Source organism: Salvelinus fontinalis, chromosome 23 (assembly GCF_029448725.1).
Source record: "Salvelinus fontinalis isolate EN_2023a chromosome 23, ASM2944872v1, whole genome shotgun sequence".
Lineage (NCBI taxonomy): Eukaryota > Metazoa > Chordata > Actinopteri > Salmoniformes > Salmonidae > Salvelinus > Salvelinus fontinalis.
In genome coordinates, this window is record NC_074687.1 from 15,214,386 (window position 1) to 15,343,753 (window position 129,368).

Consider the following 129,368-nt stretch of genomic DNA (forward strand, 5'->3'; position numbering starts at 1 on the left):
TGTTGAGGACAGAGGGCGCTGTTTTCACTTTGGGGGAAAATTGTGCCCAATTTAAACGGCCTCGTACTCAATTCTTGCTCGTACAATATGCATATTATTATTACTATTGGATAGAAAACACTCTCTAGTTTCTAAAACCGTTTGAATTATATCTGTGAGTAAAACAGAACTCCTTTTGCAGCAAACTTCCTGACAGGAAGTGGGAAAATCTGAAATCGATGCACTGTTCTAGGGCCTGCCTATTAATGTCCTTGATATTTATTAGTATATATGCACTTCATACGTCTTCCACTAGATGTCGACAGGCAGTGAGAGAAGAAATGGAGTGTGTAACTTGATCGGGGTCGAATAATAGCTCTCGGCATGACGTGTCACCAGTTTCCTGTTTTCTGGAGAGCGCGTGAAGGGACCTGGATTTGTCTTCTGATAAGCTGTCGTTATGGACTAATATCTCCGGCTTTGATTTTATTTGATACATGTGACAATATCATCGTAAAGTATGTTTTTTCAATATAGTTTTATTAGATTATTGAAATTTTGCGTGTTGCGTTGTGTGCCTTTGTTCAGGAAGGAGAGCTTAGCGCCACTTTGCTAGCTTTCCGTGCTAATTGACTGGAGAAGAGGACATTCTAAATCCAAACAACGATTGTTCCCGACAAAGGACCCCTTGTACAACATTCTGATGAAAGATCATCAAAAGTAGGACCCATTTTATGATGCTATTTCATATATCTGTCGAACATGTTGTACTAGTCGCTTGCGCCCAGATTTAGGGTACTCTCGCTATACCTAAGCTGGATGTCGTAATGAAGTTATTTTTAGAATTCTAACACGGCGATTGCATTAAGAACTAGTGTATCTATCATTTCCTATACAACATGTATTTTCTAGTAACGTTTATGAATAGTTATTTGGTCAGAATAGTTGGAGTGTCATAAAAATATCCGCACATTCTGGGAAAAAGATGCTACGTTAGCACAATGTATAACCACTGATTTCAGCTCTAAATATGCACATTTTCGAACAAAACATAAGTGTATGTATAACCTGATGTTATAGGACTGTCATCTGATGAAGGTTTATGAAGGTTAGTGAAAATTAATATCTTTTGTTGGTTTATTCCCTATCGCTAACGTGCCTATTGCTATCGCTAACGTGCCTTGATGAATGAATGCGGTAGTGTGGTAGGCTATTGTAGTAAGCTAATATAATGCTATATTGTGTTTTCGCTGTAAAACACTTAAAAAATCGGAAATATTGGCTGGATTCACAAGATGTTTGTCTTTAATTTGCTGTACACCTTCGATTTTTCAGAAATGTTTTATGATGAGTATTTAGGTATTTGACGTTGGTGTCTGTAATTACTCTGGCTGCTTCGGTTCTATTTCTGACGGTAGCTGTGATGGTAGCTGCAATGTAAAACTGATTTATACCTCAAATATGCACATTTTTCGAACAAAACATAGATTTATTGTATAACATGTTATAAGACTGTCATCTGATGAAGTTGTTTCTTGGTTAGTTTGGTTGGTTCTTGGTTAGTTAGGTTGGCTTTGTGCATGCTACCTGTGCTGTGAAAAATGTCTGTCCTTTTTTGTATTTGGTGGTGAGCTAACATAAATATATGTGGTGTTTTCGCTGTAAAACATTTTAAAAATCGGACATGTTGACTGGATTCACAAGATGTGTATCTTTCATTTGCTGTATTGGACTTGTTAATGTGTGAAAGTTAAATATTTCTAAAAAATATCTTTTGAATTTCGCGCTCTGCCTTTTCAGTGGAACGTGGGAGGAGTTCCGCTAGCGGAACGCCAGAGCCAGACAGGTTAACAGGTTGCCATGGAGACAGTCAGTCGTAGCCCCTTCAAAGTTACAGTAGCAGCGCACTAATGGAAAGGCAAAGCTTCTCATCCATGATGTAACAATAATATAGTCTTAGAGCAAATACATGTTCTCTCTCTCTAGTGAGTAGGAACATTGGGAAATTCTTGAGTCCTGAGAGTACAATAGTGGAGGGAGTGGAGGCATTCTATTTCTATGAGTGGAGGATCCAGTGGAGAATGTTCAAACGATTCTATCGAAAACCTGTTACAAACTATGGAGATTCAGTTAGGCTGTTGTCTTGAAATACTGCTTCCCCAGTGAAATAAACCTCTAAAGATATCAGGACAACTTTTGTAAACTTTTAAAGATTAGACTATGCTTGACGTGCAGCTGTAATGTCTTACACATGTAGGATCTTAATTTCAGCCAGTTTGCTACAGCAGGAAAATAATCCTGGAGCAACAAGACATTTTTATTATTAAGTGGGTTATAATTAATGGACATTGTTGTTGGGGTTGATACATTTTTCGTATGGTAAAATCAAGTCTGAAATGTTTAAATGGAAATTACAAACTTCAGAAGACTTTTGAACCTCAAATACACTACAAGTTTTATATTTCCTGAATTACAGGAAAGTTATCCTGCAACCGGATGATCAAATCTGTATGAAGAGAATAGCAGATCATAAAAGGTTGATGCTGACAATGGGGTGTCGATGGAGTGTCTAATGTCTTTGAACTGATCAGACTTGCATAGCTTAGATAAAACAGACTGACTGAGGACACAACACACACGTGCACACACACACACGTGCACAAGCATACACACACATACTGTAGTCAGCCACTTTAATGGAGAACAAGGATTTGTTCCAATCTTTGAGTTATTGAGGAAGAGCAATGACTTAATTTGCGTTCACACTGAAAGAGTGAGCCACCAACAATGTACTAAATGTAAACATGCAAATAGTATTCCTAATCAAATCATCCCCATGCTGTGTGTGTGTGTGAGTGTCCTGCAGCTGCCATTTCAGCCCATTAGCAGGTGATCTAATTCTGATTTGATCATACCTCGTTCAGTCTTGTGAGAACAGAACACGCTAACTGCTGTATTCTCTGGTTGCCATGGTAAAAGATAAGAACCAGATACACATGTCCAATGACATCCCACCAGGAAACATAATGAATTCAGGAAATACATAATGAGTTCTGAAACAAAAACCACAGCCAGGGGTTATATTGAGGTTAACCATTTCTGCGGAGGGGGTCATCGGCTGTCACCTGCCCTCCATCGAGGAAATGCACGTGTACAACTCCAGGACAAGGAAGCGTGCAGGAAAGATCATTGTCGACCCCACACACCCCAAACACCCCATCTTTCAAAGACCCCCCTCTGGCAAATAGTTCTGGTCAATCTTGACCAAAACCACCTGAACAGTTACTTCCCCGGTGCTGTGGCCCTCACCAACCGGCCATAGGGATTAATAGACTTTGTATTGAGCCGACCACTGCACCTTGCCATCAGTGACCTGTAATACGAATAACTGCATTTGCCCTATGTACACACTATGTACTCCTTTGCATAACACTTTATATGCACTATACACCGTATATTCATCACTACAGTATCCCTCCTTCTGCATACTGTACATATATAACCCCTCTGTAAATTGTATATCCTCACTGTAAATCAGTTTATATTCCAGAGTTTTATGTTTACTGTATTTATAGTGTATATTCTGTAAGTTGACTATGTTGACTTGGTGTCTGTGTTCTGTTCGTACATTGTCTATTGCTGGCAGCAATCAAATTATGGGTTTGCGTAAATGTAGTTGGCAAATAAAGTGATTCTGATTCACATCAGGGTAACAGTTATAGGCCTAGATGGTAATATGCAGGTATGTGGCTAACATGCCCCCCTGATCTCTATCTTTCTGTGCAGACAGTTTGACTAGTAGTCAATGACAAGACATATATGTGCACTGCCACAGAATGCCAAATTACGTGATTTCCACATCGTTGTTATAGTAACAATGCAAAATCCTACATCCACTTCAGAAGACTGGTAAATTACACTTGATGAGAGTCCAACAAAATGTCACTGATAACCAGACTGTGCTCTTCGCTGACACAACATCTTTGTAATTTTAACAGTGTATTCAGAAATTCAGACTCCTTCCATTTTTCCACATTTTGTTACATTACAGCCTTGTTCTAAAATGGATTAAATATAACAAAAAATCTCATTAATATACATACACACACAATACCTCATGATGACAACCATTTTTCTTTTTAAATGTGACCTGTTGCCACAAGAACCTGTTGCCCAAAAAAACAGAAATACCTTATTTACATAAGTATTCAGACCCTTTGCTATGAGACTTGAAATTGAGCTCCGGTGCATCCTGTTGATCATTCTTGAGATGTTTCTACAACTTGATTGGAGTGCACCTGTGGTAAATTCAATTGATTGGACATGATTTGGAAAGGCACACATCTCTCTATATAATGTCCCTGTAACGGGCGTCTAGTTCTTCCTCCTCCGACGAGGAGAGGAGAGAAGGATCGGAGGACCAAAATGCAGCGGGTTGTGAATACATAATGAATTTATTGAAAGACGAAGACGAACACGAAAAACACTTGGAAAATTACAAAACAACGTAGACCTAAAACATGAGAACTTACGTATAACATGAAGAACGCACGAACAGGTACAGACTACAACTAACGAACGAACAAACCGAAACAGTCCCGTGTGGTGCACAGACACAGACACGGAAGACAATCACCCACAAACAAACATTGTGAACAGCCAACCTTTATATGGTTCTCAATCAGAGGAAAACGTCAAACACCTGTCCCTGATTGAGAACCATATAAGGCTAATTACAAGTGACCTAAACATAGAAACACAAAACATAGAATGCCCACCCCAACTCACGCCCTGACCAACTAAACACATACAAAAATAACATAAAACAGGTCAGGAACGTGACAGTCCCACTGTTGACAGTTTATGTCAGAGCAAAAACCAAGCCATGAGGTCAAAGGAATTGTCCATAGAGCTCCGAGACAGGATTGTGTCGAGACACAGATCTGGGGAAGGGTACCAAAACATTTCTGCAGCATTGAAGGTCCCAAGAACACAGTAGCCTCCATTATTCTTAAATTGAAGAAGTTTGAGCTGGTCCTAGAGCTTCCTAGAGCTGGTCGCCCGGCCAAACTGAGCAATTGGGGGAGAAGGGCCTTGGTCAGGAAGGTGATCTCTGCAGCATTCCACCAATCAGGCCTTTAAGGTAGAGTGGCCAGACAGAAGCCACTCCTCAGTAAAAGGCACATGACAGCCCGCTTGGAGTTTGCCAAAAGGCACCTAAATGACTCTAAGACCATGAGAAACAAGATTATATGGTCTGATGAAACCAAGACTGAACTCTTTGCCACGTGTCACATCTGGAGGAAACCCAGATTTTAGCAGAGATGCAGAGAAGCATATTAAGTTTATTTAAAAAAGAACTACCCATCAGGAGGATACAGACAGTTCGAGAGGTATGGTTAGACAGAGAAAAAATATACTTTTTTTTACATAGAATTAAGCATAATGGTTATGGCTCTAGATTGCATGAAAAAAGCTTTCAGGTGTTTGAAAAATGCTAAATTCTCCAACCACCCTCATTGTGCCCCCTCTGATGTTTGGGGTGCATGACACCCCTGCAAGCCATTATTATGAGCCCATCCTCCACAATGAAGGTGCCACTAGCCACCTGTGGTCATCACAGCACCCAAGTCTGTACTGTACACCTGAGAAAGAAGAGAGGTATGAGTCTCTCTGTATGACCTTTCTACTATAACTATTTTAATGGCTCAAACAAGCACATCTTATACAGGAAGCGCTTCTCCTTGTCCACAAAGGGCTCAGCAAAGAAACTGCTTGTTTTGCCTTTTCACAGTGTGTGGACATCCACTGTCCTTTCATATTTTATTCTGGATAGCATCAGAGAGGAATGAGATGGAGAGACAGAGGAAAGTGTCAGGGTAAATGTCAAACCAATACCCATGTCTGGACTCTGCAGTACCACTAAACCAGATTGGCAAAAAGGATCGGCTTGCTTCTATTGCACATTTTTCCTCTGATGATTCATTTCTAAGAGCCTCAAACTGTTTCTGGATCAGAATTTCATTCTATTCTACATCATTTTCAAATGGTAAAATTCACATCAAACATTTGTCTAATTTATTGGTTCTGTTACAGGCTTTGGTTTTTCCGTTTATGTTTTGAGGTTGGACTTTAGCACATATAGCTCATTAACATGTAGGGCACACCGATTGGTGTCACCTCGTTAGTATGTGTTACACCTCTGCTGGTTGCCGTTTCATTAGTGGAAAGGTGTTTCACCTGTGTTGGCCCAGGTACTATTTAAGAGTGGCTGCCCCAGTTTTCTTGATAGATGCAGAGGGGTAATGCCTTTTAGTTGGTGCTCCCTATTTAGATTTCTAGACAAACAGTCCTTTGTGATTTTGTTTTGGTCCACCTTTTTGTTTTGCTTCCCGTTTTTAAGTTTAGTGCGGGTTTTCCTTTTGTTTGCCTCTTAGTGGGCAAATTTAGTAGGTACTCATGGTGGGTGTCTTTTAGGTTCCAGTCGTTGTTGCTAGAGTGTCTTTCAGAACTCCTCCTAAAACCACCTGTTTTGGTTGTCAGTGACTCTGTGTTAGTTCCCCTTCTGTTTTGAGTGACATTATTTGGTTTTCTTGCTGGGGAATGTAAAATTTCTCATTATGACAGCAAAATGCTACATGTCCAATGAAAATGTCTGGTATCCAGTGAAATAGATAGGATGTAACAATTGAGACATTACTCTGTCTGCTACTTCATAAGTCTGCATCCCAAATGATAACCTTTTCCCTATATAGTGCACTACAAAGGGGACAGTAATGCACTATATAGGGTATAGGATGACATTTGTAATGCACATTATGGCTTTCTGTTGAGCTGCCAGCAGTACTATTTACTCAACCTGTTACTGGCCAATGAAGTAAAATTGCTCCTGTTCTGTTTTCTTTATTACAGTTTGAGTTTAAAATTCGGCAGGGTTCCACATCAGTGAGTTTGATGAGACAATTCTCCCTCTGTGTGTGCGTTAGTGCCTGAAATACTGAACAATTGCCTTGAAGCAATGTACACACACATGACATTGGTTGTTGATAGCTCTTCAAGGCTTCTAACAGATGAGGTTAATAAAACCAATCAGTCAATGTCTGGGTTCAGATGGACCTACAAACAGTACTGTTACAATGGTACAAATAGAGAGATTCAAGACCCTCGTAAGACATCACAGTAAAATAGGATGTATTGTAAAATGGTGGTGTACTGGGAAAGATTGGTTAGTGTGTGGAAAGTGTTAGAATTAAGATTGGTTGATTGGCCGATAAACTTGGAATCCAGTATTAGGAAAGAACTCCCCAGAGAAGCAGAGCAGAAAAGGTAGCTAGCTAGTTTGCTTTTTTGCTGCTAGCTAGCTGAAGAAAAATGTCTGGTTCCCTGTTTGGCCAGAGGCTAGCTAGCTAACGAACCCCAAAGATAAAAATCAACACTCCACCAGCAATGATACCAGCCACAAGTGGTCAGATTGACTCCTCGGTATAGGTGGTATTAACTGAAAGCTAACGTTGGCATTAATCACTAACTTACTAACTGGTAAACTTACTTAGGTTAGAAAACGAATAGGTAGTTCGTTTTAGGTAGTTACACACAACAAAACTGCTTAAATCATTCCGAAAACATGTATTTTTTTGTAGATTTTTTTTTTTTGTGATTTTCAAATGGGGTTTTTCGTCACTTTAACAGCTGCCATCTTGCATTTTTTTGATTGCTCCCACCTCCTTTGAAGATTCCGCCATTTTGATTGGACCCCAAGATGGGTGGCTCTGCTCAGGGCAAAAAGGTAACTGTATAGCAAAAACGTAGCTAGAGGTAAGTACTTTTTTTTTGTACTAAAAGGCTGGGAAGGATAAAACCACAGATGAAAGGGGGAAAGTATTTTAATAAAATGATATGAAATGTATTCGCTGCAGTATTATTGAATTATCGATATTAGTGCCCACCACTATTTATCACTGTCTACTTGCATAGACATCAATACTGAATTGTTGGACAACATGGAAAATTCATATTATGTTTATTAAATTAAGCCAAAAATGTCCCAGGTTAATGTATTAGACATTCTACATTTGTTGCTAAGATAATTATCTGACAAAGATTAATTAATGATGTGCGCACTTATAATGAAGCCAAGCATGTCAAAAAAGGACGTCTTATGCACTCGTTATCAATGTTGATATATGCCATACATTAAACAGTATTACATACATCAGAAGGTAATACCTCACATCTGCCATGGATAAAAAGATAGCTTGGTAATATAATTGAATAGACCCATATATTCTCTATGTAATCAAGAAACCGATTGTCTCCCTGACATCTCCTTCCTTTCCATTGAGTTAATGTCAGCCCATAAACACCCCACAGCCCTGGAATTAGAACTATTTTTGTGGAAGCCAGGCACTGAAATAGGCCTAAATGATGTAAATGTTCTCTGTGTCTACAGAAGGGTCTACAACACAACACGAATAGGCTCATAGGAATCCTAAAGAATAATGATTGCTAATTATGTTTACTCATGGTACTGTTATTAAAGGTATCACCCACTTGGCACAGATGTCAATTCAACATGTATTCAACCAGTGTGTGCCCAGTGGGCATGTGCAATATTCATGAATAAAATGCTGCATCATTATGCCTGGTAATAGACTATTTGTGGTTTCCTTTTCTATATCAAAATACCTATAGCTATTCACCAATATATATGAAAGCTTGTATGGCAGAAATACTTAAATAATTGATCAATCGGACAACAAAAATGTTTTGGGCTGCAGTCTCAATGGGAACAACTATCAACTGCTTCTCTTATTCACAGTTAGAGAGAAGATCAAACAGGATCAAACATTAGACTTAATCCTGACTCCTGGCCCGCATGAACATTGTTCAAAGGTCTCTGTAATCCCCAGGCACGTGGCCCCTTTGAATCCATTCATAAAAAGTGGAAATGGAAAAGCAATAAGGTAAGTTAATGAATGTTTTATCAAGGATCAGCTCTCTGGGTGTGACAAGATAATCCTTTCAGATTAAACAAGCCAAAATGTCAAATACTGCTTTTGGTTAAATCCAGTCAGAGCACATTGATTCCCAGAGGTCCCACTCCCTCAAGAGATAGATGGCATGCTATGTTGCACTCCATACACCTGCTCAACACACACAGAGACACACACACACCACACGTACACACAGAGACTCCCTCAGAGAGATGGCATACTATGTTGCACTCCACACACCTGCTCACCCCCTATGTTTCTTCATCCTTTGAGCATCCAGAGAAGTGGGTGTTATTTTGTTGGAGGTTTATTGTTAAATGAAGCCATCTAGTGGCTACGTTTGATAAATGTTCTGTATGATAACCTTACCAGTGCAGTAGAATTTCCCCAAACATTTTTAGCAGTTCGACTGATCTTCTGCTAGATGGCAACAGAAAGAATACTTTTTTTTTGAGGACTGATTACATCACATTTTTTGTAATAAGTGTCTTTCTCTTAAATTCCAATCGATGTATATAGGTCTTTGCAAATACAAAAGGTGACTTGATAGTTGTAAATCAAACATTTTGTATGTGTTTGTTTTGTTTCAGCTGTAATTGTGTGTGTAATTTGTTGGTACAGCCAGAGGAAAAGGAAAACTAAGAAGTGTGCCTTTAACCCTAAAAGGTAAATGAATGTCATGTTTTCGCAAGCCTTTTTTTTTATCCTTATGAACAATTTTTGAATTTTTCAAGCATCTAGTTACCAACAAAAATCATTGATTTCTGTGTTAAAATGGAGGAATTAAAAATGATCTCTTTTGTAAACTAGTGCAGTGTATATGAACTTAATATGGTTTACAACTTACTATTGAAATTTGTAGTAGTAGAATGCACAAGGTGAAATTTCAAAATTGGGTAGTGCATCACCAGTTTTCCTATTGTCATGTTAGTCATTGCATGCCATAGAGTTATTTATAACTTGTCAGAAATTTCCAGATCAACTAGCCCATGTCAGCAAACGTTTTTTAGCTAGGTTTTTAGCCCATAGATTTTGTAGTAATGTTTGAGTCTCAAATGTCACATGCATACACGTTAAACATGACAACATGTATAGAATTGCAAGAAAATTTGGTTTAAAATTGCTGCATTTTCTCTGCACCCCCCTACAGGGAGGAGGTGAGGGTCCTCGGAGTGTGGTGTAAGGAAAATAACCTCACACTCAATGTCAACAAAACTTTAAGAACACGTTCCTAATATTGAGTTGCACCCCCTCAAAACAGACTCAATTCGTCTGGGCATGGACTCTACAAGGTGTCGAAAGTGTTCCACAGTGATGCTGGCCCACGTTGACGCCAATGCTTCCCACAGTTGTGTCAAGTTGGCTGGATGTCCTTTGGGTGGTGGACCAATCTTGATACACAGGAAAATGTTGAGCGTGAAAAACCCAGCAGCGTTTTAGCTCTTGGCATACCTACTACCATATCATGTTCAAAGGTACTTCAATATTTTGTCTTGCCCATTCACATGCTGAATGGCACACACACAATCCATGTCTCAGTTGTCTCAAGGCTTAAAAATCATTATTTAACCTGTCTCCCCTTCATCTACACTGATTGAAGTGGATTTAACAAGTAACATCAATAAGGGATCTTAAATATCACCTGGATTCACCTAGTCAGTCTATGTCATGAAAAGACCAGGTGTTCCTTATGTTTGATACACTGTGTAGCTTAGTAGTCTATTACCTAAATCCCTATAGCAACTCAAGTGCATTCAGAAAGTATTCAGACCCCTTGACTTTTTCCACATTGTGTTATGTTACAGCCTTATAATAAAACGTATTAAATTAAATCATCATTAATCTACACACAATACCCCATAATGACAAAGTGAACTGGTAAACAACATTTTTGCAAATTGATACCTTATTTACATAAGTATTCAGACCCTTTGCTATGAGACTCAAAATTAAGCTCAAGTGCATCCTGTTTCCATTCATCATCCTTGAAATGTTTCTACAACTTGATTGAAGCCAAACCTGTGGTAAATTCAATTGAATGGACATGATTTGGAAAGGCACACACCTGTCTATATAAGGTCCCTCAGTTGACAGTGCATGTCAGAGCAAAAACCAAGCCATGAAGGTCAAAGGAATTGTCCGCAGATCTCCGAGACAGAATAGTGTTGAGGCACAGATCTGGGGAAGGGTAACAAAAAAAGTATACAGCATTGAAGGTCCCCAAGAACACAGTGGCCTCCATCATTCTTAAATGGAAGAAGTTTGGAACCACCAAGACTCTCTTAAAGCTGGCTGCCCGGCCAAACTGGGCAATCAGCGGAGAAGTGCCTTGGTCAGGGAGGTGACCAAGAACCCGATGGTCACTCACAGAGCTCCAGAGTTCCTCTGTGGAGATGGGAGAATATTCCAAAAGGACAACCATCTCTGCAGCACTCCAGCAATCAGGACTTTATGGTAGGGTGGCCAGACGGAAGCCACTCCTCAGTAAAAGGCACAACAGCCCACTTGGAGTTTGCCAAAAGGCACCTAAAGGACTCAGACCATGAGAAACAAGATTCTCTGGTCTGATGAAACCAAGATTGAACTCTTTGGCCTGAATGCCAAGCATCACGTTTGGAGGAAACCTGGCACCATCCCTACGGTAAAGCATGGTGGTGGCAGCATGAAAGATGAACAGCGAAATGTACAGAGCGATCCTTGATGAAAACCTGCAACAGAGCTCTCAGGACCTCAGACTGAGGCAAATGTTGACCTTCCAACAGGACAACAACCCTAAGCACACAGCCAAGACAACACAGGAGTGGCTTAGGGATAAGTCTCTGAATGTCCTTGAGTGGCCCAGCCAGAGTCCGGACTTGAACCCGATCGAACATCTCTGGAGAGACCTGAAAATAGCTGTGCAGCGATGCTCCCCATCCAACCTGACAGAGCTTGAGAGCATCTGCAGAGAAGAATGGGAGGTAGAAACTCCCCAAATACAGTTGTGCCCGCTCTTGTAGCGTCATACTCAAAAAGACTTGAGGCTGTAATCGTTGCCAAAGGTGCTTCAACAACCTACTGACTAAAAGGTCTGAAAACTTATGTAAATGTGATATTTCATTTTTTTTATATACATTTGCAAACATTCCTAAAAACCTGCTTTTGCTTTGTTATTATGGGGTATTGTGTGTAGATTGATGAGGAAAAAAACAATCAAATACATTTTTGAATTAGGCTGTAACAACAAAATGTAGAGAAAGTCAAGGGGTCTGATTACTTTTCGAATGCACTTTATTTCTTCATATTCACTGAAGGAAACATATGCCTCTCAATATGCAAAAAGCTGTATCACTCATTTTTAACATATCTCTTCTCATATCTCTCTTGTCTCAGCTCCATTCACACAGAGCAAGCAAATGAACAGTTCACTGGCACAACAAAGGTGTTATAAAAAGCATAATAATAGAGACAAAGATTTTATTTAGAGCAAATTTAAAAATAACAGTTTTGTGGATTGTAGAGATGATGGGAGGTGTCCATCTATTGAGGAGCTACCCCTGGAAAAACACAGTGCAGATTGACCCTGGTTTGTACTCATGTTAATCTAACAGCTCTTCACTGTGATTGGGCTGAATTCATTCCTCTTAATTACGCATCATTTGGCTATCTTTAATTGCTTTCCTAGCAGCTGTCCAATAAGCTTTGGCAGCAGACAACATAGTGGAGAGCAGCAGACCTGGGTTCAAATAGTATTTTACATTTTTCATATACTTTGAGCGTTTGCTCTAGCCTGCCTTGAGTGCCAGGTAAGCAGGGGGTTACAGTTTTGGGACTGTTCTATTGATCCAGGCAAGCTCAATCGAGCACTGATAAAGTATTTTAAATGATTTCAAATAGTATTTGAACCCAGGTCTGGAGAGCAAATTAGAGCTTGAGCCTGCAGTGCATTCAATCCACTGCCCAAAGAGGAGAGATGTGTATGTGTGCTCAATCTGCTGCCCAGAGAGTAGAGAAGAGGACACATAATCAATTCCACTGTCTTTGTTCTGCCTACTCAACCCCGTGAGTCCAGTGGGCTTGAAATAAAACAGTAAGATTCAGTCATTATGATGGATTTCTAAAGGGTAATGAAGACGAAAACAACAACAATATGCTATTAATGTGTTACAGAGTTACCATGACAGAGAAATTGTCTGAATTCTGACCCTGTAACACCATAGGTTACTCTAAACTAACCCATACTGTATATAACATATGTACAGGTAACTGCCAAAATAATGGAAACACTACAGTAAATGAGGGTTCTGGTGGCTGTTTTCTTGGCATGGTTTAGGTCCACTCAACCCCTTAGAGGGTAAACGCCAGTAAATACTCAGCCATTATTTCTATCCTGAAGGGAGTGGATGACAATGCTCCCATCCACAGGGCACGAGTGGTTGATGAGCTTAAAAACAATATAAGCCATATGCCATGGCTGTCTCAGTCACCAGATCTCAACCCAATTGGACACTTATGGGAGATTCTGGAGGGTTTTCCATCACCTTCAACAAAACAGCAAATTATGGAATTTCACATGGAAGAATGGCGTCGCAAACCTCCAATAGATTTCCAGACACTTGTAGAATATATGGCAATATATGGCAAGGTGCATTGAATTTGTTCTGGTGGCTCATGGTTGCCCTATTAAAAAAATTATGTTAGTGTTTACATTATTTTGGCACTTAACTGTATATTATAGGATATTCCTGATTTACAATATCTTCCTCAAGTGTGTTTTGATTGTTTTCTGTAGGTGATGTAAATGAGTCCTGTCATATGTCCAACCCCAGCTCTTATCTGACCAACTTGCTTTGAATAAGGAAGATTTGTAACTTCAATTCCTGATGATATAATATATTATCTCGAAAGAAAAAAAGTATTTTAGTGACCTCAGCTGTGTGGGCTATGAAATTGTGCAATAATGGGATTAAATTTGACTGGTGTTTTTGAACAGGTGAGGCCAGGGCCGTGAATAGACATTTGAGAGGGCAAGTGCTAAAAATGAAAAAAGGGCACCCACCGGCGGAGAAGTGAGGTACAGGTGGGTGGCTAACTTGACAATGTCATAACGACTAGCGGGCAGTGGGATCAGAACAAAACGACAAACACTGTATCCAAAAAATATAATTATACCACCATCCAAAAGGGCACTTTGTGAGTGGGAGGGCAAAGGGGCAGGTGCTCGGGCACAGGTAGACCCTTATCTGTGCACGTGCCTGGGTGAGGCCATACAAATTTAAAAAATTACTTCAATAAGATGTTGTGCAAGCTGCATGATGTTGTCAAAGTCTCAGAGGCCACTATGCAGCTTGCCAACTCCACTTTGGGTGTGTGGCAGGGTGCAACAAGGTCCTGTGGGTCTGGGTCCCCATGGAAGGACTGTGTTTATGTGCTGCACTCACCATGGGCATTGTTTAGTAGGCCTAAATGTTGAGATAACAGAAAATTGACATGAAGTGGTCAACATGTTAGCCTAAACCTTTGGAAATACAGTCTGGGTTGACTGGAAGTCACTGGGCTTTTTAGCATACAGTTTTGAAGATTGTCCATGCTGTTTCAAACACTGGTAATGACACACTCAAAGTTCCTAAATGGTTCTTTGTAAGGTAAAGGGTTATACCTAGAACCTTTAACATCCTAAGAACAGTTTTTGGAAGAAAGGGTTATTTGATTATTCTTTGGAAGGCAATCATTATTATTTTTAAGGCAAGAAGGGTTATTTGGAAGGCAAGAAAGGTTCTACATAGAACCATACATCATATATCCAAACATGCTATGTTGTAGGGTGATTTTCTACATCACTTTGCAAGCCAGCATAATGTGACTTGCGGGCCTGATGTGATGATGTAAACCAGGAGTTTCCTAACACCACTGTGTTAGGGTATAACTAGGCCCACAAAGAAAGGCCTTGCGATATATGTAATGTATTGTCATAAAGAATGTAATTTTAATAAGGCTGGCGGAACTGGTCATAGAGGGTTCTAGGAAGAACCCACCAAAGAAAAAACGGTCATATAGGGTTCTAGGTAGAACCATATTCAGGGGGTTCTATGAAGAACCCACTATAGAGGATTCTAGGTTCTCCCTTGCACCAAAAAGGGTTCCCCTATGGAACAAAGAACCATATATGGTTCTACTTAGCACCTTGTTTCTAAGAGTGTAGGCTATATCTATAGGGAGATAATGAGGTCTACGTGAAATCGTGTTTAGGCTACTACAAACCCTCTGTTACTCATCTTGCTTTTATTAAAAATAAAGGTGATACCCTACACTGTAAAACGTTACTGCCTAACTCATTAAAGAAATTGAGTAGTGGCTACTCAAACATCTCTAATGGTCAGTAGAACTCAAATCATAAAAGTGGTACTAACTCATTTGTCAATATGATTTTTTTCACTTAATGTTTTTCCGTAATGTTAACAAATGTTAAGTTATTCAGTAAATGTAACTTTATTGATTTGTGTTCTGCTAATGTCAAGTTATTGCGTTTTTATAAGTTATGATTATTTAATATTTAAAAAATCAATCTAACATTTATTAAATAAGTTGTTCTAACTTGATTCTATTATGTTTTACGTTTTTACTTAAAATAATAAAGTAGTAGTCAGTCACATTGATAGCTGAGTAACAATTACTTGATGTATCTGTGTTGTGCTGATTATAGAATTAAACTTTTTTTTGAAAGTGATGAATACTTAATAGTGCTACATGGCTCTGTTTTTAGAGGATTGAGGGTAATTCTTATTTTTTTTACTTTATGATACTTTCATACAACGTTGTATGCATGTTTGAAGAAAGATAAGTATATTTCTGAAATAGTATTAAGCAGTTTGTTGTGCTATGAGGTGTAATTGCACATGTTGAACAGATATCAAAACCGCCAGGCAAATTGATGTTCAATAATGAGACAAGCCATTCTCACCATCAACAAGGTCATGTGCATGCCTCTAATGGCAGAGGATAATGCAGCATCCTGTAACATACTGTAGCCGTGGGAAGTAAGGTTGCTTTTTTTCACAAAAGTAATAGTCCTGTATTAGCGTATATATCTTATATCCGTCTGCTACGCCAGCGTGTGCAAAAGTATGTAATTCTCAGCACCCACAAAACAGTTCAATATTTACAACTTAAAAATATAATCATATGGGTCACTTTATGACACAGATGAAAAATATAAACGCAACATGTAAAGGGTTGGTCCCATGTTTCATGAGCTGGAATAAAATATTGCAGAAATGTTTCATATGCACCAAAAACGTATTTCTCTCAAATTTTGTGCACAAATTTGTTTACATCCCTGTTAGTGAGCATTTCTCATTTGCCAAGATAATCCATCCACCTGATAGGTGTGGCATATCAAGAAGCTGATTAAACAGCATGATCATTACACAAGTGCACCTTGTGCTGGGGACAATAAAATGCCACTCTAAAATGTGCAGTTTTGTCACACAACACAATGCCACAGATATCTCAAGTTTTGAGGGAATGTGCAATTTGCATGCTGACTGCAGGAATGTCCACCAGAGCTGTTGCCAGATAATTTAATGTTAATTTCTCTACCATAAGCCGCCACCAATGTCGTTTTAGAGAATTTGGCAGTACGTCCAACCGGCCTCACAACCGCAGACTACATGTAACCACGCCAGCCCAGGACCTCCACATCCGACTTCTTCACCTGCAGGATAGTCTGAGACCAGCAACCCGGACAGCTGATGAAACTAGGTTTGCACAACCGAAGAATTTCTGCACAAACTGTCAGAAACCGTCTCAGGGAAGCTCATCTGCGTGCTCGTCGTCCTCACCAGGTTCTTGACCTGACTGCAGTTCGGCATCAGAAACGACTTCAGTGGGCAAATGCTCACCTTCAATGGCCACTGGCATGCTGGAGAAGAGTGCTCTTCGTGGATGAATCCCAGTTTCAACAGTACGGGATAGCGTGTATGGCGTCGTGTGGGCGAGCGGTTTGCTGATGTCAATGCTGTGAACAGAGTGCCCCATGGTGGTGGTGGGCTTATGGTATAGGCAGACATAAGCTATGGACAATGAACACAATTGTGCTTAATCAATGGCAATATGAATGCTCAGAGATATCGTGATGAGATCTTGAGGCCCATTGTCGTGCCATTCATCCGCCACCTCATGTTTTAGCATGATAATGCGCGGCCCCATGATGCAAGGATCTGTACACAATTCCTAGAAGCTGAAAACGTCCCAGTTCTTCCATGGCCTGCATACTCACCAGACATGTCACCCATTGAGCATGTCTGGGATGCTCTACATTGACGTGTATGATAGAGTGTTCCAGTTCCCTCCAATATCCAGTAACTTCACTTTTTTAAGGTATCTCTGATCAACAGAAGCATATCTGTATTCCCAGTCATGTGGAATCTATAAAATAGGGCCTAATTTATTTATTTCAATTGATGGATTTTCTTAAATGAACTGTAACTCAGTAAAATCCTTGAAATTATTGCATGTTGCATTTATATTCTTGTTCAGTGTACTTTAACTATTGAACACTGGAATACTTTGAGTTGGGTTACTCCAATTGTTCTAGGAAACGGGTTCCCCCCCAAAAAATGTTAGCAGAACTGATTACTTTCTACAGTTTATAAAAAAACTATTAAAAGTTGTAGTCTGTCAGAGACAATGTGAGTGTACAAAACATTATGAACACCTGCTCTTTCCATGACATAGACTGACCAGGTGAATCCAGGTGAAAGCTATGATCCCTTATTGATATCCCTTATTGATCACTTGTTAAATCCACTTTAATTAATGTAGATGAAGGGGAGGAGGCAGGTTAAATAAGTCGTTTTAAGCCTTGAGACAATTAAGACATGGATTGTGCATGTGTGCCATTCAGAGGGTGAATGGGCAAGACAATAGATTTAAGTGCCTTTGAACAGGGTATGGTAGTAGGTGCTAGGCGCACCGGTTTGTGTCAAGTACTGCAACGCTGATGGTTTTTCACACTCAACAGTTTCCCCTGTGTATCAAGAATGGTCCACCACCCAAAGGACATCCAACCATTGGAGTCAACATGGGCCAGCCAGCATCCCCGTGGAACGCTTTCCGACTCAATATTAGGAAAGTTTTCTTAATGTTTTGTATTGGTTAAAAGTTGAAATATTGAATGAACTGAATTACATTATAAATACCTGCATAAATAATTACATCCTTTAAATCTTAAGCCCTTTATTGAAGTGCACACTATATGTAGTATTTAGCCTACACTATATAGAAACTTGACTCTTTTTTATTCTCTATTCAGCGCATTGACATTCACTCTGACTACAGCGTACAGTTAATGATGCGTTGATAAGGGCAACGAAAGTTTCAGCACTTGCCTTCTTCGCTGATGACAGACACCTTCTGCATCTCTCGAGCGACCTTTTGAACCGCATTTTTAATGACTGCGCTCGGTCCAGCTTCGGTCAGGTGTTCCTCGTTCTCTGCTGTCCAAACCGGTTCTTCTCGCTCGGTGACTATGACCGAGACAACTGCCGTTTTCCGTCGCGTGAGGGTCGAAGAGAGAGTGCCCATGTAGAATACGGAATTCCCCGCCGAAACTTGTCAACATGTGAGAGGTACAGCCTTCCCGCGAGCGAAACCTCACAGCGATAGAAAGCCCATGGCCACACCTGTTGGATGCGATATTCGCCTGTGGATTTTTTTCTCACAAAATATGAAGCATGCCATACAGCCTAGTTGTAGCCTTGTAGTAGTTTCGTAGTGTCACTTCTATTGATGTTCAGTAGTCTAAACACAGTTGTCTTTTCTACCACAGCATCCTCTCGATAAGGCTGCAATATTAGAACCGCTCTGTTGTGATTGAACGTGACTAGCATACGCGCAAACGGCATTTGGCATTATTGTGCCCTATTCAAACATGTGAGTGGATAGTCAGATTAATATAATAGTTAGTTGAAAACGTTTACATGCTTTGCGAGAAGAACGACTCCCTAATGATGCTGTTTACATGGACACATCTGACATCATTACCTGATGGGACTTTTGCTAAATGCAGAAAATCGCCAATCAAAATAAACGTTCTAACACAGTGACCATGTTATTTTTGCGAAGCATATTTGATTCTGAATTCGGACATATAAAGTCTGGACATGAAAACTATTTCTAAAATGCATACTTTTATTTTTTTGTGAACACACTTCACTCGCGCATAAGAGGGACGTTTGCGTTGCTGGTCCTGGCACATGCGCAGATCAAATACACCGCTTGAACTCCGATTACTCTGTATAGATGTCCTAACAATTCGAAATATTGTTCAGAAAACCAGGTGTTTTAATCGGCGTATGTTTACTTCGATTTTGACCTTATGCTGAATAGATAAGCAGAGTAAGGTGTTTACGTGACTATTTACATACTCTGCTTACTGCCAGTATCAGGTTCATATCGAATTATTCGTGTGCATGTTAACATACTTAATGTGTAGGCTAATAATAATGTTCTAATCATCAAATTACACTGCTTTGACGATGTGTGATATTAAGCCCATTAATCGAGTGCATCTGTCCAAAGAGTTTAGTCCTGTCTAAGTAGCCTATAGCCTACTAAATGTTATATTACATGATTATAACTTGTTTATAAGTGGTTATTATGCATAAGGACATAATACTGCCATTGTAATCAGATGTAATTAATGTCACGATAATCAGCCAACAAGGATAGAATAGGATAGAATAACTTTATAAACTCAATTGAATGGAGATAAACTCTTCAGTAGCAATATTTTATTTAAACATATTCTGAATGTACACACACACACATTGATCCAAAGGGTGCATTTATGCATTAATCAACATAGGTTCTTAACAACACAATTCACACTAGTTCCCGAAACATATATTATTTTTGTAAATGTTAGCAGTAGCCTAGCCTACATTGAGTATGGAAGAATAATTAACTTCAATAATTATATGTTTACATTCTAGAACAAGAGTTCATAACATTTTATCAAACATGTTCATATAAAAGAATTTAACATTAATAAACATCATATTTCAAACACCCACAATCATAGTAATTTTTTTTGCAATAAAAAAAAACCCATTTTAAACTTATAATAATAACATCAAAAATAATGCCATGTCTGTTACAAAATCATGGAAGTACATTATAACATTTAAAATCTAGCCTCCAGTATATTATTATCTTAGCTTATTCAACGTCGCATAGATCAGGGGTTTTCAAACTTGGGGGAAATATTTTTGGGGATTTTATGTGAAAACATTTTTTTTCATGAATATCGCTGCTACAACAGAATACCATCGTGGATACTATTGTTAAGTCTCTGCGTCCAGTATGGAGGACGTAAGAGGTAATTTCACGAGCCAATGCTAACTACCGTTAGCACAATAGCTGGAAGTCTACAGGAACCGTTAGCATGCTAGCTAGTATGCTACCATCTGACTCTACCATCTGACTCTAGGGAAGTAGATAAATGGCTTCTTTGCCAAAATCTCGAACTATCCCTTTAATATGATGCTAATTACCAGGTTATTTTCTGTATAGAAAATTCTTAGGCCGCCGTTTTGGGATGGAAAAACAGTTTCAGTGTCAACTTAAACTACCAAAACCAGATAGAAAGCATGCAGAAAAGATATTGAACTATGTATAGTTTTAAGTAGTAGCATCTTTTAGAACTAACAATCAAATAAAAGCTAGACAGTCAGGGAGAATCGAAAATTCCAGGGCACATGCACATTGGTTTAATAATGTTTGAGCAGAAGCACACAGCGGTAGCCACGGCAAAATGCATAGAATTGCTGGAAATTAGCTTAAAATCTGCTAAATGTTCTCTCAACTCAATGGAAAAATATGTAGAATTGCAGAAAATTTGCTTCACAACAGCAAGTTGAGTCGAGTTTACACTTCCAATGAACTGTAGGGAGGTCAAAATAATTAAACAGTCTACCAAATCTATTCATTTAAAATTGATTACTTATACTTTCAATTATCATTCACCTGATGATAAGATAAGACAATACATTATTTTACTTTTGCTAACAAATGATGGGGGTCCCGTTGTCGGTTTGCATGGGTGGGGGACCCTGGGCAAGGAAAGTTTCTGAAATCCCTTGCCATAGATAACATCCCAACATACAATAAATAATATGTTAAGACAAAGTAAGAAGATGTCCATAATATTTCTTAAACCAAGATTTAAGTTAATAAAATTAAAACTCTATTAAATAATACAGTTTTCTCGAACTTTCACCTCACACGTTTTGGTACAAAAAAGGAAAGACTCAAAATGAACTTAAGAATTGTTGCACAGACATGGTTCATAAAGTTGAGAATTGTATATTTATACCTTTATTAAATTCCATTGTGGCCTCATACCACCCTCAGTGGTTTATAGAAATTGATAACAGAGATGTTTAACTATTGAATAACACTGGACCCACAGTGTATATTGATAGGGCATTGTAAGGCTTTTGAAAAAATTGAGTCTAATGAACACCTCAACATGATGTTGGGGTACCTTGGGTATTAGGGGTCTTAGTAAGATCCAAAATGACACCTTATTCCCTATATGTTGCACTACTTTTGACCAGGGCCCCAGCGCATTATACCGTGTAGGAAAATAGGGCACAATTTTGGACACATCAGAATGGCCTCCTTGTGAGAAACAGTGGCTGATGATGAAATGCATTACTCTGGCTCTGGAGGTGTTGCTGTTGTTGCTCATGCATAGCCCACACCATTGGCTTCTATGCCCCCTTTCAGTTTGAAACCTTTCAACTGTTCAAGAAACCCTGGGTTTGGACACGTGGCTGGCCGAGCCGATTTCACCAAGGTAAACGCATCATTGAAAGGCTTTCCTTCCGTGGACATCAGGTATCCAATGACGACCGAGGCTGACCTCGAGACTCCAGAATTGCAGTGAACCAACACAACTCCTTTCTGAGGGGGAAGACGAGAGAAACAAGCCTTATGTTAGTAGAATGTGCACAAACAGACTTCAGCCCAGCTTGAACAAAAAAGTAATCAGGTGGTCAACTGAGGGACTTAATTAAAAAAAATATGTTCCTTACCCCAGGAAACCTGTTGAAGTGTCCTGGGGTAAGGAATGTTTTGGGGGTATGATGCATTATGTCAGTTTAGTGCTATCCAGTCCAAAAGAATGAGACTTGATGTGCTCGGCTGCTTTAAATTTGAATCCCATGTCTTCAATTCACACAGGTCAATCTAATAAAATACTTTTATGCTAATCACACATAATGGGAAAATGTAAAGCTATAAGGTGATAGAGTTATTCTCCCACTTAGCTAAAAGCAACATGGATGCTTTGATTAGGCAGTTGGAGTTACCCCTGTATGGTATCCCAGATTACATAGGGAAGTAAAAAGAGCCACTGACCACCATTCAACAGAGAGTGGAAACTTATTTCCAAAAGGCCCAGTCATTGTAATCATAAACCTTTGGTGAATTTGCAACATGTGACAGTGTCAGGTTGTTGCGTGATAGGCACAGCGATTTGGTAAAAGGTTGTATAGCAAACAAAGGGCCACTAGTGATAAGATCTTTCTACAACAGGCTAAATTATGCATGGTGAAAACTCAGCCATGTATTATTTATTACAGAGTTGATACAGAGGTAGGGAGGATACCTAGATACCTACTGGTAGGGAGGGAGGCCTTACATTGGCTCACTGCTGTCCAGTATCAGATATATGCCAGGTCATCAACTTGAACACTCAAAGAAATTACTATTAAAGTAAAGTAAGTGTACCTACAGTATGTACTGTATACAGCAAAGTGATTATCAAATAAAATTGTATTTATCACATGCGCCGAATACAACCGGTGTAGACCTTACCGTGAAATGCTTACTTACAAGCCCTTAACCAACAATGCAGTTCGATAAATGGAGTTAAGAAAATATTTACCAAATAAACTAAAGTGAAAAATAACAATAACGAGGCTATATACAGGGGGTGCCGGCACCGAGTCAATGTGCGGGGGTACGGGTTAGTCGAGGTAATTTGTACATATAGGTAGGGGTAAAGTGACTATGCATAGTTTCTCCTTGATATAAAACATCTGATTATTAACTTATGCCGCTTTCTTTACAACCACCACATCATGGAGACCGGTATCAATCATAAAAGTTAGCAAGTGTAAATAACTTTCATGATGAGTAGGAATGTTGAAACTGTCAGGTAAGATGAATGCAGTGAAAGATACGGTATTAAAGCATAAAAGTAAAGAAAACAGCGAAAAGGAAACTGGATATTGCAGCCCCCAATTAGACTATATTAGCCTGCAATGTTGTGAAAACACATACAACTTACCTCTGCATTTGCTTGGTCTATGAATTTTGAGCACTCTTGGAAATAGGATGTTATGTCAGTATCAGGAACATCCAGAATGCTCAGTGTTTTATAAATGAACAGGTCTGGAAATGCGTTTTCAACACCATAGGCTACATTCAAAATGTGGGACACCTGAAATGGAAGAAGAACATTTATGAAACACCAAAACAAGACAGAAAATTGTATTAAATATAAAGCTTATCTCTATGACATAAAACAATACCTTATATTTTCTCAAAGTGCCAAAGTCATGTGCAGCATCTTGTGAGCCTACAACAAGAAAAAACAACCATCAAATTGTGAGCCTGTAAGAAATTGTTTTAAATTGAAATATTTTTCACTGAGCATAGATATTTTTATGATATTTACTTCAGTAATGATAAAGATGTTTTTTTTTCAAAAACATGAGTTTAAACAGTATATTGAGGAAAGATTAAATGTGTTTACATGCAATAATATAGTAGACTCTGTCTCAGAGACAAGAAACTGAAAACGTAAGGCCTCATATCATACTGACAGCTACAGTATGTGTGTCTGTGTAGGCACCTGTCAATTATCCCCTGTCAATAACACACATCTCATCGACATCCACTCACCTAATAGTAAATAAGGTTTAATAACTCCAACTTGTACGTCCCAGCTGTTGTCCTGTACATAGCCGCATGCTGTCTGAGGCTGAGTTTTATCCTCTACAACATGTATAGTCGACCCTTTCCATGTCTCAATAATCCTCCTGCCGCTCAACGTCGTCACGCGGGTGCATTGCTTTCTCAAATTGGTCTTGGAAAATGTCTTGATTTCCTGGGCAAGAGACTGCATCGCCTTTGTTTTCTCAAAACAAAGCAAATGAGAAAAAAAGAATCCAGTGTTAGATTGGTCTGCCACTCAGTCTAGGCTACTCCATTGAATGTAATGTTCACAGTGCCTAGCTCCTGGTTCAAATGGACTCCTGCGTGTTGATGGGCAGGTTTTGTCAACCCCAACTTGAAAATTGAGAACTCAGATTAGTCACTCAGCCTTTATGGGGGACCAGAGTATTTTTCTAGGCGTCACAGATGTCACTATCACATGATGCCATCATTGTGTGTGTGTGTGTGTGTGTGTGTGTGTGTGTGTGTGTGTGTGTGTGTGTGTGTGTGTGTGTGTGTGTGTGTGTGTGTGTGTGTGTGTGTGTGTGTGTCCCATAGGCTATTCAGTTTGGTGCAGTGGTATAGTATTTCAAAGTCTATTTTACATGCTGTCATCATAATGTTCAAACATAACTGAGGATTTTGGACATTAATATAAAATATTCACATTGAGACATCCAGCCACACTTTATTGTTGCCTTTTTAATGTAGGCCTTCAATGTAGGATCAAATACTTGAGAACTATTTTGTCGTGGGTGTAGCCGCCTACATATAGGCCCATATTCCTTCCCTAGAATAAAATGCTGGTCACGTGACGTGCATTTGGATTGCAGGAAACAGCCTGTCAGCCTCGTTTTCGTAAAATAGGACAACACCTAGTAAAAACCGCGACGAGAGAGAGGAGTGGGGATTGGCGAAACCGCTCCACCCACAGAATGGGCGAATTGTAACATTGTAGCACTGGAGTGTCACCATTTTCACAACAAACAAAACGCGGCAGCAATTCTACAACAAATATTTTACAAGAATCAGTAGCTATGTCGGCAACACTGTCGCGCGGCTCGCTCCAACCTGGCCAGCAAAAACTGGCCGAGAAATTTACCATTTTGAACGACAGGGGCATCGGAATGCTCACTCGCATCTATAATATCAAGAAGGTAAGATACCAGTGTAATTCTTCGGTTCATAATAAATTGTACTGCATTCAAGAGATTGAAAGATCAAACACCCCAAAATCATATGTGGTGTATGGCAGAAACCTTTGTTTTGAAACCCAAAGCATGACAGCTACGGCTGCAGAATGCCAGTCAAGGCCCTCTTGAAAATGTGTTGCAGATAAGCTAACGTTATTTGGCTAGCCAAGCCCACTCATCAATAGGACAAATAAATCACTGTTTTCTGAGATTGGTCTATTTCAATCTTCGTGTAAAAAAAATAATAACTCAAAGGCTACTTACTGAAAGCTATGGTTCACTGGCTTGAAATAAAATAGTATCTCACTGAAATAGCCTATAATGTAACAACATGCCTAGCTTTGCAGTAAATGTTGTGCTTGATGGCTAGCTAGCTACATAGTTTCTCCTGCATACTTGCATAAAGCACCACAATATTAGTCAAATAAATTGACAAAGGAATGCTTTTCTAGGTTCTTTAGCCAATGCTAAGACTGAAGTCGGAGATCTATATAATGGGAACACATTTATAATCAGTCAGATTAGCAGTTACCATCTGACAGACACATATTGGCACATAATGACTGAAGCATACTACTTACTAACCAATGGCACGGCAGTATCTACAGTTGGTATACATGTATGTTATATGGTTGTTATGCAGTTGTTATAAATGCCTGATGCACCGGAGCACATACTGTATAGGTCCTGGTTTGAAAAACATTCAGTAAACACACATTTTCCTGGGATAGAAGGGAGAAGTATTTTAAAGAAGCCACAGTTTTAGAGGTACTTATGATTTGTTTGTTACACTTACTCATAGTGATAGTGGGGATGTTGTGATAAACTGATTCCATACTAGGGCCACTTTCCTGGACACAAATTAAGTCTAGTGCTTTTTAGTCCAAGACTCTTAATCTGTGTCTGGGAAATTGGCCCATGGTGTTTAATATACTAATTGTAAAACCCTACAGAGAAAACCACTCTTAGTAGCATTATTACTAGTGTATTAGTATTCACTATTAATTTATTATAAAAAAAGTCATCAATGTTTATTGGTTGCATACACAGTTTAGCAGATGTTATAGTGGGAGCAGCAAAATGCTTGTGTTACTAGCTCCAAATGATGCAGTATAATGTCAAACAAGTACACAAATAATCAAAGACTAAACAAGTTACAATAAGCAATCACGAATGTCAGGATGAATCCAATTTAACAACTCAAATAGCACTGTAACAGTAATAAAAATGCAATCTATATGTATGTACACCGGAATACTTTTCACAGGATATACTAAGAATGATATGTACATCAGTAGATATATTAGAGTGAGCAATGTCAAGAATCCAGTATATAAATAAATGTGCAGTGTGTATAAACAGTGTAACTAAATACAAAGTACAGTTGTATAAATATTAGAATGCATTATGTTGGGAATACAGTATTTAAATACTCAGTGTGAAACAGGAAGTGTCCAGTGGTTCAATGTCTCTGACATGGGACAGCAGCGTTTTGTGTGTGTGTGTGTGTGTGTGTGTGTGTGTGTGTGTGTGTGTGTGTGTGTGTGTGTGTGTGTGTGTGTGTGTGTGTGTGTGTGTGTGTGTGTGTGTGTGTGTGTGACCTGATAGACGGCTAATAATGTCTGATAGCCTGGTAATAGAAGCTGCTTCTTAGTCTCTCTGTCTTGGCTCTGATGCACCTGTACTGATTCCATCTGCTAGACGGTAGCCAGGTAAACAGTCCGTGGCTTGGGTGACTGATATATTACTTATTCATAGTGGGGACTGGCGAGGTGTGTCATGAATGGCAGATTCCATACTAGACGTTATGTTTGGGCGATATACCATTTATAACGTATACCGAGGTATTTCGAAATACCAAAGGTATGATTTTCAATAGCATTAAAACAGCAGCAGCTCTGAGGGGTGCGTGCTACGCCACTGTTTATAAATATAAGTATAACTATATGAAATTTATATCTAGCTCAGGGCTCCGGCTATGTATTTGGTTTGCTAACTTGCTAGCTAATTGCCTAGATGTAATGATCAAGCTTCTTGGTTACAGCAGAAACATTCAATCCCATCCTGGATCAAGATCCCTGCTAAAATTGTTTTGTGTGTCCCTTGTGTGCACTTCCAGTAATACCGTATACCTCAGTATGGTACAGAGACAGTATGACAATCTGTGTACCAACCAACCCTACTAGATGTTTCAGTCAGTGTAACAGAGAAGAGCATTCTTAGAGTGTAGCAGTCCATTTTAATGACTTTGATACAGTGACAGTCAGTCCTTTAATGATGAGAGAGTACTGTGTCGCTGTCCCAAATGGCACCCTATTCCTTATATAGTACACTACTTTTGACCAGGGTAGTGTACTATATAGGGAATAGGGTGCCATTTGGGACAATACCTGGATATCAGAGATTCTTTGCCGACTTGGCAGCAGATAGAAGGCTGTCCAGTGTGTAGCTGAATGGAGGCTAGTGGAGAATCATGCCTCTCTGCCTTGACTGTCTGTCTGCTAGTACCCTCCAGCCAACCAACCCTTGTGCTGAGGGTCTACCTGGCCTAGTAGGCCTATCCCTTTATAGGCACCACACAATCATCTTCTGTGTCTCACTCCCTCACTCCCAACTCTCAATTCAAGTTAGATGTGATAGAAACATTAGCATAAAAACACTATGCAGATACAGAATTCAGACGGAAAAAACGTACCCCAGGACACAAGATGACTATCATGATGACCACAAGATACAGGATTGTCACTACACGCAAGAGCTTAGTTGTGTGACAATTTGTCACTCTGTTGCAGTCAATTTGTGTGTAATATTCAGCCTATTACTCATATATTTCCATTTATATACCTCAGTTTTTATGTTCAGCATGACACAATAGGCTACATGCCAAAGGTTTTATACCCATTGTACATTTCTTGTTTTATCAAAAAACATACTGTACTTATTGAAACTGTGGCGGCAGGTTGATGCTTGTGCATTGAACTAACAGATCTGTTGCTTGGCAACTGGTAGGCATTGATACTAGCTGACAGAAGCATTTAGGAAGAATCTCAGATGTCTTTTTCTGTTTCATCTGTGATTGTAGGCCACTGTGATTGTAGGCTGGTGCAAAGGCCTACCTCAGTAAATCAAACAATTGTACACTTCTGCAGTAGTCCTACGGCACACGTTTACTGCCCATTCCTACCGCACAAGCCTTCTAAGCATTTCACTGTTAGTCCACACCTGCTGTTTACGAGGCATGTGGCAAATACAATTTAATTTGATGTAATACTACTACCACAGGTGTATCCCATTACTGTAGTCTACTGCACAAGTCTACTAGGCCTACCTCATTAAATCAACCTGCTTAGACAAGCTGCTTTATCGAACAGAATTAAACAGACAATTCATCCAAAATAGAGATCTATTGTATTTTGTTCATATCCACTCGGCAAGTAACGTGAATCTGAAGATTCAGTGGCCAACAATAAGGGATTATGTACCAAGAAGAGCCTATAGTTTAGCATTAACATTGTTGACAGCAAAACAATGAGACCCCTGCTATGACAGCTGGCTGCAAGTTGGACACTACTGTCTGGGCCAGCAGTATTGCTTTTTATATTGATGTAACTTACACAACCACCTGATTCCCATGATAATATTTCTGTCACGATAATGTTTATGTAGTGTATCAGTGTCACAGAGTGCAATATTTGGTTTTAAAGTGAGTAACCGGTATAATGCTTTACGGTGTAGATATAGTACATTGTAAGACTTGTCATAAACATGTATGACCCCCTTATAATGCAATGTAGCATTTCAAAAAATAATTTGTTGGTTTCCAGAATTATCAAAAATAACCTTGTTTGTGGAGAGGGGAGCTTCTTATGACGTCATATAATTGAAGGGGAAATCTAAACCGGAAGCAGCCCAGGGCCCCTCCTCAGAACCCTCCTAGTCTTTACAGAGACAACAGGAAGCTCACTCTTATCTAGGATGTTCTTATGCAGGACTTGTCAGTAGAGAGGAGATATATATCAGGGAAGATGGTACTGTACTGAAGGCCTACTGTATCTAGCATCTTTAGAACTCAGCCTGAGAAGAATTACATTAAACTATGCACCCAACAGCAATACAGTGGAAGTTTAACTGGCACTATGGACCCCACTGTATGGTAGGTACATTTATTAGAAAAGAATAGCAATACACAGTTTAATCCCGACGGGAAATACTGTACTTACAGAGACACAGTCACAAAAACAGCAATCAATGTAGTAAAAACAGATAGCAGTACAGCAGAAAAAACATAAATCATCCATCCATATGTCAGAAATCAGTTCAACAGTTCATTAGTACACTGATGTAGTGGGTGATAAAGGAATTCAGTTAGCTCCTTTGTATTGTGTGTTTCAGTCTGAGTCCTAATAGACAAGAGTCCTAATAGACAAGAGTTCTAATAGACAAGAGTCCTAATAGACAAGAGTCCTAATAGACAAGAGTCCTAATAGACAAGAGTCCTAATAGACAAGAGTCCTAATAGACAAGAGTCCTGTCATAGACAAGAGACTGACTGAGAGTGCAGGGAGGGAGGGACTCTACTATGCGGTCAGAGGGAGGGTCTCTTATGAGGAAACAGCCTTGACCTCAGTCTGTTACTCACTCTCCAATGACCCTGTTAGCATTGGGAAAGCACTGGTGAAGCACTGTTACAACTGGAGAAGCACAGTTAGCACTGGGAAAGAAATGTTCGCCCTGGGGACGTCAGTACACTGTCAGTCCTGGAAGAATCACCTGGTACCGACAACCTGGATGATGAATTGCTTAATTTGGTAACGGAATACATTGTGACTCCTGTTTGCCACATGTTCAATTTAAGCCTAAAAGACGGTGTGTCAGGGAGGTAAAGGTAATTCCTCTACCCAAGAATAGCATAGCACCCTTTAATGGTTCAAACAGCCGACCAATCAGCCTGTTTCAAGTGCTTAGCAAACTTTTTGAAAAAATTGTGTTTGATCAAATGCAACGTTATTTTACAGAAAATTAACAACAGACTTTCAGCATGCTTATAGGGAAGGGCACTCAACATGCTCGGCATTGACACAAATGACTGATGCTTGGCTGAATGAAATTGGTAGTAAGAAGATTGTGAGAGCTGTTCTGATAGACTTCAGTGCAGCTTTAGATGTCATTGATCATAAACAATTGCTGAAAAAAACGTAGATTTGCATCCTCTGCCTTATTATGGATTGAGAGTTATCTATCTAATAGAACACAGAGGGTTTTGGTTAATGGAAACTTCTCATGCACATTCAGTTGAGTGTGGTGTACCACTGGGCAGCCGGGTAGGGCCATTTTTGGTTTCTGTTTTTACAATTGTTTTAATTTTTTACCTTTTTTTAGCTAGGCAAGTCAGTTAACCTCTAACGAGCCTCTACCCCGGATCCGGGAGCACCCCCCACCCCCCCACACTGATTAGCATCGCTAGCATAGCGTCACAATTAAATAGTAGCATCTAAATATCATTAAATCACAAGTCCAAGACACCTAATGAAAGATACAGATCTTGTGAATAAAGCCACCATTTCAGATTTTTAAAATGTTTTACAGGGAAGACACAATATGTAAATCTATTAGCTAAACACGTTAGCAAAAATCACCATTTTTCTTTGTCCACCATTTTCTCTCAACACCAGTAGCTATCACCAATTCGGCTAAACTAAGATATTGATAGCCACTAACCAAGAAAAAACCTCATCAGATGACAGTCTGATAACATATTTATGGTATAGGATAGGTTTTGTTAGAAAAATGTGCATATTTCAGGTAGATATCATAGTTTACAATTGCACCCACCGTCACAAATGGACTAGAATAAATACATAGAGCAACGTGTATTACCTAATTACTAATCATCAAACATTCGTAAAAATACACAGCATACACTAATCGAAAGACACAGATCCTGTGAATACAGACAATATTTCAGATTTTCTAAGTGTCTTACAGCGAAAACACAATAAATCGTTATATTAGCATACCACATACGCAAACGTTACCCGAGCACTGATTCTAGCCAAAGAGGGCGATATCGTATCATCGCCAAAATATATAAATTTTTTCACTAACCTTCTCAGAATTCTTCAGATGACACTCCTGTAACATCATATTACAACATACATATACAGTTTGTTCGAAAATGTGCATATGTAGCCACCAAAATCATGGTTAGACAATGACAAAAGTAGCACAGCTGGTCAGAAAATGTCGTGCACCATATTAGACAGTGATCTAGTCTTATACATAAATACTCATAAACTTGACTAAAAAATATAGGGTGGACAGCGATTGATAGACAATTTAATTCTTAATACAATCGCGGAATTACATTTTTTAAATTATCCTTACTTTTCAATACAGGTTGCGCCAAGCAAAGCTACATCTAACAAAATGGCAGAACGTGCGTTTGACATTTTTCTACAGAATAACGATTTATCATCTTAAATATTTCTTACTATGAGGCGATCTTCCATCAGATTCTTGGGCAATGAATCCTTTCTTGGGTCTAATCTTCTTTTGGTCGAAAGATGTCCACTTGTCCGTCGAAATGCTCACTAACGTACGACCGGGACCCCGAAACGTGCCCGGAGCTTCAAAGTCTATTACAAAGCAATGCCTCAAAATCGCACTAAACGGATATAAATTGCTATAAAACGGTTTAAATTAACTACATTATGATGTTTCTAACACCTATAACGAGTAAAAACATGACCGACGCTATATTACTGGCTAAACCAAGACTTGGAAAAAGGCCAGTCAGATATCCTTCTTGCGTTGAGCGCAGACTCCAAAGGAATCCTACTTCCGGTCTTTGGTCATTTATAGAGCCTGTGATTGCGCAATAGACTCCATTCAAATTGTCATCACTTACTGACATCTAGTGGAAGGCGTGGGCAGTGTGTGTATCTCATAGGATTAACCTGTCTAGGACTAGGGTGCCGCTAGCGGCACACCCCCCCCCCACCCCCACTGAAAAGGCAGAGCCGCGAAATTCAAAAAAAAAATATTTTTTAAATATTTAACTTTCACACATTAAAGTCCAATACAGCTAATGAAAGACACAGATCTTGTGAATCCAGCCAACATGTCCGATTTTTAAAATGTTTTACAGGGAAGACACAATATGTAAAGATGTAAATCTATTAGCTAAAAACACATTAGCATAATCCACCATCTTTTATTTGTCCACCAACACCAGTAGCTATCACCAATTCGGCTAAACTAAGATATTTATAGCCCCTAACCAAGAAAAAAACTCATCAGATGACAGTCTGATAACATATTTATGGTATGGGATAGGTTTTGTTAGAAAAATGTGCATATTTCAGGTAGATGGCATAGTTTACAATTGCACCCACCGTCACAAATGGACTAGAATAATTACAATGAGCAACGTGTTTACCTAACTACTAATCATCAAACATTTCGTAAAAATACACAGCATACACTAATCGAAAGACACAGATCCTGTGAATACAGACAATATTTCAGATTTTCTAAGTGTCTTACAGCGAAAACACAATAAATCGTTATATTAGCATAGCACATGTGCAAACATTACCCCAGCATTGATTCTAGCCAAAGAGAGCGATAACGTAAACATCGCCAAAATATATTATTTTTTTCACTAACCTTCTCAGAATTCTTCAGATGACACCCCTGTAACATCACATTACAACATACATATACAGTTTGTTCGAAAATGTGCATATTTAGCCACCAAAATCATGGTTAGACAATGGGAAAAGTAGCCCAGCTGGTGAGAAAATGTCCGTGCGCCATATTAGACAGTGATCTACTCGTATACATAAATACTCATAAACGTGACTAAAAAATATAGGGTGGACAGCGATTGATAGACAATTTAATTCTTAATACAATCGCGGAATTACATTTTTTAAATTATCCTTACTTTTCAATACAGTTTGCGCCAAGCAAAGCTACGTCAAAAAAGATGGCGTCCTAAGCCACTAACATTTTTCGACAGAAACACGATTTATCATAATAAAAATTTCCTACTTTGAGCTGTTCTTCCATCAGTATCTTGGGCAAAGGATCCTTTCTTGGGTCTAATCGTCTTTTGGTGGAAAGCTGTCCTCTTGCCATGTGGAAATGCCAACTGCGTTCGGGATGAACTGGAAGCGTGCCCAGAGATTCACAGCGTCTCAGAAATAAATGTCCCAAAATCGCACTAAACGGATATAAATTGCTATAAAACGCTTTAAATTAACTACCTTATGATGTTTTTAACTCCTATAACGAGTAGAAACATGACCTGAGAAAGATTACTCCCTACACTAATGCTTGGAACAAGTGCGGGTCGGTGGCCGCCGCGCGCAAGACGCAGCTGCAAAAGAGTTACTAGCTACAAGGTTTTTTAATTTATAGTGCCTGTGATTGCGCAATCGACCCCATTCAAATCGTCATCACGTAAAGGCATCCAGGGGAAGACGTAAGCAGTGTCCGTATACTCATAGGAATAACAATGGCCTTAAAACTGACTCCAGAACAGTGGCCAAAATTTCTGAAATCTGACTCCATGTCAGGGAAATTGCTGTAGAATGGGTTCTGTTCCACTTAGAGACAAAATTTCAACTCCTATAGAAACTATAGACTGTTTTCTATCCAATAATAATAATAATATGCATATTGTACGATCAAGAATTTTGTAGGAAGCCGTTTCAAAAATTACACAATTACCATAAATAGTGACAACAGCGCCCCCAGCTTTAACAGGTTAACAGAGACTTTAAAAACTGATCTGGAACTAGAGGCCAAGATGTCTAAATCTCACACACTGGGAGGAAAAGTGCTGTAGAATGAGTTCTGTTTCACTCAGAGACATAATTCAAACGACTATAGAAACTAGAGAGTGTTTTCTATCCAATACTAACAATAATATGCATATTGTACGAGCAATAATTGAGTACTAGGCAGTTTAATCTGTAGAGTTAATTATGCTAATGCGAAATAGCACCCCCTATAGTTGCAAGAAGTTAAGAACAAATTCTTATTTTCAATGACGGCCTAGGAACAGTGGGTTAACTGCCTTGTTCAGGGGCAGAACGACAGATTTTCACCTTGTCAGCTTGGTGATTCGATCTTACAACCTTACGGTTAATTGTCCAACGCTCTAACCACTAGACCTTGAATAACATCTGTGTGTCTACATATGCTGACAGCTCAACAGTATACACGTCGGCTGCAGCAGTAAAATAAATAACTGTCACCCTTAGCGTAGATCTCCAGTCAGTTTTAGAGTGGGTAACTAGCAATAGGCTGGTGCTAAATATCAAAAAATATCATAGTGTGTTGATTAAGCAAGTTGAGGAGACTAAACTGCTGGGTGTAACACAAGATAGCAAGCTATCATGGTCAAAACATATAGACTCAATGGTTGCTAAAATGGGAAGAGGTTTGTCGATTGTTGTGACTTGACTTAAACATTAATCTGAAGACTTATTTATCTAACTGTGTTTAATTGTTTAATTGTTACCCGATTTTCAATTAATCATGTAACAATTAACTCATTAGGATCTGGGGCACCACGAGAGCAGTTCTTTAACTTTGGGCTGCAAGCCCGAAGCCGGGCACAATATGACAACAGCCACTTCAAGTGCAGGGCGCGAAATTCAAAATATATTTTTTTGAAATATTTAACTTTCACACATTAAGAAGTCCAATACAGCATATGAAAGATAAACATCTTGTGAATCCAGCCAACATGTCCGATTTTTAAAAATGTTTTACAGCGAAAACACCACATATATTTATGTTAGCTCACCACCAAATACAAAAAAGGACAGACATTTTTCACAGCACAGGTAGCATGCACAAAGCCAACCTAACTAACCAAGAACCAACCAAACTAACCAAGAAACAACTTCATCAGATGACAGTCTTATAACATGTTATACAATAAATCTATGTTTTGTTCGAAAAATTTACATATTTGAGGTAAAATCAGTTTTACATTGCAGCTACCATCACAGCTACCGTCACAAATAGGACCGAAGCAGCCAGAGTAATTACAGACACCAACGTCAAATACCTAAATACTCATCATAAAACATTTCTGAAAAATCGATGGTGTATAGCAAATTAAAGACAAACATCTTGTGAATCCAGACAATATTTCAGTTTTTTTAAGTGTTTTACAGCAAAAACACAATATAGCATTATATTAGCTTACTACAATAGCCTACCACACTACCGCATTCATTCATCAAGGCACGTTAGCGATAGCAATAGGCACGTTAGCGATAGCGAATAAACCAGCAAAATATATATAAATTTTGACTAACCTTGATAAGCTTTATCAGATGACAGTCCTATAACATCAGGTTATACATACCCTTATGTTTTGTTCGAAAATGTGCATATTTAGAGCTGAAATCAGTGGTTATACATTGTGCTAACGTAGCATATTTTTCCCAAAATGTGCGAATATTTTTATGGCACTCAACTATTCTGACCAAATAACTATACATAAACGTTACTAAAAATTACATGTTGTATAGGAAATGATAGATACACTAGTTCTTAATGCAATCGCCGTGTTATAATTCTAAAAATAACTTCATTACGACATCCAGCTTAGGTTTAGCGAGAGAATACCCAAAATCTGGGCGCAAACGACTAGTACAACATGTTCGACAGATATATGAAATAGCATCATAAAATGGGTCCTACTTTTGACGATCTTTCATCAGAATGTTGTACAAGGGGTCCTTTGTCGGGAACAATCTTTGTTTGGATTTAGAATGTCCTCTTCTCCAGTCAATTAGCACGGAAAGCTAGCAAAGTGGCGCGAAGCTCTCCTTCCTGAACAAAGGCACACAACGCAACATGCCTAACATCCCGAATAAATTTCAATAATCGAATAAAACTATATTGAAAAAACATACTTTACAATGATATTGTCACATGTATCAAATAAAATCAAAGCCGGAGATATTAGTCGTCTATAACGACAGCTGTACAGAAGGCAAAACCAGGTCCCTTCACGCGCTCTCCAGAAAACAGGAAACTGGTGACACGTCATACAAAGAGCTTTTGTTCGACCCCAGATCAAGTTACACACTCCAGTTCTTCTCTCACTGCCTGTCGACATCTAGTGGAAGACGTATGAAGTGCATGTATACTGATATATATCAAGGACATTTATAGGCAGGCCCTAGAACAGAGCATCGATTTCAGATTTTCCACTTCCTGTCAGGAAGTTTGCTGCAAAATCAGTTCTGTTTTACTCACAGATATAATTCAAACGGTTTTAGAAACTAGAGAGTGTTTTCTATCCAATAGTAATAATAATATGCATATTGTACGATCTAGAATAGAGTACGAGGCCGTTTAAATTGGGCACGATTTTTTCCAAAGTGGAAATAGCGCCCCCCTATTGACAAGAAGTTTTGATCATAACTCAGTATTCAATGACTGGAGTCTTAACACGCTAAAAACAGGTCCCTAACAGAATGACAACAACATGGATGCTTATTAAAGGAGAGATGGAGAGGGGGTCTGATTGAAGTTATTCATTGCAAACCTGACCTGACCTTATTGGATTCTTGTGGACAGTCATGACACCATGATAGGGCATTTCTCTGCCGTCTTGACATCTCAGTTGACCAGACCGGTCTTACAGGCCCTACTTTTGTCACACCTGGACTACTGCCCAGCAGTGTGGTTATGTGTGGCAAAGAGAGACATGGGTCAATTGTAGTTGGTTCAGAACAAAGCAGGACGTATCACACTTAGACGTACACGGAGGACAAGTGTCAGTAACATCCATGTCAGTCTCTACTGGCTCAAAGTTGAGGAGATATTGACTGCATCACTTTTGGTCTTTGTGCAATGTATTGATATGTTGAATGTACCAAATTGTCTGTTCAAGCAGTTGGCACACAGTTTGGACACTCATCAGTGCAACACAATACATGCAACCAGAGGTCTCTTCACAGGTCACTTCACAGTCAAGGTCCCAAGGTCCAGAACCAGAGGCTGGGAACCATATATTTCTGTGTCAAATCACCAATTGGCAACCCATCCCTATGGGATTAATTGACACATGAACAAACATTACAATAATTCACTATGGTAATTCAATTATAATTCTTCCGGCGTTCTCTGCATTGTGCATCACATAAAGAGTGAAAAAATAACAATCATTGGATTGTAGTATTAAATATCGCCATGACTACATAGAACTCTGCCACCCCAGGTAACTCAAGCTAGCAATAAAACCAGATTTAAAAACCAGATAAAAGAACACCTTACTGCACAAAAGGGACTGTGAAGAGACACAGCCATTTTATATATATTGTAATGTGCACTGTATTATGTATTAGACCTAGATATTGTGTGCATGTACTGATATGTAGGCTATGTGCAATGTTTTAAATTGATGTATTTACGTCCTTTTCTGTACTATGTATTATATCATGTTTTATGTGGACCCCAGGAAGAGTAACTGCTCCTTTTGCAGCAACTAATGTGGATCCTAATAAATACCAAATACCAAAGTGCTGCTCATTAAATAAAATTAGACCAACTTACCTTAACTAGGGTCTCAGACCATGGTTGTGTAGAGAAATATATTTTCTGTTTACTCCTTTTGATTTTGCACATTTTTAAGGGAAATACAATATGTACAACAAAGTGAATTTTGTCATTTTACTGTTAGACATTTTTTATATATTTTTGTATATTGCAATGTATCTGGGAAATTAACAGTACAGTGAATCAAATGATCAAATCTGTTGCCTTCTACTTTACGGGTTGTGCGCATTAAATGTATTAGTCCATATTCTTTTTAAGTTCATTGGTAGATGGTTCATTTGATTGTAGGTTCCTTGGGTTTACTTGCATGTTTCTGTTCCTACTTGTACTAATCAAAGACTACCTTACAGTGAGCTCCAAAAGTATTGCGACAATTACAACATTTTTGTTGTTTTTGTGTGTCTGTAACTTTCTCACTAATCATTATTCACGATTCATTCAGGACTATCCGTAATCATGGTAGCATCCACATTAATGTAGAAGTGTTTAGAAACATATTCTGTTCTTATTTACAATAAAAGTGACTCCAAACTGACACAATACATTATTTACCATTAATTTCTATTGGGCATAAAATAATCTGAAACATAACCAAAACAAGCAGCAAATACATCCAACAAGGTTGTAGCGTCATAAGCTTGATGTAATCATTGCGTGCTAGGATTATGGGACTAAATACTAAACTTTTGACTACTTTAATACACATACAGTGCATTCGGAAAGGATTCAGACCCCTTCCCCTTTTCCACATTTTGTTACGTTACAGCCTTATTCTGAAATTAATTACATTAAATAAATCTCATCAATCTACACACAATACTCCATAATGACAGTGAAAACAGGTTTTTATAAATGTTAGCACATATTTATAAAAAATAACAAACAGAAATACCTTATTTACATAAGTATTCACACCTTTGCAATGAGACTCGAAATTGAGCTCAAGTGCATCCTGTTTCCATTGATCATACTGTTTCTACAACTTGAATGGACATGATTTGGAAAGGCACACACCTGTCTATATAATGTCCCACAGTTGACAGTGCATGTCAGAGCAAAAACCAAGCCATGAGGTCAAAGGAATTGTCCGCAGATCTCCGAGACAGGATTGTGTCGAGGCACAGATCTGGGAAAGGGTAACAAAAGAAGTATGCAGCATTAAAGGTCCCCAAGAACACAGTGGCCTCCATCATTCTTAAATTGAATAATTTTGGAATCACCAAGATTCTCCTAGAGCTGGCTGCCCGGCCAAACTGGGCAATCGGCGGAGAAGTACCTTGGTCAGGGAGGTGACCAAGAACCCGATGGTCACTCTGACAGAGCTCCAGAGTTCCTCTGTGATGGGAGAATATTCCAGGAGGACAACCATCTCTGCAGCACTCCACCAATCAGGACGTCATTGTAGGGTGGCCAGACAAAAGCCACTCCTCAGTAAAAGGCACGACAGCCCACTTGGAGTTTGCCAAGAGGCACCTAAAGGACTCTTTCTCTGATATCGCTGCCAAAGGTGCTTCAACAAAGTACTGAGTAAAGGGTCTGGATACTTATGTGTCCAGACATTTTTGCTTTGTCATTATGGGGTATTGTGTGTAGATTGATGGGGGGGGGGGGGGGATTATTTAATTATTTTTAGAATAAGGCTGTAACATAATAAAATGTGGAAAATGTCAAGGGGTCTGAATACTTTCCGAATCCACTGTATAAGTGAATTTGTCCCAATACATTTGGTCCCCTAAAATGTGGGGCCTATATAGACAAAGTGCTGTAATTTCTAAGCGCTTCACCCGATATGGATTTATACTGAACCAAAATATAAATGCAACATGCTACATTTTCAACAACTTGACTGAGTTATAGTTCATATAATGAAATCAGTCAATTGAAATAAATTCATTAGGCCCTAATTTACAGATTTCACATGACTTGGCAGGGGCGCAGCCATGGGTGGGCCAGGGAGGGCATAAGCACACCCACTTGGGAGCCAGGCCCACCCACTGGGGAGCCAGACCCAGCCAATTAGAATGGGTTTTCCCCACAAAAGGGCTTTATTACAGACAGAAATGCTCTTCAGTTTCATCAGCTGTCTTGGTGGCTTGTCTCAGACAATCCCTCAGGTGAAGAAGCTAGATTTTTAGGTTCTGGGCTGGTGTGATTACATGTGGTCTGCGGTTATGAGGTCGGTTGGACTCACTGCCAAATTCTCTAAAACGACGTTGGAGGCGGCTTATAGTAGAGAGATTAACATTATATTATCTGGCAACAGCTCTGGTGGACATTACTGCAGTCAGCATGCCAATTGCACGCTCCCTCAAAACATGAGACATCTGTGGCATTATAGAGTTGCATTTTATTGTCCCCAGTACAAGGTGTACCTGTGTAATGATCATGCTGTTTAATCAGCTTCTTGATATGCCACACCTGTCAGGTGGATGGATTATATTGGAAAAGGATAAATGCTCACTAACAGGGACGTTAACAAATTTGTGCACTACGTTTGAGAGAAATAAGCTTTCTGTGCATATGGAACATTTCTGGGATTTTTTTATTCCAGCTCATGAAACATGGGACCAACACTTTACATGTTGCATTTGTATTTTTGTTCAATATAAATACCCTCAAATTAAAGCTGACTGTCTGCCGAATCAAAATTAAATTGTCACTGTCGCAATATTATTGGAGGTTACTGTATATCCTTTCTTAAACTTAAAGCCTTGATACTCTACAGTCTACTGTGTTACTACTCTAGGAGGTGTGTCTCCACCATAGGCTGAGCTAGTTGTTGAACAATGCTTTTACAAGCAGCACATTAATTATTGTGCACAGTGTATAAAGCCAAACTATTCCTCAACAAACTATCCTGGAAGTAAAACCTAAAGCCTTTTTCATGTAGATGCATGGTTCTATGTTTTAAACATGACTCTACCTGTATTTACCTGACTTTACCTGTGTTTACCTGACTTTACCTGTGTTTACCTGACTTTACCCGTGTTTACCTGTGTGGTTTTCTCTCTTTCTATCACAATGCTTCCCTCAGCAAGGACAAGTTTGGAAGGTTTGCTCAGCTCTTCCCTAAATCTCTCCCTCTCCCTCTACCCTTCCTTTCTTTCCTACCAGTATCATGTCCCAGAATTACTTGTATGCTTTTCAGTACTAACAACCTTCACAATTCAACAAACAGGCCCATCCCAAGTTGCAATTGAATCTCTCTGATTATTTCACTAGGTCAAAATAGATATCATAATTGCTACTGTGAATTTTTTCCAGTTTATTTCTTACACGATATCTAACAGTTGCAGACTACCTAGCTTGTTATGAAAAGCGGTGAGCAGCTATAGCCTAACAATTAGATCAGAATACATTATTTTGGTTTGTGAGCATCAAATTTAACAGTTTCACAGTTCCAGGACATTTGCACCACAAAAACAAAAATAATGTATCTTTAGGGATTGAAGATCAGGCAATGGGAAGACATAGGGCCTAGTTGAATTCAGACACTTCATTTTGCAATTCAACACAGCTCTGCTCTCCTCTGCAAAATGAAAATGTTCCCTGCATGGATCCATGGCATCATATCACTAATCTTAAATCCAGTCTTGATCATATGGGGATTTGAACATTTATAACTGTTCTCATACTTCTATCAAGCTCATATTGTTTCTTTACATGTCTGTCGGCTGTACTGTGTTCATTTGAGTGTATTGCGAACCTCAACTCTTACGTGTTATAGACTGAATACTAAAACATTGCTATTCCTGTTTTGTCAGGCTGACGTGCATGCCCAGTGTCATATACCATACACCACCCTACCTCAAACATACATCTGCAAACTTTTTGTTGCTTCTAACATCTAAAATGTAACTCACAGTTCAACTATCTTCTCTCCCAGTAGGAGTATGCCTATGCACTGCTTTCTCACTAACTGCTCTCCAACCTCCCATACACCACTCTGTCAGTAGAAATGTATTCTCTCTCTCTCTCTCTCTCTCTCGCTCTCTCGCTCTCTCGCTCTCTCGCTCTCTCGCTCTCTCGCTCTCTCGCTCTCTCGCTCTCGCTCTCGCTCTCGCTCTCGCTCTCTCTCTCGCTCTCTCACACAGTCTCTCTCAATGTATTTTCAAGTCGTGACCGAAATACCACTTTCTTAATTTGACTTATCATCCTATCACTTCTTATCTGCCAATGTTTTGTTGTTGATATGTTGTTAGTATTATTTTTGATGCATCTTTAGCATTTGTCTGTGTTTTTGGCCCTCTTCATTATAGGCTTGTGGTGACCCCAAAGCCAAACCATCCTATCTAATAGACAAGAACCTGGAGTCCGCTGTCAAGTTCATTGTCAGAAAATTCCCAGCAGTTGAAACACGCAACAACAATGTAAGTCTGTCTTTTGCATGTATATTACATATATATTACTTTCTATTTAAGCTCATTTTAAGCCTTGGTATCTATACTATATGCAGTCCTTTCGCTATTGAACTACTAGGTCTGTGCAATACATTTTGTGTTTTGTCATACTTTAATTAAAGCATTTTTTTTATCAAATAGGAATTGTAAATTAAATTCTATCTGAGATTCATCATCCTATCTTTTCAATATTGGTGTACCACCCACATGTACATTTCCATAAATGTTATGTTATGTATGCTAATTCTATCTTTATAGCTAAACTTTTTCAATACAACTAATATATTCTCACCATGTTTGTCTTTTCAAGTATTTTTTCTCCCCAATGCTCAGCTATCACCGTTGGCTGGCTTTGTATTTTGTTAGAAATGTTAAATTGCTTCTTTGGTGTAGCTGTGATGTGTTTTTCTATGTTGTTGTACTTTTTGCTGCAGTGTTTTATGTTTTACTGTCTGTGTTTTTCTTTTGCATGCTAAACTTCTTGGCTTTTTTCTGGAATATTCTTTTGGTAAGTTGAAGCTCCTCATAGTTCCTTTTTTTTCTACGGAGTGGCTGCAGATCCGGCTTTTCTGGACTTTATTTCTCAACAGCTAAATGTCCCGAAGCTTCTGAGCATGTGCAGGATCCTCTCCTTTGCTCCTAGAGAACAGGCTAGTCTGGCGAAGGTGCTCTTTTAATAAAGTTAGATCAAAGTTTAATCAATGTCTGCAAAAACACAATGATAGTATTCTACATAACAAAACCGACTATAATAGTATAACATTACTGTAAGACAAAAACACCATGGTAATTTCTTATGAGATTTTAGGATGATTGAGCAAATGGTTGCATTTTTCTCTCATGTGGCCAAAACTCAACAGGGCGCGCCACTAAGCAAAATATGTGTTTTGATTGAAACTAAACACAGGTAGGCTATGCTACAGTGTGTTAACACCATCTGCTATAAAATTTGCTCACTGCATTCGGAAAGTATTCAAACCCTTTAACTTTTTCAACATTTTGTTAAGTTACAGCCTTATTCTAAAATTGATTAAATACTTTTTTCCCTCAATCTACACATGGGGATGGGGAATGTTGCTACACAGCTATTTTCAGGTCTCTCCAGAGATGTTCAAGTCTGGGCTCTGGCTGGGCCACTCAAGGACATTCAGAGACTTGTCCCGAAGTCACTCCTGCATTGCCTTGGCTGTGTGCTTAGGGTCATTGTCCTGTTGGAAGGTGAACGTTCACCCCAGTCTGAGGTCCTGAGCGCTCTGGTGCAGGTTTTCATCAAGGATCTCTCTGGTCTTTGCTCCATTTATCTTTCCCTGGATCCTGACTAGTCTCCCAGTCCCTGCCGCTGAAAAACACCCCCACAGCATGATGCTGCCACCACCATGCTTCACCATAGGGATTGTGCCTGGTTTCCTCCAGACTTGACAGTTGACATTCAGGCCAAAAAAATCAATATTGGTTTCATCAGAACATAGAATCTTATTTCTCATGGTCTGAGAGTCCTTTAGGTGCCTTTTGGCAAACTCCAAGGCTACATTCCAAACACATAAAAGACACACCCAATCCCCTCATTCCTCAAATTAAGTGGACACTTCTGATGACGTATCATGACGTCTGACAAGTATACACTTGCAGGGCGAGGGAGGAATGAATGATTTTTAAATGGACCGCCCTTGCCTGGAAATTCGTCGCTCGTTCATCCAGCGATGATTGTGTTTTCAGACACCGGTAGCTTGTGGGTGCTTTATATGCGCTACAGTCAATTATGATTGCATGTCTACTTATATTAACTATATAATTATTAATATAGGCGTACTGTATGATAGCTAGCAAATTAATTAGCTAACTGACGTTAGCCTGCCTAGCTGGAACATCTGAAGAAGGAAAATGTTTTATTTCTACAATTTCCAAAACCAAATAAAAACATCATTATGTTTACGAGAAGTGTTTGTGCCATCATGTGCATTAGTAGCACAATTTCTAACCTTTTTACATTCGTTTTTACTTACACTTGTATGTTGACTTATCCATATTGACGTTGAAGTTTAAAGTTTCGGCTGACTTTTCTTACCGAATGTACAATCATCGCAAATTGAATTATGGGGCATTTCAGGCCCTGAAGTGAACATAATTGTACATTCGCAAACTAGTTCAAAAACGAGGGCAGAGGGGCTTACGTTGCAAACTTCCCTTGTTTGGCTAATTGTTTGGACCGACGTCCAAGATGGTGACGGGGAGTCCCCCAAGGGCATAAGGCGATGCTAAGTGGACGAGGGTGTGTCTTTTTATGAGTTTGAAATGCTGCCAAAGTGGGCTGTCATGTGCCTTTTACTGAGGAGTGGCTTCCGTCTACAGAGATGGTCAGAGTGACCATCGGGTTCTTGGTCACCTCCCTGACCCCGATTGCTCAGTTTGGCCGGGCGGCCAGCTCTAGGAGAGTCTTGGTGGTTCCAAACTTCTTCCATTTAAGAATGATGGAGGCCACTGTGTGGAAATGTTTTGGTACCCTCCCCCAGATCTGTGCCTCGACACAATCCTGTCTCGGTGCTCTACGGACAATTCCTTCGACCTTATGGCTTGGTTTTTGCACTGACATTCGCTGTCAACTGTGGGACCTTACAGTCGTGGCCAAAAGTTTTGAGAATGACACAAATATTAATTTCCACGAAGTTTGCTGCTTCAGTGTCTTTAGATATTTTTGTCAGATGTTACTATGGAATAGTGAAGTATAATTACAAGCATTTCATAAGTGTCAAAGGCTTTTATTGACAATTACATGAAGTTGATGCAAAGAGTCAATATTTGCAGTTTTGACCCTTCTTTTTCAAGACCTCTGCAATCCGCCCTGGCATGCTGTCAATTAACTTCTGGGCCACATCCTGTCTGATGGCAGCCCATTCTTGCATAATCAATGCTTGGAGTTTGTCAGAATTTGTGGGGTTTTCAATTGTGGAGTTCTCAATGGGATTAAGGTCTGGGGAGTTTCCTGACCATGGACACAAAATATCGATGTTTTGTTCCCAGAGCCAATTAGTTATCACTTTTGCCTTATGGCAAGGTGCTCCATCTTGCTGAAAAAGGCATTGTTCATCATCGAACTGTTCCTGGATGGTTGGGAGAAGTTGCTCTCGGAGGATGTGTTGGTACCATTCTTTATTCATGGCTGTGTTCTTAGGCAATATTGTGAGTGAGCCCACTCCCTTAGCTGAGAAGCAACCCCACACATGAATGGTCTCAGGATGCTTTACTGTTGGAATGACACAGGACTGATGGTAGCGCTCACCTTGTCTTCTCCGGACAAGCTTTTTTCCGGATGCCCCAAACAATCGGATAGGGGATTCATCAGAGAAAATGACTTTACCCCAGTCCTCAGCAGTCCAATCCCTGTACCTTTTGCAGAATATCAGTCTGTCCCTGATGTTTCTCCTGGAGAGAAGGGGCTTCTTTGCTGCCCTTCTTGACACCCGGCCATCCTCCAAAAGTCTTTGCCTCACTGTGCGTGTAGATGCACTCACACCTGCCTGCTGCCATTCCTGAGCAAGCTCTGTACGGATGGTGTAGGGGACGGTCCTGGCGCTTGCTGGACTTTCTTGGGCGCCCTGAAGCATTCTTCACAACAATTGAACCGCTCTCCTTGAAGTTCTTGATGATCTGATAAATGGTTGATTTAGGTGCAATCTTACTGGCAGCAATATCCTTGCCTGTGAAGCCCTTTTTGTGCAAATCAATGATGACGGCACATGTTTCCTTGCAGGTAACCGTGGTTGACAGAGGAAGAACAATGATTCCAAGCACCACCCTCATTTTGAAGCTTCCTAGTCTGTTATTCGAACTCAATCAGCATGACAGAGTGATCTCCAGCCTTGTCCTCGTCAACACTCACACCTGTGTTAACGAGAGATTCACTGACATGATGTCAGCTGTTCCTTTTGTGGCATGGCTGAAATGCGGTGGACGTTTTTTGGGGATTCAGTTAATTTGCATGGCAAAGAGGGACTTTGCAATTAATTGCAATTCCTCTGATCACTCTTCATAACATTTTGGAGTATATGCAAATTGCCATCATACAAACTGAGGCAGCAGACTTTGTGAAAATTAATATTTGTGTCATTCTCATAACTTTTGGCCAGGACTGTATATAGTCAGGTGTGTGCCTTTCCAAATCATATCCAATCAATTGAATTTACCACAGGTGGACTCCAATCAAGTTGTAGAAACATCTCAAGGATGGGAACAGGATACACCTGAGCTCAATTTCGAGTCGCATAGCAAAGGGTCTGAATACTTATGTAAATAAGGTATTTCTGTTTTTTATTTGTAATAAATTTGCAAACATTTCTTAACCTGTTTTCGCTTTGTCATTATGGGGTATTGTGTGTAGGTTGATGAGGGGAGAAAAGTAATTTAATCAATTTTCGAATGAAGCTGTAACTTAACAAATTGTGAAAAAAAGTCAAGGTGTAGGAATACTTTCCGAATGCACTGTAATTCAAAACAACACAACACTGTTCTGCTTCTAAACAACACTATACCTCAAGAAGATCTAAATGCATAACTCCATGAAACTGAGATCCAATGATTGGTATTCAGATGCTGCGTGGATGTTTCACTGGTAAAACTTGAATGAATTATCATTCATAATTGACAGTAGAAATGTGAAAGGAGGTTGTCTACGAGTAGAACAGAGACTGGGTGTAAAGTAGAGAATCCCGCACATGCACAGAAGCTTAGGACCTTTAGCTGTCAGGGAGCAGGGTCCAGTAAAGTCAGATCCGCAGCCTCTGTTTTTTTTTCTATGTTTAGCATGTTCTCTTATTTTCTATGTAGTAGATTCTTGTTTAAGTAATATTGCTAATGATTCATGTTTTATCATCTTTCACACCTCAAGATCATTCAAGTTTTTCTATACTGCTAGGTAACAGTTAACTGTTAGGTAACATTTTGTTAGGTTTTTGTTTGAAAAATAGAATACGTAACATTTATGTTGTAGGGAAAGAGACCAGGGCTGTCTAACAAATGGCACCCAAATTCTCAATATAGTGCAGTACTTTTAACCAGAGCCCTATTGGTCCTGGTCAAAAGAAGCGCTCTACATAAGGAATAGGGAATAGGAATAGGGTGCCAATTGGGATGCACACCAAAGATAACAATCCAGCCAACATGACTACACATTTGGTTTGTGAGAGGCTATCATTGGCTAAATAAAGGCCCCATTGTGACAGTGCTAAAATGCAGAGATGTTATCGAAATCAACATGAGTATTTTGTAATAATAAAGTTGTTTTTGCGTAGAGCTCTACCTTTTTGAGTTGTCAAAATGTCACCCTGACCCGTTGTGTGATATCCTTGGTAGTATTTCTCAGGATATCAAGGGATGTTAACATATTGAGACCACTTACACTATCCAGAGAAAACATGCACTACCAAGCACAGATGGTAATGGGAACAAATTCATGATGAAGTATAACATGTTACCACCCTACGACCAGATTCCATCAGCCTATTTTATTGTGCTCATCATTCATTATCCATACCATGAAGCTTTGTGTATCCTGTAAAGTTTAACTTGAATATAAAACAAAATGTTTCAGTTTACAACCATGTTTTTCTTTACTTCTACAGCAACAGCTTGCACAACTACAAAAAGAGAAGTCTGAAATCCTTAAGAATTTAGCGTTGTATTACTTCACATTCGTAGATGTGATGGAATTTAAGGTATGTGCAACTAAGCATCATTCAATGTAGTGAAAAAAGAGAATATCTTATATCTTCACATTAAAAACCAAAGTCTATCAGAATTCCAGTCATTCCAATAAATATTATACCCCTTGATCTTCAAGAATAGGACCTGGAAATATGGAAGTATAGATTAGCCAAATTGTTTTACCTGAGCATAACCCCAAAACTAAGGACTTATTAGCCAGCCCTACTCTGTTGTTTATGATTTTTGTTGTAATGGAGGACTGATTGGGCTCATTGATTCGAGTTGAAAAATAAATGCTGCGCTCATGGAATGGCATGCTTTGAGCACTACTGAAAAGTGCTATTTACATGTGAAAAATATAGATCTGCCATATGCTGCATTTGCTGAAGGCCTATTGTTGACCTTTTTGTTGGTGACACTTTGATATCTTGATAATATCCAGCTGTTTAAAGGGCAAATCCACAGAGGAAACTATAACAAAACGGTCGCCCTGCCCCGTTTTGGTGAAAAGCTGAGGGATGGGCCTGGAGAAATAAACCACTCTCAGATTAATAAACATAGCTATGGATGCAAGGACTGACCATCCATGATATCAACATTGTTTTAACCATGTTATGAGACTATACAGTGTTTGTTTATATTTTGGGTTCTCATGTAGTGTGACAGTTGAACTAAGCTCATGAGGCATTTATAAGTTATATTCTTCAAGAATCAATGGATGTAGCAACTACAGATTGCCCCTTTTTAAGTCTATCAAAAGTGTGTGAGTTTGAGCATGTGTCCATTAGACATATGGATTTTTTTTGTTTCTTAGCATGAATTAGATTGAGCAATAAAAGCCCCACTTTTATTCCATAGGCTGGAATCCGCACTATGCAGCTGTTGCAGGGATGCATATTTCACTGGCTGTCCACTGGTTTCAAAAACAATGATTGATAGGCAGCTTGAACTTGGTGAATTCAAACATTATTATTAAAATTAGATATGTGAACAGCCATCCACATCAACCACAATTCCTAAGGCGCAAATTGCTAAATGAGAGAGCAGCAGTGTGATTCACATCAATGCGCTAAGTAGATATCAATAACAAGTGAAATCCGTATTGCCATAGACTACACCACTGCTGTCATCCTTACCTCTAAGCGTTTATTCAAGTTGGATAATCTTTGGATGCCGACAGCAGTCGCACCATTGGAAGACGTGTTGGACTGTAGCCTACAAAAGCCCATTCCTGCTCTTTTCCCGCGATCCAACTACACATTTGGGGTGTCATCATAGTGGTCTCTGATTTATGGTCAGACTCACTAAGGTGCAACAAATGTGCGTATTTTCAATGCTGATTTGAATGTCATTGAGCAAACATCCTTTCTGAATTTAAAAGTAATCCTCGGAAGTAATCATCTAGTTTTTCAAAAGTATCTGTAATCTGATTACAATATTTTAACTGGTAACGTTACAGATTACAGTTACGTTACTCCTCAAACCTGACTGTACATGTATAATGATAATCCATCACAAATAATAGTTACTTATCATCAAGTTACTATACTGTGAAATGTACATCCGTCTAATATCTTTCTCTCCTTCCAGGACCATGTCTGTGAGCTATTGAACACTATCGATGCTTGCCAAGTCTTCTTTGATATTGTAAGTTATAAGGCACATTGATCTGTACATAGCATGTAATTACAGGATGCTTTCTCAAATGTTTTCTCAAAGATTAGATTTCACACACTGCCTTCAGAAAGTAGAATTAGTCCTTTTGGAAGTATTTCTTGGTAAGCCATTCTCATGATTTTTGTCGTTGTTTAGCACCCCTCCTTTCCTTTGTTTGCTGAAGCCCACCTGAACTCTTGCCTTCAGAAAGTATTCATACCCCTTGACCTATTCCACATTTTGTTGTGTACAGCCTGGATTCAAAATTGAGTATAATTCTCACCAATCTACACACAATACCCCATAATGACAAAGGGAAAACGTGTTTTTAGAAAATTTTAGAAAATGTATTGAAAATAAAATACAGAAATTTAAGTATTCACACCCCTAAGTCAAAACTTTGCAGAAGCACCTTTGGCCGTGATTACATCTGTGTAAGTCTCTAAGAGCTTTCCACACTTGGATTGTGCAACATTTGCCCATTATTCTTTTCAAAATTCTTCAAGCTCTGTCAAATTGATTGCTGATCATTGCTAGACAACTATTTTCAGGTCTTGATATAGATTTTCAAGTAGATTTAAGTCAAAACTGTAACTCGTCCACTCAGGAACATTCACTGTTTTCTTGGTAAGCAACTCCAGTGTAGATTTGGCCTTGTGTTTTAGGTTATTGTTTTGCTGAAAGGTGAATTAATCTCCCAGTGTCTGATGGAAAGCAGACTGAACCAGGTTTTTCTCTAGGATTTTGCCTGTGCTTAGCTCCATTCCGTTTCTTTTTTATCCCGAAAAACTCCCCAGTCCTTAACGATTACAGCCATACCCATAACATCATGCAGCCACCACAATGCTTGAAAATATGTAGAGTGGAACTCCGTAATCTGTTATTTTGGATTTGCCCCAAACATAACAGTTTGTGTTCTGGACAAAAAGTTAATTGTTTTGCCAAATTCTTTCAGTAATACTTTAGTGCCTTGTTGCAAACAGGATGCATGTTTTGAAATATTTGCATTCTGTACAGGAATCTTTCTTTTCACTCTGTCAATTAGCTAGTATTGTGGAGTAACTATAATGTTATTGATCCATTGTCAGTTTTTTTCCTATCACAGCCATTAAACTCTAACTGTTTTAAAGCCACCATTGGCCTCGTGGTGAAATCCCTGAGCGGTTTCCTCCCTCTCTGGCAACTGAGTTAGGAAGGATGCCTGTATCTTTGTAGTGACTGGGTGTATTGATACACAATCCAAAGTGTAATTAATAACTTCACCATGCTCTAAAGGATATTCAATGTCTTCAATGTTTTTTTATTTTTACCCATCAACCAATAGGTGCCCTTCTTTGCGAGGCATTGGAAAACCTACCTGGTCTTTCTGGTTGAATCTGTGTTTGAAATTCACTGCTCGACTGAGGGACTTTACAGATAATTGAATGTGTAGGGCACAGAGATGAGGTAGTCATGTTAAACACTATAATTGCACACAGAATCCATGCAACTTATTATGTGACTTTTTTAAAGCACATTTTTACTCCTGAACTTTAAGCTTGCCATAACAAAGAGGTTGAATACTTAGTGACTCAAATATTTCTAAAAACTTCATTCTCCTTTGACATTATGGGCTATTGTGTGTAGGCCAGTGACAAACATATCTGCATTTAATACATTTTTAATTCAGGTGTAACACAACAAAATGTGGAAAAAGTCCAGGGGTGTGAATACTTTCTGAAGGCAATGTAGATGAAATGTTTTTAGATTCAGATTTAATAGTTTGGATGTAGATTCTATTTTTGTTCCCATATCTCTTTTTACAGACTGTAAACTTTGACCTGACCAAGAACTACCTTGACTTAGTAGTAACCTACACTAACCTAATGATGCTATTGTCTCGGATTGAAGAGAGGAAAGCTATCATTGGCCTCTACAACTATGCCCATGAAATGACACATGGATCAAGGTATGTAGGGTGGTGTCTCTTCCTGTCTATGTCCTTTCTCTGGCTCATCTCTGAAATGTTCAATCTCCATTAGCACCATCCCTGTAAAATAATATTAAGGTCATACTTTAACACAATGTTAACGTACTGTTATACCAATTGACAGTGGCCGTATATTAAAATCACATAGTAATATATGAAAAATGCATTCTTAAAACATTGTGTGGTAGTTACAGACCTAGCTTAGATACACCTGAGAACTACCAATGTCAACAACATCTTTATTTGTATTTTTTTATTTTATTTAGTGATCGAGAGTATCCGAGGCTGGGACAGATGATTGTTGACTACGAGAACCCACTGAAAAAGATGATGGAGGAGTTTGTTCCCCATGGGAAGGTGAATATAAAGTGTCACCTGTTTCTCAACATGTTATGTTCTTTTCCTGAGCACTGACAATGAAAATACATATTTTGGTTACAATTTATAATATAACTTTCGGTTACACTTTACAATAACTTTGATGCTTAAGCAATGATTATGTATGCATATATTGCTTATACAGTTTTATAAATGTATAAATGGTTGATTAATGCTTGTTCATGAAAGTTATTATTAACTGTCATAAACCAATATATCTCTCTCTCTCTCTCCTCCCTCCCCTGTAGTCGTTGTCAGACGCCCTACTCTCCCTCCAGATGGTGTACCCCAGGAGAAACCTGTCTGCTGACCAGTGGAGGAATGCACAGCTACTCAGTCTCATCAGTGCCCCCAGCACCATGCTCAACCCAGCCCAGTCAGACACAGTGCGAATCCAATATATAACATATTCCACTTAGTTTTGATCCAAAGGGACGTGTACAGTACAGTGGGTGTGTACAGTAATGTGATCCCCGCAGGAGTTGAACCCATGACTATGGTGTTGCTAGTGCCATACTTGAGTCACACAGGACCATCAATATACATCTCTCAAATCACACCATTTTCTGCTCACAGGCATGTGCATTTACCTATGATTCTGATTTGTTCTAGATGCCCTGTGAATACTTGTCCCTGGACGCCATGGAGAAGTGGATAGTTTGTAAGTGTTTGTTTTTATTTAACCTTTATTTAACTAGGCAAGTCAGTTAAGAACAAATTCTTATTTACAATGACACCTACCCCGACCAAAGCCGGACGAGGCTTGGCCAATTGTGCGCCGCCCTATGGGACTCCCAATCACGGCCGGATGTGATGCAGCCTGGGTGTGTGCATAGAGTGGAGTCTGATCTAATTGATTTAATATGTTTATACCATTGGAGGGAAGGGGGAGCGTGATTGTTTTTTAATTGTAATTCATTGTTCAGGTACAGGCTTATTATTAAAAACATGCATGAAATGTGAAGTCATACAACACTTAAAAATATATAAATCAGTTGAAATATTCTCATTCCACACAAATACTGTTCAAAATCATATTTCTGTGCCTCTAACTTTCTATCTGTCTCTAACTTTTGATTGTCAGTTGGCTTCATCTTATGTCACGGGGTCCTAAACAGTGATCAGGCAGCTCTGAGCCTGTGGAAGCTGGCTCTTCAGAGCAGCACCTGCCTCTGTCTCTTCAGAGACGAGGTGTTCCACATCCATAAGGCTACTGAGGACCTGTTCATCAACATCCGCGGGTGAGGGACACTAACTTTCTGAGCTAGTTTCCTGAAGCCAGATTAATCCTAATCCTGGACTGAAAAGCATGCTCAATGGGTACAGTTTGAGCATATTCCCAGACATCTGTTAAGTGTGTGTGTGAGTAAGTATGTTAACTATTCTCCCTTTTCATTTCATAGCTACAACAAGCGTGTGAATGACATCAAAGAGTGCAAAGAACAAGCTCTGTCACATGCGTAAGTGCCTCATAAATGCATCTTATTGCACCAAGAGGTTTTAAATGGTATTTGTCACAGTATCCTCTCATTATGAAATTGTTGCCGATTGTTTTTGTTTTGTTACAGAGGTTTGATGCACAGAGAAAGACGCAAGTTCCTGAGATCTGCCCTGAAGGAGCTGGCCACAGTCCTATCTGACCAGCCAGGGTTACTGGGGCCTAAGGTACTGCACTAGTGCTCTATTTTGGTATTTTTACACTTTTATTTAGACAGTATGGAAATCAGATGGGGGTACGGCAGGTGGGAGAAACAGTGGAAGGGTGGACACAGGGATTGAACCCCAGTCTCAAGTGGGAAGATTTGTATGTGTGACTCCTGCTAGGAGTGTTGCCACTTAATGACGGCTCTTCACCTACCCTGCTGCGCGACTGCTCTCTAGCCGTGTTAACATGATAATGTTACATCAGACTAACACTACTGCTCTCTAGTTGTGTTAACATGATAATGTTACATCAGACTAACACTACTGCTCTCTAGTTGTGTTAACATGATAATGTTACATCAGACTAACACTACTGCTCTCTAGTTGTGTTAACATGATAATGTTACATCAGACTAACACTACTGCTCTCTAGTTGTGTTAACATGATAATGTTACATCAGACTAACACTACTGCTCTCTAGTTGTGTTAACATGATAATGTTACATCAGACTAACACTACTGCTCTCTAGTTGTGTTAACATGATAATGTTACATCAGACTAACACCACTGCTCTCTAGTTGTGTTAACATGATAATGTTACATCAGACTAACACCACTGCTCTCTAGTTGTGTTAACATGATAATGTTACATCAGACTAACACTACTGCTCTCTAGTTGTGTTAACATGATAATGTTACATTAGACTAACACCACTGCTCTCTAGTTGTGTTAGTCTGATGTAACAGTATCATGTTAACACCACTGCTCTCTAGTTGTGTTAACATGATAATGTTACATCAGACTAATGTGTCGGACATGAGTCGGGCATGGTTGCTCATAGCCCCGCCTGCGAACTTCAAATCCAGTGTCTGCCCTCGGAGTAAGAAGGAATTTCCTCTTGGTCTAACGGTCTAAGACGTTGGTTGCTCCAGTGGGAGACCTGAGTTTATATCCCGTGTGTTACACTAACAACACTGCGCTACTGCTCTCTAGTTGTGTTAATATGGTAATGTGAGTTGGACTAACACAATCTAGATTACTGGGCCCTAAGATACCACACTACTGCTGTCTAGTTGTGTTAACATGATAATGTTACATTAGACCAGGGGTCTCCAACAGGTCCACCTATTGAGTAGCACGCCAAACAACTCTGAAAATAGATACAATTTTCACGTGTTCCACTGCAAACTGTCATAAACACATCTCACAAGTATCAGACACCACATCTCCCAGGTACTATCTAATCAATACAACATTAACATTATCCCACCCCTGGTTAGCCCCTATTGGCTTAAAAATCCAAACCTAACACAATATCTACCAATTCATTTCTAGCAATATTGCCCCTGTCTGTCTGTGTGGTGTACACGTTTGTCTATCACTCTGTGTGTAGCCAGTTGATATGATAGCCGTCTTGTGGGTTGACAGAAATACTTTCCACAAAACCTTCTCAATTAAATGTTAACTGCAAAGTAGGCTTACCTGGCAGAGGTATATCATGAGTAAGTATATAATTTGTGTCTATTATTTGTTATTTGCTAACTTTGCAGAACCATCGCTAGACTGCACTCCTCACTCGATAGATTCACAATTAAATGGCCAGATGTGCAATTTTTTTTATTCAGATATGAGTTGAGCATTGACATGGACTCAGAACATCCAATTTCGTTGCTCTCTATGAACAATTGTAATTTTGAGAGTGAAAATAATAATTTAAAACCAGGAAAAATAAAACAGAAAACATAATTTGGGAAAATATATAACTGAATAAAAAAAAAAAAGATTTTATAGGCCCCCCCTTAGAGTTGTTTATTAACCATTATTTTACAAAGTATATTGACAGACAACGTAGTACACTACTTTCTCTTGTACACTAAGGACCCAGTAAGAGTGGCAGGGAAGAGGAGAAGAGAAGGATGTGCCTATTTGAAAGCTAGAAGAAAAATTGTAGCTCATGACATACACCACAGTGGTCTACTTGTCTTAACACGATAATGTTACATCATAATAACACTAGTGCTCTGCTGCTCTCTAGGGTAGCATGTAGCCTAGTGGTTAGCGCGTTGGGCCAGTAACCAAAAGGTTGTTGGTTTGAATACCCGAGCTGACAAGGTAAAAAATCGGTCAATGTGCCCTTAATCCTAATTTGCTCGAGGGCCATGGTATTACTATGGCTGACCCTGTAAAACAACATATTTCACTGCACCTATCCGGTGTATGTGACAATATAAAATATTTATTTATTTTTTTGTCTTTTTTTGGTTGAGTTGGACTAGCACTATCTGCACTCTAGTTTTGTTAACATGATTATGCTAGTTGGACTAACTGTAAAGTGATCAGAGGATTAGGATTCAAATCCTGAAAGATGTGACTAATTGATGGGTGAAAGTAACTATATAACTTGACTCCTGTCTTCTTCATAGGCCTTGTTCGTGTTCATGGCTCTGTCATTCGCTCGGGATGAGATCATTTGGCTGCTACGACATGCAGACAACATCCAGAAGAAGAGCACAGATGACTTTATTGACAAGTAAGACGCATCCTACTGACTCAACTTGTAACTATGGGATTTCCCTTTACCCCTCAGGAAATGTAGTGGCGCTGTGTTTACCTCTTTGAAAAGTCTGTGTCAAAATGTTTCTTCATGACACATTTTGCTCTTGCTTGATTTTGGCCATTAGGAAACTGAAAGTGATGTGTCTTAACTTGAATGTTGACATGCACCGTTTTGTGGAACAATATCAAAAGCAGAGAAAGTAAAAAAACATTTTTGAGTAAAATGACCCTTTAAGGAATGCCATAGTGTGAAGGAGTATTGAGCATACTAATGAAGTGTAGGTCTATTCTATTCTTTTAGATAACTCTTGCTATTCTATGTCCTCAGGCACATTGCAGAGCTGATCTTCTACATGGAGGAACTGAGGGCCCACGTGAGGAAGTATGGTCCTGTCATGCAGAGATACTATGTCCAGTACCTGTCTGGCTTTGACGCCGTGGTGCTCAACGAGCTAGTACAGGTGAGACTGCTCTCTGGATCGAACATTGGCTTGTCTCCCAAATGGCACCCTATTCCCTATATTACAATACTTTTGACCATGATTCCTAGAGCTCCGGTCAAAAATAGTTCACCTATGTAGGGAATAGGGTGCAATTTCGGATGTACTAATTGTCAATGTTCTCCCTTGGTTTCATAATATCCTAGTATTTATTATATATTATAAACTGGGTGGTTCGAGCGCTGAATGCTGATTGGCTGATAGCCATGGTATATCAGACCGTATACCACAGGTATGACAAAAGTTATTTTTACTGCTCTAATTACGTAGGTAAACAGTTTATAATAGCAAAAAGGCATCTCGGGGGTTTGTGATATATGGCCAATATACCCCTCGTTGCGTCGTGCTTAAGAACAGCTCTTAGCCATGGTATTTTGGCCATATACAGTGGGGCAAAAAAGTATTTAGTCAGCCACCAATTGTGCAAGTTCTCCCACTTAAAAAGATGAGAGAGGCCTGTAATTTTCATCATAGGTACACTTCAACTATGACAGACAAAATGAGGGGGGAAATCCAGAAAATTACAGTGTAGGATTTTTAATGAATTTATTTGCAAATTATGGTGGAAAATAAGTATTTGGTCACCTACAAACAAGCAAGATTTCTGGCTCTCACACACCTGTAACTTCTTCTTTAAGAGGCTCCTCTGTCCTCCACTCGTTACCTGTATTAATGGCACCTGTTTGAACTTGTTATCAGTATAAAAGACACCTGTCCACAAGCTCAAACAGTCACACTCCAAACTCCACTATGGCCAAGACCAAAGAACTGTCAAAGGACACCAGAAACAAAATTGTAGACCTGCACCAGGCTGGGAAGAGTGAATCTGCAATAGGTAAGCAGCTTGGTTTGAGGAAATCAACGGTGGGAGCAATTATTAGGAAATGGAAGACATACAAGACCACTGATAATCTCCCTCGATCTGGGGCTCCACGCAAGATCTCACCCCGTGGGGTCAAAATGATCACAAGAACGGTGAGCAAAAATCCCAGAACCACACGGGGGGACCTAGTGAATGACCTGCAGAGAGCTGGGACCAAAGTAACAAAGCCTACCATCAGTAACACACTACGCCGCCAGGGACTCAAATCCTGCAGTGCCAGACGTGTCCCCCTGCTTAAGCCAGTACATGTCCAGGCCCGTCTGAAGTTTGCTAGAGAGCATTTGGATGATCCAGAAGAAGATTGGGAGAATGTCATATGGTCAGATGAAACCAAAATAGATATTTTTGGTAAAAACTCGTCGTGTTTGGAGGACAAAGAATGCTGAGTTGCATCCAAAGAACACTATACCTACTGTGAAGCATGGGGGTGGAAACATCATGCTTTGGGGCTTGTTTTCTGCAAAGGGACCAGGACGACTGATCCGTTTAACCTTTCAAGGACACACGTTCCGCTAGCGGCACACCCCCCCCACCCCCACTGAAAAGGCAGAGCCGCGAAATTCAAAAAAAAAATATTTTTTAAATATTTAACTTTCACACATTAAAGTCCAATACAGCTAATGAAAGACACAGATCTTGTGAATCCAGCCAACATGTCCGATTTTTAAAATGTTTTACAGGGAAGACACAATATGTAAAGATGTAAATCTATTAGCTAAAAACACATTAGCATAATCCACCATCTTTTATTTGTCCACCAACACCAGTAGCTATCACCAATTCGGCTAAACTAAGATATTTATAGCCCCTAACCAAGAAAAAAACTCATCAGATGACAGTCTGATAACATATTTATGGTATGGGATAGGTTTTGTTAGAAAAATGTGCATATTTCAGGTAGATGGCATAGTTTACAATTGCACCCACCGTCACAAATGGACTAGAATAATTACAATGAGCAACGTGTTTACCTAACTACTAATCATCAAACATTTCGTAAAAATACACAGCATACACTAATCGAAAGACACAGATCCTGTGAATACAGACAATATTTCAGATTTTCTAAGTGTCTTACAGCGAAAACACAATAAATCGTTATATTAGCATAGCACATGTGCAAACATTACCCCAGCATTGATTCTAGCCAAAGAGAGCGATAACGTAAACATCGCCAAAATATATTATTTTTTTCACTAACCTTCTCAGAATTCTTCAGATGACACCCCTGTAACATCACATTACAACATACATATACAGTTTGTTCGAAAATGTGCATATTTAGCCACCAAAATCATGGTTAGACAATGGGAAAAGTAGCCCAGCTGGTGAGAAAATGTCGTGCGCCATATTAGACAGTGATCTACTCGTATACATAAATACTCATAAACGTGACTAAAAAATATAGGGTGGACAGCGATTGATAGACAATTTAATTCTTAATACAATCGCGGAATTACATTTTTTAAATTATCCTTACTTTTCAATACAGTTTGCGCCAAGCGAAGCTACGTCAAAAAAGATGGCGTCCAAAGCCACTAACATTTTTCGACAGAAACACGATTTATCATAATAAATTGTTCCTACTTTGAGCTGTTCTTCCATCAGTATTTTGGGCAAAGGATCCTTTCTTGGGTCTAATCGTCTTTTGGTGGAAAGCTGTCCTCTTGCCATGTGGAAATGCCAACTGCGTTCGGCATGAACTGGAAGCGTGCCCAGAGATTCACAGCGTCTCAGAAATAAATGTCCCAAAATCGCACTAAACGGATATAAATTGCTATAAAACGCTTTAAATTAACTACCTTATGATGTTTTTAACTCCTATAACGAGTAGAAACATGACCAGAGTAATATTACTCCCTACACTAATGCTTGGAACAAGTGCGGGTCGGTGGCCGCCGCGCGCATGACGCAGCAAGAAAAGAGTTCCTAGCTACAGGTTTTTTTTATTTATAGTGCCTGTGATTGCGCAATCGACCCCATTCAAATCGTCATCACGTAAAGGCATCCAGGGGAAGACGTAAGCAGTGCCCGTATACTCATAGGAATAACATTGGCCTTAAAACTGACTCCAGAACAGGGGCCAACATTTCTGAAATCTGACTCCATGTCAGGGAAATTGCTGTAGAATGAGTTCTGTTCAACTTAGAGACAAAATTTCAACTCCTATAGAAACTATAGACTGTTTTCTATCCAATAATAATAATAATAATATGCATATTGTACGATCAAGAATTTTGTAGGAAGCCGTTTCAAAAATTACACGATTACCATAAATAGTGACAACAGCACCCCCTAGCCTTAAGAAGTTAAAGGAAAGAATGAATGGGGCCATGTATCGTGAGATTTTGAGTGAAAAGCTCCTTCCATCAGCAAGGGCATTGAAGATGAAACGTGGCTGGGTCTTTCAGTATGACAATGATTCCAAACACACCGCCCGGGCAACGAAGGAGTGGCTTCGTAAGAAGCATTTCAAGGTCCTGGAGTGGCCTAGCCAGTCTCCAGATCTCAACCCCATAGAAAGTCTTTGGAGGGAGTTGAAAGTCCGTGTTGCCCAGCAACAGCCCCAAAACATCACTGCTCTAGAGGAGATCTGCATGGAGGAATGGGCCAAAATACCAGCAACAGTGTGTGAAAACCTTGTGAAGACTTACAGAAAACGTTTGACCTCTGTCATTGCCAACAAAGGGTATATAACAAAGTATTGAGAAACTTTTGTTATTGACCAAATACTTATTTTCCACCATAATTTGCAAATAAATTCATTAAAAATCCTACAATGTGATTTTCTAGATTTGTTTTCTTCATTTTGTCTGTCATAGTTGAAGTGTACCTATGATGAAAATTACAGGCCTCTCTCATCTTTTTAAGTGGGAGAACTTGCACAATTGGTGGCTGACTAAATACTTTTTTGCCCCACTGTACCACACCCCCTCGGGCCTTATTGCTTAAGTGTATGACTGATGATGGAGTACTCTGGTATATGGGTCTTTCTATAAAGGGTATAGAGTACCAGTGACAACTGTTTGGACAACTGTTTGGAGCTGTTACAAAGTCATTAATAATAATTTGCCTCTTTTCTTCACTTGAATACATTAAGATATAAAGGGGGAACATAGATATATTCAATATAATTCATGAGTTGAATCAAAAAATGTTTAAACCCTTTCTCATGCTTGGAGTCTTCACAGATTTGGCAAAAATCGTGTGACATAAAACATTACCTTTCTTTCTTTACATTTATGATACTGCTGTTTGTTGTTATATCATTTACTAAGCATTTAACAACAATGAATTACACATTGAACTTGATCCTGTAAAATTCCTGGATATTGGACTCTTTTTCTGTATGGAGATCTTGGAAGTGCACTGTAACCTCGTAACATTTCGAATCTCCCAATGTTGAGGTGTGAAAACAGTTTTCATGGGCACACATATACAAAATAATGTATGGATTTCAAAATCGAATTCTTATAACAGAAAGAGTAACTTTAACAAGATTAATCAAAGAAAAATTGACACTGTCATTAACGGTCATTAACAATAATTCGGCATAATATTTGTTTGATGTGCATTTTTTATGTGTAGCTGTTTAGGTACGTAGGGAATTTAGCGCACAACATTAGCTGATTCAGGAAAGGGTTTTCCGAATGACAGTCAAGTGATAAAGATCGGGTGTGATACTGCAGACGATTGAACAACATCCAAAGTGCGGGAATTAATGTTGATCTGGAGAATTGACAGAACATTTTGGTGTCTGTTGTTACGGCGGTCAAGATAATTAGCCCTGGACAACATTGGCAAGATCAAATTGTATTGGTCACATATACATATACACATGTGACAGATGTTATCGCCGGGGTGTAGCGAAATGTTGCGGTTGTAGTTCAATTCCTGAGGTAAGATTACTGTCCGTGTACGTTTTGATCGTTTGTTTTCCGAGTTCAAATGGAGCAATCGGGAGGGTGAAAACGGCGTATATATTCTTTAGAAAAAAAACAAAAAACTTCATATTTTGATTTTCACATGTGGGTGGGGTTAAATGTTGAATGCCTGTCATTGGTTAAGTGCAAAGCCAACATTTCCTGTCCTTTCAAAGTAGGAGTTCACCCTTCTAACTCCATTCTATGAATATATTATTTATTAATTCATCGATTAATAGCTGCCCATACCGTGCCACAGTGCCAAGATTAAGTAAGATTTCTCAATTTCTGCATAAGATTTAATGTGTATTGACTTATTAATGAACTGCTGTTACTGTAAATGGTTAGCAGACTGATATATCCTAGCTACCTAATTAACCATTGGTTATTTTATTAAATGATACCATACAGCCAAAACAACAGTATATATTGCTAGACTAGAGATATTCCCCCAGCTATAGTTAGTCAGTGGTTGCACATCTAACTAGCTGGAATGAAGCAAGGATGTGAATAGTAGACATGTAAATATATCCTTTCACTGTTTACAGCAGGTCTTCAGCTACCCAGAGCTGTCTGATCAGCCTGATAGGGTGCCGTGGTTGTGTCCAGCTTACACCTGTGCAAATGCATGCTGTAGGTCCACCACACACCTGGAGGATTGTGGGGTCCTGTCCAGAAGCAACCTCTAGCTCCTACACCTAGACACTTGTGGAGATCTGAGAGGATTGAACAGGTGTAAGCAATATTGCCAAATTTCACCAAGCCTTTCAGAGAGTACGGTGGAGCTCTCACCATGTCACCACCCATCAAACAATCCCTTTCAGATCTCCACAAATGTGACTCGTTTCAGGAAACTAGGTGTATGTCGTGTGTCGCTACTTCACAGGAGCCATTTGAACATAAAACTTTTTTTTATCTAAATGCATTTTTCTGGAACGTGAACTTTCATGTGCCTTAATAACAAACTTGTATGCCATCTGTAAATACAAATAAAATGGTTAAATTACCAGCCTAGTTGGTTTAGCCACAAAAAAGACAGCAACTTTCCCACTAGCTATGATTGGCTGAGATAATGCCGAGAGATGAGTTCGGATTGGTCTGCCATGTATCATGCTTCTATCTATAGTATGAGCTGGTCAGTATGTGTAGGTAATCCTTTCTAACGCGGCTTTTTTGAAATATATCATGTAGTAGAACTGCGTAAGTGTTGCTCTCCACTTTCTGGAGGACCGAGTTTTGAAATCAGTGGAATTAGAGTATGATAGCTAAGGAGATGGAGGAAATCCTGGCGTTTTATTGCAAATATGCAGACGGAGTCGAAAAGAGAATACACAGAAGGCTGTTGTATAAAACATTCGATCTTCAATCTAATGGCTAGAATGGCATACGTGACAGAGAGGGAGAAGCATCCAAATCAAATTGTATTGGTAACATACACTTGTTTAGAAGATGTTATTGCGGGTGTAGCGAAATGCTTGTGCTTCTAGTTCCGACAGTGCAGCAATATCTAACAAGTAATATCTAACAATTTCACAACGTATACCCAATACACAGAAATCTAAGTAAGGAATGGAGTTAGAAATATATCAATATATGGAAGAGCAATGTCAGAGTGGCATAGACTAAGATACAGTAGAATAGACATTATTAACCTCACTAGGGTATGTGGGACGCGTCCCACCTCGTCAACAGCCAGTGAAATTGCAGGGCGCCAAATTCAAAACAACAGAAATCCCATAATTACAAATCCTCAAACATACAAGTATTTTACACCATTTTAAAGATACACTTGTTGTAAATCCAGCCACAGTGTCCGATTTCAAAAAGGCTTTACGACGAAAGCCCACCAAACGATTATGTTAAGTCAGAGCCAAGTCACAGAAAAACACAGCCATTTTTCCAGCCAGAGAGAGGAGTCACAAAAAGCAGAAATAGAGATAAAATTAATCACTAACCTTTGATGATCTTCATCAGCGGACACTCATAAAACTTCATGTTACACAATACATGTATGTTTTGTTCATACTTATATCCAAAAATCTGAGTTTACATTGGCACGTTATGTTCAGTAGTTCCAAAACATCCGGTGATTTTGCAGAGAGCCACATCAATTTACAAAAATACTCATAATAAACATTGCTAAAAGATACAACTGTTATGCATGGGATTTTAGATCCACTTCTCCTTAACTTCTTTGATATAGGGGGCAGTAGTTTCACTTTTGGATGAATTGCGTGCCCATAGTGAACTGCCTCCTACTCTGTCCCTGCATATTATTATTATTATTGGATATAAAACACTCTGACATTTCTAAAACTGTTTGAATGATTTCTGTGAGTATATCAGAACTCAAATGGCAGGCAAAAACCTGAGAAAAAATCCAAACAGGAAGTGAGAATTCTGAGACTGGTCATTGTTAAACTCATCGCCTATTCAATTCCCTGTAATATATGGATCTATTTGCACTTCCTACGCCTTCCACTAGATGTCAACAGTCTGTAGAACGCTGAATGAAGCCTATACTGTGATGTGGGACCGGATGGGAGGTGTTTGAGTCAGTGGTCTGGCAGATTGCCAGTTCTTGGTCACGGGCATTCCTCATGATATCGCCATGCGTTCCATTACTTATAGAGACTGAAAATAATTCTCCGGTTGGAACTTTATTGGATATAAATGATAACAACATCCTGAAGATTGATTCTCTACTAAGTTTGACCAGTTTATTCGACTTGTAATATAACTTTTTGAAGTTCTCGTCCGTTTGCCTGCATCTGTGAGAGCGTTTGAACACGTTTGGACACGTGTACTACACATGCTAGCAAAAGTAGCTAATTGGACATAAGTAATGGACATTATCGAACAAAACAATGATTTATTGTGGAACTAGGATTCCTGGTAGTGCATTATGATGAACATAATCAAAGGTAAGGGAATATTTATGATGTAATTTTGTATTTCTGTTGACTCCAACATTTTTATTTTTATTTTTTTATTTCACCTTTATTTAACCAGGTAGGCAAATTGAGAACACATTCTCATTTACAATTGCGACCTGGCCAAGATAAAGCAAAGCAGTTCGACACATACAACAACACATAGTTACACATGGAATAAAACAAACATACAGTCAATAATACAGTGAAAAATAAGTCTATATACAATATGAGCAAGTGAGGTGAGATAAGGGAGGTGAAGGCAAACAAAATATATAAATAAATAAAAATATAAAAAGGCCATGGTGGCGAAGTAAATACAATATAGCAAGTAAAAAAAATTAAAAAAAAGTGGAGATAGTAGAGATAGAAAAAAGTAGAGATAGAAATAATGGGGTGCAAAGGAGCAAAATAAATAAATAAATACAGTAGGTAAAGAGGTAGTTGTTTGGGCAAAATTATAGATGGGCTATGTACAGGTGCAGTAATCTATGAGCTGCTCTGACAGCTGGTGCTTAAAGCTAGTGAGGGAGATAAGTGTTTCCAGTTTCAGAGATTTTTGTAGTTCGTTACAGTCATTGGCAGCAGAGAACTGGAAGGAGAGGCGGCCAAAGGAAGAATTGGTTTTGGGGGTGACCAGAGAGATATACCTGCTGGAGCGCGTGCTACAGGTAGGTGCTGCTATGGTGACCAGCGAGCTGAGATAAGGGGGGACTTTACCTAGCAGGGTCTTGTAGATGACCTGGAGCCAGTGGGTTTGGCGACGAGTATGAAGCGAGGGCCAGCCAACGAGAGTGTACAGGTCGCAGTGGTGGGTAGTATATGGGGCTTTGGTGACAAAACGGATGGCACTGTGATAGACTGCATCCAGTTTATTGAGTAGGGTTTTGGAGGCTATTTTGTAAATGACATCACCGAAGTCGAGAATTGGTAGGATGGTCAGTTTTACAAGGGTATGTTTGGCAGCATGAGTGAAGGATGCTTTGTTGCGGAGTAGGAAGCCAATTCTAGATTTAACTTTGGATTGGAGATGTTTGATGTGAGTCTGGAAGGAGAGTTTACAGTCTAACCAGACACCTAGGTATTTGTAGTTGTCCACATATTCTAAGTCAGAGCCGTCCAGAGTAGTGATGTTGGACAGGCGGGCAGGTGCAGGCAGCGATCGGTTGAAGAGCATGCATTTAGTTTTACTTGTATTTAAGAGCAAATGGAGGCCACGGAAGGAGAGCTGTATGGCATTGAAGCTCGCCTGGAGGGTTGTTAACACAGTGTCAAAAGAAGGGCCAGAAGTATACAGAATAGTGTCGTCTGCGTAGAGATGGATCAGAGAATCACCAGCAGCAAGAGCGACATCATTGATGTATACAGAGAAGAGAGTCGGTCCAAGAATTGAACCCTGTGGCACCCCCATAGAGACTGCCAGAGGCCCGGACAACAGACCCTCCGATTTGACACACTGAACTCGATCAGAGAAGTAGTTGGTGAACCAGGCGAGGCAATCATTAGAGAAACCAAGGCTGTCGAGTCTGCCGATGAGGATGTGGTGATTGACAGAGTCAAAAGCCTTGGCCAGGTCAATGAATACGGCTGCACAGTATTGTTTCCTATCGATGGCGGTTAAGATATCGTTTATGACCTTGAGCGTGGCTGAGGTTTACACATGACCAGCTCTGAAACCAGATTGCATAGCGGAGAAGGTATGGTGGGATTCGAAATGGTCTGTAATCTGTTTGTTGACTTGGCTTTCGAAGACCTTAGAAAGGCAGGGTAGGATAGATATAGGTCTGTAGCTGTTAGGGTCAAGAGTGTCCCCCCCTTTGAAGAGGGGGATAACCGCAGCTGCTTTCCAATCTTTGGGAATCTCAGATGACACGAAAGAGAGGTTGAAAAGGCTAGTAATAGGGGTGGCAACAATTTCAGCAGATAGTTTTAGAAAGAAAGGGTCCAGATTATCTAGCCCGGCTGATTTGTAAGGGTCCAGATTTTGCAGCTCTTTCAGAACATCAGCTGACTGTATTTGGGAGAAAGAGAAATGGGGAAGGCTTGGGCGAGTAGCAGAGGGGAGGGCAGTGCTGTTGACCGGGGTAGGGGTAGCCAGGTGGAAAGCATGGCCAGCCTTAGAAAAATGCTTATTGAAATTCTCAATTATAGTGGATTTGTCGGTGGTGACAGTGTTTCCTATCTTCAGTGCAGTTGGAAGCTGGGAGGAGGTGTTCTCATTCTCCATGGACTTTATAGTGTCCCAGAACTTTTTTGAATTTGTGTTGCAGGAAGCAAATTTCTGCTTGAAAAAGCTAGCCTTGGCTTTTCTAACTGCCTGTGTATATTGGTTTCTAGCTTCCCTGAAAAGTTGCATATCACGGGGGCTGTTCGATGCTAATGCAGAACGCCATAGGATGTTTTTCTGTTGGTTAAGGGCAGTCAGGTCAGGAGAGAACCAAGGGCTATATCTGTTCCTGGTTCTAAATTTCTTGAATGGGGCATGCTTATTCAAGATGGTGAGGAAGGCATTTAAAAAAAATATCCAGGCATCCTCTACTGACGGGATGAGATCAATATCCTTCCAGGATACCTCGGCCAGGTCGATCAGAAAGGCCTGCTCGCTGAAGTGTTTCAGGGAGCGTTTGACAGTGATGAGTGGAGGTCGTTTGACCGCTGACCCATTACGGATGCAGGCAATGAGGCAGTGATCGCTGAGATCTTGGTTGAAAACAGCAGAGGTGTATTTGGAGGGCAAGTTGGTTAGGATGATATCTATGAGGGTGCCCGTATTTACGGAATTGGGGTGGTACCTGGTAGGTTCATTGATAATTTGTGTGAGATTGAGGGCATCAAGCTTAGATTGTAGGATGGCTGGGGTGTTAAGCATGTTCCAATTTAGGTCGCCTAGCAGCACGAGCTCTGAAGATAGATGGGGGGCAATCAGTTCACATATGGTGTCCAGAGCACAGCTGGGGGCAGAGGGTGGTCTATAGCAGGCGGCAACGGTGAGAGACTTGTTTTTAGAGAGGTGGATTTTTAAAAGTAGAAGTTCAAATTGTTTGGGAACAGACCTGGATAGTAAAACAGAACTCTGCAGGCAATCTTTGCAGTAGATTGCAACACCGCCCCCTTTGGCCGTTCTATATTGTCTGAAAATCTTGTAGTTGGGGATGAAAATGTCAGAATTTTTGGTGGTCTTTCTAAGCCAGGATTCAGACACGGCTAAAACATCCGGGTTGGCAGAGTGTGCTAAAGCAGTGAACAAAACAAACTTAGGGAGGAGGCTTCTAATGTTAACATGCATGAAACCAAGGCTATTACGGTTAAAGAAGTCATCAAAAGAGAGCGCCTGGGGAATAGGAGTGGAGATAGGTACTGCAGGGCCTGGATTCACCTCTACATCACCAGAGGAACAGAGGAGGAGTAGGATAAGGGTACGGCTAAAAGCTATGAGAATTGGTCGTCTAGAACGTCTAGAACAGAGAGTAAAAGGACGTTTCAGGGGGCGATAAAATAGCTTCAAGGAATAATGTACAGACAAAGGTATGGTAGGATGTGAATACAGTGGAGGTAAACCTAGGTATTGAGTGATGATGAGAGGGATATTGTCTCTAGAAACATCATTGAAACCAGGTGAAGTCATCGCATATGTGGGTGGTGGAACTGAAAGGTTGGATATGGTATAGTGAGCATGGCTAGAGGCCCTACAGTGAAATAAGCCAATAAACACTAACCAGAACAGCAATGGACAAGGCATATTTACATTAAGGAGAGGCATGCTTAATCGAGTGATCAATAAGGGTCCAGTGAGTAGAGGTTGGTTGGGGTCACGGCGATCCAGACAGCTGGCCGGGTAGATCGGTAGCAAGATGGCGGAGTTATGTTAAATTATGTTAAATCTGAGCGCCGTCTCAGATTATTGCATGGTGTGCTTTTTACGTAAAGTTTTTTTTAAATCTGACACCGCGGTTGCATTAAGAACAAGTGGATCTTTAATTCTGTGTAAAACATGTATCTTTCATCAAAGTTTATGATGAATATTTCTGTTATTTGACGTGGCTCTCTGCAATTACTCCGGATATTTTGGAGGCATTTCTGAACATGGCGCCAATGTAAACCGAGATTTGTGGATATAAATATGCACATTATCGAACAAAACATAAATGTATTGTGTAACATGATGTCCTATGAGTGTCATCTGATGAAGATCATCAAAGGTTAGTGATACATTTTATCTCTATTTCTGCTTTTTGTGACTACTATCTTTTGCTGGGAAAATGGCTGTGTTTTTCTGTGGCTATGTACTGAGCTAACATAATTGTTTTGGTGTGCTTTCCCCGTAAATCCTTTTTGAAATCAGACATGTTGGCTGGATTCACAACATGTGTAGCTTTAATTTGGTGTCTTTCATGTGTGATTTCATGAAAGATTGATTTTTATAGTAAGATATTTGAATTTGGCACGCTACATTTTTTCTGGATTTTGGCCAAGTGGGACGCTACCGTCCCACCTATCCCAGAGAAGTTAATGCAACCGCTGTGTCAGATTTCAAAAACACTTTACGGAAAAAGCACACCATGCAATAATCTGAGTACAGCGCTCAGAGAACAAAACAACCCAAACAGATATCCGCCATGTTGTGTAGTCAACAGAAGTCAGAAATAGCATTAAAAATATTCACTTACCTTTGATGATCTTCATCAGAATGCACTCCCAGGAATCCCAGTTCCACAATAAATGTTTGTTTTGTTCGATAATGTCCATAATTTATGTCCAAATACCTCTTCTTTGTTCGCGCGTTTAGCACAGTAATCAAAATTCATGAGGCGAGATCACTAGGTGCAGACGAAAAGTCAAAAAGTTCCGTTACAGTCCGTAGAAACATGTCAAACGATGTATAAAATCAATCTTTAGGATGTTTTAACATAAATCTTCAATAATGTTCCAACCTGAGAATTCCTTTGTCTGTAGAATTGCAATGGAATGCAAGCTAACTATCACGCGAGCGTGCGTGGTCAGCTCATGCCTCTCTGGCAGACCTCTGACTCAATCCCCTCTCATTCGCCCCCACTTCACAGTAGAATTCTCAAACAAGGTTATAAAGACTGTTGACATCTAGTGGAATCCTTAGGACGTGCAATATGACCCCATAGACACTGTGTATTCGATAGGCAAGGAGTTGAAAAACGAATTATATCCATATTCTAGCTTTTATGACTGAGTAGCAGGCAGTTTAATTTGGGCACGCTTTTCATCCAAAATTCCCAATGCTGCCCCCTACCCTAGTGAAGTTAAAGTGACTAGTGTTCCATTTATTAAAGTGGCCAATGATCTCAAGTCTGTGTATATAGGCCGCAGCCTCTCTGTGCTAGTGATGGCCATCCATTTATACGGGTAAGAGAGTCTAGCTAGCTACATTTTCAGATATTACACGTTTCTAACTTTGTCAAAGTAATTTCAAGTTAGTGTACTGTTAGCTAGCTAGCTAACGTTATGTGTATGATCTGTGTAATAATATTTGTATCTCAGAGCCATTTGCATTGCTAGTTATAGCCTAATGTTAGCTAGCTAACATTGAACCGGGTTGCTACCTGCAGATTCATGCAGGGTATTAACGTATGAGTTGCTATTATGGTTCATTGTTTAGCTTGCTAGCTACATGCCTTAACAAAAGACTCTATGCAAGTTACTATTTAAATAGAATGTTTATGATGACACTGCAACCCCTATCGATAGATGTAGCAGGTAAGCATCTAGAGAGCAGAATAACTGATGAATTTACGAACGCTCAACACCCGTGTCACTAAACGTTGGATAAAAAGTCAAATAAATGTTTTGCCAGCTGCACAGTTGCAGTCACCAACGGTCTGGATAACATAAAATCAGCCTAACCAGCTCTGCTAGGGCGTGTAAAATGGTCAGAGTGAGCTGTTCTCTCATTTATGCCTGGAAGTAGCTAGCAAGCTAGCCAATGTTAGCCAGTTAGCATTACTTTCAAAGCAGAATTACTTTACCATTGTTCCTCAACTGTAGTCTATGAAATACTATTTCATAGCTCTGAGTCTCTACTTTTATCCAATGTTAAAAAACACAATTTCCAATGTTGCTACATAAGACCGAAACGAGCCGGTCGGTCACAAATTTTCACAAATTTCTAAAAAACAGTTTTTGCTTTGTCATTATGCGGTATTATGTGTAGATTGCTGAGGGGAGAAAAAATATTGAATCAATTTTAGAATAAGGCTGTAACGTAACAAAATGTGGAAAAGTCACGGGGTCTGAATACTTTCCGAAGGCACTGTATTTCTGCGTAATTTTCATTAAATAAAAACACAGAGTGATTTATTAGTTATACCGTGATGATTTAAAAATACAATTACAAAGACTGCATGTGGGCTTTAATAGCTTTCAAATACTTGATTCCTACGTCCTTGGGAGAATCTCAATTGCATTTCCTTGATTTGTCGCATCCTGTCCTCGTCTCCTTCTTAAAACCCATTGGATGGGAATGTCAGAGGTCCTTCCACTGTCACCTTCTTATCCAAAGGGTTTTGAGAAGGGGGTGAGGAGGCAGGACTTGAGTGATCAAGGAAATGCAATTGAGATTCTGCCGTTGCTTCCCCCATACCTCACCTCCCTCTTAAAGCACATTGGGGGAGAGGAGTGAAGGTTCCTCCCCTCAGGCTACAATGCACTTTCAAGGAGAGGCAAGGATTGGAGGAAATATGGACAGAGGAAGCAAGAATTTGACGGCTAGGTTTTAGACACAGACTCTCTCACTCACACACACACACACACACACACACACACACACACACACACACACACACACACACACACACACACAAGGCTTGAAGAGTTTATTGATTTCATTATTGGTTATTATTATTGTCAATGATTTTGTTGACAAAACCCATTGTATTAAATTATTATATCACCTATTAAAACATATAGAAATGCTGTTGTTTCTTTTTTTTCATTCTCCAGGAATGTTTGGCATTGCTATAAATGATAGCGAAATTGACTTGAGCACAAAAAATGCCTGGCGACTAGGCATGACAAAGAAACATGTGGTGTCCATGTTTCTTGGAACATTTTGAATGACATGTACAGTAGATGGTTTGTTGTTGCTAGGTAGAGATACTGTGTGGTCTCATTGTGCCTACCTAGACTTTTATCCCTCTAACTACACATATGAAGCTACCTAATCATATTTAAATGTATATCAAACCATTTAGAGATGTTGACCCTGATGTCACACATTGGCCCATTTATTTATAGAAAGACCCTTATGCAGGTTGATATTTTGAAGGGAAAAAGCAGAGCTGACCACTAGATGGAGACCAAGTATTTTGTTGATGTGATTCTTTGCTTGGCCACATCTCGCTCTCTGATATGCAATGTAAAACTCTTGTATTTGCTAGATCCCCTCACAGCATTCTACTGTAAACAGTGTCTGAGGCTTTCCTCTGCTCCCCTCTAGAATCTGTCCGTCTGTCCTGAGGATGAGTCCATCATCATGTCCTCCTTCGTCAATACCATGACGTCCCTCAGCGTCAAACAAGGTATTCAACCTAACACGGCCTGCCACTCATATTACAGAAATAACATAAATATATACAGTTTCTCATTTAGACTCATGTTGTTGATCCAACCTAAAAGAGAGTTCATTCCATCTTTTTTCTGTATATGTTCCAGTTTAGAAAACCTCTACTTGTATTGGCCAATGCTTACCATAGTTGTTTTTATGTTGACCAGACCTATAACACAATTCAATTTATTCTGTTGCAGTACAGTAAATATTCCAGTTTAGAAAATGTCTAATTAATCATGCTTAGTTGTTTTTATCTATCTATATTAGCCTTAAGCACTAAAAGCCTTTGTCTGTGTAGACATGTGTTGTTTTGGTAATGGCTGAGTGATGGACAGATGAAAGGAGGGAGGGCAGATGGTGGGCAGAGTATAAGCCTGAGCCGCTCTCCACCTCTTCGCCCGCTCCCCTCCCTCCTGTGTCATGGTGATCCCATATCTGAGTGAATTGTCTCTGTCGGTGTTACAGTGGAAGACGGGGACGTGTTTGATTTCAGGGGCATGAGGTTGGACTGGTTCAGATTGCAGGTAAGACGCCATCAGGAAAATGAGATGAGCTTTGTGGCAGTGAGGCAGACCTGGGTTCAAATAGTATTCAGAATCCTTTCACAATACTGGACTGGGTTTGACACTTTTGAGACTATTCTATTGGTTCCATTGCACCAGGCAAGCTCAATGGAACCAATATAATAGTCTGAAAAGTGTCAAACCCAGCCCATCTGGCAATCCTGGCAGGCTAGAGCAAAGGCTTAAAGTATTTGGAAGGATTTCAAATATTATTTGAACCAATGTCTGGGCTTTGAGGCCACTGCTAGGTGTGTGTGTTGTAATTAGCACTGTGTGTGTCATAATCAGACATAATTAGCACTCTGGGCCAGTAATGAGGGGGCAGTGTTTAGCATGCTACCCTACTCCTGTCAGCCTACTCCTGTTTCCTATCTATAGGCGGCTGTGCTGTGCTGTGCCCTGTAGCCCATTGTGTGTGTTGGGGAACGCGGGGAACCTCCGGTAGATACAGTAGACCAGGTTCCCCTCCGTCTCATCAGCCATAATTAGCACTCTGGGGCAGTAATAAGGGAACAGTGTTTAGCATGCTACCCTACTCCTGTCACACTGTTGCCTATCTATAGATCAGAGAATGACCTGAGCCCCTATCCACAAAGTATCTCATAGTAGGGGTGCTGATCTAGGATCTGTTCATATGATCTTATTTATTATGATCTAAAAGGCAAAAATGATCCTATATTAGCACTCCTACTCTGAGCTGCTTTGTGAATACAGGCTCAGATCTTGTATTCAGAGTAGTTTTGTATTTTAGATCGTAATGAATAATATGATCGATCTGATCCTGGATCAGCACTCTTACTCTAATGCTTTGTGATACAGGCCCTCTGGCTGCTGCTCTACACCCTTCACAGACAGCTTCTCGTACTGTACACTAGGATAGCAAATACAGAACTGCTCAGATAACAAGAAGCAGGGCGTTTGTTTATACACTATGCGTCTTAGCGTTCGGTGTTTGCCAGGGACAAAGCAAATTCAGGAAGTATTTAAACAGCCTGTACAAGAACAGCTGACTAATGTATGAACAGCTAGCTATATATACAGTATAGGCCTACATATTCAGGTGCTGCTGTCATCCCTAAAAGTAGTATGGTTGTATAAATGTCACTGAGTAGTCCTTATTTATCGAGGTGGAGCTCTTCATGTGAGGATCAGAACCTAAACCTGTCTGTTCCACAAGAGCACTCTTGTGCTCTCTTCTCCCAGCTCTATGTCAACCACATAACCCACACATGAATTAATTTAACAGACTAGTAATGGAGAAGATATGGCCTGAAATACTGAAAGGAGGAGGAGTACGCTCTGTCTGTCATTAGTGACAAATGTCTAACCATCATAAAGAAATATTTTTTTATTTTTTCATTCATGTGCATGATGTGCATGTTATTTGAAGTGATGAAAAATACATTTTCATGCATTTCAGAGAAAATGTATTATGGATATAGGAGGATAGATTCTGGGCCCCATTCATTTTCTTAAAAACTATTTGGAATTAATGACAATAAATATTCTTCTTCGAAGCTGTGTTTGTTTAAGAATCATTGCTCGCCTATTAACCCATCCCTTAACACATCTCTCCCTGTCTCGCTCGCTCTCTCTTGCTCTCTCAACCATGCTTGGCTCCTCAGTACTCTGCTGAGATCATCTCAACCACCCCTGCTGCCAGGGACCTACATCACTCTCCCTGATCCGTTGGTCGACTCGTTGTTCCACCGTCGTCCGATTGGCCCAGCCCTCCTCTCAGATGGATTTTCATGTTGCGTCCCAAATGGCACCCTATTCCCTATATAGTTCAATACGTTTGACCAGGGCCCTATGGGGTAGGTCTATGGGCCCTGGTAAAAAGTAGTGCACTACATAGGGAGTAGGGTGCCATTTGGGACAGAGGCTCTGCCATGGCCGTCCCACTCAGTTCCCTCTGAGATGTTGTCTGATCTCAGCTCAGGGCCTCGGCAAGAAATGCTACAACTTGGAAAAGTTTCTCAGTTTAGTCGGTAAATTAGGCCAGGGGAGGCAGGGGGAAAAGAGAAAAGCTTCCATGCGTGGAATGGGAACTGTTTTCCCAACACAGCTGAACAACTATTTTCTCAAGTCTCATGGTTTTTCTACTGGCTGCTCCACACCCTTCACAGACAGCCTCTCGTACTGTACACTAGGATAGCAAAAACAGAACTGCTCAGATAACAAGAAGCAGGACGTTGGTTTATTCACTATGCGTCTTTGGTTCGGCGTTTGCCAGGGACAAAGAAAATTCAGGAAGTATTTAAGCATCCTGTACAAGAACAGCTGATAAATGTATAAACAGCTATATATACAGTATAGGCCTACATATTCAGGTGCTGCTGTCATCCCTAAAAATAGCTGGTTGTAAGTAAGAATATGACAGTGAATAATCCTAATTTATCAAGATGGAGTTCTTAGCCCTGAAAGATTAATGTTTGGATCAGAACCTAAGTCTGTCTGTTCCACAAGAACACTCTTCTTCTAAAGGTACTACCGCATGTACTCTCTTCTCCTTCCATAATCCACATGCCATGTGAGCCGTTACAGCACTCTGGCAGACAGACTTTGTCATAAGCCATATCAATGTCCTTTCTGTTAAGTACTTTTCATTATTTTCAAGAAAAAATAAATCTTTCATAGTTTTACTTTGGAAACTCTTGCTGTTTGTGTGATCCATTAAGTGAACGTGTTGGATGAGAAACACAAACTGCCATTACCACAATGATGTCATGTTAGTGATATTAATCTAAACAGAGTCTTGCATCATATCATCTAACTTCAACTAGCATACATTGGTTGAGACACAGTTGGACTGGATGGAGGGAAGAGAAGATAAATCCTAACCCTTATTTTTCTCTCTCGTCTGTCTTTCTTCATGTCTCCTTTCTCCACAGTGCTGTTTTCTATTTCTGTTCTGATTATGGCATTGTGACCACCATGCAACAGCACTTTAAAGTTTCAAAATAGTCCTTGAATATCAATACTCTTAAGTTTGCCTCTTGCCTACTTTTTCTATTTATTGTCCTTTCTCAGACATTTGAACCAGAAGTGGTTGTGTGAGTTTAGCACCTGCTAAATGTCTTTATGTGGCTGTGGTACCAGGTTGGCATCAAACGTTCTTTTAGTTGGCAGGCATTTTAGAGATGTTGAGATCCAGCGGAACATGTTCGAGTCAACACTCTCGCTGCATTTTCTCACACTTGTGTAGCTCGAAATCACTTCTTTCCAAAAAGTGTGTGTGTTTTTATTTGATGGATTTCACGCTTTATTTTTGGACTTGGATTCTTTAAGGCCTCGTTGTGCCCTGGTAACACAGCTGTTTCACTGCCCTTTGTGTGTACCAAATGGCACCCTATTCCCTACATAGTGCACCATAGGGCAAAAGTAGTGCCCTATGGGATGTAGTTTTGGTCTCCAAAAAAATAACTGATGGCATCGCTGCTTCAGAACTGTGGCCGTTTTCCTTTTAACAATCTCCACGATCAAAGAAAGCAATGTCTTGAACTCTGCAGAGAGTATCTGTTTTGCATACTGTCTTGGTTTGATATCAAATGCTTTGGGAGGAAATTGTATTGCTTGGCCATTGTCAGTAGTATCAAGTTAACACAGACATCTTCCTAGAAATCTTTCCTCAGATGTTAATGACATGATAACTCATCCAACCACACTTTTCCTTCCAGACTCCCACTGACTTCCAAATTGAGATCGGATCAGGTTTTTATTTGATTCTTAGAAAAGGAGGATTTTTGGGGGAAGAGAGAAAGGAATGCTACTAATAGGAATATGATTTGTCCAAAGACTTAAAACTACATGATACAAACAATGACTACCTCATGAAGCTGGTTGAGAGAATACCAGGCGTGTGCAAAGCTGTCATCAAGGCAAAGGGTGGCTACTTTGAAGAATCTCAAATATAAAATATATATTTTATTTGTTTAACCCTTTTTTGGTTACTACATGATTCCATATGTGTTATTTCATAGTTTTGATGTCTTCACTATTATTCTACAATGTAGAAAATAGTAAAAATAAAGAAAAACCATTCAATGAGTAGGTATGTCCAAACTTTTGACTGGTCCTGTAGATATAAAGCCGCTTCAGCTGGAAACAACATGGCATACATGAGTAAAGAATGATAAACTGAGGGTTTAAGGGTTAATACGTTTTGTTTTCCCCTGGGTCGACCTTAATAGTGTCTCCAAAGAAAGTGTTCTCCTGGTAAGGCCTATACCAATAATGCCTTGTTTCCACCTTGGTTAGGCCTATACCAGTGTATCCAAGGCTTCTCTGGGCATCGCAGACCACCGTGAGTTGGGCAAGATGATGAATACCATTATATTTCACACCAAGATGGTGGATTCCCTGGTGGAGATGCTGGTGGAGACATCTGACCTCTCCATATTCTGGTAAATAAACGAGCCAGAACAGCCCAGAGGGCAGGAGCATATATCTATCTCATGTTTCCGTAGCTTGAGGCAGCTTGATGTACAAGTACACCCCCTGGACAAGAAGCTAGTTTTCCACAGGGCTTATTCTGGTAGGGTCTACATTTACATTTACCTCCATGTTCAGTTCAGTTACACAGACATTTAAAACATAGTAAAAACTAATAGGTCATATAGCCTCTCCATCTTCTGGTAGGGGCTCTACATTTGGGACTCCAATTCAGAAAAACATGAAGAATCATTGCTGGGTAGTTTAATTGAAGCAGTAAAATACTAAGAAAAACACATCAAATATACATACAAAAGTAAAAACTGCAACACAGGAAAATGCATAACATCAATACAAATAGATTGGATCCAGTTAAAGTTGAATTTGTTTTCAAGGAAAACATAGTAAACGGTAATAGGCTATATAGCCATCACTCATCCTATAAAACCCCATGGTAACTAACTGTCTGTTAGGGGTTTTGTTATGTTATTTTTATTTGTTATGTTTGGTGGAGACAGGACAGGACGGGAGTTGAGAGGGTTGGACAGATTAGGTATTATTGGACCAGAGATATATGATGAAGTTGGCAGCTCATGCTCTTTCCTCTCTACTTTCCTTTCTTCCCTATTTACTCTCTCTCTTCTAATATCTTTCCTTTCTCTCTCTCTCCTCTGTTCTCTCTCTCTCTCCTTTCTCTCTCCTTTCCTCTCTCTCCTTTCCTCTCTCTCTCTCCTCTCTCTCTCTCCTCTGATAGCTTTTACAGTCGTGCGTTTGAGAAGATGTTCCAGCAGTGTTTGGAGCTGCCCTCCCAGTCTCGGCACTCCATCTCCTTCCCTCTGCTCTGTACCCACTTCATGAGCTGCACTCATGAGCTCTGTCCTGAGGAGGTGAGTGAAGTGTCCCATTGAGATATGAAGTAACGACCGTATCACGAAACATCACAGTAAGCATCACTAAGGTCTGGTTGGTCACTCTGGGATCTAGTCATTTAGGAAACAAACTTATTTTCAACATAAAAACTAATATATTCAATTGATCAGATCGGCCTTTCAAAATACGTTTTCAAAATTCTTTCCTAGTTGAATGTCAAAAGGTACTCGAGGGTCTTTCCTACTTAAATAAAGGGTCAATTAATACATGTTTATTAAATGAACCCAGACATGTTTGTGTATTATACTTGCAATGTAAAGATTTAAAATGTTTTGTATGTATACTAATACGTTTGACTTGATCCCTTTCCAAGAGCTGGAATCTTAGGTTAAGCTCTTGGTGCAGTAGCAACCTATTCCATTTGGAGTTTCATCTCATGCAGTTGTTTTCTAGCTCTTATGGGGACTGGTAGTCTCAGAGAAGCAGGCCATTTCACAGGATGTCTCACACACTGAATAATGTCAGTGTTGCACCTGGGGATTGGAGGGAGGCTGCATGTGTGTAGGTCTCCATCAGCTCCGTCTCAGTTCTGCTAGGGTCCATGGGGCATCCCAAATGGAACACTGTTCCCTATACAGTGCACTACTTTTGAACACAACTTTTGACCAGACCTCTATGGGTTCTGGTCAAAAGTATTGCACTACATAGGGAATAGGGTGCCATTTGTGACAACCTGTGTTTCCTTCCATGCTGTTAGGGCATGTGACCAGAACAGCAGGATGGAGTCATACAGAGAATCAGGAAAGTCACAGCAAATTTTTGTGGGTTGTGGAATGTCGCAGAACGAAGCGTCCAGAGCTGTGGTCAATGTACCCAGATGTGTACCGAGAAGCAGAGGGCTGAAAAGCATAATTTATTAAATCTGTAATTGAACCATACACTGGTGCATCTGCTAGCTACTCTCAGGGGGAATGTGAAAGCCCTCAGCACACACAAGCTCCACAACAGATTTCTGTTTCCCTCTCTGTTGAAATACGCCAGGCACATATCATGAAGTGTTTGTTCCTAACAAACACGTAGCCCTCTAACATCCATTTAGTTTGGTAAATAAGACATATTTTCACTCATAATTGGTTGAAAAACGGTACTGAAATAGGCGGCACAATAAGTGGCACAATGGGCGTTCTCATGTGGCCGAGCAAAGTGGTCAAGGGAGAGCCTTTTGCTTAAGAGCTGTCTGAGTGCACTTAGAGAAATAAAAGAGATTTATTGAGACATAGAAGGCTTGGATTTCACTTATTCAAACACAAAACTCCCTCTCTCAGCATGTCTTCAAAATGTTCCTCTTCCTATGTCCATTCCACACAGCTTTGGACAGCTGCAAAAGTTATTTATGTTGGAAAAGCTTTAAATGTTTCCAAGAATATTTCCATCTTGCAAAGAAAACTTTTTACAGCAGTTTATAGTAACAGTAAAAGGTATGCTTCCCAAATGGCACCCTATTCCCTATATAGTGCACTACGTTTGACCAGGGCCCATTTGGTCAAACGTAGTGCACTATATAGGGAATAGGGTGCCATTTGGAACAAACTTAAGATCACGGAACTTCAGTCAACGGTCAGTCTTAGCATCAGATAGACTTTTCTCGCAGCTTAGAGGGTGTGTGCACTGTTTGACCAGAGTTGTGTGTGTGGACTGTGTGTGACCGGTTTTAGTGTGGCAGTTTGGTCAGTGGGGAATGTTAAGGGTTGGCTACCTATGAATGACAGGTTCACTCAGACCATCTCTACCTACAAACAGCTGGTTCTAGATTTGTTTGGCAATGACATCTACTGAAGGAATTAGATCTGGGACCAGGCTAACAAACAGCCATTCACCAAACCATCCACTGCGCAACCACCAGCCAATCTCCTATATACACTACATGACCAAAAGTATGTGGACACCTGCTCGTCGAACATCTCATTCCAAAATCATGGGCATTAATATGTAGTTGGTCCCACTTTTGCTGCTATAACAGCCTCCACTCTTCTTGGAACATTACTGTGGGACTTCCTTCCATTCAGCCACAAGAGCATTAGAATATCATTGTATGCTGTAGCGTTAAGATTTCCATTCACTGGAACTAAGGGACCTAGCCCGAACCATCAAAAACAGCCCCAGACCAGTATTCCTCCTCCACCAAACGTTAAGGTTTGCACTATGCATTCAGGTAGGTAGTGTTCTCCTGGCATCCACCAAACCCAGATTTGTCCGTTGGACTGCCAGATGGTGAAGCGTGATTCCTCACTGCAGAGAACACGTTTCCACTGCTCCAGCCTTTATACCACTCCAGCCAACGCTTGGCATTGCGCATGGTGATCTTAGGCTTGTGTGTGGCTGCTTGGCCATGGAAACCCATTTCATGAAGCTCCCGACGAGCAGTTCTTGTGCTGACGTTACTTTCAGAGGCAGTTTGGAGCTGTAGTGAGTGTTGACCGGGGCAGCTCTAGCAGGGCAGACATCGGACAAACTGACTTGTTGGAAAGGTGGCATCCTATGACGGTGCCACATTGAAAGTCACTGAGCTCTTCAGTAAGGCCATTATCCTGCCAATCTTTGTCTATGGAGATTGCATGGCTGTGTGCTTGATTTTATACACATGTCAGCAACGGGTGTGGCTTAAATAGCCAAATCCACCAATTTGAAGGGGTGTCCACATACTTTTGTATATATGGTGTAGCTTTCCCCAAGATAACAACATTTTCTTCCCTTCCTACAGAGGCACCACATAGGCGACCGAAGCCTGTCCCTGTGCAACATGTTTCTGGATGAAATGGCTAAACAGGCCCGCAACCTCATCACAGACATCTGCACCGAGCAATGCACGCTCAGCGACCAGGTGAGGTTATGTTGTCATGGTGATTAATCACAGTCCATTCTAAGTAGTGATGAGTGCTTTTTGAAGTCGGTTCGGTTTTGGTTTGATCATTTTAAAAAGAATCATGATTTTTCATTTCATTAAACATTTTTTGTAAACATTTAATGCACTACAGTATGTATTATGTGGGTTGACTGCTGTAATTACACAGAATACAACAATGAATAAAAGTCCCATGATGGTAGTGACTGCCCATTACTGCTTATCACTTATTAACCATCATTTATTCACATTACTTTACTTTAATAAAATATAAAAGTTTGTGTATATTACATTTGTTTTATCTCATCTCTATAAAGCTGCTGCCTATGCTGTGATCAAAGTAAAATAAGGCATACTTTTATGACTGCTGAATACCAACTGTCTATCAATCACTTCTTAGATCATGTATTTTCAGGTAAAAATACCTCTCTAAATATAATGTATTTTCAGGTAAAAATACCTCTCTAAATATAATGTATTTTCAGGTAAAAATACCTCTTGAAATATAATGTATTTTCAGGTAAAAATACCTCTTGAGGTATCATGTATTTTCAGGTAAAAATACCTCTTGAGATATCATGTATTTTTAGGTCAAAATACCTCGAAGTATCATCTATTTTCAGGTCGAAAAACCTTCCGAAATATCATATATTTTTAGGTCAAAATACCTCTCGAAGTATCATGTATTTTCAGGTAAAAATAGATCTTGACGTATCATGTAATTTCAGGTAAAAATACATCTCGAAGTATCATGTATTTTCAGGTAAAAATACCTCTCGAGGCAACTGCTCTCTATGTAGCACATTCTTCTGGTCTCTTACGTAGCAGGTGTAAAAGAAACACAGACCAGAAAAGTAGGCGCGCAATTGATTATGTTCAAGCTAATTATCACGTTTTCTGCGCTAAATGATGTAGAACATTGGCTTGTTGGAAACTACAACTCCCTACTACATAGCACCGTTCATGTATGATCTGATTTATCTCTAGAGAAAATGCAGCGCAATGTGCACATTGAGCTCACAGGAATAAAACGAAACTAAATGGAATTCAAATAATTTAACCAATGTTTTTCAGTTACTTGTTTTAAATACCTTTCGGTTAATCGCTCAGCACTAATGCTAAGCAACCAGGTGAGTGCATGTTGTCATGGTGATGAATTAATCAGGGGTCTGCTCTAACCACTTGTGTCATTCCTAGCCATCTAATTTATTATAATTTCTGAGGAAGGGCCGTTTCCCAAACACAGTTTAGGCCTAGTCATTTAGGCTTACAGTGAGTGCATAACTTGTTATTCGTATGTTGGAACTGAACTTATCCACTAGCCATTTAAGTTTTTCAACTGTAGGTCTTAAGTCAGATACTTTTTATAATTCTATTTCAATCATGTACAGTAAATAGAACACAATATAGCCTAAGTTGTGCACGTCCCAACTAAGTGCTTTCAAAATATAATTTGTCACTTCATTCCTTATTGGTCTGTGGGTGTTAAAGGGGTTTTCCTGTTGCTCCTGTTGCAGCTGCTGCCAAAACATTGTGCCAAAACCATCAGTCAGGCGGTGAACAAGAAGTCAAAGAAGCAGACTGGGAAGAAAGGAGAGCCTGAGAGAGAGAAGCCTGGAGTAGAGAGCATGAGGAAGAACAGGCTGCTGGTCACCAAGTAAGTAGTGTACACTCTGTAGGGTCCCTCAGTTAAGTTAGGGACTATTTCCTAATGTGTCTTTACTCGATTCGTCCTCTCCGCTTTCTCAAAACAAATTGGAGAACGTCCACGGGGAGGGAACCTTAGATATTCTCCTCCAATTCCGAGGAATAACAGAAAGACAAATTTGGAAAGAGGCCTGAAACACAGAGACATGGCCACTTCCACCCCCACTTCTGCACTCCATGACCTCCTCTCCACTTTCAGATGTTTTCAACAGTACACTATTAATCGATGGTTTTGCAAGTCATGGTCTACATGAGTCCAAAATGGCATCCTATTCCCTACATTGTGCACTAGTATGGGCCTTGGTCAAACTTTATTTCCCACTGTGTTTGAATAATACCATGCTAAAATATATTTCCACCACTTGCCCTCCCTGTTCTGGATATTCCACTCTAATTTGGTCCTAACTCTACTACGCTACTCCTAATTCTCGACTCTACTCAGCTTCCAGTAAGATACATAGAAACAGACCACCAGCAGGGCTAGTATAATAATATAGAATCAGGTCTGAGCCAAAAAGGGATGTGTAAAAACAACAGTAGCTGTGGTGCTGGAGGAATTTAATCCATCTGCTCTGTCACAGATTTCCCCTTTAATCTGAACGAAATGAGGTTTTAATGCCTAACTGATGTGTGTGTGTGTGTGTGTGTGTGTGTGTGTGTGTGTGTGTGTGTGTGTGTGTGTGTGTGTGTGTGTGTGTGTGTGTGTGTGTGTGTTTTCTTAGCCTGGATAAGCTTCACACGGCGTTGTCCGAGCTGTGTTTCTCCATCAACTACGTACCCAACATGGTGATATGGGAACACACTTTCACTCCTAGGGAGTACCTCACCTCACACCTGGAGATACGCTTCACCAAGTGAGTACACGTATGTGCTTGCAGACACACACACACATGACATGGACACGAACACACAAACACACTCAGGGTATCCACTCTTTTATTACAATACCAGTCTTCACAGGAGGCTATGGGTGAATTCCTGCAGATAGTCTGACTGCTCTCTCTCTGTTTCCACTGTGTTGTAACGTAAGCTGGTTAGTTATGAAACCTGCTTCTCCTCCACCAAACACCAATCCATTGATTATCTCATGCAGGAAGGCTTTGAGGCTTAGTTTATTGTTATAAATCAAGGAACATTGTCATCCATTTGTACATATTACACTGAACAAAAATATAAACTCAACATGTAAAGTGTTGGTTCCATGTTTCATGAGGTGAAATAAAGAATCCCAGAAATGTTCCATATGCACAAAAAGCTAATTTCTCTTACATTTTGTGCACACATTTGTTTACATCCCTGTTAGAGAGCATTTCTCCTTTGCCAAGATAATCCATCCACCTGACAGGTGTGGCATATCATTAAGCTGATTCAACAGCATGATCATTACAAAGATAAAAGGACAATAAAAGGTCACTCTAAAATGTGCAGTTTTGTCACACAACACAATGCCACAGATGTCTGAAGGAGCGTGCAATTTGCATGCTGACTGCAGGAATGTCCACCAGAGTGGTGGCGGTGGGGTTATGGTATGGGCAGGCATAAGCTACGGACAATGAACATAATAGCATTTTATCAATTGTAATTTGAATACACAGAGATACCGTGACGAGATCCCGAGGCCCATTGTCGTGTCATTCAGCCACCATCATCTCATGTTTCAGCATGATAATGCACAGCCCCGTGTCGCAAGGATCTGTACACAATTCCAGGACGCTGAAAATGTCCCAGTTCTTCCATGGCCTGCATACTCACCAGATATGTCATCCATTGAGCATGTTTGGAATGATCTGGATTAACATGTCTGACAGCATGTTCCAGTTCCCGCCAATATCCAGCAACTTTGCACAGCTATTGAAGATGAGTATGACAACATTCCACTGTCCACAATCAACAGCCTGATCAACTATGCAAAGGAGATGTCGCGCTGCATGAGGCAAATGGTGGTCACACCAGATACGGACTAGTTTTCTAGTCTATGCCCCTACCTTTTTTTTAAGGTATCTGTGACCAACAGAGATGCATATCTGTATTCCCAGTCATGTGAAATCGATAGATTAGGCCTAATTTATTTATTTCAATTGACTGATTTGAACTGTAACTCAGTAAAATCTTTGAAAATGCTGCAAGTTGCGTTTATATTTTTGTTACAATCCCCAGGCAGAGTTTAACAAAAAACCTCTCAGGGGTTTAGGATTTTATCTGTGTGATTTATTGGTCCAGCAGACATGTTTTTTTGGGATCAGAGTGATTTTTGACGTGCGTCCAGAATTGGGCCTGACCGGTCCAATGAAATAAACATTGTGCTGGAGAGGAACAGGTATTTTCCTCTGTGGGAGTTAGGGTTGTGACGTATGTGCTTTGGCTGGCCCCTCTCTCTCTCTCTCTGTGTGTGTGTGTGTGTGTGTGTGTGTGTGTGTGTGTGTGTGTGTGTGTGTGTGTGTGTGTGTGTGTGTGTGTGTGTGTGTGTGTGTGTGTGTGTGTGTGTGTGTGTGTGTGTGTGTGTGTGTGTGTGTGTGTGTGTGTGTGTGTGTGTGTGTGAGTCGTTGGCTAACCCCTCTCCCCCGGGCCGTGAACTTCTCCCGTGCTTCCCAGATATGAGAGCCTATTACCATGTACACACAAAGGCATGCTCACACATACAAAGGCACTCACAGGGCCTATTACCATGCACATATACACACACTCTATTACCGCCACTTACGACTACGCCCTGCTCCGCTCCTTAAGGTCAGCGCAGGATAAAAGTTTTACTGCCCTTATGTTCCCAGTTCCTAGCACACTTCAGACAGACGAGAAAAATGGCTAATTACTAAATGTTCCTAATGATCGATCAGGCGCCATAGTTTTTAAACCCTGCCATGTTTGATCCGATCTGCCTGCTCCACACCTTGCAGCTGCACAACCAAGTTATCTACGTAGAAATATGGAAAAGTTAGGGATTAGGGAAAACAATACAGCCATTGTTGAACATTGTTGAAGACTCGCCCAAACTCCCTGGAGTCCATGTAACTAACACGCACCATTTTCTGATGTAAAAAGTACTTTATAAATACATTCGATTGACTGTTTGATCAATTGATTGATTGATCCCTATATGCCTAACCTTAACCTTTGGATCTGCCGGTCAAATATCTACTTCCAGGACAATATGAACACCCTCTCAGCCTCTGTCAGTGAATTGCAAAGAATTGGTCATCATGCTCTAGATCAGCAAACACGTTTGGTGTTTGCCAAAAGGCATGTGGGAGACTCCCCAAACATAAGGAAAACGCTATATCTGGCACAAACCCAACACCTCTCATCACCCTGAGAACACTATCCCCACAGTGAAGCATGGTGTTGGCAGCATCATGCTGTGGGGATGTTTTTCATCGGCAGGAACTGGGCGGGGCTAAATAGGGGGAAATTCTTGAGGGAAACCTGTTTCAGTCTTCCAGAGACTTGAGACTGGGACAGATCCTAGTCGATCGCCAAACATCTCTGTAAAAAAACACAACGATAAGCGTATTGCACTGTTGGCAATAGGTGCACCTGATTCAGCTGCCCTGCGCGCTGGGTAGGCAACGTGTTCCCATTTTGTACCTTGAGACATGTGAAAATGGTGCAAACTGCCTTCCTGGCGGGCCTGGGGGGAGCAAATCAAGTGCACTATATGCCTACCACTGGCCAATCAGACGGCTCAGATTACCGTGTCTGCAGTAATGTTGCAGGCACAAAAGAAAGCTACAGCAAAGTTCATACAATGAGATTTCAAAACGTTTAAAATCATGACCAGAGAGAGACTGTCAACGAATACAGCAATTAGCTGCTGTTTTTATGAGTGAGTTCATGTTTAAGTTCTTAGTCGGCACTATCAACACTTTCTATTTAACTCTTTTATAAACCTATAACATAAAATGCACGTTCTCCCTACTTCCTCTCGCGCTACAAACAGCACTGCAGCTGCTATGAATGAGTAGGAAAGTGTATCTATAGGCTTGCGTTGTTATTATTATTAGCAGCTTGGGCAAATTTTTATATCAAGGAATATTTCACTTTCTCTGTTCATAGGAGTAACAACATGAATTTGTGCATGAGGCAGAAATAATGCGTTGCGACTCGAGTTTCACCATCAGCTGAAAGACGGTGTCCCTTTTTGGTCAGTGTCCCTTTTTGGTTAGTGTCAGTGGAGGAAAGGGACAGCAGAAGAACGTTGAGAGGCAGACCCTCAGCCTGCTGCTCTCTCCCTCTGCTAAGACTGACCAGCAGATGCAGGCACCATCAGCCCAGTAAAATTTAAAAAACGAATGATTTAAATGTATGCTCACTCAGCTGTGCCTCACAAGCAATACAACAACTTATCTATTACCAGCCTACCTCAAATTTAGATTTTTTAAAATGTTTATTGTCTGAGAAGAACAACAATGCATTGGCAGAGCAATTCAAGCAAAGCCAATATGGGGTGATAAGGTTTTGGGCCTATAACCTACTGCACAAACCTCATCAATCCAGTTTTTAATAGGGTAATGCTGCTGCATTGGCTTATGTTTTTAAGTCATGTAAAAAATAAAAAATAAAAAAATAAAAAGTAATTTTACGGTAGATCTTGGCTTGCATTTTGACTCAGAAAGTGATCTCGCCTCAAAAAACGTTGGTGACCACTGCCCTAGATTGATTGACAGATCAATCCTGTTTCGTTCCATCTCTAGGTCTATCGTGGGGATGACCATGTATAACCAGGCGACCCAGGAGATAGCCAAACCGTCTGAGCTGCTGACCAGTGTCAGGGCTTACATGACTGTGCTCCAGAGCATAGAGAACTATGTTCAGATAGATATCACCAGGGTGTTCAACAACGTGCTGCTGCAGCAGACACAACATCTGGACAGTCACGGAGAACCAACCATCACCAGCCTCTACACCAACTGGTGAGTCCTAACCCCTTCTTAACCCTAACCTCCTAACCCCTTTACCTTAACCTCCTAACACTAACCCCAACCAATCACTAACCTCTTCACCAACTGGAATACATTCACAAAACAATATGAATTTCGACTTTCTGTCTGTTTGAGAATAACAGCTCTGAGCCTTGATTCAAACCAACGCAGGTAAATGTCCTGTGCACTGCGATTGAGTTTGAATGGTGACTTCTGCTTGAGCTGACATCAGCGATGAATGTGGGCTCTGTGAACATCTGAGAAATTGCCTTTTAAAAGTCTATCGCAGTGCGCAGGTTGTTCATCTGGGTTGGTCTGAATACCAGCCTTGATCATGCCTTCCATTCAATTAGATAACCACCAACATGACAAGCCATACATTCTCTCTGTACTACAGGTATCTGGAGACTTTACTGCGCCAAGTTAGCAACGGACACATAGCTTACTTCCCAGCCATGAAGGCTTTTGTCAACCTACCTACGGAGAACGAGCTCACCTTCAACGCAGAGGAATACTCTGATATCTCAGGTAAGCTTTGTCAGTTATGCTGTCCTTTTAGACACCAATAGACTCATGGTACTGAGAGTATGAGTAATGATTTACTACTTAGAATATTTAAACTGTGTTTATAGCCATAGCAGTGTTGGATGGAGCTAAGAATCACTAACAGAACTCTCCCATGATCTTATGTCGAGGGGTTGGAATAAAGCAGGAAAACACATGTATGTTGGACATTTGTGGACATTCATTGGACAATAAAGTAGCCAATAAAGTAGCCAACAATAAAGTAGACATTAGATGACAGAACATTTCCATTACCTTGTGTTGGATGGGTTGCATTAAAGTAGACCACCACATTTCCATTGGTCATTCATGGACGTATTGGGCAATAAAGTCATCTTATTCCTATTTTCTTCTTCTCCTCTTTTCAGAGATGCGCTCCCTGTCGGAGCTGCTGGGGCCCTATGGGATGAAGTTCCTCAGTGAGAGCCTCATGTGGCACATCTCCTCCCAGGTGGCCGAGCTCAAGGTGAGGAGTCACGGGGGTCACAGAGATCAAGGGTTAATGGTAGAGGTCATCCAGGGTTAACCCAGGTCAGGCTGGGTCATGTTCATTAGGGCACCTTGTTGCAAAATATAAAAGAAAGGTAGCATTTCTTATTGCACACTTCCAGAAAGTCCGTCCCCTGTTTTGGACAGGTTTGTTCCTTTTGGTGCCTAAAGAACACGGCCCTCGTTTCTCTCTTCTATAATTCTTAGTGTGCATCCGAAATGCGACCCTATCCCCTATATCAGGGGTATTCAACTCTTACCCTACGAAATCCAGAGTCTGCTGGTTTTATGTTCTACCTGATAAGTAATTGCACCCACCTGGTGTCCCAGGTCTAAATCAGTCCCTGATTAGAGGGGTACAATGAAAAAATGCAGTGGAACTGACTTTGAGGTCCAGAGTTGAGTTTGAGAGCCCTATATATTGCCCATCTTTTGACCTGGGTCCTATGGTGGTCTCCTATGGGATCTGGTCAAAAGTAGTGCACTATGTAGGGAATAAGGTGCTATTTCAGATGAAGCCTTGGCGGTATGAGTCATTAGAGGTTAGAGGGTCTTTCCAGAAGCAGAGTTTTCCCCTGGAAACAGAACCAGAGCAGAGCAGAGGTAGTGTGGGTTACTGGTAACCTCTAACTGCTAACTGACTGACATTTGATCAGGTTCCCTACCCTCAATACATTTTTGGTAACTAATAAAGAGTGCCAGGAAATTCTGTGTGTTCAGCTAAATCTTTTTAATTAGATATCATAAGACTAAGACAAAATTTATTTAGTGTTAGTGATAAGTGTTGCGAAAGCAGCTAGCCAGACTGATAAATCTAAATTAGCACCAAAATCAGTCCTAATAGATGTACACTACCGTTCAAAAGTTTGGGGTCATTTAGAAATGTCCATGTTTTTGATCAAATTGATCAGAAATACAATGTAGACATTGTTAATGTTGTAAATGATAATTGTAGCTGGAAATTTCAGATTTTTAATGGAATATCTACATAGGAGTACAGAGGCCCATTATCAGCAACCATCACTCCTGTGTTCCAATGGCACGTTATGTTAGCTAATCCAAGTTTAACATTTTAAAAGGCTAATTGATCATTAGAAAACCCTTTTGCAATTATGTTAGCACAGCTAAAAACTGTTGTTCTGATTTAAAGAAGCAAAAAACTGGCCTTCTTTAGACTAGTTGAATATCTGGGGCATCAGCATTTGTGTGTTCAATTACAGGCTCAAAATGGCTAGAAACAAATAACTTTCTTCTGACACTCTTCAGTCTATTCTTGTTCTGAGAAATGAAGGCTATTCCATGCGAGAAATTGCAATGTGAAATTGCAATGTGTACTACTCCCTTCACAGAACAGTGCAAACTGGCTCTAACCAGAATAGAAAGAGGAGTGGGAGGCCCCGGTGCACAACTGAGCAAGAGGACAAGTACATTAGAGTGTCTAGTTTGAGAAACAGAAGCCTCACAAGTCCTCAACTGGCAGCTTCATTAAATAGTACCTGCAAAACACCAGTCTCAACGTCAACAGTGAAGAGGTGACTCCGGATGCTGGCCATCTAGACAGAGTTCCTGTCCAGTGTCTGTGTTCTTTTACCCATCTTAAACTTTTATTTTTATTGGCCAGTCTGAGATATGGCTTTTTGTTTGCAACTTTGCCTAGAAGGCCAGCATCCTGGAGTCGCCTCTTCACTGTTGACTTTGAGACTGGTGTTTTGTGGGTACTATTTAATTGAAAGAGAAAAAAAAATCTAACGGTTCTTTAGATTATAATATAATTGGTATTTTACTCTAGAGCACACATTAGTGTTGGAACATAGCGCTGGCACATATTTATGATTCTCTAACATGCAAACTTTTCCCTTCGCTTCTGATAGCAATTTGTGAAAATAAAATATGTTTGTGTCTGATTCACAATCAGATGTAGGAATGAAGCATTGGTTTTATTCAGTCTCTGTACAAACGAAGCCGTGTTCATCAAATGACTTATCACAAAACACGTTATCGGCGAACACTCTCAAAGCAAACTGAACAAGTGGAAAGCATGCAACCCATTGTGAGCCGCACATATGACTGCCTGAACATTGCGCCAAGACACCATCACAAAAAAGTACAGGCTTCTAATTTTGGATGCATCCCAAATGGCACCCTATTCACTACATAGTGCACTACTTTTGATCAGAGCCCATCGTGCACTACTTTTGACCAGAGCCAAAGGTAGTGCAGTATATAGGCTCTGGCCAAAAGTAGTGCACTATATAGGGAATAGGGTGGCATTTGGGACAAACAATTGTAAGATCCCCCGCATAGTGCCCCATCTGTTGATGGTAAGGACCTTTTCCTGTTGTGCGAAAGAAGGGTAAAGTCTTTGGATTTAGGATCCCTAGTTGAATCCCCAAATAATCCCCTCACCACTTAGGAGGCTCTCTCACTCTCTCACCACTTCTACTCCTCTCCCTCAACTCATTCTTCTTCTCCTCTCCTCAGAAACTGGTGGTGGACAACGTTGAGATTCTGACCCAGATGAGGACCAGCTTTGACAAGCCTGAACACATGGCTTCTCTGTTCAAGAAGCTCTCATGTGGGTACTCTGTATTTATATTGGCCTGGTCAGAGTTTTCCTGGGCCAGACAGACACAAGGCTCAGTGCTGCCAAGGCCAAATAAGCAACATATACATTTCTCCCATAGTAGTGTTCTGTCTACATGGCTGCTGAAGGGAAAAAGTGACATAACAAACCACCGTAGTCTAATTTGCATACCTGTAAAATGACTAGAGACATGTCAGTTGTCTGTGAGACTTGCATGTTCTTTGTCTTGGTGTTATAGCAGTCGACAGTGTTCTGAAACGGATGACCATCATCGGAGTCATCCTCTCATTCCGATCCCTTGCTCAGGAGGCACTCCGAGATGTATGTCGGCCCTTTAACTTTCCACCACATGAATAGCATCATATATTGACACAATACAGTACACAATTATTTTGATCTGTCTCAAGCTGGTTTTCTCACATTTCACCCTGTGCCAAAGTTAGTTTAATCTAATATTTCTGTCATTGTGTTGAAATAAAGCATGATCCTCTTCTTGTCACCAGGTGTTGTCCTGCCACATCCCATTCCTGGTGAGCTCAGTGGAGGACTTCAAGGATCACATTCCAAGAGAGACCGACATGAAGGTGAGAGACACAGTAGGACCTTTAAATTAAGCTTAATGTGGTCAAGGTTGTGGGTTTAGTTCTGACATGGATTACATAAGAATACTAAGTCCCACAAGGTTCACATGCACATACATTGTACTGTAAATTGCTTTGTATTTAAGCATCTGCTAAGTGGCATAGCTATATAATTATGAATATTATATATGAATGGCTATTGTGTTTGAAGCAGTCTGATTCTCTGATGTCCTTTATGTCTCTGTTGATCATCAGGTGGCCATGAACGTGTATGAGCTGTCGTCTGCAGCAGGTCTGCCCTGTGAGATTGATCCTGCCTTAGTGGTGGCCCTCTCCTCTCAGAAGTCAGGTGAGATAGGATGCACCATAGACAGCCATTTTAGAATCTTAATAGATTTTCAAGCCGATTTAAGTTAAAACTGTAGTAAGGAACATTCAATGTCATCTTGGTAAGCAACTCCAGTGTATATTTGGCCTTGTGTTTTAAGTCCTGCTTATTGTCCTGCTGAAAGGTGAATTTGTCTCCCCGTGTCTGTTGGAAAGCAAACAGAACCAGGTTTTCCTCTAGGATTTTTACTTTGCTTAGCTGTATTTTTTTTATCCTAAAAAACTCCATAGTCCTTGCTGATGACAAGTATATCCATAACAGTCATGATTGGTTGAGATAAGGAGTGGTTGGACATCCCGAGAGATGAGTCCTGATTGGTCTGTCATGTCACAGGCTTCTGTCTACAGAATGGTAGCTTTCCTAGTTAGTATATAGATCATCTTTGCTACCGCAGATTTTTTGGAAAGATATAGCTATGGACAACTGCAAAAGTATTGCTACAGCTCCCTTTAGCTGGGTTTAAGTAGAGAGACTTACTTTCTGGAGGTCAATGCCATGCTGACTCACACGTGTTTACATGTGTGGGTGGGGTGGGGTGGGGCTAAGCCTTAAGAGGGTGTGAACGGTGCTGAATAGATGTAAACAAAGAAGCGCTCTCTAGGAAGTGTGAAAATCTCATCAAAATCTTTCAAAAGCATTTTTTCATATGTCGAATAACACGATAATCAACTTGTCCCATGTTTCCTCCAACCGCACTGTATTATGCCATTTTGTACTTTTATAAATGTAAAAATAACATTTGACTTAAGCCTCAATTGAGAAATCTGGACACATACACTATGTACAAAAGCATGTGGACACCCCTTCAAATGAGTGGATTTGTGAATTTCAGCCGCACCCATTGATAGAGCTGTCCCGGTCAACTGTAAGTGCTGTTATTGTGAAGTGGAAATGTCTAGGAGCAACAACGGCTCAGACACAAAGTGGTAGGCCTCACAAGCTCAGAGAACGGGGCCGCCGAGTGCTGAAGCGCGTAGCGCGTAAAAATCATATGTACCCGGTTGCAACATTCACTACCGAGTTCCAAACTGTCTCTGGAACCAACGTCAGCACAAAAACTGTCCGGAAGCTTCATGAAATGGGTTTCCATGGCCGAGCAGCCACACACAAGCCTAAGATCACCATGCGCAATGCCAATCGTCGGCTGGAGTGGTGTAAAGCTCGCCGCCACGCTTCACCATCTGGCAGTCCGATGGACATATCTGGGTTTGGCGGATGCCAGGAGAACGCTACCTGCCCTAATACATAGTGCCAACAAGTTTGGTTAAGGAGGAATAATGATCTGGGGCTGTTTTTCATGGTTCGGGCTAAGCCCCTTAGTTCCAGTGAAGGGAAATCTTAATGCTACAGCATACAATGACATTGTGGACAATTCTGTGCTTCCAACTTTGTGGCAACAGTTTTAGGAAGGCCCTTTTCTGTTTCAGCATGACAATACCCCCGTGCACAAAGCAAGGTCCATACAGAAATGGTTTGTCGAGATCGGTGTGGAAGAACTTGACTGGCCTGCACAGAACCCTGACCTCAACCCCATCGAACACCTTTAGGATAAATTAGAACGCCGACTGAGAGCCAGACCTAATCGCCCAACATCAGTGCCCGACCTCACTAATGCTCTTGTGGCTAAATGGAAATCAGTCCCCGCAGCAATGTTCCAACATCTAGTGGAAAGCCTTCCCAGAAGAGTGGAGGCTGTTATAGCAGCAAAGGGGGGACCAACCCCATAATAATGCCCATGATTTTGGAATGAGATGTTTGACAAGCAGGTGTCCACATACTTGTGGTCATGTAGTGTATGTTAAGTTGTTTAGCTAAAATGATGAATATTACTCATATGCCTCATAGCCTGAGTTCCATGTCCACATGCTGTGTAAAGGGATGACTGATTCACTGTTGGAATCTCACAGTTTGAAAAGTAATCTGTTGATAATGTCAGAGAGCGTGAGAGTTGGACAAGCATTAGAACTGCATTCCACTCTGTAGTCATGTATCAAAATCAAAGTTTTCATAAATTAAAAATAAATATGTCCTGTCAATTTCATAATTGCAACAGATAGGCCATGCATTTGTTTAGGTAACGTTTGGACATGTTGATACTTATACACACTGGTATTAAGTTGTCAAGTCATGTAGCCTGCAGCCATATCCACAAAGTCCAGTCCAGTCCAATTTCTGCACCCAACAATTCCCTATATAGTGCACAAATGGGCCCTGGAGTGCGTCCCAAATGGCACCCTATTACTAGAGATTCCTCTCTGGCCGCGTCCCAAATGGCACCCAACCCATATATAGGGGTTTGGTCAAAAGTATTGCACTATATAGGGAATAGGGTTCCATTTAGGACGAAGCCAATGGCTCTCCTCAAATTCCCAACCCCTCTCTGTTGCTCTAAGGAAAATACTAAATAACATTGCTTTAACATTGCTTTAACTCAGAGCTACAAAGAGCCCTGGGGGTCTTTTGGCCAGTGAAGACATTTCTGTTATACACCGCAGCTGTTTTTATACAAACCTATGTTTACTTTCAAAATAGTTATCAACCCTCAACCTCATCTCGTCGTATGTGTCACAAATGGCACCCTATTCCCTATGTAGTGCACTACTTTTGACCTGGGCCCATAGGGAATAGGGTGTCATTTGGGAGGCACACCTACCCCTTATTGGGTCCACATAGTTGAATCCCCTCCCAGTCTTGTAAATATAAATTACAGTTAATTAGGGAGCCATAATGCAGTTTGTCTTGGCTAGCGGGTCTTCATTTTTGGATAATATCCAAAATGGATCCCCCTGATGGTGTTAACGGACATTTCCTTTCTTTGGTAACAGAGAACATCAGTCCGGAGGAAGAGTACAAGATAGCGTGCCTGCTGATGGTCTTTGTGGCGGTCTCTATGCCCACCTTGGCAAGCAACGTCATGTCCCAGTATAGCCCTGCTATCCAAGGTACCTGTTCTTAGATACATGAAGTATATGTTCTATGTATATTATATGTTCTATGACATTTGTTGTTATACTTATTGATATGGTTCCTTCATAATCGTCCTTGTTAACAGTGCTGTAAGATATAGTAGATCCTTTTACCCACAGTGTTTAAAGACATAGTCGAGACACTAATATCATCTTGTCTGTCATCCTTTCACAGGTCACTGCAACAACATCCACTGTCTGGCTAAAGCTATAAACCAGATCGCTGCAGCTTTATTCACCATCCACAAGGGCAGCATCGAGGACCGCCTCAAAGAGTTCCTCGCAGTACGTTTTATAGTGATAGTTCATTTGGTTTATACCACACATTTATCTTCACCCTTTTTTATTATTTATTATAAGCAGCTCTCTTCCTTCATCTGTTGTTTTTATTCTCTATTTGGGCCTGCATCAAAAGTAGTGCACTATGTAGGGAATAGGGTTCTATTTGGGACGCATACATGTTTTAATACACACAATGTGGGAAAAGGCAGGATCATTTTTTATTTATATTATTTTTAATTTTCATAACCAGGATTTAAAAACATAAATGTTCCATAAACCTTCTGTGATTCTAAATAATTTTTATTTTAATATCTTAAATGATTTTTTCTGCATGACTTGTGATTTTTCTGCATTGCTGAGGAGGAGAGCACAGCGACCCACTGACCTTGTTTTCCCCTCTATGTATTTCCATTGGAATTATTCCTCAATGTCCTGTTACTTTTTATTGCGCTCCAATAATGTATTACTATAACAGTGTTGAAATCTTTAATGCTGTTCCCCATCTGAAACCATGTGAGACACAAACCAAGCCAGGTCCTCTTTGAAATGCTTAAATCCAGTGTTTAAATCCATGTGTCAAAGCTGAACCCACATGGCAAGTTTAGAATGGTAAACTGATGGTTTGGGGTTTTTCATAGTGACTGTGTTATAGACTTTAAATGTCTAGTAACATTGTAAAACTGATGGAAAGAGACACAAGTGCTTCTACACTTTCAGGGTCGGTTTCCCCAGACACAGATTAAGCTTAGTACTGGGAGAGAAAAAAAATCTGATTTCATTTGTTCTTTCTCTCCTGTGCAGCTTGCCTCCTCCAGTTTGCTGAAGATCGGCCAGGAGACTGACAAAACCACAACAAGGAACAGAGAATCTGTCTACTTGCTCCTGGACATGGTGAGTCACATACTGTATGGATGTGTCCCAAATGGCACCCTATTCCATATAAAGTACACTACTGTACACTACCTGGTCAAAAAGCTCAGGTTTGCGTGCCGACAGTACTTAGAACCTTTAAACAGTGTCGGCAGACAATCTCTTTTGTGTTGACACAGCAAAGACTTTGGAAGTCATCAGCCACTCTCAGGTTGTGTTTCATGCTAAAATTAGTGCAGTATATAGGGAATAGGGTGCCATTTGGGATGCGGACTAAACTACAACACACGTCATGTTCTATTTAACCTTTATTTAAGTCCCGTTAAGGTCAGAATAACTATTTCCCAAAGGGAGACCTGGGAAAGTAATTTAGGAGAGTCATATACCATTAATTTACGATACTATATCAAACCGAATGACTAAGAATTATACAGTTATGCCTACTCTAGCTATCATCTAACATGTTGTCACATCATCTAACTATCACCTAGCTATCATAACAGTGTCACATCTAACTATCACCTAACACGTTGTCCCATCATCTAACTATCACCTAGCTATCATAACACAGTGTCACATCTAACTATCATCTAACACGTTGTCCCATCATCTAACTATCACCTAGCTATCATAACACAGTGTCACATCTAACTATCATCTAACACGTTGTCCCATCATCTAACTATCACCTAGCTATCATAACACAGTGTCACATCTAACTATCACCTAGCTATCATAACATAGTGTCACATCCTCTAACATTAACACGTTGAAACATCCTATAACTATCATCTAGCTATCATCTAACATGTTGTCACATCCTCTAACTAACATTTAGCTATCATCTAACACGTTGTCACATCCTCTAACTAACATTTAGCTATCATCTAACACGTTGTCACATCCTCTAACTAACAATCATCTAACTAACATCTAGCTATCATCTAACACGTTGTTACATCCTCTAACTAACATTTAGCTATTATCTAACACGTTGTCACATCCTCTAACTAACATTTAGCTATCATCTAACACGTTGTCACATCCTCTAACTAACATTTAGCTATCATCTAACACGTTGTCACATCCTCTAACTAACATTTAGCTATTATCTAACACGTTGTCACATCCTCTAACTAACATTTAGCTATCATCTAACACGCTGTCACATCCTCTAACATTTAGCTATCATCTAACACGCTGTCACATCCTCTAACTAACATTTAGCTATCATCTAACACGTTGTCACATCCTCTAACTAACATTTAGCTATCATCTAACACGTTGTCACATCCTCTAACTAACATTTAGCTATCATCTAACATGTTGTCACATCATCTAACTAACATTTAGCTATCATCTAACACGTTGTCACATCCTCTAACTAACAATCATCTAACTAACATCTAGCTATCATCTAACACGTTGTCACATCCTCTAACTAACATTTAGCTATTATCTAACACGTTGTCACATCCTCTAACTAACATTTAGCTATCATCTAACACGGTGTCACATCCTCTAACTAACATTTAGCTATCATCTAACACGTTGTCACACCATCTAACTAACATTTAGCTATCATCTAACACGCTTTCACATCCTCTAACTAACATTTAGCTATCATCTAACACGTTGTCACATCCTCTAACTAACATTTAGCTATCATCTAACACGTTGTCACATCCTCTAACTAACATTTAGCTATCATCTAACACGTTGTCACATCATCTAACTAACATTTAGCTATCCTCTAACATGTTGTCACACCATCTAACTATCATCTAGCTATCCTCTAACACGTTGTCACATCATCTAACTAACATTTAGCTATCATCTAACACGTTGTCACATCCTCTAACTAACATTTAGCTATCATCTAACACGTTGTCACATCCTCTAACTAACATTTAGCTATCATCTAACACGTTGTCACATCCTCTAACTAACATTTAGCTATCATCTAACACGTTGTCACATCCTCTAACTAACATTTAGCTATCATCTAACACGCTGTCACATCCTCTAACTAACATTTAGCTATCATCTAACACGTTGTCACATCATCTAACTAACATTTAGCTATCATCTAACACGCTGTCACATCCTCTAACTAACATTTAGCTATCATCTAACACGTTGTCACATCCTCTAACTAACATTTAGCTATCATCTAACACGTTGTCACATCCTCTAACTAACATTTAGCTATCATCTAACACGCTGTCACATCCTCTAACTAACATTTAGCTATCATCTAACACGTTGTCACATCATCTAACTAACATTTAGCTATCATCTAACACGCTGTCACATCCTCTAACTAACATTTAGCTATCATCTAACACGTTGTCACATCCTCTAACTAACATGTAGCTATCATCTAACACGTTGTCACATCCTCTAACTAACATTTAGCTATTATCTAACACGTTGTCACATCATCTAACTAACATTTAGCTATCATCTAACACATTGTCACATCCTCTAACTAACATTTAGCTATCATCTAACATGTTGTCACATCATCTAGCTACCATCTAACACATGTAATATACTGGTTCCAAGGTCAACATTCTCATTAGTCTCTGGCCAGCCCAAAGCAGAAAGAAAATAAAGAGAATTGCAAACCTCTTTCTACTTGAAAATGAACAGAGCACTATTTTCTTTCAGACTGTGTATTGAAAATGACATATGCAGTCATGCATACACATGTATTGTCTGTTGATCAGAGGGGCTTACTGGTCTGTGGGATTTGGATTTGCTTGACTTTGAAGAATAATGTACAGGAGATAGAATAGAAAGACAACCAGGGTGGAAAGAAAGAAGAATCACCCACAGTCTTTATCCTGCATTGGAACTGCATAATATAGAACACACACACCCTTACGCCTTATCCATGGGGCTACTCTGCCTCGATAATATAGAGAACAAGGAAAAATCACAAAAGTATGATTAAACTCAGCCTGCATCCCAAATGGCTCCCTATATAGCGCACTTCTTTTGACCAGAGCCGTATGTGGGCCCTGGTCTAAAGTACTGCACTATATGGAGAATGGGAAGCTATTTGAGACGTTCTCACAGTGGTTCTTTTAGGTTCTATCCATATCCATCCATGTGTTTTCTCTACCAGATTGTGCAGGAGTCCCCGTTCTTGACCATGGACCTTCTGGAGTCCTGCTTCCCCTATGTGCTGCTCCGTAATGCATACCATGCTGTCTACAAGCAGAGTGTGTCTTCCTCCGCCTGAGAGCCCTGAGAGGAGGAGAGGAAAGAGGGGTTAGAGGAGAGACAGATTAGAGGAGGGAGAGAGCGAGTGAGAGACTCCTCACCTTGTCTGGAGTTCAGCATGCAGATAGTGAAGAGGAGACAAGGGCTGTATGTATCAAGCGTCTCAGAGTAGGAGTGCTGATTTGGGATCAGTGTTGCCTTTTAGATCATAATGAATAACATTAACTTGACAGGGGGAGACCTGATCCTAGATCAGCACTTCTACTCTGAGAAGCTTGATACATGCAGGCAGCCCCAGAGCTCTTTACTGAGACTATAAATATATGGCTTTGGACAACATGAGTCTTATATGATGATATGACCATTGTGGGTGTGCTGTGTTTCAACTTACAGTCTTAAAGAAAACAAAAACATAGTATTATTGGTTTTGTGGGATCAGGGGTTTTCTTTTCATACAGTTTTATGAATTAATCATTTGTTTACTTAATCTGATGTAAGCTTTGTTGACAATGATCAGTGACAATACACTACAACTTAATTTAATTTTTAAATATTATCTTAGTTTCTAAATATTGAATGGGTTAAAAATTAAACACTAAAAATGCTATTATCGGTAAAGGGGAATGTGCAAAACTAATTGCAGTTTTTTGGAAATGGTGATACACAGTTATATTCATTATCATTATCTGTCGGTTATTACAGTATGTGTATCTTTGTGAATTTGTGTTATTTACATTTTTTGTGTTTCTTTGAGATATTTGCCAAACTGTTGAGAAAACATAGCATCTTATATTATTTGGAGCTAACCTGAAATGTTGGTATTAAACTTAAACATTATGAAAACTGATAACAGATGGTTGATATTTGTACAAAGCATAGAATAATTTTTTAACTAAATGCCTCATTGGCATAACTACTCCATAGTACCTGTCTGTACGGTATATAATAAACATTCTTTCATATTTATTGAATGTTTATACATAGTTTTCCTTTTACCACTTTTATATGTTTTCAATGTTTCAATGAACCGCTTATCCTCCATAACGTGACAAATAAATCTTAGGTTATATCCACTTACTGGCCTAGAGTCCCATTTGTTTAAAATGTTTGAATAAACTTCAGGATATAAGCTGCACACAAAATACCATACATACTCACACACACACACAGATTTGCTATGATTAGCCTAATCATTTTAACTTGAGTGTTTCCACTTGAGACATTTGTTTAGGGAAATTTCCACAGTTCTAGCTATCACAATTGGCAGCAAATTGACTCACATCTGACCTGATTGTCATGTGTTATTGAGTTTGCTTCTCAGTGCTTAGAACTTGAAGGTCTTTCCTAGAACAGTTTCTTTTTTTGTATGTAGGCCAACATTGGTCTTGGTTGTTTTGTGTATTTTTTTGTTTTTTGCTGTCAAAATATTAGTGGGGAAGTGTTCCTCCGGCCTGAGAACACTGAGAGTCCTGGCAGGCAGCCCTCACATTGATGTTTCCCTGGTCATGTTGTTAAACACCCCTCAGTCACATGATCACAGGAACGAACGCATGAACACACACAAGCCATGATCCAGTTTGACGAGGAACAAACATGAACATTCTAATAATGGCTGGCAAGGTCAATCAGAAGTCCCTTTGATCTTCTACAAATCTAAACCTTAAATCCCAAATCTGCTCTCTATTCCACTGTTACTGTATGTGTGATAAACTAAACAAAAAGGTATGTTAAAAAGCTTTCATAAGAGTAATTTGCTCCACTTTACTTGGCCTAATGTTGCATGGATCCAGTTCATTCTGAAATAGAGAACACTGAAATGGTGAATACTGTATCTTATTTAATAATCTGACCCTATATGACCTCTTGGTCAACTTGTAAAATCCTCCATGCTGTCCATTGTATACTATTTAAACACTGTGTTTAGTATATCGAATCCCTGAGCTGACAAGGTAAAAATATGAACAAGGCTGTTAACCCACTGTTTCCAAGTATGCCGTCATTGTAAATAAGAATTTGTTCTTAAATGACTTGCCTGGTTAAATAAAGGTTAAATAAAAAATTAAATAAATAATGATATTTAACATGTTCTTAATTAACACTCATTAACACCTATTAACACTCATCATTGTGTTGAGTTCACACTAATAATTAGGCTTGATTAAAGCTGCTTGTGTATATAGCACTGTCATCATAATATGGGTGCGTTCGTAAATTCACTCAGAGAGCAGAATAACTGATGAATTTACGAACGCGCAACGCCCGTTGAATATGACCGGTGTCAGTAAATGTCAACCAAAAAAATTTATTAAATTGTTGCCAGCAGCTCAGTTACAGTCACCAACGCTCTAGATAACATGAAAACAGCCTAACCAGCTCTGCCAGGGTGAGGAAAATGGTCAGAGTAAGGTCTTCAAGCCAACTTTAGCCAGTTAGCAAGCTAGCCAACTTTAATCAGTTAGCTTGGGTGCTTGACTGACTTTATGAGGTCAGAACGCTCTGATCAACCCTATGTGGAAGATGCATTTCAGGTGAATGCATTCAGTTGTACAACTGACGAGGTATCCCCCTTTTCCTTTCCCTTTCCCTTACTCCACAGCCAAAGAGTCCAGAGTGCGCTCTGAATGCTCAGAGAGCGAAACGCTCTGAATTTACTAACGGACAATCTGACAACGCTCTGAATTTACGAACGCCCAGATCGCTCTCTGACAATCCAGCGTGAATTTACGAACACACCCCATGTCTTCATAATGGTGACTTCATAAGGGCCATCATGACTGTTTACTTCCAAATAACAATGTATAGGCCGCTTTACTCAAATAAGTTAGGTCATCTAGACCAGGGATGGGCAACTTTGAGTGTGGGGGCCACAAAAATCTGAACTCATCAAGAGGGGCCACAGTGGCTCGCGGGTCTTCATACCCACATCCATACCCACACATCCATACCCCCCAACTTGCGAGTAAAACACTTTAGAGAACCCTCTATTGAGAACAAAGAAGATAAAATAAGTTTTAGAGTTAATTTCCTGCAATTCTACCCATTTTGCAATGAGGAATATAGAACATGATGCAGTTTTAAACCAGGTTTGCTGCAATTCAACACATTTTGTCATTTTATATATGATATCTGAGTTAGTGACTAACAAAATTAAAGTGGGCCCCAGTCAGAAATTCGACCATCAGTACTACAAGTATAGATAGATAGCTGGCTAGACTAATTTACCAATCAAAAGAATATTAGCTGACGTGCTAATTGAGTGAACCTTTGTACACTGAGTGTACAAAACATTAAGAACACCTGCTCTTTCCATGACATAGACCGACCAGGTGAATCCAGGTAAAAGCTATGATCCCTTATTGATGTCACTTGTTAATTCCACTTCAATCAGTGTAGATGAAGGGGAGGAGACAGGTTAAAGAAGGATTTTTAAGCCTTGAAACAATTGAGACATGGATTCTCTATGTGTGCCATTCAGAGAGTGAATGGGCAAGACAAAATATTTAAGTGCCTTTGAATGGGGTATGGTAGTAGGTGCCAGGTGCACCGGTTTGTCTCAAGAACTGCAAAGCTGCAGGGATTTTCATACTCAACAGTTTCCCGTGTGTATCAAGACTGGTCCACCCCCCCCAAAGGACATCCAGGGAACTTGACACTTGGGGTCAACATGAGCCAGCATCCCTGTGGAACGCTTTCCACCTTTTAGAGTGACGAATTTAGGCTGTTGTGTGGGCAAAGAGGGGAGTGGAGCAACTCAATATTGGGAAGGTGTTCTTAATGTTTTGTACACTCAGTACAGGTTTATTATATATATATATATATATACACACACACACACACACACACACACACACATAATAAAAAATAAATAAATGAAATATCACATTCATTTACTTAAGTATTTAGAACCTTTACTCTGTACTTTGTTGAAGCACCTTTGGCAGCGATTTCAGCCTCGAGACTTCTTGGGAATGACGCTACAAGCTTGGTACACCAGTATTTTCTGAGATTCTCCAAATTATTTTCTGCAGATCCTCTCAAGCTCTGTCAGGTTGGATGGGGAGCGTCGCTGCACAGCTATTTTCAGGTCTCCAGAGATGTTCGATCGGGTTCAAGTTCACTCTGGCTGGGTCACTCAAGGAAGCCACTCCTGCAATGTCTTGGTTGTACGCTTAGGGTCATTGTCCTGTTGGAAGATGAACCATCGCCCCAGTCTGAGGTCCTAAGCGCTCTGGAGCAGGTTTTCATCAAGGATCTCTCTGTACTTTGCTTCATTCATCTTTCCCTCTATCCAGACTAGTCTCCCAGTCCCTGCAGCTGAAAAACATCCCCACAGCATAATGCTGCCACCACCATGCTTCACCGTAGGGATGGTGCCAGGTTTCCTGCAGACGTGATGCTTGGCATTCAGGCCAAAGAGTTCGATCTTGATTTCATCAGACCAGAGAATCTTGTTTCTCATGGTCTGAGAGTCCTTTAGGTGCCTTTTGGCAAACTCCAAGTCGGCTGTCGTTCCTTTTACTGAGGAGTGTCTTCCGTCTGGCCACTCTACCATAAAGGCCTGATTGGTGGAGTGCTGCAGAGATTGTTGTCTTTCTGCAAGATTTTCACATCTCTACAGAGGAACTCTGGAGCCATGTCAGAGTAACCATTGGGTTCTTGGTCACCTCCCTGACCAAGCCCCCCCCCCCCACCCCCCCGATTGCTCAGGTTGGCAGGGTGGCCAGCTCTAGGAAGAGTCTTGGTGGTTCCAAACTTCTTCCATTTAAGAATGATGGCGGCCACTGTGTTCTTGGGGACCTTCAATGCTGCAGTAATGTTTTGGTACCCTTCCTAATGGTTAGAGGATTGGGCCAGTAACCGAAAGGTTGCTAGATCGAGTCCCTGAGCTGACAAGGTAAAAATCTGTTGTTCTGCCCCTGAACAAGGCAGTTAACCCACTGTTCCTAGGCCGTCATTGTAAATACGAATTTGTTCTTAACTGACTTGCCTAGTTAAATAAAGGTAACATTTCTAAAATGTAAAATTCCTCAGATCTGTGCTTTGACACAATCCTGTCTCAGAGCTCTGCGGAAAATATTTTCGACCTCTTGGCTTGGTTTTTGCTCTGACATACACTGTCAACTGTGGGACCTTATATAGACAAGTGTTATATAGACAGCCTTTCCAAATCATGTCCATCAATTGAATTTACCACAGGTGGACTCCAATCAAGTTGTAGAAACATCTCAAGGATGATCAATGAAAACAGGATGGATCTGAGCTCAATTTCAAGCAATAAAAACCTGTTTATGCTTTGTTATTATGGGGTATTGTGTGTAGATTGATGTGGGAAAAAAATATTTAATAAATGGTAGAACAAGGCTGTAATGGAACAAAATGTGGAAAAAGTCAAGGGGTCTAAATACTTTCTGAATGCACTGTATATATACACACACTACTGGTCAAAACTTTTAGAACACCTACTCATTCAAGGGTTTTTCTTTATTTGTACTATTTTCTAAATTTTAGAATAATAGTGAAGACATCAAAACTATGAAATAGCACATATGGAATCATGTAGTAACCAAAGAAGTGTTAAACAAATCAAAATATATTTTATATTTGAGATTCTTCAAATAGCCCCCCTTTGCCTTGATGACAGATTTACACCCTCTTGGCATTCTCTCAAATCAAAATCAAATCAAAGTTTATTTTATATAGCCCTTTGTACATCAGCTAATATCTCGAAGTGCTGTACAGAAACCCAGCCTAAAACCCCAAACAGCAAGCAATGCAGGTGTAGAAGTACGGTGGCTAGGAAAAACTCCCTAGAAAGGCCAAAACCTAGGAAGAAACCTAGAGAGGAACCAGGCTATGAGGGGTGGCCAGTCCTCTTCTGGCTGTGCCGGGTGGAGATTATAACAGAACATGGCCAAGATGTTCAAAATGTTCATAAGTGACAAGTATGGTCAAATAATAATCAGGAATAAATGTCAGTTGGCTTTTCATAGCCGATCATTAAGAGTTGAAAACAGCAGGTCTTGGACAGGTAGGGGTTCCATAACCGCAGGCAGAACAGTTGAAACTGGAATAGCAGCAAGGCCAGGTGGACTGGGGACAGCAAGGAGTCATCATGCCCGGTAGTCCTGACGTATGGTCCTAGGGCTCAGGTCCTCCGAGAGAGAGAAAGAAAGAGAGAAGGAGAGAATTAGAGAGAGACAAGATTTAAAAAATGTTCATAAATGACAAGCATGGTCAAATAATAATCAGGAATAAATGTCAGTTGGCTTTTCATAGCCGATCATTAACAGTTGAAAGCAGCAGGTCTGGGACAGGTAGGGGTTCCATAACCGCAGGCAGAACAGTTGAAACTGGAACAGCAGCAAGGCCAGGTGGACTGGGGACAGCAAGGAGTCATCATGCCCGGTAGTCCTGACGTATGGTCCTTGGGCTCAGGTTCTCCGAGAGAGAGAAAGAAAGAGAGAAGGAAAGAATTAGAGAGAGCATACTTAAATTCACACAGGACACTGGATAAGACAGGAGAAGTACTCCAGATATAACCAACTGACCCTAGCCCCCCGACACATAAACTACTGCAGCATAAATACTGGAGGCTGAGACAGGAGGGGTCAGGAGACACTGTGGCCCCATCCAATGATACCCCCGGACAGGGCCAAACAGAAAGGATATAACCCCACCCACTTTGCCAAAGCACAGCCCCCGCACCACTAGAGGGATATCTTCAACCACCAACTTACAATCCTGAGACAAGGCCGAGTATAGCCCACAAAGATCTCCACCACAGCACAAACCAAGGGGGGGCGCCAACCCAGACAGGAAGATCACGTCAGTAACTCAACCCACTCAAGTGACGCACCCCTCCTAGGGACGGCATGAAAGAGCACCAGTAAGCCAGTGACTCAGCCCCTGTAATATGGTTAGAGGCAGAGAATCCCAGTGGAGAGAGGGGAACCGGCCAGGCAGAGACAGCAAGGGCGGTTCGTTGCTCCAGAGCCTTTCCGTTCACCTTCACACTCCTGGGCCAGACTACACTCAATCATATGACCTACTGAAGAGATGAGTCTTCAGTAAAGACTTGAAGGTTGAGACCGAGTCTGCGTCTCTCACATGGGTAGGCAGACCGTTCCATAAAAATGGAGATCTATAGGAGAAAGCACTGCCTCTGTAAGGCCTGGGTGTTGGAGTGTGAAGGAAATGCGCAGGAGCAGCAGGTGCAAATACAATTGTTCTTTAATGAACACGGAACAAACTAGGCCACCCTACTAACACACTGGGAGTCCACTATAAACTACCCCAGACACGGGGGACAATGAACACAGTCCAGAATAACGTGAAGCACAAAACCAACACCACACTTACATACAAACAATCCCGCACAAAGAAACGTGCGGGCCGGCTGACTAATAAGCCCAACTAATTACACCCTAATACAAAACAGGTGCACCCAATAAACACATAGGAGAAAAGGATCAGTGGCAGCTAATAGGCCGGTGACGACGACCGCCGAACGCCACCCGAACGGGAAGGAGAGCCTGCCTCGGTCGAAGTCGTGACAGCCTCCAGCTGTTTGCTTAGAAATTCTAGGGACAATTAGGAGGCCTGCGTCTTGTGACCGTAGCGTACGTGTAGGTATGTACGGCAGGACCAACTCGGAAAAATAGGTAGGAGCAAGACCATGTAACGCTTTATAGGTTAACAGTAAAACCTTGAAATCAGCCCTTGCCTTAACAGGAAGCCAGTTAGGGAAGCTAGCACTGGAGTAATATGATCAAATTTCTTGGTTCTAGTCAGGATTCTAGCAGCCGTATTTAGCACCAACTGAAGTTTATTTAGTGCTTTATCTGGGTAGCCGGAAAGTAGAGCATTGCAGTAGTCTAACCTAGAAGTAACAAATGCATGGATTAATTTTTCTGCAACAGTTTTGGACAGAAAATGTCTGATTTTTGCAATGTTACGTAGATGGAAAAAAGCTGTCCTTGAAACAGTCTTGATATGTTCGTCAAAAGAGAGATTAGGGTCAAGAGTAACGCCGAGGTCCTTCACAGTTTTATTTGAGACAACTTTACAACCATCAACCTCAACCAGCTTCACCTGCAATACATTTCCAACAGTCTCCAGGCTGTGTAAGGCGTATTTGACCAAGAAGGAGAGTGATGGTGCTGCATCAGATGACCTGGCCTCCACAATCATCCGACCTCAACCCAAATCATCTCAATTGGGTTGAGGTCGGATGATTGTAGAGTAGAGACTGCAGAGTGAAGGAAAAGCATCCAACAAGTGCTCAGCATATGTGGGAACTCTTTCAACTGTTGGAAAATCATTGCAGGTGAAGCTGGTTGAGAGAATGCCAAGAATGTGCAAAGCTGTCATCAAGGCAAAGGGTGGCTATTTGAAGAATCTCAAATATAAAATATATTTTGATTTGTTTAACACTTTTTTGGTTACTACATGATTCCATGTGTAATTTCATAGTTGTCTTCACTATGATTCTACAATGTAGAAAATAGTACAAATAAAGAAAAACCCTTGAATGAGTAGGTGTGTCCAAAAATAAAGAAAAACCCTTGAAAGAGTAGGTGTGTCCAAACTTTTGACTGGTACTGTATATATATATATATTTGTGTGTGTGGAAATTGATCCGCCAGTTTCCCATCCCAGAACTAGTCTAATGTCCATGTTTTTCAAAGAAGGCTATGGGGCAAGTTCTGCAGCCCTGCTTGGTGTTGGCTTGAATCAAGAGTAGGAGGAGGGTCAGACAGGCATGATGATGATAGAGGACATTTGTAGAGGGTAATAAAGCTGGTCCCGCAGACTGAGGTCAGTCCGATTCCAGCGAGCAATCACTGCAGCGCTAACTGGTCTGGGAAGGAGGAGATAGAGAGAGCGGAGCCACAAGCCCACACGCAATATGATCACACACGCGCCAATGGAATAAGCAACAAAACAGTTGGAAATCGAAATCAATCTTCACCGTCCACGAGGAATTCGATATTTTCGTTTTACTCACGAAAGATGACGTTTGAACCTCTTTCCTTTTACGTGACGCAAAGTTTAGACACGTCCGGGTAGACAGACAACTTTAGTCTAGCTATATATTTTAGGATTTCATTACGCGTTTAAGTTTATCAATTTCGACTTCATAACCAGACATTGCATTTAGATGTATTGATTATCCTAAACCAACTGTCAGCATATAACTGAGGATGATCATGTTTTCCCACGAGTTATTCGTCTCCTTCTTCGCGGTTACCTGTCTGTTTCGGATACCCAGAGCGTCTTCGGCGGCATGTGAGCCCATTCGGATCCCTCTGTGCAAGTCCATGCCCTGGAACATGACGAAAATGCCCAACCACCTCCACCACAGCACCCAGGCGAACGCAGTCCTGGCCATTGAGCAGTTTGAAGGGCTTCTTGGCACCCAGTGTAGTACAGATTTACTGTTCTTTCTGTGCGCCATGTACGCCCCAATATGCACGATTGACTTCCAACACGACCCTATCAAGCCCTGCAAGTCGGTGTGTGAGCGTGCGAAATGCGGCTGTGAACCGGTGATGAAACGGTATAATCACACCTGGCCAGAGAGCTTGGCCTGCGAGGATCTGCCAGTCTACGACCGGGGGGTCTGTATCTCACCTGAGGCCATTGTAAAAGCAGACGGACCAGGTAGGATATGGGTTATTATGATGATTGAAGATTCCATAGTGTAGTTCTGAAATAGGTATTGTGAATAAATACAGGCTACCTCACATAATAAAGACAAAGATAAAAGGAAAAAAATATGATGATGACAATATCTGTAGTCTATAAAATTCTCTACAGCAGCCGCTTATAAGTCAACTTTATTCCTGTCTGTTACTTAGACAACCCTTCCTATCAGGACCCCTCAAAATGCTCACCTGGTAAGATGCATGTGGCCCTTGAATGTTCTGTGAATTAAACATGACCATTTATTATGTTACCACCATAAAATGACAAATTTAACTACAGTGGCCTATGACATTAGAGGCTACTTGTGAAGTTAATACTGTTATTGAGTGAAAATGTTCTCATCATAGTTGGTTTTATTCAGAATCAACTCCTGACTTTCCAAGTGATTCTCACAATGTCAACTGTAAAGGAGCCAACAATGGTAAAATAATAATCACATTTTCTTTGCTTCATCAAATATTTGGATACTTTTATATGGAGCTGTTGTTAGTACATACTGCAAATGTAGCTTAAAAATTATGTTTGGCTATTGAATTTAGTGCAAAATAATCTGAACAGTATTATATTAGAATATGGTATAGAATGTCACCTCAAGTTTTTCATTACATGAATTTCAAGAATGTAATTTTGCAGTTCAAAAACGTATACATTTATAGGGCTATTTCAATCCCAGATGTTCTACAATGTATCACATTATTCATTTATTGTTTCAGATCGTTGCAAGTGCAAGTCAGTTAAACTGGGTCTCAAGACCTACCTAAAAAATAATTACAACTATGGTGAGCTATTACATATTTACAATTTTCTGAATGATTTTCATAGGCAATTCTTTTTGCAGTTCATAAGTGGGAAAATATTATAGAATGAGAGTGATGTAGTTATTACTTAGTTATTACTCATGATTATTACAATGCATGATTTTATCATTGTCCTAAAACTCTGAAGGACGATTTTCCAGACACAGATTACATTTATAGTCCTGGACTAAAAAGCATTCTCAATGGAATCTCCTCCAAAAGTAGTCTTGGACTAGGCTTAGTTAGTTTCCAGGAAACCGGCGCTGTATGTTCAGTCAAACAAGTAGGCTTCAAATAAAGTATCCTAAAAAAGTATCCTTTTTAAAATAATCAAACCAAAATCATGTTTAATCTTTTCTTCCCAGTGATTCGTGCAAGGGTGAAGGAGATTAAAAGCAGGAATCATGACTTGAGTGCAATCGTGGAGGTCAAAGACATCCTGAAGTCTTCCTTTGTAAACATCCCTCGTGATATGGTCACACTGCACTACAACTCTGGCTGTCCCTGTCCTCCTCTCACCGCCAACGACGAGTATATCATCATGGGTTATGAGAATGAGGAGAGGTCCAGGTATGTCTTGAGCCAGTCATATTACTGGATCTCTAATAGCAACAATCATTGATGGGACAGTTGACTATTGTCTACATCAGGATAGCGGTCAATTCCAATTCCAAATGTCATAATTGAAAAGCAATGGAGCTGAATAGGAATTGGAATGGAATTTACAGCGTACTTTCTGAATTGACGGAATTGAAATGGAAACGACTCCAACCCTGTTCTTCATTTAATTAAGGAAGGCTGTAGGACCTACTGTAGCCTACTGTAGCTTTATTGTAGTTCATACCACAGTGTAACTCATGCCACCTATAGTGCCTTTCAGAAAGTATTTACACCCCTTGGCTTTTTTTGAAATTTTGTTGTGATACAAAGTGGGATTAAAATGTATTTAATTTAGGTTTAATTTATTTGCACCAAAGAAATACAGATGAAAACAAAATAAACATGGTGTGCAGATATGGTTGGAAGGACAAGGGCTTTATATGAAAACACAAAAAATATATACAATACATAAGTACAAAAATAAAAATGGCTTGTTAAAACAGATAACAAAACCCGCTAATCACAAATGTACAAATTAACCGATCAACAATCACAAAAAAAATAAACAGTATATGTTTTGTTTAAATGTATGTGTGGATGTGAGAGTTGGGCTATATGGAGGAGATTACTGAGTAGTTTGGTTCATCAGGCTGACCCCCAATCTTCACTTGGAAGTTATTGAGGTTTTGACAATGTGAAGATAAGAATTCCAGAGTATGGTACCTTTGTATCTGATAGAGAATTGACTATGTGAGGTGCGGCAGTGTGGAGGGTGAAGGTTATTGCAGTGTCTTGTGTTTATATAGATGGATTTCAGAATTAACAATTGAAGGGTTTAGGGAGGTAGAAGTTGCCAGGCACGCTGATCTAAGTGTGTCAAGAACTTCAACACTGATGGAATGTATATCAAGAATGGTCCACCACCCAAAGGACATCACAGGTATATTTTGGTTATCGCTATGGCAACCGCCTCAAGGAACAATAAAAAACACAATATTTACATCTTACAGTTAAATGAGAAAATGAGGAAAAGGAATGACACAACTGTGGGAAGCATTGGAGTAAACATGGGCCAGCATCCCTGTGAAATGCTTGACACATTACGAAAACTCAGCCCCAATTAATTGAGGCTGTTCTGAGGGCAAAAGGGGGTGCAACTCAATATTAGGAATTAGAGGTCGACCGATTAATTGGAATGGCCGATTAATTAGGGCCGATTTCAAGTTTTCATAACAACTGGAAATCGGTAATTTTGGACGCAGATTTTGCCGAATTTATTTCTTTTAATTAAATGTTTTATTCTTTTACACCTTTATTTAACTAGGCAAGTCAGTTAAGAACACACTTATTTTCAATGACGGCCTAGGAACGATGGGTTAACTGCCTTGTTCAGAGGCAGAACGACAGAATTGTACCTTGTCAGCTCAGGTATTCAATCTTGCAACCTTACAGTTAACTAGTCCAACGCTCTAACCACCTGCCTCACGAGGAGCCCGCCTGTTACGCGAATGCACTAAGAAGCCAAGGTAAGTTGCTAGCTAGCAGTAAACTTAGCTTATAAAAAACAATCAATCAATCAATCATAATCAATAGTTCTAACTACACATGGTTGATGATATTACTAGTTTATTTAGCGTGTCCTGCGTTGCATATAATCGATGCCGTGCGCATTCGCGAAAAAGGACTGTCGTTGCTCCAACGTGTACCTAACCATAAACATCAATGCCTTTCTTAAAATCAATACACAGAAGTATATATTTTTAAACCTGCATATTTAGCTAAAAGAAATCCAGGTAAAGCAGGCAATATTAACCAGGTGAAATTGTGTCACTTCTCTTGCGTTCATTGCACGCAGAGTCAGGGTATATGCAACAGTTTGGGCCGCCTGGCTCATATCGAACTAATTTGCCAGAATTTTATGTAATTATGACATAACATTGAAGGTTGTGCAATGTAACAGGAATATTTAGACTTATGGATGCCACCTGTTAGATAAAATACGGAACGGTTCCGTATTTCACTGAAAGAATAAACGTTTTGTTTTCGAGATGATAGTTTCCGGATTCGACCATATTAATGACCTAAGGCTCGTATTTCTGTGTGTTATTATGTTATGATTAAGTCTATGATTTGATAGAGCAGTCTGACTGAGCGATGGTAGGCACCAGCAGGCTCGTAAGCATTCATTCAAACAGCACTTTCGTGCGTTTTGGCAGCAGCTCTTCGCTGTGCTTCAAGTATTGCACTGTTTATGACTTCAAGCTTATCAACTCCTGAGATTAGGCTGGTGTAACCGATGTGAAATGGCTAGCTAGTTAGCGGGGTGCGCGCTAATAGCGTTTCAAACGTCACTCGCTCTGAGATTTGGAGTAGTTGTTCCCCTTGCTCTGCGTGGTTAATGCTGCTTCGAGGGTGGCTGTTGTCGATGTGTTCCAGGTTCGAGCCCAGGTAGCGGCGAGGAGAGGGATGGAAGCTATACTGTTACACTGGAAATACTAAAGTGCCTATAAGAACATCCAATAGTCAAAGGTATATGAAATACAAATTGTATAGAGAGAAATAGTCCTATAATTCCTATAATAACTACAACCTAAAACTTCTTACCTGGGAATATTGAAGACTCATGTTAAAAGGAACCACCAGCTTTCATATGTTCTCATGTTCTGAGCAAGGAACTTAAACGTTAGCTTTCTTACATGGCACATATTGCACTTTTACTTTCTTCTCAAACACTTTGTTTTTGCATTATTTAAACCAAATTGAACATGTGTCATTATTTATTTGAGGCTAAATTGATTTTATTGATGTATTATATTAAGTTAAAATAAGTGTTCATTCAGTATTGTTGTAATTGTCATGATTACAAATAAAAGAAAAAATCGGGGCGATTAATCGCTATCGGCTTTTTTGTTCCTCCAATAATCGGTATCAGTATCGGTGTTGAAAAATCATAATCGGTCGACCTCTATTAGGAATGTGTTCCTAATGTTTTGTACCCACACTGTATATTTGGTCTTGTTCTTTTAGGTTATTGTCCTGCTGAAAATTGAATTAGTCTCCCAGTGTCTGTTGAAAAGCAGACTAAACCAGGTTTTCCTATAGGCTTTTGCCTGTGTTAAGCTCCATTCTGTTTCTTTTTATCAACAAAAAAACTGCCTAGTCCTTGCCAATGACAAGCATACCCATAACATGATGCAGCCACCACCTTTCTGGACAATATGAAATGTACTACTTGACTGAGGGACCTTACAGATCATTGTATGTGTGGGGTACAGAGATGAGGTAGTCATTCAAAAAGCATCATAAAGCCTATTATTGCACAGTGTCCATGCAACCCATATGACTTGTTAAGCAAATTTTTACTCCTAAACTTATTTAGGCTTGCCATAAGGGGTTGAATACTTATTGACTCAAGACATTTCAACTTTCATTTTTAATGAATTTCACATTATGGGGTATTGTGTGTAGGTCTGTGACTCAACATCTAAATTTGATCAATTTTAAATTCTGGCTGTAACTCAACAAAATGTGGAAAAAGTCAAGGGGTGTGCATACTTTCTGATGGCACTGTACCTGTCTGTCATACATGTAGGCTTCTGCTCATCGAAGGCTCCATTGCACAGAAGTGGAAGGACCGTATGGGGAGGAAGGTGAGGCGTTGGGATCAGGTACTGAGGGACCAGAGCCGGGGGAACTCTGGCGGAAGCAATATGCGGAGGAGCCGCCACTGATCAACCAAGACGCGTCCCTGTGCAGTGATGATAGGGTTTCAAAATTCCTCTAACTTCCCAGGTTTTCCAGAAATCTTGGTTTGAAGATTTTGGGAATCATGAGGAAATAAGCAATCTGCAGTCGTTAAACCAGGATTTGTGGAAAACCTGGGAATTTGGGGAAAGTTACAGAAATTTTGCAGCCCCAAGTGATGACATATGGGACAACATATGGAGACAAAGATGGAAAGAAAAGTGTTTGCAGACATAAAACTGAGAAATTGCACTATTGCACGTTTATTTTTGAACCATTGTCACAATTTAGATAAGTCATAGCTGAATGTAGATCCTTTTTTAGTTGTTGCTTTGTTTTGTATTATTTTTGTTTAATTCTTTTTTGTTTTCATAATCTTTTTTTTGCACAAACAAAATGTTCATTTAACTGTGCTAAATGTGTGGGTATACAGTTGGAGAATGATTGGGAGCCTTGCATGGGACTTTGCTGGAAGAGTGACAATGCATCCCAAATGGCAACCTATTACCTACAGTACAAGTCAAAAGTTGGGACACACCTAATCATTCAAGGGTTTCTTTATTTTGACTATTTTCTACATTGTAGAATAATATTGAAGATATCAAAACTATGAAATAACACATATGGAATCATGTAATAACCCAAAAAGTGTTAAATAAATATATTTCATATTTGAAATTCTTCAAAGTAGCCATCCTTTGCCTTTGACAGCTTTGCACACTCTTGGCATTACCTCAACCAGCTTCACCTGGAATGCTTGTCCAACAGTCTTGAAGAAATTCCCACATATGCTGAGCACTTGTTGGCTGTTTTTCCTTCACTCTGTGGTCCAACTCCTCCCAAACCATCTCAATTGGGCTGAGGTCGGGTGATTGTGGAGGACAGGTCATCTGATGCAGCACTCCTTCACTCTCTTTGGTCAAATAGCCCTTACACAAGCTGTAGGTGTGTTTTGGGTCATTGTCCTGTTGAAAAACAAATGATAGTCCCACTAATTGCAAACCAGATGGGATGGCGCATCGCTGCAGAATGCCGTGGTAGCCATGCTGGTTAAGTGTGCCTTTAATTCTAAATAAATCATTGACAGTGTCACCAGCAAAGCACCATCACACCTCCTCCTCAATGCTTCACAGTGGGAACCGCACATGCGGAGATCATCCGTTCACCTACTCTGCGTCTCACAAAGACATGACGGGTGGAACCAAAACTCTCATATTTGGACTCATCAAACCAAAGGACAGATTTCCACTGGACTAATGTCCATTTCTCGTGTTTCTTGGCCCAAGCAAGTCTCTCCTTATTATTGGTGTCCTTTAGTAGTGGTTTCTTTGCAGCAATCCGACCATGAAGGCCTGATTTACGCAATTACTTGAACTCTGTGAAGCATTTATTTGGGTTGCAATTTCTGAGACTGGTAACTTTAATGAACTTATCCTCTGCAGCAGAGGTAACTCTGGGTCTTCCTTTCCTTTGGCGGTCCTCATGAGAGCCAGTTTCCTCATCGCGATTGATGGTTTTCCAGACTGCACTTGAAGAAACTTTAAAAGTTATTTAAATTTTCCGTATTGATTGACCTTCATGTCTTAAAGTAACAATGGACTGTTGTTTCTCTTTGCTTATTTGAGCTGTTCTTGCCACAATATGGACTGGGTCTTTTACCAAATAGGGCTATCTTCTGTATACCACCCCTACCTTGTCACAACACAACTGATTGTCTCAAATGCATTAAGAAGGACATAAATTCCTCAAATAAAATTTTAAGATGGTACACCTATTAATTGAAATGCATTCCAGGTGACTACATCATGAAGCTGATTGAGAGAATGCCAAGAATGTGCAAAACTATCATCAAGGCAAAGGGTGGCTACTTTGAAGAATCTGAAATGTATTTTGATTTAACACTTTTTGGGTTACTACATGATTCCATATATGTTATTTCATAGTTTTGATGACATCGCTATTATTCTACAATGTAGCAAATAGTAAAAAATAAAGAAAAACCCTGGAATGAGTAGGTGTGTCCAAACTTTTGACTGGTACTGTATATAGTGCACTACTTTTGACAAGAGCCCGGGGAATGGGTTGCAATTTGGGACGCACAATTATCAGAAGCACTCTAAAGTCAAAATATCTATATTTATCTAGCAGCTAGACTGCACATTGGATGAAGTGGATGTCTGTCTTTAAGATACCAAACTGCATTAATATGATGGGGTGCTCTGTTAAGCTTTATTTCTTTCAAAGGAAACACAAACGAGTTGTAATCTGGCTACAGCTGCAATGAATGTTCACCTACAAAATGATTAAACACATTTCAAAGGGGAGAAATGAACAATAGAGGAGAGTGGGAGAGAGGGTATATTTTTGGAGTATGCAAAGAAACGGCAGAATAATCCTAGAGGACAGAGAGTATATCATGTAATTGATGACAACATTGAGATATTTAAATAATGATTGGATTACATGTAATCTCTCACAAAAAGTTTGAATTGCTTGCTTATGTTTCGCATGCTTTGTAGCTCAGATGTAACAAGATGATTTAGAAAGCGTCTTTCTTACAGACGTTTTTGGTGCTTTGGGTTTTTCTAAACTGAACTGTTGATCTATACATCACTGTGGTTTGACGTCATACACAACATACAAACATATATCAATCTATGAAATGCTAACGACCTTTCAATTGTGATTGTAAATCTGGTTTCAATCTGTTTTTTTATTAAACATTGTCTGGCTGGTGTCATGACCAACACATACTCCATGTCTGTCTGTGGTTCAAGAAGAGATCATTTATCATGAAATCAGCATTACATGCTACACTTGCACATAATGTGATCAGAAAATAATTTGTATAAAAAAAACAATATTGTCCTCATCAAACACCTAGTGTACAGTATTACCCCGCCCTGTATAGCCGAGCCTACTTGAAGAACTCAACCTGTCCACAATTGAAACTCAAAATTGACAGGAGTAAACTGTAACATGGGTAGCCTTTACTCGGCTAGCCTACACACCTCGACATATTGAGAGAAGCTGGGAGGGGGGTCTAGACTCTAAATTGACAGGAGTAAAAAGAGGAATGAAGACTCAAGTGGCTACCATGTTTAGGAAACTAAGGGGTCAGAGAATCTGGACTGATAGTTAAATAGTTAACCAAACAGCTATCCGGGTTATATGGGGTTAGAAGCCGTTTCAGGTCTTGTTGGTTCAAGAGTTGGTGCATTGGTACCGCTTGCCGTGCGGTAGCAGACAGAACAATCAATGACTTGGGTGGCTGGAGTCTGACAATTTTTAGGGCCTTTCTCTGACACCGCCTCGTATAGAGGTCCTGGATGGCAGGGAGCTTGGCCCCAGTGATGTACTGGGCCGGCCGCACTACCTTAGCCCGTTGTGGCCGAATGCCAAGAAGTTGCTATACCAAGCGATGATGTAGCCAAGCAAGATGCTCTCAATGGTGCAGCTATAGAACTTTATGAGGGTCTGAGGGCCCATGCCAAATATTTTCAGCCTCTTGAGGGGGAAGAGGCGTTGTCGTGCCCTCTTCACGACTATGTTTGTGTGTTTGGACCATGATACAATGCCATCAAAAAGTATTCACACCCCTGGACTTTTTCCACATTTTGATGAGTTACAGCCAGAATTTAAAATTAATCAAATGTAGATGTTGAGTCACAGACCTACACACAATACCCCATAATGTCAAATTCATTAAAAATGAAAGTTGAAATGTCTTGAGTCAATAAGTATTCAACCCCTTATGGCAAGCCTAAATAAGTTTAGGATTAGAAATTTGCTTAACAAGTCATATGAGTTGCATGGACACTGTGCAATAATAGGCTTTATGATGCTTTTTGAATGACTACCTCATCTCTGTACCCCACACATACAATGATCTGTAAGGTCCCTCAGTCAAGTAGTACATTTCAAACACAGATTCAACCACAAAGACCAAAAAGGTTTTACAATGCCTCACAAAGAGCGGCAGCTATTGGTAAATGGGTATAAATACAAAGAATAAACAGACATTGAATATCCCTTTGAGCATGGTGAAGTTATTGATTACACTTTGGATGGTGTATCAATACACCCAGTCACTACAAAGATACAGGCGTCCTTCCTAACTCAGATGCCGGAGAAGAAAGGCCAATGGTGACTTTACAACAGTTTAATGGCTGTGATAGGAGAAAACTGAGAATGGATCAACAACATAGTTACTCCACAATACTAACCTAAATGACAGAGTGAAAGAGTGAAACAGAATACAGCTAAGCACAGGCTAAATCCTAGAGGAAAACCTGGTTCAGTTTTCTTTCCTCCAGACACTGGGAGACAAATTCTCCGTCTCTCACAGTTGAAGTGTACCTATGATAAAAAATTACAGACCTCTACATGCTTTGTAAGTAGGAAAACCTGCAAAATCAGCAGTGTATCAAATACTTGTTCTCCCCACTGTATATATACAGTTGAAGTCAGAAGTTTACATACACCTCCGCCAAATTTAACATTTAAACTCCGTTTCACGATTTCTGACATTTAATCCTAGTAAGAATTTCCTGTTTTAGGTCAGTTAAGATTACCACTTTATTTTAAGAATGTGAAATGTCAGAATAATAGTAGAGAGAGTTATTTATTTCAGCTTTTATTTCCTTCATCACATTCCCAGTGGGTCAGAAGTTACCATACACTCAATTAGTATTTGCTAGCATTGCATTTTGTTTAACTTGGGTCAAACATTTCGGGTAGCCTTCCACAAGCTTCCCACAATAAGTTGGGTGAATTTTGGCCCATTCCTCCTGACAGAGCTGGTGCAACTGAGTCAGGTTTGCAGGCCTCCTTGCTTGCACACACTTTTTCAGTTCTGCCCACAAATTTTGTATAGGATTGAGGTCAGGGCTTTGTGATGGCCACTCTAATACCTTGACTTTGTTGTCCTTAAGCCATTTTGCCACAACTTTGGAAGTATGCTTGGGGTCATTGTCCATTTGGAAGACCCATTTGACCATGCTTTAACTTCCTGACTGATGTCTTGAGATGTTGCTTCAATATATCCACATCATTTTCTTTTCTCATAATGCCATCTATTTTGTGAAGTGCACCAGTCCCTCCTGCAGCAGAGTACCCCCACAACATGATTCTGCCACCCTGTGCTTCACGGTTGGGATAGTGTTCTTCAGCTTGAAAGCGTCCCCATTTTTCCTCCAAACATAACGATGGTCATTATGGCCAAACAGTTCTGTTTTTGTTTCATCAGACCAGACGGCATTTCTCCAAAAGGTACGATTTTTGTCCCCATGTGCAGTTGCAAACCGTATTCTTGCCTTTTTATGGCGGTTTTGGAGTAGTGGCTTCTTCCTTGCTGAGCGGCCTTTCAGGTTATGTCGATATAGGACTTGTTTTACTGTGGATATATATACTTTTGTACCTGTTTCCTCCAGCATCTTCACACGGTCCTTTGCTGTTGTTCTGGGATTGATTTGCACATTTCGCACCAAAGTACGTTCATCTCTAGGAGACAGAACGCATCTCCTTCCTGAGCTGTATGACGGCTGCGTGGTCCCATGGTGTTTATACTTGTGTACTATTGTTTGTACAGATGAACGTGGTACCTTCAGGTGTTTGGAAATTGCTCCCAAGGATGAACCAGACCGGAAGAGTGCCTTGGTCCTCCTTTCTTTTTGATGACCAATTTACACCTTTTACCAAAGAGTACCTTCTGTCTACCAAATGTACTATTTTGTACCTTAGTAGCGCTTCCCTTCCTCTTCTTTCTACTAGATGAACCAGACTTGTGGAGGTCTACAATTTTTCTGAGGTCTTGGCTGATTTCTTTTGATTTTCCCATGATGTCAAGCAAATAAGCACTGAGTTTGAAGGTAGGCCTTGAAATACATTCACAGGTACACCTTCAATTGACTCAAATTATGTCAATTAGCCTATCAGAAGCTTCTAAAGCCATGAGATCATTTTCTGGAATTTTCCAAGCTGATTAAAGGCACAGTCAATTTAGTGTATGTTAACTTCTGACCCACTGGAATTGTGATACAGTGAATTATAAGTGAAATAATGTGTCTGTAAACAATTGTTGGAAAAATTACTTGTGTCATGCACAAAGTAGATGTCCTAACCGACTTGCCAAAACTATAGTTTGTTAACAAGAAATGTGTGGAGTGGTTGAAAAACGAGCTTTAATGACTCCAACCTAAGTGTATGTAAACTTCCGACTTGAACTGTATTACTTTATTAATTTACTTAGCTAGTGAATCCAGCTAGACAATTTAGCCTACTCAAACACCCAGTTCAGAGAGGGATGTTTTTTTCGCCTGGCACAGAGAGCTTTTATATTGTGCACTGAAGTCAACAAGCAAAGGGAAAAGGTGAGAGAAGGAGATAGCGTAGATGTGGGAAGGAATTATATATACGAGGAGCAAAGTGATCATGTGGTTTATATGTGACTGCTAGTTCTGTGTTAGTGTGTGATCAGGGATGTATTCATTCCGCCGATTCTGTTGAAAAACATATCTTAAACGGAAGAAAATGGAACGAAACGGGCATAAAGATACCTGAATTTTTCTAATAGGAACTCTTGTTTGCAACTAGATCAGCTAGATGCAGGCAAGAATGTGCAAGGCAGTATTGAGTGTGTTGCTGTCTGTCACCTTGATTACTCTCACCTACGTCGTAAACTTTAATTCGTAGGGTAGCTTCTCATGATGGGTATAGGGGAAATTTGAGTATCTTGTAGTATCCTAAACCTATCGATGTTACATTGTGCTGGGTGAATGGAATATGTATGACAGTCATCCAATATGCTGTAATAGAAATATGGCCCATAAGAAAAAAGATTGTCCTCCCTCACTGACCATCACTGCCCTAAACATATTACTGACTGGGTTTATAAGACATACTGTATATTTTAATGACTTCCATAAGAGCACATTGAGTGACACACAGTCAAGCCCTACTGTACCTGCATCCTCTCTGATGATCAATGAAAGCGGAAACTATAGGCCAGATAAAGTGCACTTTTTTATCACTCTGTATTCTGCAAGGATAATGATTTTATTTCACATAATGTCTTTGTAACAATTTAATTATGAATCATTATGAATGAATTGATGCATGATTAAAAATTATTCCATGACTCTATTCTATTCCCTCTATCTCTCTGCAGTATCTGCTCATTTCCCATGTAAGCTCAGCAGCCGTGTTTCCTGTGCTGGAGCCACGGAACTGGACACGCCCGTGGTCGCCGTGACGACAACTGTGACACGCTGCTTCCACCGAACAAGAGATCACACAGGAACCTCCGTCTTTTCTGTCCTTATCACGGTACACCCCGACCACCGTCACAGAGAGAACACACTGGAACATAATCTCTCATCACCACAAGCAACCCCTCTGGACCAGTTGGAGATGGCTGATCTGTTTCCATCTTCAGACCTCATCCTCTGGCTTTAGGGGTAAAAGAGCCACACGGTAGAATAATTAGCTATGTGTTGAACCAGTGTCCAAACTGGATCCATGGTTGCTTTTGTCCCATGTCCAACGTAACCTTACTCGCGTCAGACAATACCTACCTGGCTGCAACAGACCCTAATTGATTATCTTTGGTAGAAGTGTGAACAGGCCAGACCATAGCCATTAGAATTGTGAAACTCCAGCGTGAAACATGATAATTGGGTCGATGTATAGAGACAGGTTCTGTGCTGCTGCTGTTCTGTTTGTTGCCCAGGCCCAGCGTGTATAATGCTCTCCCTGGAGAGATTACATTTACTTCCACTGCTGATGGCTGGCTTCAACGAGGCTTCGCTGAGCCTGTTCGCTGGTCCTCGGGTGACGGAATGATTGCTCCATGTTTATTTTCCTCCTCTGAGGTGGAAAAACCCCACCCGCCCGACTAACCCGGGGCCACTGGAAAGAGCTGGAGCAGCGAGCTGCGGAGCGGTGTGGAGTTGGCAGCATGTCCACCGTGTGGTAACACCTTATAACCACAGTGTCGTTTTTATGAGGGGAACATTGAAGTTCACGGAAAACACACATAACTTTAAAATCGTACGTCATTTGACATAACTATTAGAAAAAATATTGGAATTTTGTTTTGTGTTATATGATAATATGATTGGATGATTTTTAAGTTGAGAGATTTGGGATTTTATTTGTAGCTACTTTCCTAGATCAGTTTGCTCAAACTGTAGGCCTATGCAGCAGCCACAGACTAGAATGAAAAGATTGGTTCACACGATGAAAGAGTGTCAGGGGTAAGAAACGTACACAGGAAAGGGTTCATGAGTCCCGTGTGGCCCCTATCCTATCTGTTTATGTGTTTCACATAGCCGATATTCATACCCAGGAGCCCTCTATTAAAGTGAATGGCTTCTCTCCATCAGGTGCCTGACTTACATTGCCAATTAGAGCGCCTGTAAAGTTACCCATAGACTGTAACTTCACACTGGATTACATTGAGGGAGAATAGAGATTACCAATGAAAAGCGTCTTCAAAACAATATATTATCTACCTGCCCAGGGACTACAGATTAAAATATAGATGAAACTTAATAAGGTAAAGGAATACATCTGAAAAATACTGAGGTCCTAGAAGCTGTGATGGAGGAAACCTTGTTGAAATAAATAATTATTCTTTGTTACCCTCTTCTCTAGCCCCCAGGATATACACATACACACACACCGCGCCTAAGTAAGCATTATGTAGGAGCTGTGGATCTCTTCTCAGAGGATCTGGGCCCGTATACACAAAGCGCCTCAGAGTAGGAGTGCTGATCTTAGCAACAGCGCAACATCATATAATCACCTATGCTTAGTCTAATACAGTGACAAACGATTTAGTCCAATAAACATAAGCTAAATATGATGTGGCTGTCCATGGTACTGATTTCTGTGTGTGTGTTTGCATGTGTGTATGCAAGTAGGGGGAAAAACATGTTGACTCACCCTACTTGTAGAGAGACACAATGCCATCCTACTGTTTCATGTTGCCTAAACGGTCCATAACTCTGTCATTCAGTACACGCTTTTAGTTTTTGTTGTCCTAGGCTACCTGGCTAAAATGCTTACTCACTAGCCTAATTTCCTTTCATGGGCAACGATGCGCCAGGCCAGCTAGTTAACAGTAGTCTACTACATCTAGCTACATGTTGAACTTTCATCCTCTGAGGCCAGAGGCACAATGTATGAAGTTATGGTTGGATCAGAACCACCCTTATAATCATTGACCAGTATGGAGAATTAAGTAAATCCTCAATTCCAAATCCCTGTCCATGGCTAAATTAGGAAAGGGACGATTTTAGCTAGCTAGCTAGCCACCACAGGACAACAACACAATGAGATGCAACAATTCAAGTTCCTTCAAATTTCAAATTTCAATTTCAATGAAATTTGCCTTGTGATGTGATTGGTTTGAAGCCAAATCCAAACTGGCTTCCCTTGACACTTTTTTTTTGGTGCACCAGGACCATTCACAGCTGAGCTCACTCAGTTTTTCTCAAGGCTATATTTTTTTTACCAAGAGAGGCCAAATGCTTGCTGGCTTCCCTTGCATTCAATGCTACAGGCGCCAACAATGCCATACTCTTCTTGGCCAGACAGCATCAGATAGATGGCCTACACATACTGAGACACATTAGATCAGCATTCCTACACTGAAAGGCTTTGGGGATATGGGCCCTGTTCTCTGTTTGGGAGCTCATCAAGAGTTTAGCATCTCATTGGGCCGTCCCTCAGATGTGCGGGGTAGGTTAAGATGAGATTTGTATTGTGAATATACGTTACAACATTAGGATACAGGCTACAACATTAGGATACAGGCTACAAGTATAGGATACAACATTAGGATACAGGCTGCAAGTATAGGATACAACATTAGGATACAGGCTACAACATTAGGATACAGGCTACAAGTATAGGATACAACATTAGGATACAGGCTGCAAGTATAGGATACAACATTAGGATACAGGTTATAACATTAGGATACAGGCTACACGTATAGGATACAACATTAGGATACAGGCTACAAGTATAGGATACAACATTAGGATACAGGCTGCAAGTATAGGATACAACATTAGGATACAGGTTACAACATTAGGATACAGGCTACACGTATAGGATACAACATTAGGATACAGGCTACAACATTAGGATACATGCTACACGTATAGGATACAACATTAGGATACAGGCTACAACATTAGGATACAGGCTACAAGTATAGGATACAACATTAGGATACAGGCTACATGTATAGGATACAACATTAGGATACAGGCTACACGTATAGGATACAACATTAGGATACAGGCTACAACATTAGTATACAGGCTGCAAGTATAGGATACAACATTAGGATACAGGCTACATGTATAGGATACAACATTAGGATACAGGTTACAAGTATAGGATACAACATTAGGATACAGGCTACATGTATAGGATACAACATTAGGATACAGGCTACACCATTAGGATACAGGCTACATGTATATGATACAACATTAGGATACAGGCTACATGTATAGGATACAACATTAGGATACAGGCTACAACATTAGTATACAGGCTGCAAGTATAGGATACAACATTAGGATACAGGCTACATGTATAGGATACAACATTAGGATACAGGTTACAAGTATAGGATACAACATTAGGATACAGGCTGCAAGTATAGGATACAACATTAGGATACAGGCTACAACATTAGGATACAGGCTACAAGTATAGGATACAACATTAGGATACAGGCTACAAGTATAGGATACAACATTAGGATACAGGCTACAAGTATAGGATACAACATTAGGATACAGGTTACAAGTATAGGATACAACATTAGGATACAACATTAGGATACAGGTTACATGTATAGGATACAACATTAGGATACAGGCTACACGTATAGGATACAACATTAGGATACAGGCTACACATATAGGATACAACATTAGGATACAGGCTACACGTATAGGATACAACATTAGGATACAGGCTACAACATTAGGATACAACATTAGGATACAGGCTACAAGTATATGCTACAACATTAGGATACAGGCTACAACATTAGGATACAGACTACAACATTAGGATACAGGCTACATGTATAGGATACAACATTAGGATACAGGCTACACATATAGGATACAACATTAGGATACAGGCTACATGTATAGGATACAACATTATGATACAGGTTACAACATTAGGATACAGGCTACACATATAGGATACAACATTAGGATACAGGCTACATGTATAGGATACAACATTAGGATACAGGTTACAACATTAGGATACAGGCTACAAGTATAGGATACAACATTAGGATACAGGCTACACATATAGGATACAACATTAGGATACAGGCTACATGTATAGGATACAACATTAGGATACAGGCTACATGTATAGGATACAACATTAGGATACAGGCTACACATATAGGATACAACATTAGGATACAGGCTACATGTATAGGATACAACATTAGGATACAGGTTACAACATTAGGATACAGGCTACACATATAGGATACAACATTAGGATACAGGCTACATGTATAGGATACAACATTAGGATACAGGTTACAACATTAGGATACAGGCTACACGTATAGGATACAACATTAGGATACAGGCTACAAGTATATGCTACAACATTAGGATACAGGCTACACATATAGGATACAACATTAGGATACAGGCTACACGTATAGGATACAACATTAGGATACAGGCTACACATATAGGATACAACATTAGGATACAGGCTACAAGTATATGCTACAACATTAGGATACAGGCTACAACAATAGGATACAACATTAGGATACAGGCTACAAGTATATGCTACAACATTAGGATACAGGCTACAACAATAGGATACAACATTAGGATAAAGGCTACAACATTAGGATAAAGGCTACAACATTAGGATACAGGCTACAACATTAGGATACAGGCTACAAGTATATGATACAACATTAGGATACAGGCTACAACATTAGGATACAGGCTACAACATTAGGATACAGGCTACAAGTATATGATACAATATTAGGATAAAGGCTACAGCATTAGAATACAGGCTACAACATTAGGATAAAGGCTACAACATTAGGATACAGGCTACAACATTAGGATACATGCTACAAGTATAGGATACAGGCTACAACAATAGAATACAACATTAGGATAAAGGCTACAACATTAGGATACAGGCTACAACATTAGGATACAGGCTACAAGTATAGGATACAGGCTACAACAATAGAATACAACATTAGGATACAGGCTACAACATTAGGATACAGGCTACAACATTAGGATACAGGCTACACCATTAGGATACAGGCTACAGCATTAGAATACAGGCTACAACATCAGGATACAGGCTACAGCATTAGGATACAGGCTACAACATTATGATACAGGCTACTGCATTAGGATACAGGCTACAACATTAGGATACAGGCTACAACATTAGGATACAGGCTACAACATTAGGATACAGGCTACAACATTAGGATACAGGCTACTGCATTAGGATACAGGCTACAACATTAGGATACAGGCTACAACATTAGGATACAGGCTACAACATCAGGATACAAGCTACAGCATTAGGATAAAGGCATAGTCAACTTACACACAGCTCTGACACACACAATTATCACCAGACATGCCACCAGGGGTCTTTTAACAGTCCCCAAATCCAGAACAAATTCAAGAATGCATACAGTATTATATAGAGCCCTAATTGCATGGAACTTCCTTCCATCTCATATTGCTCAAATAAATAGCAAACTGCGTTTCAAAAAACAGAAAAAGCAACACCTCGTGGCACACGGCCTCTCCCCTATTTGACTTAGATAGTTTGTGTGTGTGCATTGATATGTAGGCTACGTGTGCCTTTAAAAAAAATGTATGTAGTTCTGTCTTTGAGCTGTTCTTGTCTATTGATGTTCTGTATTGTGTCATTCTGTATTATGTTTTGTGTGGACCCCAGGAAGAGTAGCTGCTGCTTTTGCAACAGCTAATGGGGATCCTGATAAAATAACAAATAACAAAATAACAACATTAGGATAAAGTTTACAACATTAGAATGCAGGCTACAACATTAGGACAAAGGCTTCAACATTAGGATACAGGCTACAACATTAGGACAAAGGCTTCAACATTAGGATACAGGCTACAACAATAGGATACAGGCTACAACATTAGGATACAGTCTACAACATTAGGATACAGGCTACAACGATAGGATACAGGCTACAATGATAGGATAAAGGCTACAACATTAGGATACAGGCTACAACATTAGGATACAGGCTACAACATTAGGACAAAGGCTACAACATTAGGATACAGGCTACAAGGATAGGATACAGACTACCACGATAGGATAAGGGCTACAATGATAAGAGAAAGGCTACAACGATAGGAGAAAGGCTACAACGATAGGAGAAAGGCTACAACGATAGGATGGAGGCTACATTAGTCGCCCAGCCCTGATCTTTCAGTAGGCCATGCTTGTAATCCACATGCTAATTAAGATGAGGCAGTTGTCAGCAGGTTCTGGACAAATAGACAGCAATCAAACAATGGGTTGCAAACAAATCTTTGTCTCAGTGCTATCAGCAGGTAGGACAGACACTTGGATGGGAGGTAGCCTGATCGATAGCCTAGGCCTGTATACACAAAGCATCTCAAAGTAGAGGTGCTAATGTAGGATCTGTCCTTATAACATTCATTATGATCTAAAGCTGATCCTAGATCAAAACTCCTACTCTGAGATGCTTTGTTGATACTGACCCTACAGATGTAGGATCTTCATTTGATCACTCTTTTGTTGTGGAGAATGTTCGTGCACAGCAGTATATGCAAACTTGTAGTGTATTCGAAGTTTAAAAAGGATTGTAGGATTATTTTCATGCTGTAGCAAACTGGCTCAATTTAAGATCTGGTAGTCTCCCATAACTCTCCCAAGTCTTCAATCAATCATACTTCCTCAGCTCTTGAACATGACACAACAATTTGACCAACTGGGAACATTTTGTTAGTCCCCACAAGGTCAAATGCTATTTCTAGAGGGTTTAGGATTAAGGTTCTAATTAGTCAGAGAATATGGAGTCCTGGAGTAAGGTAAGTAAGCCTAAATACGAACACCTGGGTTAAGCCTGATTAAGTATGAGCACATGCTGTTGGTCTATTGGTGCTCATAAAAACCTGAAATGGAAAAGAAAACCCCATTACTGGTCTGAATCTTGAGGCAAAACAATGTCAGAGGCAAAAATAATTTGTTCAAAAAACTTTAGTGAACATGAAAAAACACTACGAAAACAAATTTTGTCAAACCATCCAGTTATTGAAAGTAAAAACCATACTACTGCTACTGAGCAAAAGAAAAAGAGTGATTGGGCTGCAATTTGCAGTGAATTCAATGCAAATGAAAATGTAACCACAAGAAGAGTACAACAACTTCAGGTGAGATAACTTCAATATCACTATTTCCCATTTCTCATATTCTTGTGACATCACTTATATTGAATGATATCTGCCCTAGACTCTGTGGAAGAATCTTAAACTGGCTTTAAAAAGAGAGAATGCGGAGATCAGAAGAGAACGATTTACTACTGGTCCACCAAAAAAAGACGAGACTGAGGAATTGAGTGACTTGCTGTCTGGAGTAATAGAGCACCAGCAACCTCTGGATGGTATACCAGATGATGACCAACCTCTGGATGGTATACCAGATGATGACCATTTGGACAGTTCAGATGAAGTGAATTGAGTGACTTGCTGTCTGGAGTAATAGAGCACCAGCAACCTCTGGATGGTATACCAGATGATGACCATTTGGACAGTTCAGATGAAGAACTGAGCACAAATGGTACATATACCAAAGAATGTAAATTGGTTACTTCCTTTGGTAAATATATTCCACTGTCTGTCAATCTTTATTATTCTTTCATTCTAAGGACCATATGAGTTTATTTGTGCTTCTAACAGTTTTCTTTTTTCCAGAGGAAGGGAATCTGAACAGGTTGAAAGAGCCAGTGCACAGTGAGTGTGTACCCTCCATCTGCTATAGCATCCCTGAGAGAACATGCTGCCACCACCTTTCAGCAGAGAACAAAAAAAATGACCATGCATGAAAAGTTAACCAGAGAATTTTATGAGCATAAAATGAAATATCTGAAAGAAAAACATGAAATAAAAATGAGAATTCTACAGGTTGAATTGGATATGAAGTTGGAAGAGAGAGGCATGATCCAAAAAAGATACAGTAATGA

The 129,368-nt window shown here is 40.1% G+C and overlaps 3 protein-coding genes across 11 annotated transcripts; 2 read left to right on the forward strand and 1 right to left on the reverse strand.

Annotated features, from left to right (window-relative positions):
• Positions 1-19,729: 19,729 nt before the first annotated feature.
• On the reverse strand, positions 19,730-24,353 carry LOC129821514 (dual specificity protein phosphatase 19-like). The gene is made up of 4 exons (XM_055879187.1): positions 23,928-24,353; positions 23,555-23,601; positions 23,311-23,463; positions 19,730-21,920 (listed from the first exon to the last, which is right to left on the reverse strand). The coding sequence occupies exons 1-4, from the start codon at positions 24,148-24,150 to the stop codon at positions 21,702-21,704; spliced, it is 642 nt and encodes a 213-aa protein (XP_055735162.1). The 5' UTR covers positions 24,151-24,353; the 3' UTR covers positions 19,730-21,701.
• Positions 24,354-24,810: 457 nt separating this feature from the next.
• Positions 24,811-100,285, forward strand: LOC129820893 (nck-associated protein 1). Of its 8 annotated transcripts, none has more exons than XM_055877977.1 (32): positions 24,811-25,117; positions 40,782-40,799; positions 42,007-42,117; positions 47,763-47,855; positions 49,435-49,491; positions 51,306-51,448; positions 51,736-51,826; positions 52,096-52,233; positions 52,460-52,508; positions 52,932-53,088; positions 53,251-53,307; positions 53,416-53,512; positions 55,918-56,024; positions 56,379-56,511; positions 71,755-71,835; positions 72,321-72,389; positions 76,689-76,834; positions 77,617-77,749; positions 80,494-80,613; positions 82,152-82,291; positions 83,064-83,195; positions 87,030-87,248; positions 87,655-87,785; positions 88,190-88,287; positions 90,792-90,885; positions 91,136-91,215; positions 91,398-91,478; positions 91,731-91,824; positions 94,689-94,805; positions 95,005-95,114; positions 95,913-96,002; positions 99,115-100,285. In XM_055877977.1, exons 1-32 carry the CDS (start codon positions 24,998-25,000, stop codon positions 99,229-99,231), a joined length of 3,423 nt encoding a protein of 1,140 aa, XP_055733952.1. In that variant the 5' UTR covers positions 24,811-24,997; the 3' UTR covers positions 99,232-100,285. The 8 variants fall into 8 exon arrangements, with proteins under 8 accessions (XP_055733952.1, XP_055733954.1, XP_055733951.1 ...); XM_055877979.1 differs by having other exon boundaries at positions 24,812-25,117; positions 71,755-71,836; positions 72,331-72,389; positions 91,133-91,215; XM_055877976.1 differs by having other exon boundaries at positions 24,812-25,117; positions 91,133-91,215.
• A 7,562-nt stretch (positions 100,286-107,847) lies between these two features.
• Positions 107,848-116,814, forward strand: LOC129820894 (secreted frizzled-related protein 3-like). Of its 2 annotated transcripts, XM_055877984.1 has the most exons (6): positions 107,849-108,875; positions 109,073-109,111; positions 109,282-109,341; positions 109,634-109,699; positions 110,083-110,287; positions 113,910-116,814. In XM_055877984.1, the coding sequence occupies exons 1-6, from the start codon at positions 108,416-108,418 to the stop codon at positions 114,046-114,048; spliced, it is 969 nt and encodes a 322-aa protein (XP_055733959.1). In that variant the 5' UTR covers positions 107,849-108,415; the 3' UTR covers positions 114,049-116,814. The 2 variants fall into 2 exon arrangements, with proteins under 2 accessions (XP_055733960.1, XP_055733959.1); XM_055877985.1 differs by lacking the exons at positions 109,073-109,111; positions 109,282-109,341; positions 109,634-109,699 and having other exon boundaries at positions 107,848-108,875.
• Positions 116,815-129,368: the final 12,554 nt, after the last annotated feature.

Coding starts and splice junctions, on each gene's coding strand:
- LOC129821514 (XM_055879187.1), bottom strand. CDS start 24,150: ATGCAGTCTCTTGCCCAGGAAATCAAGACATTTTCCAAGACCAATTTG. Junction 23,602..23,927: donor TAAACCTTATTTACTATTAG/GTGAGTGGATGT, acceptor TTCTTGTTGTAG/GCTCACAAGATGCTGCACAT. Junction 21,921..23,310: donor TAGACCAAGCAAATGCAGAG/GTAAGTTGTATG, acceptor CTTCCCCCTCAG/AAAGGAGTTGTGTTGGTTCA.
- LOC129820893 (XM_055877976.1), top strand. CDS start 24,998: ATGTCGGCAACACTGTCGCGCGGCTCGCTCCAACCTGGCCAGCAAAAA. Junction 56,025..56,378: donor ACAGATGACTTTATTGACAA/GTAAGACGCATC, acceptor CTATGTCCTCAG/GCACATTGCAGAGCTGATCT. Junction 77,750..80,493: donor ATGAGCTCTGTCCTGAGGAG/GTGAGTGAAGTG, acceptor CCCTTCCTACAG/AGGCACCACATAGGCGACCG.
- LOC129820894 (XM_055877984.1), top strand. CDS start 108,416: ATGATCATGTTTTCCCACGAGTTATTCGTCTCCTTCTTCGCGGTTACC. Junction 108,876..109,072: donor TGTAAAAGCAGACGGACCAG/GTAGGATATGGG, acceptor TCTGTTACTTAG/ACAACCCTTCCTATCAGGAC. Junction 110,288..113,909: donor GAGAATGAGGAGAGGTCCAG/GTATGTCTTGAG, acceptor TCATACATGTAG/GCTTCTGCTCATCGAAGGCT.